Genomic DNA, 139,954 nt, shown 5'->3' on the forward strand with positions numbered 1-139,954 from the left:
CATGTGCTGCTCCCCCGCATGCTGTTCTTGTGGTTCTCCACAGTTAATTTTCAGGATGCACAGAGTGTTTGTGTGGGGGAAGCCCCATTATGCTAATTGGATGCCTTGAGCTGGGTTAGTTGAATCCAGCCCAAATGCTCTATCTGCAGTTGTGAGCAGGAAGAGAGCCTGATGGCCAGAATGTGTAGCTTGCCTCCTTCCATGAACACTCAATATTTTGCAGTTCAGTGACTGGAATTTGACATTTAATGTTATTTTGTTGTTCAAAGCATGCTCACCCTTGCCTATCTTATTATGCATTGAATAGACTTGATTCTATATGTGTGTCAAATGGTTTTTAGTAGTTATCCAGACCATAAAATTCTGTACTAGAAATTGTTTAGTCAATTTGTGGAAAAGATGGGAAGATTTCCTGTTCCTCACTTCTGAAAGATATTGATAGATATGAAAATGTACTGTAAATATAAAAGAACTCCTACTGATGGTGAACTTATATTTAGCATTTATATGTGTGCAAAGTACTCTACATAATTTTATTTTATTTTATTTTACACAATCGCAAACATATATTATAAAACATGCATCATGCATTTTATTTTTTGCAACACCCTTGCATAATGTGTACAGAATTATTTATACATTACTTTCTGAATTGAATTTGTTGAATTTGTACCTTGGGTTACAGACGCTTCAGGTTACAGACTGAGCTAACCCAGAAACAGTACCTCAGGTTAAGAACTTTGCTTCAGGTTGAGAACAGAAATCGTGCTCTGGTGGCGCAGAGGCAGCAGGAGGCCCCATTAGCTAAAGTGGTACCTCAGGTTAAGAACAGTTTCAGGTTAAGAACAGACCTCCAGAACGAATTAAGTTCTTAACCCGAGGTACCACTGTATCTATAATTGCGTTTTGTTTCCCCAAAATGTAAACTGGGGTCAAGTAGGATTTAAAGCCTGCTTCATGGGGGCTAGGAGATGTTGGGAAGAATATTGTTTGTTTGTTTATTAAATATTATACCCTATACCTGCAGGTCTCAGGGCGGTTCACAGGATAAAAATCACAATATAAAAAAAAATACATAAAATAAAAACAATTTCCTCCACACTTTGTATTATTTAAAATATGCTCTGCTTGGTTCAGCCAAGTGGATATTCATGCTGTATGTAATCTACAATTCTTCAGAACTTTCTAACTTCAAGGACTATGTACCTCTAGGTCTCATTTAATTTGAAACTAGAAAGGAACAGGAGTGAATTAAAGCACGCACACAAAACAATCATATGAAGGCCACCTTAAAAGTAAGAACAAGCCGATTGTGGAATTACACCCACAAACGTTTACCAAATCCATGGTATGTCTCATTAACTAACATAGGTCAGAGGTTGGGTGTGTAATAGTATCCAAGATACTGTGTTCTCAGCATATAGCATCACCATAATTATTCACAGAACACAGGCAGATAAATTCCCTTCAAAGCTTCTGCAGCATTCAGTTGCGATTCAGACGCTGTTGGGAGAGGAGACGGTAAGTAATACCCTTCAATTTGATTTTGGTCGTTTAATTTCCCCCCCTGTTGCAACAACTTTTTTTAAAGCCTGTGTTTAAGTATAGCCTGCATTTTGAGCAGAGCTCTCTATGAATGTACTGTAGAACTGAATAATAGTTATACCTGCACTATCCTATAAATTGAACATTAAGAATATAATATATTGTCAGCTGGATCAGGCCAAAGGACCAGAGGTGGGGAATCTATGATCCTCCACATGTTGCTGGTCTCTGGCTCTCCTAGTCCCTAGCCAGCCAGGTTGAGGCTGATGGGAGTTGGAGTCTAACAACATCTGGAGGGCTGCACAGGTATCCCACTCCTGACGTTAGTACTCATAAGATAATAAGCTAAACATGAACAGGCTTTTGAAGGACTCTCTAATTTGATTCAAGAACTTACTTTTTGAGAGCTGTGGAATCTGCATTGAACTAGAAAGAACATAGTTCAAATGTCACCTCCATCATAGATGGCTTTAGGTGTCTTTAGGTCATCTCTCAGCATCAGGCTTTTATAATAATAATAATAATAATAATAATAATAATAATAATGCTGTAATAATACTAAGATACTTCACAGGTTATTCATTGAAATAACACAACTGAAGACTGGGGAGGGCAGGGGAATGAAAGGTTGTCACAGCGAAGAGGGAATGAATCCAGGGAGCAGGATTAGATCTATGGTCTTAAATTGGATGAGGATTATATCCTAGTTACCCCTTCTTCGGGGGGGGGGGGATTATATCCTATCCTAAAGAAGGATTATATGCTCATTACCCCTTCTTTTTGATTTGTGGGTACAAATAATACTGCAACACATAGCAAGGGACTATGAGACATGGGGCAGGGAGCTGAAGAGACATGGGGCACAGGTAGTCTTTTCATCACTCCTTCCTGTTAAAAGTCATGGCCCAAGAAGAGAGAGGAAAATACAGAGGCAAGTCCCTGGCTGCGCAGGTGGTGTCGTCAGCAAGAATTTGGCTTCTTCGATCATGGTCTCAGCTTCCTTTAGGTAGGATTTCTGGTGAGAGATGGGCTGGACCTCACAGCAGTTGACAAGAATGTGTTTGCCAAGAGTCTTGAGAATCTGATCAGGAGAGCTTTAAATAGATCTTGAGGGGGAGGGAGAAAACAATACAAACAACAAAAGAGCACCTGGCACTGGAGGTAATAGCTTCATTGATGCACAAGAAACTGAGGTGGTGCTCCAGAAACCTGCTAAAGGGCAAGAAACTACAAGAAGAAAGCAGCTTCATGGAACAACTCATGGTTTCAGTTGTCTCTACACAAATGCACATGGGAAACAAATAAGATGAATTGGAGCTTTTAATACAGGATGGCAAATACGACTTGGTGGGCATAACTGAAACCTGGTGGGATGAGACTCATGGAGACTCATGGAATGTAGGATTAAGGGGTACAACCTGTTCAAAAGGAATAGACCAAATAGGAAGGGGGAGAGCAGCATTGTATATAAAGGATGTGTGCACTTGTGAAGAAATCCATGGCCTGGAGCATGAAAAGCAGATTGAGATGGGTAAAAATTGTAGGAGAGAGAAACAACAGTGACCTTACTGTGAGTGTGTGCTAGAGACCACCAAGTTAGACTGAAGACTTGGATGATGCCTTACTAGAGCAGACTACCAAACATTCAAAAACGAGAGAAATAGTAATCACGGGGGACTTCCCTGATATCTGTTGGGACTCAAACTCTGCCAAGAGTGTAAGGTCTGGCAAATTCCTCCATTGCCTCACTGACAATTTTATTTCTCAGAAGGTGGAAGAACGAACAAGGGGATCATCTATCTTGGACTTGATCCTCACCAATAGGGAGGAACTGATTGATGAAGTGGAGTGCTTGGAAACTTGGGAGGAAGTGATCATGTTCTCCTGGGTTTCATGATACAGAGGCAAGGGAAAACTGAGTGTAGTCAAGACACACACTCTGGACTTTAAGAAGGCCAATTTCAAAAAGCTGAAGGAGCTACTGGGTGTGATCCCATGGTCAGAAATACTCAATGAGAAGGGAGTCCAAGAAGGATGAGGTTTCTAAAAGGAGAAATATTGAAGGCCCAAATACAGACAATACCAACAAGAAAGAAAAGTGGAAGGCATCTAAGGAAATGGGTGTGGCTGCATAAGGAGCTTACAGATGAGCTGAGAGTTAAGAAGGGCATGTATAAGAAATGGAAGAAAGGGGAAATCACAAAGGAGGAGTATACACAAGTAGCCAACAGTTGCAGAGGGAAAGTAAGGCTGGATAAAGCTCAGAATGATCTCAGGCTTGCAAAAGAGGTTAAAAATAGCAATAAAAAGGTTTCTTCAGCCATGTCCAATGTAAGAGGAAGAACAAGCAAGTAGTAGGTCTTCTGCATGGGGAACATAGAGAAATACTATTGGGTGACAGAGAAAAGGTGGAACTACTCAACACCTACTTTGCTTCTGTCTTCACCCAAAAGGAAAGAGATGCCCAACCTGATGATAACAGAATAAATGATCTAAAGAGGGAGCTGCAGCCCAAGATAGGGAAAGTGGCAGTAAGGGAACACCTAGCTACTTTAAATGAATTCAAATCCCCAGGGCCTGATGAGCTGCATCCAAGGGTACTAAAGGAGCTTGCAGATGTAATTTCAGAGCCTCTGTCTATTATCTTTGAGAATTCTTGGAGAACAGGTGAGGTCCCTACAGACTGGAGGTGGGCAAATGTTGTCCCCATCTTCAAAAAGGGGAACAAGTAAGACCTAGGTAACTACCCACCAGTGAGCTTGACATCGATATCAGGGAAAGTCCTAGAACAGATAATTCAATGGTTGATCTGTGAGCATTTAGAAAAGGCTGTTGTGATTACTAAGACCCAGCATGGGTTTCTCAAAAATAAATCATGTCAGGCTAATCTGATTTCTTTTTTGGATGGAATTACAAAATTGGCAGATCAGGGAAATGCTGTGGACATAGTGTATCTTGATTTCAGTAAGGCTATTGACGAAGTTCGCATGATATTCCTGTGAGGAAGCTGATAAAATGTGGGTTGAATGAGGTAACTGTTAGGTGGATTTGTAGCTGGTTGACTGACTGAACTCAACAAGTACTCGTTAATGGTTCCTTGCCATCCTGAAAAAAAGTGCCAAGTGGGGTGCCGCAGGGTTTTGTCCTCGGCCCATTGTTGTTCAACGTCTTTATAAATGACTTGGACGAAGGAATTGAGGGGATGCTTATCAAATTTGCAGATGACACCAAACTGGGAGGGGTAGCTAATGCCGCAGAAGACAGAATCGGAATTCAAAATGACCTTAACAGACTGGTGAAGTGAAGACAACACTGAGCTAGGTGGACTGATAGGAACATAAAGCAGTCTTCTATGTTCCTAAATTACAGGAATCATAGAACTGTAGAGTTGTAGAGTTGGAAGGGACCCAGAGGATCACCTAGTCCTTGGGTCTCCAGCTCTTTTTGGACTACAACTCCCATTATCCCTAGCTAGCAGGACCAGTGGTCAGGGATGATGGGAACTGTAGTCCAAAAACTGCCTGTGACCCAAGTATAAGAAACCCTAATTTGGTCAAACCCCCTGCAATGCAGGACCAAGCAGCTGTCGCATATGAGGACCAAACCTGCAACCTTTGTGTTATTGGCATACATAAGATCAGCACAAACGGCATACACAAGAAGAACACTCTAGCATGTTTTACTAAAATCTACAGCCAGGCAATTATCCCTGGAGTTATCTGGCAAATTAGGGAGATGCAGCTGTATATTTTAAAAAAAGCTATAATTGAAAGCTATTTATTCTGGCATATAAACAATATGTAAATTACAATAATCTTAAAAACCACTGCGGTGCATGATGCCAATTAATCCTGGTGATGCATGAGAACATCTAGTTTCACAGCCTTCTCTTGTAAGGCAAAGATTAGTCTCACACCCAGGGAGTGCCGGCCTTCTGCCAATCTAGGTTCTTTCCCTGAGAGCATCTGCTAGTTTCCTCCTATTGTATGATTCACTGCATAGGCTTTCATTCATAACACCTCAGCATCCGGCCTCCAGCTGTTTAAAATGAAGTAAGATCACGCTATCACCCTTGGAGCTTCAGTGGAAGCAAACCTTATTCAACTAGGCACTGATGTAAGAGCCTGCCACATATCGCTCCCATGGGCAGCCTCTCTGGTCTGGGTGAGGGAAGTAGAAGGATCCTAGTCCTCACCGCACTTAGAGGGGCCTCAGCTTTCAGAGGGAAGGAAACACAGAGATGGTTAGATACTGTATCCCTCAGTGTTATGCGATTTACTGAAATGCAATTTACAGGGCTACTATGTTAAGTTGCACAAAGCCTGGAGCCTAACAAAAAAAGTTTGCTTCAGTTTGCTAACCAAACTGGCTCCTTATTTTTGAAAGCTTTTATAAGAAGAAAATTTTAAATCCCAGCAGACAGGCATAGACAAATCTGGTTCAGATTAGGGAGCTGCCTGCAGAAGCTCAGAGCCAGAGCCAGTAACTAACAAATTTATTTTGCCTTATCTGTCCGGAGCACCTCAAGAATGCCACCTCCAGCAAAAACAGATATTTTTTCACCAGTTATCAGGAAGCTGCTTCCTACAGAATACAGCATGCTTTCCCTTACTTCAGAGATAACCATTCCTCTTCCTCATGGGGCAGATCTGTTTTCATTTTTTCCTCACAAACCATCCATCTCAGTTATTCATACTTTTAGAAGACAGAAACATCATTTCTTCCGTGCACAGCACCACCCGAACTAAAATTGCGCTCCATGCCCTCAACCTCTATAAAAAACATTTTTAAAAAGACTTCCCATCTTTGCTAAGGAGTTTGAAACAAAATTGTTTTACACAGGTCAGTGATGTGGCTGTTTGTGGCAGTGGTGTGCTTAATGCAACAGACAACAGAGTCAGAAGAATTCCTCAGGAAACGGCACTTGAATCCTCAAGAATTTATGACCACTGTGAGTTGCTTGTTCAGATGCATTTGGAAACAACAGGCTATTGCTAGGACAAAATAATTTGTACATATTTCTTTTAACAGATATTCCAAAGCATTTGCTTTTCATAGAAGGATTTCCAGGCCTCCCTGAGTTACCCCAAAGAGGGCTAGGTGGATTATAATGGATGAATTTGTTTTTGTTCATTACAGCCAGCAGGGGAGGAAGGCAGGATCTAGAACTTTTTTTTCTCTTCTCCTCAGCACCATTGTTCCTAAAATTCCTTGCAGCACATCTAGACTTAGAAAAAAAGGTCTCGATTTGCTGAGGATTTCTTTGTTCTTGCAGAATGAAATAATCCAATATTGGGGATACCCCAGTGAAGAGTATGAAATCCTGACAGAGGATGGCTATTACTTACAAATAAACAGAATTCCTTATGGAATGCACAGTTCTGGGAAGACAGGTAATTTTGGAATATAACTGATGTTTTTATAGCATTTTTTTTTTGAAGGAAGAGAAGGGGCTTAGAACTTTTCATCCTCTGCTCCACAGTCCACACCACCAACGGGCAGGCACTCACATGCCAGGCAGGGGCAGGTTGCAGAGGGCACATGACAGGGATCTCTGTGTAGGGTGCCTGGTTTGCGTTACCTCAGGTTGTGTGCCAGGCAATGGCCCCCTGCCCCCCCCCGTGCTACACCACTGAGGAAGAGTATTGGCAGGATTCCACATAGCCCAGAGGAAACAAATGTGTGTGTATAAATGCTCAGAATGAGCTAATTCAGTTTAATGAAGTTCACTGAATTAGTTCAAAAATCTTTGAATTACACCTGACAGTTGTTGCCAAAATTGCTGGCTGAGCTGAATGCAAATTAACTTCATAGGGGGTTCAAGTTCATTCTGTGTTTTTATACTTTAGACTCTTTAGGCTCTTAAGTTTAAAGTTCATAATGGTTGAAGAAAATAAGTCACATCCCACTGTGTGTGTTCTGATGTTTTCTTAGTCTTCTTTACCTATATGTTATATGTCAGCACAGCAGCTTATAACATTCTGAAAGCTGAGGAAAATTTCAAGGTAATGTGAATTGAACTCTGAACTGAATATGAACCAAACAAGTTCATTTTATAAGTGGACAAATGCGAATTGGAACTAGTTCCTTTCTGGTCATGTTCAACCTGAACTAGAATTAGTTTCTTTTCTAAAAAGACTTTCAAAGCTCTGGTATCTATTTCTCTATGTGATGTTGTGTAAGAATGAAGTGTTTGGATTAAGCTTTTGTGTGCAGAAGCAATGAATTAATTGTAGAAACGGGGTACAATCTTCTGCCCAATTTTTCCTATCTGAGCAGATCTAATCACCTTTGTTTTTCACTACCTTGTCATGATGAGGTAGCATGGACTAAATGATTTATTTATGCCATTGAGCCAGGCCCTGCTCAAGACATTTTGCTGCTTGATGTGAAGGCCAATCCATTCCACGTAAAGAAGCCATCCAGACAAGTCCAGGGATAGCATTCTCCATTCATTTTAGGATAACAGGGTTGGGAGCAGCAGGGCAAGTCAGATGGCAATTATGCCACTCTGTCCTCACTCTGCCTATCAGTAGGGCCAGCCCTGTATGGAATCTTGCCATAGGAAAGCAGCTACTGATTTTCAGCAATGGAGCTGAAGAATTTGCTGCTTTCTCATCTGATCTTTACTGCCTTTGTATTGGCTATGATTTGTATTGTGTTGCTTTTGTATTGGCTATGATTTCGAAGAAGCATTTGTTCATATTTTTTAATAGTGCCTAAAGGTGAGGCAGCCATGGGTCATCACCTGATTACAAGTAATTATCTCTGTCCTATATATAATTGTGTTTTTCCTGGACTAGATGAAAGCATCACAAATATCAATGTTGGTGAAGAGAACACAAATAAACTATAAGGTAGATTGCCCATTTTGTTTCTGTTTCCCCCACCCCAGGTCCTAGGCCAGTTGTTTTACTGGTACATGGTATTTTGCTTGAAAGTAGGTGCTGGATTGCAAATCTTCCCAACAATAGCCTGGGATTCTTCCTAGCAGATGCTGGTTATGATGTTTGGATGATAAATGCTAGAGGGACCACCTGGTCTAGAAGACACAAGACTCTGTCAATTGACCAAGAAGAATTTTGGGATTTCAGGTATAAAGAGACAACTTGTAACTTGGATAATTGAGACAATGGTAGTAACTGCTGTCTCTGAAGTACAACTGCTAACAACATATCTTTTTTCCTTCTGTTGTGTCAGAAGTGCTTCAATCCTGGAAAGAGTTCCCAAAGATGGGACATGGTGGATTGCGGTTCCTTTTTTAATTAATTTTAGAGCCAACATCAACATGACAAAATGCATGACTTTCTCTATATTCATGCAGACTGAATTTGTGGGGCTCTGAGATCATAATTAGGACTGTGCATTTGCTCTGGACAAATCTTAGGACCTGAACTGAATCAAGCCAATCTGGAATTGTGGATTGTGGAAATGGTGGATTGTGCAAGAAGAGGGTGGGTGAAGAAGGAGATGCAGGTGAAGGCTCTCACCTGTCATACTTCTCCCTGCCTCTGCTGATGTCATAGGAGCATGTTTGTCAGTTCACAGTGCAAAGAACTCATCTCTGCCTCTTGGCCTTCCTCATCACACCCTGCTGCTTCAGCTTTTGCATCTGATGCTGGACGACTTTCTGCCACAGACTCTCATAGCTCACTAAGCCTTCTTACTGCTTCAGAGTCTGACACCTCCTCTTTCCTGTTGTCTCCATCTTCTCCTTCTGACCTCTTGTTGTCGTTCCACCACCTCTCCCTGGGCTCTGAGCCTTCTTCCCTGGTGACCCCCCAGCTGGTTCCTCGCACCATTCCTCTGCATCAAACAAGTCCATGGAAGCTGACTACATGCTTATTTAGGGTTTAAAACCTGACTGAACATGAGGTTGGGGAGGGGGAGAGAAAGAAATGGTGAACTCCCCATTGACCCCTGAAGACTGTACTATTCTTTTGGCGTGGGTGGGAGTGAGGAAACAGAGCTATTTGGAATTTCTTACATTTTCCCCTTACAATTTATATATCACTTGATTACAGTTCTCACGAAGTGGTGGCATTCTAAGTAGTTAACATGCATTTTTAATGGCACAATCCTGTATAGCAATGGGGAATCACAGCCCAAATTACCTCATTATTTGAGGCAGAGTCCATGCATACTTCTAATAGTGTGCTTTAGTAATGAAACAGAAGGATAAGTGGAGAAAACTTCACCTGCATTTTGTATGTATGACTACAAAGTGGGTGGCGCTGTGGTCTAAACCACTGAGCCTCTTGGGCCTGCTGATCAGAAGGTCAGTGGTTCGAAGTCCCACAACGGAGTGAGCTCCTGTTGCTCTGTCCCAGCTCCTGCCAACCTAGCTGTTCAAAAGCACACCAGTGCAAGGAGATAAATAGGTACGACTGCGGTGGGAAGGGAAACGGCGTTTCCATGTACTCTGGTTTTCGTCACGGTGTTCCGTTGCGCCAGAAGCGGTTTAATCATGCTGGGCACATGACCCGGAAAGCTGTCTGGGGACAAATGCCAGCTCCCTTGGTCTGAAAGTGAGATGAATGCTGCAACCCCATAGTCACCATTGACTGGACATAATAATAATAATAATAATAATAATACCTTTTATTTCTACCCCACCCTTCCCTGTTCAGAAAACCAGGCTCAGACAAATTTAACAACAAATTTAAAACACTTACGGTAATTGATGCAACAAAAAACAGCATAAAATACAGTAACTTAACCCTCCACGGGTCCTTTACCTTTACCTTAATGTCTTACAGCATCCATGAAATTGCGATATATGATATTCCAGCAACAATAAATTTTATCCTGCAGAAAACTAAGCAAGAAGGATTGTATGTTATCAGTCAGTCTCAGGGTGGGACACTTGGTAAGTAATAAGAAATGAATGGAATGTGTTTACTGCCTGAGCCCTTTTTTAAAAGGCCTTCTTACAATCAAAAATTCCCATCACTGGTATAGTTGAAACCTAAAAATTTTGATTGAAGGAACAATAAGCAAGGACTTTTGGCTCCCATATGTTTGGCACAGCTGCTGAATTCTGGAATTCTTTCTCTTTGGCAGGTTTAATTGCCTTTTCACTCTTGCCACAGCTCGCTCAGAAAGTCAAGCTCTTTATAACTTTTGGTCCTACCTACACACTTGTCGGCACCAGTGGACCTTCTGCGCTATTTCTCAGTCTTCCAGATGCATTAATAAGTGTAGGTATTTCTCATAGGTTTTTATAGTGTGTTAATGTGGCCTTCTAACATAATCAGTTTAGTGATATGGGCAGTTCAACCTTTAAGTTTATCCATTTGTCATTATTTTGGGGGAGGTCATGTAATATCTGGTTTAATTAATCTTCACATATTAATCCTAAAGAGGATAATAATAATAATAATAATAATAATAATAATAATAATAATAATAATTTTTATTTATACCCTGCCCTCCCCAGTCAAGACTGGGCTCAGGGTGGCTAACACCAAATATAAAAACAATTGATTGAAATACAGCTTTAAAAACAAGATTAAAATACAACATTAAAACATTAAAATGCAGCCTGATTTCAGTGGAAACTCAAAAACTTTTGGGGGGATGACAGCGTCAAGGCTTCACCAAGGCTAACTATCCAGACTGGTCCTACATGGGCAAGAAAAAAGCCAGGGAAGTCCCCAAATAGGTGTTCCAACACAGAAGGAGAAAGGAAAAAAGAAAGAGGGGGAGCAGTCAAATTAATTCCAAGCCAAAGGCCAGGCAGAACAACTCTGTCTTACAGGCCCTGCTGAAAGAAATCAGATCCTGCAGGGCCCTGAGACAGAGCGTTCCACCAGGCTGGAGCCAGTGTTGAAAAGGCCCTGTCTCTGGTTGAAGCTAATCTGACTTCCTTAGGGCCCGGGACCTCTAGGGTGTTGCTATTTATGGACCTTAAGGTCCTCTGTGGGGTATATTGGGAGAGGCGGTCCCATAGGTATGAGGGTCCTAGGCCGTGAAGGGCTTTAAAGGTCAAAACCAGCACCTTAAATCTGGCCCTGTACTCCACTGGGAGCCAGTGCAGCTGGAAAAGCACTGGGTGAATATGCTCCCATGACAGAGACCCTGTGAGGAGCCTCACTGCAGCATTCTGCACCTGCTGGAGTTTCTGGGACAGCTTCAAGGACAGCCCCACATAGAGCGAATTACAGTAGTAAAGCCTGGAGGTGACCGTTGCATGGATCACTGTGGCCAGGTTGGGGTGAGAAAGGTAAAGGACCAACTGCTTGATGCAGCGAAGGTGAAAAAAGGTCACCTTGGCTATTGCTGTAACCTGCGCCTCCATGGAAACGGAGGCGTCAAGGATTATACCCAAACTCTTAACAGAAGGCAATGGCACTAATTGGGCCCTTGCAAGAGAAGGGAGTTGGTCCCTCATCCCCATGCCATCCCGACCCAGCCAGAGGACCTCTGTCTTTGAAGGATTTAGTTTCAATTGGCTCCCATGAAACCATCCAGCCACAGCTTTCAAGCATCTGGTCAGCGTGTCCAGGGCCGAGTCGGTGTGGCCATCCATCAGCAGATAGAGCTGAGTGTCATCAGCATATTGGTGACAACCCAGCCCAAAGCTCCAGACAATCTGGGCAAGGGGTTCATAAAGATGTTAAAAAGCATTGGGGAGAGGATTGCGTGCTGCAGCACTCCACACACCAAGGAGTGGCATGACGACATCTCCCTCCCTAGCGCCACCCTCTGTCCCCAACCAGAAATAAAGGAGCACAGCCATTTTCGGGCTATGCCCTGTATCCTCACGTCGGCGAGGTGGTGGTTCAAAGATCATGATTGACCATGTCAAAGGCTTCTGACAAATCTAAGAGTATCAGCAGTACCGACCCGCCTCAATCCAGTTGTCTACGGAGATCATCTGTTAGGGCGACCAGAGCCATCTCGGTCCCGAAACCAGGACGGAACCTGGACTGAAATGGATCTAAAGCTGATGCTTCCTCCAGAAACCTACCAAAGAATCACAAAGATCTCTGTGTTTATTTTACAGCTCATATGGGGAAAGAAAGAATTTGTCCTTTTCAGTAACAAAATGAAAAGACTGAATGCCAAGCTGTGTAGTTATCCATTGATAGACAATTTTTGCCTCCAACTTATTTTCCTTTCTGTTGGATGCAATCAAAATAACTTAAATGTGGTAAGTTGACTCTTTATTTTTCTACATATATTGACAAAAAAGTACTCCATTTTTTCTCTCCAGCCAGCAATATATTTTGCAGAAAACCGAATTCATTTTAATAGATAAATTATAAATTTAGTGATGGAATCCAAAGCATGTGTATGTCAGTATCTTCAGCTCACAGGCAGAGGTACCTGGCCTCCCCCGAGGCAATTGAGCGAGATACTGTGCTTACCGTCCGTCTGCGACCTCGGCAGGCTAGGTAAACAAACCCGGCAATTCTTCTCATTAGTCGTGAGAAGAACACACCCTCTGCTTGTCAGCTTCTCCCTCCCTCCCTGCATTCTCCCAGGGAGGAGAAATGAGACAGACAGGAGTCCTTTCTACATGTTTTATTCCTGTCACTCAACAGTACATAGAAATGTGACTGCACTCTTCAGTCTCCATCAGAAGAGTCTCAACTCCTCCCCTGTACTTCCAGCACAGGTCACATGACACACTGAGCTAATATCCGGTGCTCAGTACAGAAAATAGGCTCCACTTTTTCTCCAACAGAACAGTGAGAAACCACAACATCCTGTTTTGCATTCCAGCCATCTGGAGCTGGCTTTTGCCTTGGTGCTTTTTCAGAAATTAATATGATGGAGTCCAATGGTACATGCTCCAAGATATGCATGTATGGGATTGTAGCCCTAAAGGTACAATTGACTAACCAAGTTTGTAAATGTTGCAGCTAGAATTGAGAATAATCTTTGTGGAAGAGACCCTGGTACATTACAGAAAGAATAAGCTGTATGGTTTTTGTTGTAACTTTCATTGACGAAGTTGATAACAGATGAAAAATATTTTAAAATATTTATAACATTTTTTTTAAATTCCAAGAAATTCGCAAGATGGCTTTCAAGCAAACAATAGAAAATATATATGCACTATTAAAATAGTATAAAAATAAAAAAGCAAATCAGCACAAAGCTCCCAACCTCTGCTGCCACATCTTTCCTGAGCTGTATGCTTTCCTATATAATTTGCCTTTCCCTTTCATCAAGGTTTATATATATAGTATTGCCCTGGGTTGGATCTAGACACATCAAAGAAGGTTTCAGTTAAACACCTTGTAAACTTTGTATGAGAAATCGGGTTGGCAAAAACGGGACTCCACAGCACCATCTGGTGTCACGGTCTTATAATGCATATAAAACACATATAAAGCGCTTTTTCTTTCCCAGTGTAGTTGAGTCCCAAATGCTTGTGACTTTTTGCTAGTGTAATTCATCCCTTCCCCCCACTCATTGAATATTCAGAGACGATTCTAAAAAAATGTTTCCATGCCTATTATTTCTCCCCTAGAGTCGAGTAGACGTGATTGTTGGAATTTTCCCTGATTTTGGTTCTGTAAAAAACTTGATCCACTTTGCCCAGGTAGGGTTTAGTGCATGCTTTTCCTTTTTTTTTCAAAATTCAGAGGTCATTTGATATCCAAATGCATGTTTAAAGTGTGTGAATAAGGGTTTTCTTTTTTAATTTTCAGAAGGTGACAGGAAAGTTACAGTAAATGAAAAACAATATAGCAATAAATGGTACATGCTATATATGATATATATGCATCTACAGGGGTCAAAACTGGCAATAATAACATGCAAATGAAAGCAAATATAAATATCCTTAAATAGGTTGTGTAGTGGTTGGGGAGTTACTCGTGCGTAATCCTGTCCCGTTTGGACATTAGATTGCATGGTTAAACCCTTCTGACTGCACAGCCCATTTCAGCGTGGCTGCCCTTAGTCACTCGTAGAATCTGTCTGTGGGCGTTTCTTAAAGCGCTGCCAACATAAGAGCTGTTTGACACCCAAGCGTCTCCGCCTCTCACTGCGCGGGAGTCTCCTGCGCAGGGTGGGCGTGGGTAGCGGGGTGCCTGGGCTCTCCTCACTAACTTCCAGCAAAGAGTCCTGGAGCCCCTGCACCTCCACGTCCCGTTGCTCTCCTGGATCCCTGGTGTTACACTTATTCCCTTCCCCTTCTTCCCAGCTGAGTCTCCCCCTAGCGCTGGGACCTTCTCCTGCAGAATCAGAGACCCTCTCCTTCTCCCGTGCCTCTGATGTCAGTTCCCTGACAGGTTGCATGAAAGAAGAATGAAAGAGCAAGTTTTCTATTGCATTGTCTAAAGAGTAATTCTTAAATTCAAACGTCAAGCAATTTTTTATTCATTCTGTTTGAGGTGAGAGTTAAGTTTGAATTTTCACACTGCAGTTTCTCATTACCAGGGTTTTTTTTCCAGCCAGAACTCACTGGAACTGAGTTCCGGCACCCCTTTGTTGCGTTCCTCGACCCCATTGGTGGGTTCTGGCTGATCTGTAATTTTCTGGTACCGTCCCCTTGCAGAGGGCTGCGCAACAGCAGTGTTGGGCAGCACTTTGGGCTGCTTGGCAGAGGCGGTGTTTGGCAGGATGATTTGGGCGGTGTGGTGGAGGTCGGCGGCGAAAGTTTTTATTTTTTCCCTGCAGGGGTGCTCCGCCTAAAAATAGGAGAGCTCCGGCACCTCTTTTTCTAGAAAATAGCCCTGCTCATTACCTTTTACAATTTGGCAAGAACTGGCATTGTGAATATTGCAAATTATTCTTCCCTTTGGAATGCCCTCCCTTCAGATATCAAGGAGAAAAAGAACTACACAACTTTTAGAAGATATCTGAAGGCACCATGTATTGGGAAGTTTTTAATGTTTCATGTTTTATTATGTTTTTATATATGCTGTAAGCTGCCCAGAGTGGCTGGGGAAACCCAGCCAGATGGGTGGGTTATAAATAATAAAATTATTTATTTATTATTATTATTATGATTAAACCAATTATATGACTAGAAACAGAAAAATATGTAATGGACTCAAATATTTAGGGTGGATCTATACTCATAGTTTTTAATGTTAAGGAAAGGTTAAGGAATTGGTTTTGATAACATAATACATCCTACTTTTTACATTCATAATGCATTATTGCCTTGTCTTTTTTATTGCTTAATTTGTAACTGTTTTATGCTGTTTTATTGGTGAAAAACTGCTCATATGTCTCTATATAGTGTAGAGAGCCAGTGTGGTGTAGTGGTTAAGAGCGGTAGTCTCGTAATCTGGGGAACCGGGTTCGCGTCTCCGCTCCTCCACATGCAGCTGCTAGGTGACCTTGGGCCAGTCACACTTCTTTGAAGTCTCTCAGCCCCACTCACCTCACAGAGTGTTTGTTGTGGGGGAGGAAGGGAAAGGAGAATGTTAGCCGCTTTGAGACTCCTTAAAGGGAGTGAAAGGCGGGATATCAAATCCAAACTCTTCTTCTTCTTCTTCTTACCTTTTAAAAAAACGCATTCATACTCTGCTCCCCTCCAATGGAATTTGAGAGGTGGTGTTCAGTTTCATTTAAATTTGAAAGGCTTACATGCACAAATAACAAAGGACTCAGAGGGACGTAGGGAGGGAGGATTAAACTGTGACACCAGAGGGTGGATCTGAGCAACCAGCAACCAGCAGCAGGGAAAGAAAAAAGCATTTTGGAAAATGGTGTAGCCAGGTATTACTTACATTTGGGGGAGGGGGAAAAACACACACCATCCCAGGGTAAAAAAAAAGTTTTAATTCACAAGTATGCCCTGTGTTGTTTTAGAACGACATCTCTAATATTATTCTGGAAATAACGTTAAACAGGTCAGTGTAGATCCAACCTAAGAAATCATCAAGCATTTTTTTATTTATTATGTGCAAGTTATAAATATGTCACAATTAAAAATTCAAATATTCATTCCTTTTCCTCAACTTTTTTAGATTTTTAAATCAAAAGAACTGAAACGTTTTGACTATGGCAGTAAGAACAAGGCTATATACAACACGGTAATTACAAGGGTTGTGGTGATGGGGATTTGTCATAGATTTCAATATGTTAAAGCTGCATATTTATTTGGGGCTAACTCTCATTGAACTAAGTGGGTCACCCCAAAAAGAAAAGAAAAGCTTAAGGAGTAAGCCCTGCACAAATGTGGAGCGGAATCCCTGAGATGGTTGGATGGCACCTTGTATGTCTCCTTCTAAGAACCTCTGCAGCCAAGCTGGTGCCAAATGTATTGTTCATATTTCCTTTGGAGAACATCCATGAACCGAGAGTGGGGTCTTGTTGTCTGGACACCCCAGGGATGCCATGCACACTGCCCAAGCTTGCGTCACTGGCAAGGTCACCTGGGCACTGCTAATGCAGCTGCTTGACTTCATCGCTGGAATCACACTCCATTGTCTCCGAAGACAGCTGGATGCCAGCATTGTAAACCTAGATCCCATCTCTCTCCTGGTAAACCCTTAATGCTTCCTTGTACAGCCATGCCTGGGCCTCATGGCTGAGGTCCTGGATTCCACAGCCCAAAAGAGCACCAGATAAAACAGGCAAAGGCAAACAAGTACGGTGACAGTACCTCGGCCAACATCGACATGCCGCGCTCCAACAAAGCTGATGCTGGTCGCCACAGCATCTTTCCTTACTCATTCTTTTGTAAAGGTTTTTATAGTCAGGGGTGACCACCCTGGCCTCTATGTGGTTACAGATGCTTATTTTATTTTATTTTATTTTATTTCATTTATCATATTATCCTTTTCTTACATTGGGATGCTGCTTATTCCCACGGAGATGTGTTTAGCCTCAGAAAAGCAGAAACAAACTCAATTTTATTCCTGTGGTCTTGATGGTACTATGTTTTAAGTGCTTTTTAAAATATAAAGCCGCACATGTTCAGCATGTGTGTTTGTGGATGTGGATAGGTAGATAGATGGAGATAGATAGATGATAGATGATAGATGATAGATGATAGATGATAGATGATAGATGATAGATGATAGATGATAGATGATGATAGATGGATAGATGGATAGATAGATAGATAGATAGATAGATAGATAGATAGATAGACGATGGTTTCAAAACTGTTATTTTGTTTGCAGAAGCAGGAATGTAGAAGTAGTTGTGAAGCAATGAAATGGTAGTGGGAAAGAAATATCTTGCATAGTGTAATGTGTATGAGTTACTCGTGCGTAAACTGCCGCCTCTCTAGGCTTAATTGCCTTGGTTAAACCGTTCTGACTGCACAGCCCATCTCCGTGTGGCTGTCTCAGTCGCTGGCAGAATCTGTCTGTGGATGTTTCTTAAACCTTTTCCAACATAGAAGCTGTCTGACTCCCAGTCGCCTCCTCCTCTCACTGCGTGGGAGTCTTCTGCGCAGGGAGGGCGTGGGTAGTGGAGGGCCTGTGCTCTCCTCACTGATCTCCAGAGAAGAATCCCAGAGCTCTTCCTCTGCTTCCCCCATTTGCCCCCCTTTATCCCTGGTGTTGCGCTGATTTCTTTCCTCCTCTACCGAGCTGCTTCTCCCCCTGGTGCTGGGTCCTTCGCCCGCAGAATCTGGGAGCCTCCCCTTTGCCTCTCACTCTGATGTCAGTTCCCTGACACATAGCCTTCTAAAACTTTCTAAACCTCATGCCTGCAAGACCGTGAAGCCCAGATCCTAAAAGTACCAAGCTGAACCATGTGTCACTTTGTCAGACATACACATTACTCCTGACACAGATCCTTAGTGTCATCATACATCCCACAATGTTAGCATAACATAGTCATCCAATAATTATCCTGGACACATATATCAAAAATGCACAGTAAATCATTAATACATCACAGATCCATTAAGATATTGGAGAAGAAAAGTTGAAACTAATGCTCAAGGTACCATTTTCCAGGACCATAGGTCACACATCCCAGAGTTTTGATAGTCCTGCATAGGAACAGTCAGAAGGCTAAGAAAACAGGTAAAAATCTATGATTGGTAGGTGAAACCCATTTTAATCACTCTAATCTTTTCATCCACAGACCACTCCTCCATTCTATCAAATTGAAGACATGGTTGTGCCAACTGCTGTGTGGTATGGTGGACATGATATTATAGAAAACATAAAGGACATTAAGCTGTTGCTTCCTCGGATCTCTAATTTAGTTTTCCATAAGTATATTCCTGAATGGCAGCATTCAGATTCTTTATTTGGTCTTGATATTCCAAAGCAAGAATTCCCTGATGTATTGTATCTGATGCAGAAGTACAAATAAAATGTTATAAAAGTCATATATACTGCATATATTCCATGTCACTGTAGATGCTGCAGTGGGTCTACATAATGTGTATTCATGATCAGTTTGTAAATTGAGGTGTTCCCCCCCCCATTACCTATTGCTCATCATCAAATTAATTCTACCTGCTGGCACTGACACAACTGATAGTAGAATTCATTGACCTTGCATCTCTCTCCTGACATTCTAATCTTACTTCCCTGTTCCCAAAACGTGTCAAGGAGCTTCAAGGAGAGATGCTGGATTAAGATGCTGGCGCTAACTCAGTACAGCAGCCAAGTGACATGGTGTCTCTGGAGAGTATGCTAGAGCGCCCTCCTTCCCCCAGGTCTCAGAGCAGAAAGCTAAACAGGCACAAAGGGATTTCCTTAGAAGCCACCGTAGGTGGCAGGAGGAGTCTGAGGACTACGAAGTAACAGCCAGGGAGAAGGCAGGAGCATCATTCTGAGCAACTTCGGTTCAAGTGTTGAGGTTTACATTCCATGTCTCCATGTGTGTTCATTGGTTGAAATAAAGCACTGAAAGAAGATCTCAGAGTCTCTGATTTCACTAGGTCGCTAGCCAGTGAGCTGTTGAAGGCAAGCTCCTGACAGCCACTGGCCTAATCTAGCAGGCTTTTATTATGTTCTTTTTAAATACAGGAATCTCTGTCCCATTTAGAGGTAACACTAGGAGGCAGGATTTTGGCTATGTGCCCATGGTTCAATGGGGAATTGTGAGCATAAACAAGTACTGTGGGTTCTTTCCTCAAGACTGGAGTGGGTGAAGCTGACTCTTACATTTCTACCAAGGCTTTCAACATGACCTCAGTCCATTTCAAACAGGGTTTTGGCCTGGTTTTGGTACAGAAACTGCTTTGGTTGCCCTGTATGATGACCTCTGTTGAGAGAGAGACAAGGGAAACATGTCCCTGTTAATTCTTCTCGACCTCTCAGCAGCTTTCGATCAACCATCAACCAACATCAACCACCGAACTAAGGGTGCATAGCACCCCTTTGCGGTGGTTCCAGTCCTACTTGGTCGTTCCCAGAGGGTGTTGCTTGGGGAATGCTTTGCAGCCCCATGGAACCTTCAATGTGGGGTTCTACAAGACTCAATCCTATCCCCTACGTTGTTTAACAACTACATGAAACCGCTGGGTGGGGTTATCCGGAGGTTTGAAGTATGTTGTCAGCAGTATGCTGATGACACTCAGCTCTATTTCCCCTTTACATCTGCAGGTGAGGCAGTGGAAGTGCTGGACCAGTGTCTTGCCTCGGTAATGGACTGAATGAGAGCCAACAAACTGAAACTCAATCCAGATAAGACTGAGGCACTGTTAGTGGGTGCAGGAAGATGGGTGGGAGATTGTCTACTCTTGATGGGGTTACACTTCCTTTGAAGGAGCAGGTTTGTAGCTTGGGGGTACTCCTAGATCCTTTGCTGTCACTCGAGGCTCAGGTACAACTTAAGTGGATACAAAATAATGACGACAACACACACAGGACAAAAAAAAAATGTAGACATAAAATTTATATACCACTTAATATAAGCATAAGTTTCCAGGTGAGTTATATTTTTTAAAATATGCAAGGAAGTATAATGTACATTTCAATGCTTTGAACTGATTTTTTAATGAAATGATTTTAGAATGTTGTATCATTTTACTGTTAGCCGCCCTGAGCCCAACTTCGGCTGGGGAGGGCAGGATATAAATATTTTCTTTAAAAAAATTCTTCTTCTTCTTCTTCTTCTTCTTCTTCTTCTTCTTCTTCTTCTTCTTCTTCTTCTTCTTCTTCTTCTTCTTCTTCGTCATACTGCCTTGCCTTGCCACAAGGCATATGATAGTATGTGATAATTCTTTTCTCATAACTGTTTTGCTTACTCTGCATCTGTTCCATAATTAACAATGCACCCAGAAAGACACGTTTTGCATAATTATACAGTAGCTGATGAAAGTGATCTTATTCTCTTCAGTTTATTACAAACTAAGTCTTCTTCAGTGTGCATTAGAGATGTGGTTGCTATTGCTGAACAGGAACAGGTAAGCAAAAATCTTTTCTTCCCTGTATCTTTTTCATTTATTTTCTGGAGACATACCTTGGTCTTACATTTTAATAGCTTGCATTTAACAAAGTTAGGCATTACTATCATAAAGTGCAACCCAATCATCCAGTAGAAATTAAGGCTACTTGCACAAAGTCTGCTGGCACAGAACTGTGGGGGAATCACAAATTGCATAAATGTGTACAGAATTATTTATACCTTACTTTCTGAATTGCATTTGTAGTCTGCCCTTCCTCCATAAGGAAAATACAATATTTTAAAATGCTTAAAACATTGAAAAACAGTAAAAAACATCTAAAAAGCAAAAAACCAAAAAATATTTTTTGAAGCAAATTTCAAAACAGGTATAACAAACACAAATGTCATATGTTTTGGAATACTGTACTTGCTTATTCTTTCCCACCAGTGTATGGTTTCATTGTGGGTTAGAATTGAGCCTGCTTAGCCTTATTTCCATGACTTTTCCTCATGGGACAGATCTTTTTTCAGTATTTCCCCATAAACTATCCATCTCAGTGACTAATATTTTCAGAAGAGATACATTATTTCTTCCCTGCACAGCATCACCCGAACTAAAATTGCGCTCCCTGCCCAGGGCACTTTCCATCTTTGCTAAGGCGTTTGAAACAACAGATATTGTTTTACAGAGGTCAGCGATGTGGCTGTTTTGGGCAGTGGTCTTCTTATTCCAACAGACAATCGAGTCAGAAGAATTCCTAAGGAAACGGCACTTGAATCCCCAAGAATTCATGACTATTGTGAGTTGCTTGTTTGGATGCATTTGGAAACAACAGGCTATTGCTAGGACAAAATAATTTGTACAAATTTCTTTTAACTGATATTCCAAAGCATTTGCTTTTCACAGAAGGATTTCCAGGCCTGCCTTAGTTACCCCAAAGAGGCTTGATGGATTATAATGGACGGATTTAGCTGACCCCAAGGCCAAATGACATGTTCTGTTTGATGCTTAATACATGGTGTATTGCTAGCTCCTTCTGGTTGCTTTTGTTCATTACAGCCAGAAGGGGAGGAAGGCAGGATCCAGGACTTTTTTCTCTTCTCCTCATCACCATTGTTACTAAAATCCCATGTAGCACATCTAGATTTAGAATAAAGGTCTCAATTTGCTGAGAATTTCTTTGTTCTTGCAGAATGAAATAATCCAATATTGGGGGTACCCCAGTGAAGAGCATGAAATCCTGACAGAGGATGGCTACTACTTGCAAGCAAACAGAATTCCTTATGGAATGCACAGTTCTGGGAAGACAGGTAATTTTGGAATGTAACTGGGCTTTATAGGGTTTTGTTTTTTTAAAGGAAAAGTACTGGCAGGATTCCACATAGCCCAGAGAAAACAAATGTGTACATATAAATGCTCAGAATTACCATAGTTTCTGGGTTCAGAGTGGTTGAAGACAATAAGTCACATCCCACTGTGTGTGTTTTGATGTGATCTTAGTCTTCTTACCTACATTTTAAATGTCAGCACAGCAGCTTGTAACCTTCTGAAAGCTAAGAAAAGATGCCAAGGATAATTTGAATTGAACTCTGAACCAAACATGAACTGAACTACTTCATTTTGCAATTGGGCAAATGTGAGCTGGAAGAAGTTGCTTTCTGAGCCGATCACAACGTGGTGGCATGGACTAAATGTTTAATTTATGCCGTGGAGCCAGGCCCTGCTCAAGACATTTTGCTGTTTGATGTGAAGGCCAACAGCCCTCTCCAATCCATTCCATGTACAGAAGCCATTCAGATGAGCCAAGGGACAACATCATTCATTTATATTAGGATATAAGGGTTGGGAAGTGGGACACGGGTGGCGCTGTGGGCTAAACCACAGAGCCTAGGACTTGCCAAACAGAAGGTCAGCGGTTTGAATCTCTGTGACGGGGTGAGTTCCCGTTGCTCGGTCCCTGCTCCTGCCAACCTAGCAGTTCAAAATCACCTCAAAGTGCAAGTAGATAAATAGGTACCGTCCCGGCGGGAAGGTAAACAGTGTTTCCGTGCTCTGCTCTGGTTCACCACAGACAGAATGAATGAATAAATTTATTACGGTCATAGACCAGAAGAAAAGAAAAGAAAAAAAAAAACATAAAAGGCAGCAATAATTTACAAGGGAATGATGGTGTCAATTAAAAGTTGTAAAATTATACATAAAAACAATACACATACACCCACACACCCACACACCCACACACCCACACACATATACATACTCATATATGCACTACAGTATATGTATGGGCTTAAAAAAAGGGGGGGGGGCTTATCCAGGGGTCAGATCTTTTACTTTTTTACAGCTAATGCCCTCCGCTTGATCGCGGCCGCAGAGAACTTGGCCACTTTCAGTGTTACTTCTGGGTTTTTATCTCCTAGTAGGATTTTCAGCCGCTGAGATTCAGATCGACCTGGAAATTTCTGAACGATAGGGGAGATAAACAGTAACCTGATATCCCCGTAAAGGTCGCAGTGTAACAGCACATGTGAAGCCGTTTCCACCTCCTTCAGACCACATGGGCAAACTTGTTCAGCATAGGGTGTGCCCTCGTATCTGCCCTTTAGTAAGGCAGATGGCAATACATCAAATCTGGTAAGGGTAAACGCCCGCCTATATTTTGCGATTTGTAGGTCCAGCAAATATGGGGTTAGATTAAACCCTTTTCCATAATCTTGGATAGCTGGATATTTATCTATCTTGCTCATATGGTCCTGAAGCTCTACATCTCCTATTCGCTGGCTCACCATCATTTTAGCCTTTTCAAAGCCTGAGGCTATGAGTTCTTGTGAGGAAAGCCCCAGGCCCCTCAATTTTTCATAAAGCGACAATCTCCATTTAGACTGGAACGGGTCTAGTAGAGTCAATGGAGCCACTCCCACTGGGAAAAATATGAGTTTTAGCCAGAAGTGAATCTTCAGGATCCATATCCTGGCATTAATAGGGAGTTGGCCAACCTCCAGCCTAATGGCAGTGTTAGAGACACAGGTAGGTAACCCTAGTAGGGAACGATAAAATTTAGTTTGTACAGGTTCCAGGGACTTGAGTTTTTGACAATTAAATATCTGGGTGCCATACGTCAATTGTGGAAGTATTTTTGCAACAAAGACCTGGGAGGCAGCAGGAACATATTGACCTCCTTTTCTGTAAAAGAATCTTATGATAGCTCTGGAAGATCTTTGCGCATTTACAATGGAATTCTTAATCTGATGGCACCAAGATCCCTTCTCATCAAAAATTATTCCAAGATATCTAAAAGATGTTACTTGCTCAATAGGTTGGTTATTAATTTTCCATTTATGTCGGAGTTTTCTCTTGGAGAACACCATAATTTTTGATTTAGTGTCGGTGTCGGCTCTGGTTCACCAGAAGCGGCTTAGTCATGCTGGTCACATGACCCGGAAGCTGTATGCCGGCTCCCTCGGCCAATAAAGCGAGATGAGCACCACAACCCCAGAGTTGGCCACAACTGGACCTAATGGTCAGGGGTCCCTTTACCCTTTACCTTATAAGGGTTGGGAACAATAGGGCATGTAACATGGTAATTATGAAGCTCTTTCTTCCAACTTCCCAGTCAAAATCCTCTGCTACCTGAAGCAACTGCCTCATTCTGCATATCAATAGGGCCAGCCAAACTATTATTAAATAGTGCCCAAAGGTGGGACAGCCATAGCACATCACCTAGTTAGAAGTAATTATCTCTTTCATATACATAATTGTATCTATTCTGGACTAGAGGAGATCATCACAATGCACAATATTGATGAAGTGAACAGAAATTATCTAAAAGGTAGATTGTCTACAATATTATCTAATGCCCTTTATCTTGTTTTTCCCCAGGTCCTAGGCCAGTTGTTTTACTGGTACATGGTGTTTTGAGTGAAGGTAGGACCTGGATTGTAAATCCTCCCAACAATAGCCTAGGATTTGCTCTAGCAGATGCTGGCTATGATGTTTGGCTAATAAATAATAGAGGTACCAGCTGGTCTAGAAGACACAAGACTCTGTCAATTGACCAAGAAGAATTTTGGAATTTCAGGTACAGTATAAAGAGACAACTTGTAGCTTGGATAGTTGAGACAATTATAATGACTGCTGTCTCTGAAGTACAACTGCTACCAACATATCTTTTTTCCTTATGTTGTGTTAGGGTCCTTCAGTCCTGGAAAGACTTCCCAAAGATGGCCAATGGTGGATTGTGGTTCCTTTTCTTAGCCAACATCAACATGACAAATTTCATGACTGAATTTTACATGCAGACTGAATTTCTTGGGCTCTGAGATGTCAATAAAGTGGTTTCCTAGACTGCCCTTGATGTGATTATACCATTCTGAAGGAAGTGGGTACATAGTTTAGGGTACTTTTGACCCCTTGCTTAAGAGTCAGGTGGCCATGATGCTACAGAGTGCTTTTCACCAGGTGCCCCAGCTGTGCCCCAATCTGGACAGGCAAAGCCTAGCTTCTGTTGTCTATGCTCTGGAAACCTATAGGTTGGATTACTTCAATGCATAATACGTAGGGCTGCCTCTGAAGATGGTTTGGAAGCTTCAGCTGCTGCAGAATTTGGCAGCCAGGTTGCTTACTGGGACAAGATGGTTTGAACATAATTCTGGATCCACATGTCCTTCCACAGTGGGGACATAGGTTTCTGGGTGAGAGTTGATCACAGTGGCTTCCTCTTAGTTTGTTTCTCCTTTTTGCCATGAGTTTGTGCTTCTTTAAAGTCCATGACACCTTTGATAAAGGCTTTTCTGCAATTGGAGCACTCACAGGCCAGTGTTTCCCAGCTACCAGTCATTATACTACATTTTTTAAAATTTGCCTTGAGATCATTTTTAAACCTCTTTTGTTGTCCACCGGTATTTCACTTTCTATTCTTAAGTTTGGACGAGAGTAGTTGCTTTGCAAGATGATAATCAGGCATCTGAACAAGATGACCAGTCCAACGAAGTTGATGTTGAAGAATCATTGCTTCCACCCTGGTGATCTTTGCTTCTTCCAGAATACTGACATTAGTTCACCTGTCTTCCTAAGTGATATGTACAATTTTTCAGAGACACCGTTGATGGAATCTTTTGAAGAGCTGGAGATGGTGTTTATAAATAGTCCATATTTCACAAATGTACAGTAAAGTTGGTAATACAATAATTGGTAGTACAATAATTGGTAACACAATAATTTATAAACAAGCATTTTGGTTTCCCTGCGAATTTACCTGGGAGAAGAAAGAAAGGCTCCCAGGTAAGACCTGAGGGTCCACTACTTTCTGCGTGAGACAAGGGTCAAGAGCTACCTTTGAGAGAGGACTGGTTTTGTTTTTATCTAGATCAGTTTCATCTATTTTATCATGAAAAAGCTTTAATAAAATTTAGAAGACCTCTGAAGGAAGCACTGTATTGGGAAGTTTTTAATGATTGATGTTTTATTATGTTTTTATATTTTGCTGGAAGCCACTCAGAGTAGACCATCTGGGGAAATTTTGATCATGGCAGCACACTCTACAGAATATCACAGACAACTGACTCCAAAACAGGCATTTCCTGTTCTTGCCCCTGCACTGTGGAATGCCCTTCCCTCTTCTATATGTAAAGCATCATCAGTGTGATTCCGTGCATTGTTCCTGATGTAGATCTTCATTTTCCACTTGGTCATAATGAGGACATTTATTGCCACCTTGTCCTGGGTGTAGATCTTCACTCACTGCTTCCTCCCTGGAGGGAAGTGGTCCAATTTTGTGGTTCACCTCCAGTGTCAGAATATATTAGGCTAATACTACTAATATATAAGGCCCTGAACAATTTGGTATTTAGATTACCTGATAGATGGCCCACTTTTGTACAGTGGTGCCTCGCAAGATGAAATTAATCCGTACCGCAAGTCTCTTCGTCTTGCGGTTTTTTCGTCTTGCGAAGCATGGCTATTAGCGGCTTAGCGGCTATTAACGGCTTAGCGGCTTAGCGGCTATTAACGGCTTAGCGGCTTAGGGGCTTTATGAAAAAGGAAACAAACTCGCAAGAACTCGCAAGATGTTTCGTCTTGCGAAGCAAGCCCATAGGGAAATTTGTCTTGCGGAACGACTCAAAAAACGGAAAACTCTTTCGTCTTGCGCGTTTTTCGTCTTGCATGGCATTCATCTTGCGAGGTACCACTGTACTGACTTGTTAGTTCCTCCAGACATATTGTGAAGACACACCTTTTTGCCCAGACATTCCAGGATGTCCACCTCTTAGACTGTAGAAAAGGACTTTTGAATTATTATTTAAAATTAACACAGTTGTGTGATTTCATATTGTCAGAGTTGTTTCCAGATCCTAGCTCACAGAGGATCACGCTAGCCAGCGATCATTAAATAAAAGTCTTTATTGAGTTACAGTTTCCATTCTCAAGCTGCTGCGTGCAACTCTACGTCTTATGGTTAGATCGGCGAAGCTCCGTCTGAGTCTCCGCCCCTTGTACACCAACTTAATATCCTAGCCCTGCTCCACCTTTTCCGCCTGACTGTTCTCCTCTGGGTCCCTCTGCCCCCCGGGGTCTCTTCCTTCCGGGATTCTTCTGACGCCGACCCCCCGGACCCTCCTGTCTCCTTGCGCCTGGCTTTAGGACCTGGCTCCCTTTCCGGGCTGCCTACTGCGTCACTTTCCTGTGCATTTGAACTTGGCGCGCGCGCCCAACCTTCCACTTTCCGTCTGACCGTTTCTTCGCTCCCCGATGGAGGTGTGGCCACTCCTGACTCGTGCCCTCCCCCCTGTTGTGAGCTGCCAGCGCTTGATCCCTGGCGCCCTTCCTCTTCCCTGCTCTCTGGCGGTGACGCTGGTCCCAATTTCCAACTGCTCCCCTCTGAGTCCCCTCTGGCTCTATCTTCCTGGGGTGTCCCCCTAGGCTCCCCCCTTGCCCTGGCCACTGGTGCTCCTTTCTGTGAATCTTCTGATTCACTGGAAAGACTCGGAGATCTCGGGTTGTCGTCATCACTCATCTTTTCTTCTGCCTCCTCCCCCTCACTCTCTGTTTCCTCCCTTGCCCTTGCCTCTGCTCCTGAACCCCTGACACATATAATTTAATACAATTCTTTAAAATTATCCTTTAACATGTGGACAATGTACATATCTGACAACCTATTGGGCTAGTTTAAGGGTGATATAAATATTTAAAGAAATAATAAATATGTATCTACTTTCTGTTTCCTTACTCTTTCCATGGGACAATAAACTTACTATGCCATCCTCCAGATGACAGGTTATCATACCTGACACCTGATGTATTGTATCTTTTGAATTTATACACTAGTGTCCATAATTGTATGCAATTGCAGACAGGCAACATTTCACCTATATTCTGTGTTTGTCTTTCAGCTTTCATGAAATGGCAATTTATGATATTCCAGCAACCATAGACTTTATTCTGCAGAAAACTAAGCAAAAAAACTTGTATTATATTGGCCATTCCCAGGGAGGTACGTTGGGTAAGTTAAGAAGAAAGAGAATGAAATGGCTTTTATTTTCTCGCCTTCCTGCATTATCAGCATTATCAGGGACCTACTGGGGATGTGGTTAAGTCTCATGACTATTGGGAAGACTAGTTCAGAAAAGAAAAGAAAAGAAAGAAAAGAAAAGAAAAGGTTAAAGCACAGCTTAAAAGGGGGGGGGGGGAGAGAGCAGAGCTCACATATGTTCTATGAGAAAGTCTTTTCAGGATCAGGACTTCAGTAGTCAAATTGGGGCAGCATATACAGCTGCCATCAGTTCCACAGTCATGAAGAATGTCCATTTGTGGTGCGAGGGAGCAAAGACCAGCAGGCATAAAATAAGTGGATTCTGCTTAGACCTGATAGCTGACACATTCTCTTGAAAACTCCAGTGCCTAACTTAGGCAGATGGACACCCAGCATCCCAAAAGAAAATTGCCCTGAATTTGTTGAATGACAGGCATTTCAAAAGAAGAGAGATGGGAAACCTTTGACCTTGCAGATATTTGGACTGGAGCTCCCATCATCCCCATCAAGCATGGCTGATGGGCTCAAGGTCCAGCAACACCTGGAGAACCACAGTTTTTTTTTAATATCTCTTATTTGTTTGTTTGTTGCAAGTGCTATGTTTAGAATTATTTCTTTTTTCCAGGTTTTATTGCCTTTTCAAGCATGCCACAACTTGCTCAAAAGGTTAAACTCTTCATGGGCTTGGCTCCTCCTGACACATTGACAGGCTTGAAAGGACCCTTTTCTTTACTCCTAAACCTTCCTCAAGAATTGACAAAAGTAAGTATTACTCAAGTTGTTGCCATTGTGCAGACCCAGAATTTTAATATATATTTTTCTTATGCATCTTTATAGAGAGTTAGTCTTCCTGCCATCCATTTTGTTTCTTTATCTCAAAGTTGAGTGTGAACTTCGGACTTCCAGTGTGATCGCCATGTCCTTTGGCAGCTTTCCCATGGCACCAGACTCCACTTGTGCAATTTATCAAGGATAATATGGGGACAATTATCCCTGGTGACCCCCCCAGGGCAGGGGGGATTTCTCACCTGCGGGTTGTCCGATATCTGCCGCTTGCTACAATGGAATGCGGGGGCAGGGACGATGGGTGCTTAACATTGCTTGAATTGGAAACTCTCAATTGCCAGAGCCATGAGCGGGAGTATTCCTGTTCCTTAAAAAATATTTCGATTCAGACTTTGAAACAGGTGTGTTCTGGAAAGAAGGAGACAAAAAGGACCTGCTAAATAAACCAGTCACTGAGTGCTAAGGTTTGATCTGGAAAGGGCTTTCGTTGTTTTGCTGCGGTATACATGAGGTGAGCATCTGTTTCTTTTCTATACTTGCTACTTCATGACTTGATAAGCCTCACAAAGAAAGATTTAATTAACTAAATGGAATGCAAGAGGAACTGTACAAAAACTTGAGAATTTGAAGATTTATGGCGCGGATCTCTATAGAGATGTCAAACTGGAACTGGCAAGATATGAAGGGACTTTGTACAAAAACATGATTAGATATACTCTCGGCTTGGGATGATAAAATGGCACAAATTATGGTGCAATAGAAAAAGAAAGGGCCTCTCTAGGGGGGTTGAAAACAACCGATGGATTACAACCAGGGAATATTTCACACAAGAAATTACCGTACATTTGCTTGCATGGATTTCTGTTGTATATAAATTAATATTAAAGTGAAGGTGAATCTTTGATCTTTGCAAGCTTCCCCTAGGGCATGGGGGGAGCAAAGCTTGGATTTTAGAGGAACCAAACAACTACTAACAGTGAAATATCCCTTATGGCACTGCCTCCTACTGAAGACCCTTATCTGGATTTGCAAAACATCAGTTCGTTAAAAGACTCGAAGGATTGCTATGTTTTAAATGTTATCAAACAAAGGAAAGCTGGAAGACAGCCCAGAGTCCTGGAAGACAAGATCGTGGAATGAAAAGGGGACCTCTGAGGGGGGCTGCATTGAAAAAAATTGTAAATTATATACAGTGGTACCTCAGGTTAAGTACTTAATTCGTTCCAGAGGTCCGTTCTTAACCTGAAACTGTTCTTAACCTGAAGCACCACTTTAGCTAATGGGGCCTCCTGCTGCCGCCATGCCGCTGGAGCATGATTTCTGTTCTCATCCTGAAGCAAAGTTCTTAACCCGAGGTACTATTTCTGGGTTAGCGGAGTCTGAAGCATATGTAACCTGAAGCATATGCAACCTGAAGCGTAGGTAACCTGAGGTACCACTGTAATCGGGAATGTATGATTGGCTTTGTTATTTGGATTATGATGTGGCAAGATTTGATATGTTATTAATTGGAGTGTTATTGATGAAAAAGTAATAAAAATTATTTTTAAAAGGAGTGTGAGCTTGAAGAATTAGAAGGTAGTGACTTAAGTTTTGGATCACATGGACGTTTGTGGTATGACAAGGTCAGAGTCACCATGGACTTTTTTATTTTATCAGACATACTATATTGAGGATATAGAATATATAAAAACATATGTGAAGATACCATTATGGATCTCAACACTAGAAGCACTTCATAGAAAAGTGTCTATAGGCAAAGAGAAATGGTTAATATACCAAGAATAATTCTTCTTTGGCGATCACTCATAGCCCAGTAGGATTGTCTTCCAAGAGCACAGTCTTAAGTGGGAGTCCCTAAGTGATTGCGTCCTTCCACAGTGGGGAAATAGGTTTTCAGGCGGGAGCTGCTGATGGCTAGAGTTTGCCAGACATACCTTCCTCTTAGTTTGTTTCTCCTTGCGGCCATGAGTTCATGCTTCTTCAAAGTCCATGACACCTTCAGTAAAGGCTGTTCTCTAACTGGAGTGTTCGCAGGCCAGTGTTTCAGAGTTATCAGTGCCTATACTACATTTTTAAAGATTTGCCTTGAGAATCTCTTTAAACCCCTTTCGTTGTCCACAGTCTTATTGCCACCAAGTATTTTTTATAGTGGAATCAGGAAGACTGTAAACTTAAAGAGGGATTTAACTTATATTAAAAAGACTTTCAGTATAGAAAAAAATTGACAGACTTTGAAATACAGTTGTGTATGGATGATTAACATGTCATGGTCACTGTGAGTGGGTCTTCAATGTACAAATTGCTGTTGAAATTTGAAATGCAAGAATAACAAGTTAAGGAATGTATGATGAAACAATGGGGATGTATTTGGATTAAGGGTTAAAATACACATTGCGTTCTCACTGGATGAGTTGAATAAGGTTCACAAATACCTGATAGAGAAGGTATCAGAAGTTCTTTATTGTCCTATCTTTTTTCCTTTCTTCTCCTTTTATTTCTATATATTTTCTTCTTCTTTCTCCTTTTCTCTATCTTTCTCCTTTTCTCTATTTCCCTTTTCCTTTTTTTGATAATTTTATTTGCATACGCTTTATAAATTCCAATAAAATCTATTTTTTTAAAAGGGAAAGAAAAAAGTGCCAGTGTGGTGTAGTGGTTAAGAGTGGTAGACTCGTAATCTGGTGAACTGGGTTCGGGTCCCCGCTCCTCCACATGCAGCTGCTGGGTGACCTTGGGCCAGTCACACTTCTTTGAAGTCTCTCAGCCCCACTCACCTCACAGAGTTTTTGTTGTGGGGGAGGAAGGGAAAGGAGATTGTTAGCTGCTTTGAGACTTCTTAGGGTAGTGATAAAGCGGGATATCAAATCCAAACTCCCCCTCCCCACTCCTCCTTCTCCTTTTTGGTGGCTGCTCCCAGACAGGATGAAGACTCTGTCACAGTCAGGGATGCTAGAAAGGAATGATTGACATTCCAACCTGCATGCGACACAACCGGTACCATTTGCGTTCAGCTTCTGCCAAATACTCTGTTATTCATCTTACTGTCCTCTATTGAGAATGTCCTTTTCCAGGACCCACTCCCAAACTTCTTATGAATTATTAAGAAGGCCCCATCTGCGAATCTTAACACCTGAGAGGCTGTGTGGAAGGGAGGTGGTTGGAGTGCACCTCCTTAGAAATCTCTCCTCAGCTATCCAGAGCCAGGCCTACATCAGGACCTGGAAGCAAAATTGCCTAGAAAGCCCCGGCATATCATCTTGAGCGTGCTTGAAGAAAAGTGATATATAACTGTAACATAAAGGAGATCTATTCCTAACAGGAACCTTAATGTTTACTTCCAAGAAAGGACAGTTATTTAGTAATGCTTCGGATTTTTTATTTTATTTTTTACAGCTTATATGGGGCAAAAAAGAATACTGCCTTTTCAATAACAAACTAAAAGCCATCAATGCCAAGATCTGCAGTTATCCAGGGATTGATAGACTTTGTCTTGAAGGCATTTTCTTACTTTATGGACGCAATGAGAAAAACCTAAATGTGGTAGGTAGTTTTATTCTCTATCATTTATTTCTTTTTGAAAGAACTTGCTGTGCACATATACAAAACAACAAAAGAAAATCAATCAAACAAAATAGAGTATTTGGCGTAATTTTGAGTTCCTTTACACTTCTCTTCCATGGTGAAATCCTAGCGGCCTATTCCAATAAATGCTAATCTTTCTTTTAAATTTTATTTTCAAAATTAACTTCACGTCTAGTAGGTAGTTGGTCACTTACTCGTCACCATAGAGGAGGAAATGCACCACACTCCAAATATCAAAGAAGTCTCAGAGTGACTAATTTTAACTGCTTATGCTAATTTCCAGATGCAAAGACAGAAAGAATTCCTATAGCGGGGCGGACTGTGACGAGGTGACCTCTCTGCCTGCTCCATGTGCTGTCCAGGTGCTCACTGTTGAGAGGCAACTTCAAGGCCCCTGTTCTTCCTTCTTATGGCTCTTTATCAGCTGGATTCACTATGGGTGGGGGATACACATCTAGGTACCCAGACAGCTCTTCATCAGAAACCTGCTTCCTTGTGCTACATGCAAGTGTCTGTATGCTGCACTACCTTGATTGCCATGACCTATTGCTTTGTAAATAAATGTGTTCCTTGAAACCTCTTCAAGAATGGGAATATAAAAAAGCATTTTCTTTCCTATCATTCTTCCAGAGTCAAGCAGATGTGTATCTTGGAATTTACCCTGATTTTACTTCTGTAAAAACTATCATACACTGGAGTCAGGTATGTTCTAACAAATACCTTCTCAGCATTTGAAAACATGGGAGTCAAAAGTCTGACGTTTCGACTTGCCTGTTTAGTTTCTTATGTTTGTGTTTTGGTTCTAAGGTTTCCATTTCATTTTATAAAAGTGTAGTTTTCCAGATTACCAGACCACTCAAAAGTTATATTCTAGCTACAGTGGTACCTCGGGTTAAGACCTTAATTCATTCCGGAGATCCGTTCTTAACCTGAAACTGTTCTTAACCTGAGGTACCACTTTAGCTAATGGGGCCTCCTCCTGCTGCTGCGCCGTCACCGTGTGATTTCTGTTCTCATCCTTAACCCGAGGTACTATTTCTGGGTTAGCAGAGCCTGTAACCTGAAGCGTCTGTAACCTGAGGTACCACTGTACTTCAGTATTCAAACATGAACTGTAACAACTCTTTGGATTTCATGGGAAGAACACAGGAAGCTGCCCTTTACTGAATCTGCCCATTGCTCCTTTGAGTTCAGTATTATCTACTGATGGGGGTGAAGACAGGAAAACAGTTAGTGGAACTGCAGGCCGTTAAAGGCAGAGCCCATTCTCCTTGCTGCTGTGTTCTACAAGGGCAACACTGAGACTAAGTAGGAAGCTGACAGGCAGGCAGGGGGTGGGTGGAGGAGGGAAGATGGAGATTGGTGGGGTACTGCCCCATTCACCCGAGTGCACTAGCATCCACTGGTGCTGGGAATCCTCACATTACACAGAAGGTGAAACATATTGCAGTGGTCTTGGCAGCTGAAGATTAGTGAAGGCTGGGCAAAAGAAGAGGTCAATATTGTGGGCATAGGCACCAATTCTATGGGGTGAGGATAGCTCCTCTCTCCCAACATATGCGGGAATGGGGCTGAAATCCCTCAATCTTGAGGGGCCGGGCTCAGTTTTTTAATATTTTCTCACAATTGAGGATGATAGATATGTTAATAACCTTCTGCTTGACTTTCTACTTTCCACTGTTTTAAGCAGAGCTTATGGTCCTATCTTTGGCCAGGGTGGATAGGTGGGAATTCTGATAACCAAGATCCCAAGAGTTTGATTTTTTTATTGTGTTTTCCATCTTTCAAGAGGCTTTTGTATTTTGAACATGCACCAAATTTCAAATTGTGTGTAAGTGTTTTCCATCTTTTTAGGTTGCTAAAACCAACCAATTTAAGTATTTCGATTATGGATCAAAGAACAAAGCTGTCTATAACATGGTAAGTGTTTTGGATTCTAATGAGAGATTTTGGCGGCAGGTTAAACATTAAATGAGAACAATGTTGTGATTTCTGAATTCTTATATAATTCCTTTGGAAAAGACGCAGAACTGGTTGTAATTATGGGTTTATCTATGAAAGTGTATGCATTTAATGAGTAGGAACATAGAAAACTGCCTTATGCCAAGTCAGACTATTGCCCCCCATCTATCTCTCTAAACTGATTTGCAGCAGCTCTGAATCCAAACCCTACCAGAGAACCTGAGGGAGCTATGACCTTCTACACACAAACCAGACCCTCCCTCTGTCCTGAAGAGCACGTCCTCCTCATGAGCCATGAGGGCTCTCATTCCTTTTGCTATTCTTACTGGTCCAGAGTAAGGAGTTGGATACTTAATAGATAGTTAAAGAATGATTTTCAAGGGACAGATGTTAGGCATTCAATGTATCTGAAGATCCAAAAGATGTCTTTAAAAAGAGGAAAATAAATAAAAGTGAACCTAATTTTCATCTTTCTGTTCTTTTTCTCAACAGAGTACACCCCCATTTTATAAGATAGAAGACATTACTGTGCCAACAGCTGTGTGGAGTGGTGGGAATGACATTGTTGTAACCAAAAAGGCTATTGAACGGCTGCTCCCTCGAATCCCTCATTTAGTTTTCTATAAGAATATTCCTGACTGGCAACATTTTGATTTTATCTGGGGTCTTGATGCACCAGACCAGTTGTTTAAGGATGTACTTTGTCTGATGCAAAAGTTCAAATAAAGTCTTAATATGAGGGGCAGAACATATATATGATATTAATGCCTTTTAATAAAGTCTTAGATTGATAGTTTTCTGTACTTATGTTCTTCCTTTCTGTCGCAAATAATATTAAAGGTGGCTAGAAATAACAAAAGGATCTAAGGAAGAAAAACACATAACAAAATTGATGGTAAAAAAGTAACAACAAGCTGGTGCACAGCCTCTAGTACTACTTATTATAACAATTTGCATATTTATATTATATTGTGTAACCATGCATTATAGAATAAACTTGCTTCTGTTCTGCAATGAACCATGAAATTCCTTACCCGAGATTTCCCCACCCCCTTTAAAATGTAATAGAACAATTAGTTGCAAAGTAAAATGTACTCTGCATTTATATTGTTCAGTGTTGTCATATTGAACAGAATCCTAATTACAGTGGTACCTCGGGTTAAGTACTTAATTAGTTCTGGAGGTCTGTTCTTAACCTGAAACTGTTCTTAACCTGAAGCACCACGTTAGCTAATGGGTCCTCCTGCTGCCGCTGCGCTGCTGCTGCACGATTTCTGTTCTCATCCTGAAGCAAAGTTCTTAACCCAAGATACTATTTCTGGGTTAGCGGAGTCTGTAACCAGAAGCGTATGTAACCTGAAGCGTATGTAACCGAAGGTACCACTGTATCTAAATTGATTGTGCAGCAAACGTCTAGATGAGGTTTGAGTCCAGAAATTAGACATAAATCATACCAGTATTTTTAACATGTTTTTATTGGTTTTTCACAGTAGAATAGTAAACACAAATACAAACAAAACAAAACTTGGAGTACAATTTGTTACAGTTGATAAAAACAATGAGCAACAATTTCATTTCTAGAAATCACTTTTGCTAATTGATTGAGCTAAGATGCTTCAAAGTATTTACCGTATTTTTCGCTCTATAACACGCACCCGACCATAACACGCACATAGTTTTTAGAGGTGGAAAACAAGAAAAAAAAAATTCTAAACGAAACAGTGGATGTATGATTTTTGTGGTTCATGCTGTGGCCACAGACATGTGATCTGACGGTGAGTTTGGGTAGCCCAATGCAAAAATCCTGAGAATCCATGTGGATCCATGCTTTGTAACCACATTTTAAGTGGGGAGGGAAGGAAAAGCACCCAAGGGACAAGGGACACACGTGGGGTGGGTGGAGAAGGATGCTGTTAATAATGCAGAAGAGGGGTATAAGAGGAGAAGGCTCCTCTCCTCTCCCGCTTTGCTCCTTTAAAGGCTCTGCTTCTATTCCTCCTCCCCGGCTCGCTGAAAAAAACAGCTCCGGACTCGTGTAAGCGGCTCCTCTCCCCTCCCGCTTTGCTCCTTTAAATCAAGCAGGCTCTCTATCCCTCTCTCCTCCCCACTCATCGGCTCTTCTCCCACTTTGCTGTTTCAAAGTGAGCCACGGAGGAGGGAAGGAAGGGGAACCATGGACCCTCTGCTCACGACTGCAGCAGATCCCCCTGCCATCCGTAGGCATTCACTCCATAATACGCACAGACATTTCCCCTTACTTTCTAGGAGGAAAAAAGTGAGTGTTATGGTGCAAAAAATATGGTAAAAGGTTTGGGAAGCCTATGCCACCCTGAAACCTGTGTCTCCACAGCCAATTAATGTATAAACAATTTGTCCCAACCTTGGGCCTCAAATAGTTGTGTGGTTAACCCAGGGCCGTCTTTAGCAGATGCGGCGCCGGGGTGCAAATATCCGCCCAGCACCCCCAAATTACCATGGATAGTGTTGGCTGGTGCACTGCCAGCCATGGGAAGGGGGGGGCGCAACTCTCCCCCATGCTGCTGCAGGACAACGATCCCTGTAGAGGTATGGGAGGGAAGTTGCACCCCTTTCAAGCCTCTGCGGGAGGAGAGGAATCCCCACAGAGGCTTGGGAGGGAAGCTGCACGCCCACCATCCTTATGGTTGGCAGGGTGCAGCTGGTGGGTGTGCAGGGAAAGGGAAGGCCACTGGCAAAGCTGCGCAGCTCCTCCACTTGCTGGGGGTGCCCCTAAGAGGCTGGAGCCCTGGCGCAACATACCCTTAAGCCCTATGGGAAAGACGGCTCTGGGTTAACCCTTTCTTGGTGGTCAAACACCTTCATTTACCTCAAGGACCGCCTCTTCCCATATGAACTGACATGAATCACATCACTTGACACCTTCTTTGTGTGCTTCCGCTGTGAGAGATCCAGAGGGCAACGGCACGAAAACAGGCCTTTCCTGTGGTGGCTCCTCCTTGTGGAATTGCTCTCTCCAGGGAGGCTTGCCTGGCGCCTTCATTAAATCTCTTTAGGTACCAGGCAAAAACAATGCTCTTAATTAGCTCTTGGCTAATTAAATAATCTATGGACTTCTAAATTCTTTGTGTGTGGTGGGGTATTCCTTTTGTATGTTACCACAATATGTATGTTTGTGTTTTCGTATTATAAACCACCCTGTGATTCTTGGATTAAGGGTGGTATAAACATTGAATTAATCATCATCATCACCATCCTGTTAGCTTCAGTAACAAAATGGATAACATTCAAAACCCTTGCCTTTGAATCAGCTATTCTGTGACTAGGCATGTTGTTATATGTTTATTTATATCCCACCTTTTTCCCTGACAGGGACTCTCCTCGTTTTCTTTTAATGTCATGAAAGGCTTTTCGGCTTTGCTCTGCAGTCAGACCAAAGCGCACTTTCACTCTTTCTTTAAATGTGAGATAATCAGAGGTTTCATCTTCTCTTAAATCTGAGTATATCTCACTCAAAATTCCACATATTTGTGGGCATAAGTACAGCATCCAGTTTTCCTCAGGGATATTTAAGTCTTTACAGGTCCATTCAAAACTAAACAGGAATGCCTGTACATCATCACCTTTGACATACTTTGAAAATCTATTTATATTAGCTGAGGTAAACTTTCCACACACACCCCCCAACAATGGTTGGGGCAGTTCTGCTCTCAGTTTAATTTCCTCCATTTTTAAAATAAACATGTCTTTTTCATGGGCCATCTTGGTCTCCCTTTCTCTCCCCCCCCCCCCCTCATGAGCTACTTTGCTCTCTCTCTCTGCCATAGCTCTCTCAGCCTGTATCTGTGCTAACTGAATGTCAACTTGATTCTGACTTGTTCAGCTGCTAATTTTGCCTTTTCTCTTTCTGCTTCAACTTTATGTTTTTCTTTCCCTGCTTCAGCTTTGGCCAATTCAAATCTTAGCCTCATCATTTCTAATTCAGTATTAGGATTCTCCTCAGATTCAGCAGCTCCCTGCACTGGGTCCTCCCGAGTCTCTTTTGCTTGGCTCTTGCTGGCCATTTTCTGGCAGAAATTTTCCCCTCTTTTAATAAAATAACCTCAATACTGTATTAAACTGGATGTTCTGTAGCTGTGGGCATGTTTCTGTGTGGGTTTTAACTTCGTATCATGGCGCTTCCACCAATTAATATGTGACGGTGCGACGGCCCTTTTCCCCCTGGCGCCATTGGGTCCGCCCTCACTTAAATATAGTGCACCCACCTCACAGAACCCCAATTCCATGAATTCCCACAAACTACCCCAGATTATCTTGTGGGGGACTTGTGTGAGGGAAAACTTAATAATTTGGAGTCTCAGGCATGATTTGATCAAATAAACAATAGAGATTTTATTTAACAAATGAAGTTTATGACAGAAGTGGGTAAAACATAGGATACTTTAGATTATATAGTGGTACCTCTGGTTAAGAACTTAATTTGTTCTGGAGGTCTGTTCTTAACCTGAAACTGTTCTTAACCTGAGGTACCATTTTAGCTAATGGAGCCCCCTGCTGCTGCCACCGCATGATTTCTGCTCTCATCCTGAAGCAAAGTTCTTAACCTGAGGTACTATTTCTGGGTTAGCAGAGTCTGTAACCTGAAGTGTCTGTAACCCAAGGTACCAATGTAATGTTATTTCACTTCAGTGCTTTCTCAATTGTTGCACAGCTGTTGCCACTTAATACTTTGGTTCTTAAACAAGGTGGTACTTCCTGTCAGTTCCACACCCCTTAGACAACCCTACTCCTGAGGTACTCCAGGTAACAGACCCAAGGAATACCTCACCTTAACTGGTTTGGGACTCTTCTCTTTTCATAGAAGAATCTCTCCCCTCCTGACTGGAACGAGACCTAAGTAGACTGTACTCTCACAGCTTCTACTTCTCCTCGCTCACCCTCAGCCTCCCAGTTAATTCCTGGCCTAATTACTCTTACAGGACACCACACACTGTCCTTCACACTATAAGCTCAGAGACTTCTTTCTCTAGCTTGTGGTATATTCCTCAAAGTGATGTTTCTACCCAGAACCAACTCTCTCTCATCTCACTGCCTATCTCCCTACCTATCTCCAAACCTGTTCTCCCAACCTCAATCCCAACCTACCCCCAAAACCTAACTCACTGTCTTTCCAAATCCTATCCTTTTCAACTCCCTCTCCTGGAACCCGGGCAATCAGAAGCTGCCATTCATTAACTGTTTGCTGGCAGGGAAAAATGAAAAATAAGACACTTGGGGACCCAACCTGCCCAACAAAAAGAAACTTTTCTGTCACAGATGGCACCTTCTCTTTTGTGTCTTCACAGCTACTGAAAACATGTTTATTTGCTCAGACATTGGTAGGTTGCTAGCTGTCAGCAGGTAGTAGGAAGTAATGGTTCTGCAGTTTTAGCAGTCTGCTTTACCTATGTGTTTATCTGCTTTCATTTTATGTTATTGTATTCCTACTTGTGTGATTTTTAAATTCAGTTACTACACGTAGCCCACAGATCACTAAAATAATTTGGAACAAATAAAAACAATAACTTCCCACAAATGGAATCAAACAGATCTACTGAAATGGTGACATTATTTGTTATGCATTACTCATTTGTTGTTGTTTAGTTGTTTAGTCGTTTAGTCGTGTCCGACTCTTCGTGACCCCATGGACCAGAGCACGCCAGGCACTCCTGTCTTCCACTGCCTCCTGCAGTTTGGTCTAATTCATGCTGGTAGCTTCGAGAACACTGTCCAAGCATCTCGTCCTCTGTCGTCCCCTTCTCCTTGTGCCCTCCATCTTTCCCAACATCAGGGTCTTTTCCAGGGAGTCTTCTCTTCTCATGAGGTGGCCAAAGTATTGGAGCCTCAGCTTCATGATCTGTCCTTCCAGTGAGCACTCAGGGCTGATTTCCTTAAGAATGGATAGGTTTGATCTTCTTGCAGTCCATGGGACTCTCAAGAGTCTCCTCCAGAACCATAATTTAAAAGCATCAATTCTTCAGCGATCAGCCTTCTTTATGGTCCAGCTCTCACTTCCATACATCACTACTGGGAAACCATAGCTTTAACTATATGGACCTTTGCTGGCAAGGTGATGTCTCTGCTTTTTAAGATGCTGTCTAGGTTTGTCATTGCTTTTCTCCCAAGAAGCAGGCGTCTTTTAATTTCGTGGCTGCTGTCACCATCTGCAGTGATCATGGAGCCCAAGAAATTAAAATCTCTCACTGTCTCCATTTCTTCCCCTTCTATTTGCCAGGAGGTGATGGGCCCAGTGGCCATGATCTTCATTTTTTTGATGTTGAGCTTCAGACCATATTTTGTGCTCTCCTCTTTCACCCTCATTAAAAGGTTCTTTAATTCCTCCTCACTTTCTGCCATCAAGGTTGTGTCATCTGTATATCTGAGGTTGTTGAGATTTCTTCCGGCATTCATCCAGCCCAGCCTTTCTCATGATGAATTCTGCATATAGGTTAAATAAGCAGGGAGACAATATACAACCTTGTTGTACTCCTTTCCCAATTTTGAACCAATCAGTTGTTCCATATCCAGTTCTAACTGTAGGAGTAATATATTTTGCAATCTTACGCTGTAATTACAAAGGAACACCCTTGCTCTGAATGACATGAACTAACTTCATCTGATTAGCTATGCAGCATTGTGACATTGTTCCACTCACTGTGGCATAGGTGCCAACTTGAATAAAATATTGTGGGGGCCCAAGGAAGCCCCACCTCACACAACTGATCACATGATGCAGTGCACAAACACCATTTTAATGGGAATGCCCATCAACTTTGTGGGGGCCCAGGGCCCTCAAACATTTTATTGTGGGAATCAAAGCCCCCGTGGCCCCTAGGAGTTGGCTCCTATGCACTGTGGGAATCTCTGATGAGAGGACTTATAAGTGTGTTTCATCCAGTGCTTTTCTTCTTCTCACCATGAAGTTGTTACAGTAAGTGCCACACCTTTAACCAGTGCTTCTCTTCTAGTAAAAAGGGTGCCAGTGCTGCGTACACCCATGGGTACCCCCAGAAAATCAGTGGTTTCATCTGATGGCTCATTCAAACTTACTTTTGTCCTGAGTGTTCTAGCCACAAGCCTGCACTTCCAGGTCTGTGTCCTGCTTTCCTCTTGAAAAAAACACTCTTTAATGCTGAACTGGAACAAATGGCAAGTCAGGTTTTCTGTGGATTGCCGTTTGCTCCAATTCACAGGAAAAGAACAAAAGCAAAGCTGGTGGTGACTCCTTGCCCTCCTGCAGCCACCAAGAGGTTCATAATGTACAAAGAAAAACACATTTGCAAACTCCACAAAACAGGGAGTTTCTCTAATAAAATGTCGAAAATGCATCTAAGCTAAGAACAGTAATATACAACTGTCAGATAATTGGATGACTGATTCTGGGTAGGATTACTAATTACTGTTTCATTAGTCTTTCACAAAGACTGTAATTGTGTAATGCCTTGCAGCTCTTTCAAATGACATGAACAGTGGATAAGTTTATTAAATATTTTAAGAGGTGTGTTCTAGCAGCTATAACTTTGTTAGATGTTCATAATTTACATGGTTGCCACTACCAGTTGCTTTTCCTCTGACACCCAGCCAGGAATGGTGGACTTTGTTGTGGCTCCTTTCATTGTGCGTACAGTAATAACCAATAACATGAAGTCTGGCCTGGAAAGAAAATGTGAGGAGGAATGTACTCTTCTGATCTTTCCAACAGCACAAGCATTTCTGATTGCCAGACAGAGCAATTTTTCCTGCCTCCCTCCCTATGTGCTATTCCCCCGCATGCTGTTCTTGAGGTTCTCCACAGCTGATTTTCAGGAGGCACAGAGTGTTTGTGTGGGGAAAATCCCATTATGCTAATTGGATGCCTTGAGCTAGCTTACACAAGCACTCTGGGTTAGTTGAATCCAGCCCAAATGCTCTATCTGCGGTTGTGAGCAGGAAGAGAGCCAGATGGCTAGAATGTGTAGCATGCCTCCTTCCATGAACACTCAATATTTTGCAGTTCAGTGACTGGAATTTGACATTTAATGTTATTTTGTAGTTCAAAGTGTGCTCCCCTTGCCTACCTTATTATGCATTGAATAGACTTGATGAATGATTCTATATGTGTGTCAAATGCTTTTTAGTAGTTATCCAGACCATATAATTCTTTACTACAAACTGTTTAGTCCATCTGTGGAAAAGATGGGAAGTTTTCGTGTTCCTCACTTCTGAAAGATATTGATAGATATGAAAATGTAGTGTAAATATAAAAGATCTCCTACTGATGGTGAACTTATATTTACCATTTATATGTGTGCAAATCTCTCTACATTATTTTATTTTATTTTACACAATCGCAAACAGATATTATAAAGCATGCATCATGCATTTTAATTTTTACAACACCCTTGTAAGGTAAGTCAGGATTATTTTTGGCATATTGCAAATACAGGGACTGAGGCTTTGAGAGAGTAGTTTGCCTAAGGCCCCAGCGGCAGAGGCAATATTTTAACCAGGAACCAGATCAGTCTCTTTGTCATTGTGCTATATCATCTCTCTATCACAAGAACTTCAGTTAACCCCCACTAAAAATTCACTTAAAATAAAAGGCTGCCAAGCAAGCTTGATTAATCACTGCATTTGAGACTGATTTGACCGCCTTCCCTGCTGCCAATCCATGGTGCCTTAGATTTCCTTGAAGAAAGGTGGGATATATAGAATTGTACAGTTGGAAGGAAGGGACCCTGAGGATCGTCTAGTCCAACTTTCTACAGTGCTGGAATATGCAGCTGTGTCATCGAACCTGCAACTTTGGTGTTATCATTCAGATCCCAGGATACTTCCAAGTGGGCCACAGGCTATATTCCAGGGGTGAGCAGCCTGTGGCCCAACTCTGACTGTTGGACATCAGCCCCAATCAGCATGGCCAATGGTCAGGGATCACAGGAAATGTAGTCCAGCAACAATTAGCACAAGTTGCAGACCTTCTCTGACCGAGATTCAGAAACCAAGGAATAAGACTGTCTATATTATAACATTAAAAAGTACCTATAAAGAATATAGTCCTTAGGATGTTTCAGGAACAGCAGCAGCTGCAGAACTCTTACTTCCTTCATGCTGCATTTATCTAAAAAACAAACAAACCCAAACCTCTTGAACAACTGGAAATGATTGTTATCACCCAGTCTTGTTCTTTAAAACCGCCCACAATGTTTTCATATACCGTAATCAAAATGATGCAAGGAATTAACAAACTAAATAAGAGGGTGACTTCATGCAACTAGTTGGTTCATTGCTGGGCAATATCATTTAATTGTTGAAATAGTTATAAAAGTATTCATAAAAGTACATCAAGGTGGCATACAATATACAAAACATAATTAAATCAGTATAATCATGCCTAAAGGAGAATTAGCAATATCAATAAAAAACCAATAAATACTGCTTGGTTAAAAGGGCAAAATCATATTGTGAATGACTGTGTAAACAAGGTCATTATTCATCCTGTGGTAAGAATTGACTTCTACATCATTTGTTTGTTACCCAGGTTTGTTATGTTTTTAAATAAAAACATGGAACAAAAGAATAACAGCAAACCCAACAGATCCAGCAACAACAACAACAACAAGAAGTTATTATTTATAGACTGAATCCATGTTAGTTGTACTCAGAGTAGACATGAATAACTTAGCCCTGTTCATTTCCATGGGTTAATCTGTGTACAACTTACATGGATACAAAATAATGATGATGGCGATGCACACAGGATGAAAAAATAAAATAAAAATGTAGAAATACAATTTATATACCAGGTGGATTTAAATCTCCAGGAAGGTTATATTTTTTTTAAAAAAAGCAAGGAAGTGTAATCTACATTTAAATGTTTTTTTACAGACTTGCCTTGCCACTAGGCATATGATGGGTACATCATGATAATTTTATCATAACCATTTTGCTTGCTTCTGTTCCATAATTAACAATGCACCCAGAAAGACATGTTTTGCATCATTATACAGTAGCTGATGAAAGTGATCTTATTCTCTTCAGTTTATTACAACCTAAGTCTTCTTCAGTGTGTATTAGAGATGTGGTTGCTATTGATGAACAGGAACAGGTAAGCAAAAATCTTTTCTTCCCCATATCTTTTTCATTTATTTTCTGGTGACATACCTTGGTCTTACATTTTAATAGCTTGCATTTAACAAAGTTAGACATCGCTATCATAAAGTACAGCCTACAGCCCAGTAGAAATTAAGGCTGCTGGCACAGAACTGATTCAGCTGTGGGGGAATCACAAACTGCATAAATGTGTACAGAATTATTTATACATTACTTTCTGAATGGCATTTGTAGCCTGCCCTTCCTCCATAAGGAAAATATGATTTTACAAAATGTTTAAAACATTCAAAACTGTTAAAAACATCTAAAGAATTTTTTAAACTAATTTAAAAACAGGTATAACCAACAAGAATATCTTATGTTTTGAAATTCTAGCTTGGTTTCATTGTGGGGCAGCGGGTGTGGGAAAGGAGCTCGGTGTTGAGAGGTATGTGTGTATGTTTCAATGTTGGACAGTTCGTTCATGATGGGGGTTCTGAGTGAGCTCAGGTTTGTGGAGGGGGGTTCGCTGTGCGGTGGGTTGCATAAGTGCTGTTCCTCGTATTAGTGAAGAAAGCTGGAAACAGTTGCAAGCTAATAACAAATGTTTAATTTTGCTTTTAAAAATACCGTCAACATGATCCAGCTTCTACAGTTTCTCATTCTGCTCTGGCCACAACTTTTCAGTCCTTGTTCCTTGCAGCCCAGCTCTAAATTTATATATATATATATATATATATATGCAGGTTTTGGTGTCTTCGGGTGTCTTCCCGTGTAAGAGTTGGGGTGTCTAGGCGACGTTTCGACGAGGTCTCACTCGTCATCTTCAGGCTGGTGCTTTCGGCTTCTTGTTACTGGAACAGAGCAGGATCTCAGTGTTTGAGTTCCTATAAATACTGTTGAGGGGGTGTGGTGTATAGCCTCCAACGTTCTGGGCAGAGAGGAAGTTCCCAGGTTAGTGTGCCTTTTCTTCTTTTGTTCCTTAATTACTTGAGGGATATCTTGAGTGATTTCTTGAGTGATATTCTGAGTACCACTTAGGAGGGTCATTAAGTGTGGATTAGACTTCCTCTCTTTTCCAACACATGAAAGAAACAGGACACGAAATTAATTTTGCAGATTCCAAATTGCTCTTTAACATGGAACATCACCACAAGAGAATAATCATGGAAGCCATCGAGATAGAGAAACACCCTCACAACATGAACAAGCGTGACGACACGTCCGGCCTGCCAGACATCTGGAAATTAGCCCTCCCCACAAAAACCGACACCAGAACCAGAGGCACACAGAACGCCATCACCAATCAACCACACCAGACCCAAACCCAGACCCTCTCCACAGATAAATTACAGACACCATCCAGTAGCCAAACCATAGTGGCACCTCCGGATGCTGCACCCCCCTGCAATCCCTACACAGATCTGGCTGGCACAGGGCACAAAACCACAGCTCGCCCCTATACACGAAGCCAAGCCAGAGCACAACTAAGTGCAGTACAGCCATCTTCTCAGAAAAACTCTTCACAAGCTCAAGAGGTCAAGACACGAAAGCTTTAGCAACTAATCCACACTTAATGACCCACCTAAGTGGTACTCAGAATATCACTCAAGAAATCACTCAAGATATCCCTCAAGTAATTAAGGAACAAAAGAAGAAAAGGCACACTAACCTGGGAACTTCCTCTCTGCCCAGAACGTTGGAGGCTATACACCACACCCCCTCAACAGTATTTATAGGAACTCAAACACTGAGATCCTGCTCTGTTCCAGTAACAAGAAGCCGAAAGCACCAGCCTGAAGATGACGAGTGAGACCTCGTCGAAACGTCGCCTAGACACCCCAACTCTTACACGGGAAGACACCCGAAGACACCAAAACCTATATATATATATATATATATATATATATATATATATATATATATATTTTACACAGGGTTCTTTCAAATTTTATTTATACTTCATGGAGTCTTTCTGGAAGTGTAGTTGTTCCTTCAGCGTCCAGTAAGTTGGGCAACCTTGTTCAAGTAATCCTTGCACAGCAAGAGATTCTTCATGTTCAGTGGGAGATGCCCTATAATTTACCACAGCCACTACCTTAATCTTGCACTTTTTTTGTGCTCCATCTTACATGAAGCCACTTAATTGAAGCTATTTGGGCCTTGAAGTGATGTGAAGAAACTCACATACTATGGGAAAGTTCTTATGCATGAGGTGCAAACTGAGGTCATTATCTGTCCAAATCACCTCAAGAATGCCATGTCTAGCGAAAATGGGTATTATTTTTTCAGTGACCAGGAAGCTGTTTCCCTCAGAATCCAGCATGCTTACCTTTATTTCAGAGATAGCCCTGACTTTTCCTCGTGAGGCAGATCTTTTTTCAGTGGTTCCCCACAAAGCATCCATCTCAGTGACTAATATTTTCAGAAGAGAGATAATAATCCATTATTTCTTCCCTGCACACCACCATCAGAACTAAAATTGCACTCACTGCCCTCAGCACATCTAGAATCATTCTAAAACAGACTTCCCATCTTTGCTAAGGAGTTTGAAACAACAGATATTGTTTTACACAGGTCAGTGATGTGGCTGTTTTGGGCAGTGGTGTGCTTAAACCAACAGACAACAGAGTCAGAAGAATTCCTAAGGAAACGGCACTTGAATCCCCAAGAATTTATGACTATTGTGAGTTGCTTGTTCGGATGCATTTGAAAACAACAGGTTATTATGATTTGTACATATTTCTTTTAAGTGATATTCCAAAGCATTTGCTTTTCACAGAAGGATTTCCAGGCCTGCCTTAGTTACCCCAAAGAGGGTTTGATGGATTATAATGGATGGATTTAGCTAGCCCCAAGGCCAAACGACATGTTCTGTTTAATGCTTAATACATTGTCTGCCGATAGCTCCTCCTGGTTACTTTTGTTCATTACAGCCAGCAAGGGGGGGGGGGGGAGGCAGGATTCTTGACTTTTTTCTCCTCTCAGCACCATAGTAACTAAAATCTCCTGTAGCAACTCTAGATTTAGAATAAAGGTCTCAATTTGCTGAGAATTTCTTTGTTCTTGCAGAATGAAATAATTCAATATTGGGGATACCCAAGTGAAGAGCATGAAATCCTGACAGAGGATGGCTACTACTTGCAAGCAAACCGAATTCCTCATGGAATGCACAGTTCTGGGAAGACAGGTAATTTTGGAATGTAACTGGGCTTTATAGGGTTTTTGTTTTTTTTTAAGGAAAAGTACTGGCAGGATTCCACACAGCCCAGAGAAAACAAATGTGTGCATATAAATGCTCAGAATTACCATAGTTTCTGGGTTTGGAATTGTTGAAGACAATAAGTCACATCCCACTGTGTGTGTTTTGATGTGATCTTAGTCTTCTTAACTATATTTTTATATCAGCACACCAGCTTCTAACTTTCTGAAAGCTAAGAAAAAATGCCAAGGATAATGTGAATTGAACTCTTAACCAAACATGAACTGAACTATTGTGTGTGCATAAATGGTGATTTAATTTTACTATGTTGATGAAGTGAACAGAAACTACCTCAAAGATAGATTGACTACAATATTTTCCAATGCCCTTTTTCTTGTTTCCCCCCAGATCCTAGGCCAGTTGTTTTACTGGTACATGGTATTTTGAGTGAAGGTAGGACCTGGATTGTAAATCCTCCCAACAATAGCCTGGGATTTGCTCTAGCAGATGCTGGCTATGATGTTTGGATAATAAGTACTAGAGGGACCAGCTGGTCTAGAAGACACAAGACCCTGTCAATTGACCAAGAAGAATTTTGGAATTTCAGGTATAAAGGGACAACTTGTAGCTTGGATAGTTGAGACAATTGCAATGATTACTGTCTCTGAAGTACAACTGCTGCCAATATATCTTTTTTTCCTAGTGTTGTGTCAGAAGTGCTTCACTCCTAGAAAGACTTCCCAAAGATGGGACATGGTGGATTGTGGTTCCCTTTCTTATTACTTTTAGAGCCAACATCAACATGTCAAAATGCATGACTTTCTCTATATTCATGAAGACTGAATTTGTGGGGCTCTGAGATCTTAACTAGGTCTGTGCATTCTCTCTGGACAAATCTTAGGTCCTGAACTGAATCAAGCCAATCTGGAATTTTCTGGGAATGTGTAGATAAAGCCCTAGATTGCCTGGGGCTGGGCCCACCTGAAACAATACAAAGATGTCAAAGGGGAGGTGGGTGGGTGGAAACAATGTGTTTAATTAAACCAAGGAGGCACTGGGAGTGGGTGGTTTCCTAGACTGCTCCTGATGGGGTTATACCCATTCTGAAGAAGTGGGCACAAGGCATGGCGGTACTTCTGAATCCTTTGCAGTTGCTTGAGGTTCAGGTGGCCATGGTGCTACAGAGTGCCCAGCTGTGCCTCTATCTGATCAGGCAAAGCCTAGTTTCTGTTGTCTATTCTCTGGGAACATCTAGTTTGGATTTTTTGTTGTTTAGTCATTTAGTCATGTCCGATTCTTCATGACCCCATGGACCAGAGCACGCCAGGCATGCTTGTCTTCCGCTGCCTCCCGCAGTTTGGTCAAACTCATGTCGGTAGCTTCGAGAACACTGTCCAGCCATCTTGTCCTCTGTTGTCCCCTTCTCCTTGTGCCCTCAATCTTTCCCAACATCAGGGTCTTTTCCAGGGAGTCTTCTCTTCTCATGAGGTGGCCAAATTATTGGAGTCTCAGCTTCAGGTGAGGTCCTTCCAGTGAGTTTCTGGGTGGGAGTTGATCACAGTGAGGGTTTGCCGAATGTGCCTTCCTCTTAGCTGGTTTCTCCTTTTTGCCATGAGTTCGTGCTTCTTTGAATTCCATGATACCTTTCGTAAAGGCTTTTCTGCAATTGGAGCACTCACAGGCCAGAGTTTCCCAGTTATCGGTGGTTATACTACATTTTTTTAGATTTGCCTTGAGATCATTTTTAAACCTCTTTTGTTGTCCACCAGTATTTCGCTTTCCATTCTTAAGTTTGGAAGAGAGTAATTGCTTTGGAAGATGATAATCAGGCATCTGAACAAGATGACCAGTCCAACAAAGCTGATGTTGAAGAATCATTGCTTTAACACTGGTGATCTTTGCTTCTTCCAGTACACTGACATTAATTTGCCTGTTTTCCCACCTGATGTGGAATGACCGCTCCCCGCTTAAAATGGGGGGCGCCCTTTGCATGGAAGCACTCAGCCCTAGATCTGGAGCGGCTCCATCAGCATAGGCTTGGCTTTGCCTTCCCTCAGGTGGGATACCTGGAGGTCTCCGCCTACCTCAGTCAGTTGTCCAATCTCACCTGGGGGAAGCGTTGCCAAGGAGACCAGGCCAGGTAGGGGAGGGATTACCTGCCCACACAATAGAGGGAGGATCTTACCTGGGAATCCTCACTTGGCTCCAGAGCTTCTCCCACCCTACCCACCCTCAGTTAATGTCTTCTTTTGCAGGTTAACTTTTCTTCATAGGTTTTGCAGGTTAACTTTTCTTCACAGGTATGCGGGCGCTGCTACGTTAAGGTCGCTGTTAAAGGGCCGGAAAGGAATTTCCCTGCATTGGCAGGTTACGCCTTTCCCGTAGCAAAACGTCACAACTTTGGCGGTATCAGGCCTTGGGCGGAACCCTTTAGTCCATCTTCCTCTTTGCGGCGGCGATACCAGGGTTCCCCGTTAAAGGGGTTTCTGAAGGGAGGCTTTGACTGTACGCCGAAAGGTTGTCATTGCTCTCCCCTGTGGCGGCGGTGTAATGGGGGCGGCTATCTCTGCTTGAACATATGTTCTCCAGAGCTGCCCCCCCCACTGGATAACCCTGAAGCTCCCTAGGTCCCCGGCTGGGGACTGGGGAGGGAGAACGCCCAATGCCAGAGCCAAGGTCTACCCACATTTGAAATTTAATAAAGTTGTGGCCAATTTAATCCCATAGCACGTTGTCTTGAGTCGTTATTCCACATGACGGGGGGACCGCGTGGGATCTGGGCACTCCGCCTGTCCACACAATATTTTTTGGAGACACTGTTAATGGAATCTTTCGAAAAGTTGGAGATGGTGTTTATAAACAGTCCATGTTTTACATATGAACAGTAAAAATGGTAGTATAATAGCTTTATAAAAAGCATTTTGGTTTCCCTGTGAATGCCCTTGTCATCAAACACTCTGTGCTTCAGTTGAGAGATAGCTGCACTCACAGAGCTTAGGCGATGCTGGATTTCAGCATCAGTCTCAGCACTTTTGAAAGACAACTGCCCAGGTAGGAAAAGTGATTGACATTTTCCAATTTTACACCATTAAGTTGGATTTGTGGCACTGCAGAGTGGTTGTTTTGTGCTTGTTGGTGCAGTGCTTTGGTTTTTGTGATATTGAGCAATAGGCAACAGAGACACTGGGAATCACTTACTTACTTATTTTTACAATGTACATAAAATTTGATTACAATAATCACTAAGTGGTGCAGGTCGGGGACTCTGTTAACATGTTTTCAAAGGCATAATCCCATTTAGGAATGGGAGATCCCAGCTCAAATCACCCTAGTTCACCTCATTATTTGGGGCATGAGTCCATGCACATTTCTAATAGTGTGATCTCTTAATGCAACATGAGAGTAAGTGGAAAAAATATCACCTGCATTTTGTTCGTGTAATGTCTTACAGCTTCCATGAAATTGCGATATATGATATTCCAGCAACAATAACTTTTATCCTGCAGAAAACAAAGCAAGAAGGGTTGTATTTTATCGGTCAGTCTCAGGGTGGGACGCTTGGTAAGTAATGTGAAATGAATGGAATTTATTTACTGCCCATGTCCCTTTTTAAAAGCCTTCTTACTATCAAAAATTCAAAATACAGATATAGTTGAAATCTAATAATTCAGATTGAAGCAACAACAAGCAAGGGATTTAAGAGCACTTTTTTTTTAATCGGCTTTGAGACTTTTTGCCAGCTGGTTCCAGATAAGTATATAGGACTACAGAGATCTGTAGTACCAAGTCAGACCATTGGTTCATGTAGTTCAGCATTGTCAACACTGACTGGTAGCAGCTTTCCTGAGTATCCGACAGTAGTCTTTCTCAGCCCTAACTTCAGTCACCTGTACTGAGGCCATGATCATATGAATGTACTCTTTTATTATGATAAGGCAATTCCCCAGTACGAGGGACCAAAAGACTCAGTGTGCATATCGGCTCTGGTATATCTGGAATAGCTGCTGAATTCTGGAATTCTTTCTCTTTGGCAGGTTTGATTGGCTTTTCACTCAGGCCACAGGTTGCTCAGAAAGTCAAGCTCTTCATGGCTTTGGCTCCTACCTACACATTTGTGGACACCAGTGGACCTGCGGCACTATTTTTCAATCTTCCTGATGGATTTATCAGAGTCGGTATTTCTCATAGGTTTTTATTGTGTGTATAATCAGTTCAGTGATATGGGCACTTCATTCCTCAAGCTTTGGGAGGGGGGTGGTCATGGAAAATTTTATGTATGTTCCTTGGTGTCTCCTTCTCAGAGCTTGAGTCCGCATCACCATGCAGGCCAGACTTTTGAGGTCTGCATTGTGATTCGCTGCCTGGCACAAAGCAGCCAATCATGCACTAGGCCAGTGTTTCCCAAACGTTTTTGGGCAACGGCACACCTGTTAGCCGGAAAAAAATCTCGCGGCACACCACCATTAAAGCCCCGCCCCGTGACGTCAGCGCGCAGCGTCACGCCGGGAGGGACGCACAAAAGCGAAAGTTTTTTCCCTCCCCCTTGCCGGGGTGGGAGGAGGCAGCAGAGCGAGGGCAGCTGAGGCGGCGGCGGCGATAGCGGGCGGAGGAGGGGGCGGCGGCGGGAGTTGCTGCTGCTGTTGTTGCTGCTGCTGCCCGGACATGCCGGCCTCCTCCTCCTCCGCTGTCTCGCGCTCCTCCCTTTTGCGCGCGCTGCCCCGCCGCTCGGCACCACCACCGCGGAGCCGCCCCCGGCTCGACGCGGATCCTCGCCGCCGCCGCCGCCTCTCACCGCCCGACTCGCCCGCCTTCCTCCCACGGCACACCAGCCGGTGTCTCACGGCACACTAGTGTGCCGTGGAACACCGGTTGGGAAACACTGCACTAGGCAGCTATTGCGGGGTGTGTGTGTGAAGTGTATATAAATCATACCCATTTCCATGTTTTCCCCAATAAAACCTTTAAGTTGAATCACTGCCTTGGGTGATACCTGGTATTGCCGAGGGGCGGGGGACACTGAAATGTGTATAAATCAGACCCATTTCCATGTTTTCCCCAGTCTGTTGCCAAAGCCTCAATAAAACCTTTAAGTTGAGTCAATGCCTTGGGTCTTGCTTGAATACCTGGTACTTCCTTAGGAAATTAATCCTAAAGAGACTTACCAAGATCTCTCTGTGTGTTTATTTTACAGCTGATATGGGGGAAGAAAGAATTTGTTGGTTTTAGTAACAAACAGAAAAGACTGAATGCCAAGCTGTGCAGTTATCCCATAATAGATGAGATTTGTATTCAAATTATTTTCCTGACCAGTGGATGCAATCCAAATAACTTAAACGTGGTATGATGACTCTTTATTTTGCTAAATATATTGACAAAACACCATACTCCAGTCCACCCAACAGCAATATATTTTATTCTAATAGATAAAGATAAATTAACCATTCAATAGTACATGATTCAAATTATGCATGTACAGTGGTGCCTCGCAAGACGAAATTAATCCGTTCCGCGAGTCTCTTCGTCTTGCGGTTTTTTTGTCTTGCGAAGCACGGCAATTAGCGGCTTAGCGGCTATTAGTGGCTTAGCGGCTATTAACGGCTTAGCGGCTATTAACGGCTTAGCGGCTTAGCGGCTTTAAGAAAAAGGAAACAAAGGAAACAAACTTGCAAGAACTCGAAGCAAGCCCATAGGGAAATTCATCTTGCGGAACGACTCAAAAAACGGAAAACTCTTTCGTCTAGCGAGTTTTTTTGTCTTGCAAGGCATTCGTCTTGTGGGGAACCTCTGTATAGCATTGGAGTCCTAAATGTGCAATTGAGTGACCAAGTCTGTACATGTTGCAGCTAGAATTGAGAGGAAATTAGTAGAATCTTTGTGGAAGAGACCCTGGTATATTACAGAATGTATAAACTATATGGTTTTTGTTGTTTTCTCTGGTTTTTGTTGTTTTGAGTTCAGTAAAATAGCAAGACTATACAATGATGATGGGATAAAATCAAGCCAAATTTTTATTGACAGCAGCAGAAAGGGTAAGGGTTGGAAAGGCCTTGGGTCCCAGTATCAGTTCATCATTCCATGAGCCCCATATTGATGGAATGGGTCTGCTGGGTTTGAACCACCCCAAACCTGTTCCATGTGTTTAACTTTGCTGGGGTGAAAGCCCAACAAACAAGGCCTCACTGGGCAGCTATGGTACAGATTCCTATGGGACTGATACCTAACACTGAGCTTGCAGGTGGCTGTGGTTAATTATTCCCTCAGGCCACTTATGGGGCACCCCCTATACTATGTTGACCTTGCCCAATGCCATTTCTGCCCTCATACAAACAACCATGCTCCAAATGAACAGAAATCGATCATCTATCTATCTATCTATCTATCTATCTATCATCTATCATCTATCATCTATCTATCTATCTATCTATCTATCTATCTATCTATCTATCTATCATCTATCTATCTATCTATCTATCTATCTATCTATCGGAAAGTCTGTTTGAATTATATGAATCTTATTGACACAAAAGTGGAGAATGAGTATGGTACTCACCAAGGAAGAGTGGCAGTTTAAAATGCTTGAATACGCTGAATTGGCAGCAGTGATGAACAGGATAAGAGAAAAAGACGGTATAGAATATAAGGAGGATTGGAAAGTGTTTATTGAATATTTTAAGAACCAGTATAAAAAGTAAATAATCAAGCAGGTCTTGAGTAAATCCAGCAGAATAGAAGTTAATACAATTTAACAGAGGTAGACATCCTAAGATTAAAAATGGGGAATACGGGATTTAATAGAAAATTAGGAAATCAGGAAAATGGTGGAAGGGAAGTCACCAGATATTTAGTTGTATGTTGAGATTGATATGAAAGTTGTACAACTGGGATGTGGGGGGGAGGAGATGTGGGTTTTTCTTTTCTGCCTTTGTATTAAAAATGCAAATAAAAATGATGGGGGGGGGTCCTTTTAGGCATCTGTCAAGCAGATACTGGGCAAAGGTGTCCCATATTTATTTGTCACAGATGCTTAAAATTGTATAAAAATAAAAAATGCAAATTGGCACGGAACTCACAACCACATCTTACCTGAGAAGGATGTTTTCCTATGTAATAACCCTTTACCTTTCTCAAGATATATGCATGTTGTATTGCTCTGATGCTGGTGATGTTTTTGCTAGTGCAATTCATCCATTTCCTTCCTCAGAATATTCAGAGATGCTTTTAAAATATATTTACATTCTTATTGTTTCTCTCCAATCCAGAGTCGAGCTGATGTATATGCTGGAATTGTTCCCGTTTTTGCTTCTGTAAAAAACATGATCCATTTGGCCCAGGTGGGGTTCAATGCATATTTTTCCTTATTTCAAAATTCAGAGTTCATTTGATGTACAAATGAATGCTTAATGTGTGTGAATATTTAGGTGTTTTCTTTTTTTAATTTTCAGAAGGTGACAGGAAAGTTACATAAAATCAAAAACAATATAGCAGTAAATAGTAACTACCAAGCTGCCACTCACAGGAGCTTTGTTGCTCTGGGTTATTGCTGGTGTAGTTGTCCAGTTACTTGTGATATATGATATATATACTTAGTAATTTGCAAAGTGTGCAAAATATTGGAAAAACAGATAGTATTATTAAAAACAGATAAATATGAAAATGTTGTTTCAAGATAAAACAATAATATATTCTTATGAAACCACACCTAAATTAATCAGACTGCCTTGACTGGTTGTGCTCATTATTTGTACAAAGAAATTCACGACAAAATAGTTAAAATATTTTGATTGCTTGAAATTTATAGCAAGATCTTTGTTGACTATAATCATATTATATCATATTTGCCAGTGCAAGTAGATAAATAGCAGCAGGAAGGTAAACGGCGTTTTCGTGCGCTCTGGCACTCGTCACGGTCCTCTGTGCTCCAGTAGCGGTTTAGTCATGATGGCCACATGACCTGGCCTGAAAGCAAGATGAGCCCTACAACCCCATAGTCACCTTTGACTGGACTTAACCGTCCCGGGGTCCTTTACCTTTTTTACCTTTACCATACCATATTACATCACATCATCATTATTATTATTATTATTATTATTATTATTATTATTATTATTATTATTTGCTATTATTATTATTATTATTTGCTATTATTATTATTATTATTATTATTATTATTATTATTATTATGTGGGGATTGGGGATAGGGTTCTGACAATTCATATTGCCAATTTTTAATCTATGTGTACTTTATAAATATGTCAGCATTAAAAATTTGAAAATTCAGTACTTTCCCCCTTCTTTTATAGGTTTTTAAATCAAAAGAACTGAAATATTTTGACTATGGCAGTAAGAACAAAGCTATATACAATACGGTAATTATAAGGGTTGTGATTGGGATTTGTCATGGATTTCAATGTGCTAAAGGTGCATATTTATTTGGGACTAACTCTCATTGAACTTAGTGGGTCACCCCAAAAAGAAAAGAAAAGGTTTAGGAGTAAACTCTGCACAAATCCGGTGATGGTTGGGTGGGGCCTTGTATGCCTCCTTCCAGCAACTTCTGCAGCCAAGCTGGTGTCAAATGCATTGCTCTGCTTCCTTTGGACCACATCAGTGAGGACGAGAGGATGATTTTGTTGTCTGGGCAGCCCAGGATCCCCATACCCACCGCCCAGGCCTGCACCCCAGGGAGGTCACTTTGGCACTGCTAATGCAGTGGTTGGACACCATTGTCTCTCAAGACAGATGGATACCAACATTGTAAACCTAGATCCCATCCCTCTCCTGGCAAATCCTTTATGCTTCCCACCAGTCCTTGTGCAGCCATGCCTGGACACATGGCTGAAGTCCCAGATTCCATAGCCCAAATGATCACGTAAAGAGCACGAGATAGCACTGGCAGTGACAAACCAGCCTGACTCCAGCACCTCAGCCAGCATGGGAAGTAAATATGTTTAGCCCTAGATCAGCAGAAGCAAACTCAATTCTTTTAGTCTAGATGGTTCTATTTTTCAAGTGCTTTTTTTGAATGGAAAGCTGCTCATGCTCAGAATGTACCGTATTTTTCGCCCCATAGGGCGCACCGCCCAATGGGACACACCTAGTTTTTTTTGGGGGGGGGGGAATAAAGAAAAAAAATATTTCCCCCCAGGCGCAGGGCTGGCATGGGGGAAGCCCGAGCTTCCCCCAATCCCAGCCCGGAGAACAGCCTGCTATCTGCAAGCCTAGGGAGGCCAGCGGTAAGTCGCGCCGGTCTCCCCAGGCTTCAGAATGCAGGCAGCTCTGCGCAGCCATCGGGAGGCGGGCACGAAGTGGTGCCGGTCTCCCAAGGGTTGCGCAGAGCTTCCTGAAGCCTGGAGAGCGAGAGCGGTCAGTGCGCACCGACCCCCCTCGCTCTCCAGGCTTCAGCGAAAGCCTGCATTCGCCCCATAGGACGCACACACATTTCCCCTTCATTTTTGGAGGGGGAAAGTGTGTCCTATAGGGCGAAAAATACGGTATGTGTAGGACGTGGGTGGCGCTGTGGTCTAAACCACTGAGCCTCTTGGCCTTGCTGATCAAAAGGTTGGCGGTTCGAATCCGTGTAATGGGGTGAGCTCCCGTTGCTCTGTCCCAGCTCTTGTCAACCTAACAGTTCGAAAGCACTCCAGTGCAAGTAGATAAATAGGTACCACTGCGGCGGGAAGGTAAATGGGTGTTTCTGTGCGCTCTGGTTCCTGTTGTGATGTTCTGTTGCACCAGAAGCTATTTAGTCATGCTGACCACATGACCCAGAAAGCTGTCTGTGGCAAACACCAGCTCCCTCGACCTGAAAGCAAGATGAGTGCCGCAACCCCATACTTGCCTTTGACTGAACTTGACCATCTCTCTCTCTCTGTGTGTGTGTGTGTGTGTGTGGCATTTGGGAGGCAATGCAATTGCAGTGGGAAAGAAATATTCTGTGAGCTTTTAAGCTGAAGTCATATGTTCAGCTTTCAAAACCCTGCTCACACCTTGCATGCAAGGCGATTAAATCCAGAGCCTAAAAGTACCAGGCTAAACCATTGCCCACTTTAGCGGACATGCACATCAATCCTGATATAGATCCTCAATGATACATTCCACAATTTTGGTATAGCCTATACTCAAGCCAGTCAACCTTCACACATAAGTCAAACGAATGCTCAAGGAACCATTTTCCCATAATTTTGATTCTACTGCATTTGAACCATCGGGAGGTCAAGAAAATGTAAAAATCTAAGATTGGTAGGTGAAACTCATTTTAATCATTCTGATATTTTCATCCACAGACCACTCCTCCATTCTATCAAATCGAAGACATGGTTGTGCCAAGTGCTGTGTGGTATGCCGGACATGATATTATGTCAAATAGAAAGGACATTCAGCTGTTGCTTCCTCGAATCTCTAATTTGGTTTTCCACAAGTATATTCCTGAATGGCAGCATGCTGATTTTTTATGGGGTCTGGATGCTTCAAAGAAACTATACCCTGATATATTTCATCTGATGCTGAAGTACAAATAAAATGTTACAAAAGTCATATATACTGTATATATTCCATTGGGGTTGCCATATGTCTGGAATTTGCTGGACCTATCCGGAATACTGCAGTCAGAAGTAGTGTCCAGGCAGAAATTGCTAAAATGTCCAGGAAAATGTATGGCAACCCATGGCGGACTTGTCATTTTTGGTGATTCTCCTTAAAAATTCTTTCGCGAATTTGCAAAAAAAAATCACAACAACTTTTCTGTCTGGATTTTAACTGTTACAAATATGCCAACCCCAATTCCATGTGACTGTAGATGCTGCAATAGGTCTGTACAATGTGTATATATGATCAATTTGTTAATTACTTGTTTCTCACCATCAAATTAAATCTACCTGTTTGCAGTGACACTACTGATAGTAGAATTCCTTGATTATGCATTGCAAAAGCATAATTCTTTCTGCAAACGCCTCATCTTTTAGGCACAATTTAGATATTACCTGTTGTTCTCATTTGACGGAGATCTTTGTACATTAGAGGTTCTTAACCTTTGAGCAGAGGCGGTCAACACTAAAAGAAGCTCTCCGGGTCTCTGATTTCGCTAGATCGCTAGCCAGTGAGCTGTTGAAGGCAAGCTCCTGACAGGAGCATCCCTGTCTCATTTCGAGGTTACACTAGGAGGCAGGATTTTGGCTATGTGCCCATGGCTCGATGGGGAATTGTGAGCATAAACAAGTACTGTGGGTTCTTTCCTCAAGACTGGAGTGGGTGCAGCTGACTCTTACATTTCTACCAAGGCTTTCAACATGACCACAGTCCATTTCAATCAGGGGTTAGGCCCAGTTTTGGCACAGAAATTCATTTGGTCGCCCTGTATGATGACCTCTGTTGAGAAAGAGACAAGGCAAACATGTCTCTGTTAATTTTTTTCGACCTCTCAGCAGCTTTTGATACCATCAGCCATGAATGCACTTCTGAAGCACTTTGCAGTGGTTCCAGTCCTAACTGGATGGTCATTCCCAGAGGGTGTTGCCTGGGGAATGTTTTTCAGCCCCATGAAACCTTCAATGTTTGGTCCCACAGTGCTCAATCCTATCTCCCACATTGTGTAACATGTACATGAAACTGCTGGGTGTGGTTATCTGCAAGTTTGAAGTATGTTGTCAGCAGTATGCTGATGACACTCAGCTCTATTTCTCCTTTACATCTGCAGGTGAGGCAGTGGAAGTGCTGGACCAGTGTCTTGCCTCGGTAATGGACTGAATGAGAGCCAACAAACTGAAACTCAAACCAGATAAGACTGAGGCATTGTTAGTGGGTGGTTCCCTAGACAAGATGGGTCTGAAGATGTTTCGGAAACTTCAGCTAGTGCTGAATTCAGTGGCCTTGTTGCTCACCAGAGCAAGATGGTTTGAACATATTACACCAATCCTGGTCTGACTGCACTGGCTACCAATTAGTTTCTGGGCCCAATTCAAAGTACTTGTTTTGACCTATAAAACCTTAAACAGTTCAGGACTGCAATACCTTAAGGACCGTCTCTTTCTATATGAACCTACCAGGTCCCTGAGATCATCTTCTGAGGCCCTCCTTCGTGTGCCTCCTCCCTGAGAGGTCTGGAGGGTGGCAACACGAGAATGGACCGTCTTTGCAGTGGACTCAGACAGTGGCATAGCTAGGGCTTTTGTTGCCTAGGGGCAGTCACAGAGTTTGCCACTCTTCTCGCTGTTCCTCATCTGGGAGCCCTGATGGCTTGCCACTGTCCTCTTCTCTGCTCCAACCATCCTCCCCCCTCGCTTCCCAAGGGGCAGGAAAGAAGGTTCAAATGCCCACTAAGCCATGAAGCTGACCATGACCACTTCCTCTCTCAGCCTAACCTTCCTCACAGGGTTGTTGTGGGGATTTAATGGGGAAAGGGAGAACATGTGTGCCATCTGGAGTTCCCTGGAAGAAAGCATGGGCATATAAATGCAGTAAATAAAATAATAATTAACTGCAATTGCACATACATATACACAGTGTAGGTGTGAGCTGGAATGAAAAGTAACTCATTTGGTGCCAGCATGTTGCTCAATTGCTCTGTGAGACTTGCTTCTGTTTGTCAGTCGATCCCTGCTCCAAGAAGAAAGGAGTCAGAGTCATTTTTCTCTGACTCCTTTCTTCTTGGAGCAGGGATCGACTGACAAACGAAAGCAAGTCTCACAGCACAAAACAACAAAGAGCTGTGACACAACATCCTGGCTGACTTCCCACACTCTTGCACCGAGAAGATTAGCAAGAAGAAGAAGTTATTTACAGATTGAATCCATGTTAGTTATGTTAGATTTCTGTGTGTTCCCACTGTGCAGTGCTTTGAGTCACAAGACTCTGTTTACATTCCAGAGACCTTCCAGACTGTTGGAAGTCTCATGGGAGACGGGAGGCAGATGTGATGTTACTGGTTTCCTGTTCCTTTGTTTGTTTCAGTTGCTTTCTGCCTTTCACAGAGAGAGCATGTATATTGCTTTTCTGTCTGCGTAGTTAGTAATAAATCTCTTTAGCCATGTAACTCATACTATCTCATCCTTCCGCATGCTGCTGTATACTCTGCATAATGGGGAATGTGCCTGGAGCCTTATCAAAGGCTCAGGTTGTTAATCATCGGAGGAGGAGATTTGGAAGGCTCAACCAGAGGAGTTGTTCGGTCGAACGCAAATCCGACAAGTTATACTCAGAGTAGACCCACTAAGGGGTGCGAATAACTTAGCCCTGTTCATTTCAATGGGTTTAGTGTGTGTACAACTTACGTGGATACAAAATAATGATGCCGATGCACAAAGGACACAAAAAAATGTAGACATAAAATTATATACCACTTAATATAAAGATCTCCAGGTGGGTTATACTTTTTTTAAAAAAAATGAAAGGAAGTATTTGTTGGCTATTTGCAGATTAGTTGCACTGCAGAGAGCTTGCTGGGGAGGCCACACATTACAAGGAACACAAAATAACTTTAGCTAGGTTTTACAGTGGTACCTCGGGTTAAGTACTTAATTCGTTCCGGAGGTCTGTTCTTAACCTGAAGCACCACTTTAGCTAATGGGGCCTCCTGCTGCCGCCGCGCCGCCGGAGCACGATTTCTGTTCTTATCCTGAAGCAAAGTTCTTAACCTGAAGCACTATTTCTGGGTTAGCGGAGTGTGTAACCTGAAGCATATGTAACCCGAGGTACCACTGTAATAACAAAAGCAAACTCCTTTTACACTAAACATATCAATAAGCATGACCCATCCACCAACCCAACCCCCAGGTGCTGCTCTTTATATACTATACTCAGTTGCTGACACAGCTTAATTAACACAACTTAACAGCACCTGCTATACTGCTTCACAGCTGTAAAACTAGGTCATGTTATTTGCTCTGGCCCTTAAAGACATACACATCTTGTGGAACAATAATGAACCTTCAAATTTAAAGAGACCATTCAACAGTATTATGTACATTTCAATGCTTTGTAGAGACTTGCCATGATGGGTATGTGATAATCCTTCTGTCTTAACCATTTTGTTTGCTCTGCATCTCAGAGTAGACCCACTCAGGGATACGAATAACTTTCATTTCATTTCAATGGGTTTAGTTTGAGTACAACTTACAGGTGTACATGGATACAAAATAATGATGGCGACGCACACAGGACAAAACTAAATAAATGTAGATATACAAATTATATATCACTAATTTAAAAATAAATCTTCAGGTGCGTTACATTTTTTATTAAAAAAATGCAAGGAAGTGCAATGTACATTTCAATGTTTTGTACAGACTTGCCATGATGGGTGTGTGGTAATCCTTTTGTCATAACCCTTTTGCTTGCTCTGCGTCTGTTTCATAATTAACAATGCAGAAAGACACGTGCTGCATAATTATATAGTAGCTGATGAAAGTGATCATATTCTCTGCAGTTTATTATAAACTAGGTCTTCTTCAGTTACAGATAGGTAGCTGTGTTGGTCTGCCATAGTCAAAATAAAAAAAATCCTTCCAGTAGCACCTTAAAGACCAACTAAGTTAGTTCTTGGTATGAGCTTTCGTGTGCAGGCACACTTCTTCAGATACACTGAAGACGTGTGCATGCACACGAAAGCTCATACCAAGAACTAACTTAGTCGGTCTTTAAGGTGCTACTGGAAGGAATTTTTTTATTTTGACTAGGTCTTCTTCAGTGTGTATTAGAGATGTGGTTGCTATTGATGAACAGGAGCAGGTAAGGAAAAATCTTTTCTTCCATTTATCTTTTTCATTTCTTTTTTGGTGACATACTTTGGTCTTACATTTCAATAGCTTGCATTTAACAGAGTTACACATCCAGAAATTAAGGCTACTTGCACAAAATCTGCGGGCAAAGAACTGATGCAACCATGGGGGAATCACAAACTGAATAAATGTATACTTATATACATGTATATAATGTATACTTATATACTTATACTGGTTCCTTGTAACTACACTTCTCCCAGCAGTGGCTGAATATGTTTAGGGCTTTAAAGATCAGCACGAACACTTTGAATTGTACTCAGAAATGTACTGTGAGTCAGGGTAGATTCTGTGGGACTGGTTTTATATGGTCGTGGTGGCTTTTCCTAATTACCAATCTGGCTGCTGGATTCTGGATTAGTTATCATTTCTGAGTCATCTTCAAAGTACCCCACGTAGAGCCATACCAGTAGTCCAAGCGGGAGATAAGCAGAGCATTTACCACTCTGGAGAGACAGTGCACAGCCAGGTTGTGTTTCTGCTGGTGTAGCAAACAGAGCTGGTATACAGCAGCCCTGGACGCAGAGTTCTTACTGTTACCTGAGAGGTGCCAAAACCACCTCCATTGTGTTCCTGGCTGGAAGAAAACCACAGATCTTTTAAAAGAACTATTTTAAGAAAGGCTTCCAATCTTTGCTAAGGAGTTTGAAGCAACAGATATTGTTTTACACAGGTCAGCGATGTGGCTGTTTTGGGTAGTGGTGTGCTTAAACCAACAGACAACAGAGTCAGAAGAATTCCTAAGGAAACGGTACTTGAATCCCCAAGAATTCATGACTATTGTGAGTTGCTTGTTCAAATGCATTTGAAAACAACAGGCTATTGATAGAAAATAATAATTTGTACATATTTCTTTCAAGTGATATTCCAAAGCATTTGCTTTTCACAGAAGGATTTCCAGGCCTGATGGATTATAATGGATGAATTTAGCAGACCCCAAGGCCAAATGACAGTTTCTGTTTAATGCTTAAAACATTGTTAGCCGATAGCTCCTCCTGGTTGCTTCTGTTCATTACAGCCAGCAAGGGGGGGGGGGGGGAGGAAGGCAGGATCCAGAACTTTTTTCTCTTCTCCTCATCACCATTGTACCTAAAATCCCATTTAGCACATCTAGATTTAGAATAAAGGTCTCAATTTGCTGAGAATTTCTTCGTTCTTGCAGAATGAAATAATCCAATATTGGGGATACCCCAGTGAAGAGCATGAAATCCTGACAGAGGATGGCTACTACTTGCAAGCAAACAGAATTCCTTATGGAATGCACAGTTCTGGGAAGACAGGTAATTTTTATAGGAATGCACATAGCCCGGAGAAAACAAATATTTGCTTAAAATGCTCAGAATTAACTAGCTCAGTTAAGTGAAGTTCACTAAATTAGTTCAAAAATCTTTTAACTACACCTGACAGTAGTTGCCATAATTGCTGGATGAACTGAATGTGAATTAACTTCATTTGGGGGTAATATTTTTCAAAAAATTCTAATTCATATTCAAGTCCATTCTCTTTTATGCTTTAGACTCTTTGGACTTTAAGGTTCGGAATGATTGAAGACAATAAGACATATCCTACTGTGTGTGTTTTGATGTGATCTTAAGTCTTCTTACCTATATTTTATATGGCAGCACAGCAGCTTATAACATCTGAAAGCTATGTGAAATTGCCAAGGATAATGTGAATTGAACTCTGAACCAAATATTAACTAAACTACTTCATTTTGCAATTGGACAAACGTTTCTTTCTGGTAATGTTGAACTTTAACTAGAATTAGTTCATTTTCCAGAAAGACATTTGAAGCTCTTTTGTCTATGTCTCTGTGTGATGTTGAGTAAGAATGAAGTGCTTGGATTAAGCTTTTGTGGGTGCATAAATGGTGATTTAATTCAGAAAAGGGGTACCATCTTCTGCCCAATTTCTCCTCTCTGAGCTCAGCTAAACACCTTTGTCTTTCCCTTCCTTATTTCTGAGCCATTCACAATGAGGTGGCATGGATTTATTTACGCCATTGAGTCAGGCCCTGCTCAAGACATTTCACTGCTTGATGAGAAGGCCAACAGCCCTCTCCAATCCATTCCATGTACAGAAGCCATTCAGATAAGCCAAGGGACAACATCATTCATTTATCTTAGGATATAAGGGTTGGAAGCAGCAGGGCATGTAACATGGTCATTACGAAGCTCTGTCTTCCGACTTCCCACTCCAAATCCTCTGCTACCTGAAGCAACTGCCTCATTCTGCATATCAATAGGGCCAGCCAAACTATTGTTAAATAGTGCCGAAAGGTGGGACAGCCATGGCACATCACCTAGTTAGAAGCAATTATCTCTGTCATATACATAATTGTATCTATTCTGGACTAGAGAAGATCATCACAACGCACAATGTTAACGAAGTGAACAGAAATTATCTTAAAGGTAGATTGTCTACAATATTATCTAATGCCCTTTTTCTTGTTTCCCCCCAGGTCCTAGGCCAGTTGTTTTACTGGTACATGGTGTTTTGAGTGAAGGTAGGATCTGGATTGCAAATCTTCCCAACAATAGCCTAGGATTTGCTCTAGCAGATGCTGGCTATGATGTTTGGATAATAAATACTAGAGGGACCAGCTGGTCTAGAAGACACAAGACTCTGTCAATTGACCAAGAAGAATTTTGGAATTTCAGGTATAAAGCACAACTTGTAGCTTGGATAGTTGAGATAATTGTAATAATTACTGTCTCTGCAGTATAACTGATACCAACATATCTTTTTTCCTTCTGTTGAGTCAGAAGTGCTTCAGTCCTGGAAAGACTTCCAAAAGATGGGACATGGTGGATTATGGTCCCTTTTCTTATTATTTTTAGAGCCTACATCAACATGACAAAATGCATGTCTTTATATTCATGCAGGCTGAATTTGTGGAGCTCTGAGATGTAGCTAAGGATAATAGCTAGGACTGTGCATTCACTCTGGATGAATCCTAGATCCTGAACTGAATCGGGCCAATCTGGGATTTGCTGGGAATGTGTAGATGAAGCTCTAGATTGCCTGGGTCTTGGTTCACCTGGAGCAATACAAAGATGTCAATGGGGCAGCGGTGGGTGGACAGCCACACGTTTAAATCACTTAACATTCTCTTTAAAGGCACAAACCCTTTTAGGAATGGGAGATCACAGCCCAAATCACCCCAATTCACCTCATTATTTGGGGCAGAGTCCATACACACCTCTAATAGTGTGCGCTACTAATGCAACATGAGGCTAAGGGGAGAAAACATCACTTGCATTTTGTTCGTATAATGTCTTACAGCTTCCATGAAATTGTGATATATGATATTCCAACAACAATAAATTTCATCCTGCAGAAAACCAAGCAAGAAGGGTTGTATTTTCTCAGCGTGTCTCAGGGTGGGACACTTGGTAAGTAATATGACACAAATGGAATCCATTTAGTGCCTGAGCCCTTAATTTTAAAACCTTCTTACACTCCAAAATTCACATCACAGATATAGTTCCGATCTAATAATTCAGACTGAAAGAACAAGCAGCGACTGAAGTGCTGTTTTTTGGTGTTGGTTTTGAGGTCTCTGGTTTTGAGGCCTCTCCAAACTAGTGGCAGACAAGTATATAGGAAGATAGAGAGCTGTAGTACTAAGTCAGACGGTTGGTCCCTCCAGCTCAGCATTGTCAACACTTACTGGCAACAGCTTTCCTGGGTATCCGATGGGAGTCTTTCTCAGCCCTACCTTGAGACACCTGGATTGAGCACACATGAATGTGCTCTTCCACTAGGATAAGACCATTCCGCAGTATGAGAGACCCAAAGATTCAGTGTGCATATTGGCTCTGGTATATCTGGAAAAGCTGCTGAATTCTGGAATTCTTTCTCTTTGGCAGGTTTAATTGCCTTTTCACTCAGGCCACAGGTTGCTCAGAAAGTCAAGCTCTTCATGGCTTTGGCTCCTTCCTACACATTTGTGGACACCAGTGGACCTGTTGTGCTATTTTTCATTCTTCCTGATGGATTTATCAGAGTAGGTATTTCTCATAGGTTTTTCTTGTGTGTATAATCAGCTCAGTGATATGGGCACTTCATTCCTCAAGCTTGGGGGGGGGGGGTCGTGCAAGATGTTATGTATGTTCCTTGGTGTCTCCTGCTCTGAGCTTGAGTCTGCATCACCATGCAGACCAGACTTTTGAGGTCTGCATTGTGATTCACTGCTTGGCACAAAACAGCCAATCATGCACTAGGGGGCGGGGGGAGCAGAAGTGTATATAAATCACACCCATTTCCATGTTTTCCCCATTCTCAATAATAAAGCCTCAATAAAATATTTAAGTTGAATCACTGCCTTGGGTCTTGCATGAATAACTGGTACTTCCTTAGGAAATTAATCCTAAAGAGACTCACCAAGATCTCTCTGTGTGTTTATTTTACAGCTCATATGGGGGAAGAAAGAATTTGTCGTTCTTAGTAATAAACTGAAAAAAACTGAATGCCAAGCTGTGCAGCTATCCTGTAATAGATCAATTTTGTATCCAAGGTATTTTCCTAATCGCTGGATGCAATCTAAATAACTTAAACATGGTATGTTGCTAAATATATTGACAAAACAGCAATATATTTTATTCTAATAGATAAAGATAAATTAACCATGCAATCCAAAGCATGACTATTGAGTAACTAATATGATGGAGTTCAATAGTACATGCTTCAAGGTTATGCATGTATAGGATTGGAGCCTTAAATGTGCAATTGAGTGACCAGGTCTCTACATGTTGCAGCTAGAATTGAGAGGAATTGAGAAGAATCTTTGTGAAAGAGACCCTAGTACATTACCTAATGGATAAACTATATGGTTTTTGTTGTTCTCTCTGGCTTTTCTTGTTTTGAGTGCAGTAAAATAACAAGACTGTACAATGGCAATGGTATAAAATCTAGCCAAATTTTTATTGACAGCAGCAGACAGGGTAAGAGTTGGCATGACCTTGGGTCCCAGTATCAGTTCATCATTGCACAAGCCCCATATTGATGGAATGGGTCTGCTGGGTTTGGACCACCCCAAACCTGTTTGGTGGGGTGAAAGCCCAACAAACAAGGCCTCACTGTGCAACCATGGTGCAGATTCCTACCAGGCTGATACCTAACACTGAGCTTGCAGGTGGCTGTGGATAATTATTGCCTCAGGACACCCCCTATATTGTGCTGACCCGGCTGAATTCCATTTCTACCCTCATACAAACAGAAGTAGAACAGAACAGTGAAGAGTAGGAGGATTAGGACGAGGAAACTCACAATCACATTTTTCCTGAGATGGATGTTTTCCTATGTAATATCCCTTTCCCTTTCTCAAGGTATATGTATGTTGTATTGCTCTGATGCTGGTGATGTTTTTATAGTGCAATTCATCTCTCTCCTTCCTCAGTATAATCAGAGATGATTCTAAAAGATATTTACATTCTTATTATTTCCCTCTAATCCAGAGTTGAGCAGATGTGTATACTGGAATTCTTCCAGATTTTACTTCTGTAAAAAACATGATCCACTTGGTCCAGGTGGGGTTTTTATGGGTATGTTCGTAGCAAAAGGAAGAACAAAGAAACAATGGGGTCACTCAGAGGAGAAGATGGTGAAATGCAAACAGGGGACACAGAAAGGGCTGAACTCCTCAATGCCTTCTTTGCCTCAGTCTTCTCCGATAAAGAAAACAATGCCCGACCTGAAGAATTTGGAGCAAATGTTTCAGCAAAGGAAACACAGCCCAGAATAACTAAGGAGATAGTACAAAAATACTTGGCTAGTTTCGATGTATTCAAGTCTCCAGGGCCAGATGAACTGCATCCAAGAGTATTAAAAGAACTGGCAGATGTGATCTCAGAACCGCTGGCAGTCATCTTTGAGAATTCCTGGAGAACAGGCAAAGTCCCGGCAGACTGGAGGAGGGCAAATGTTGTCCCTATTTTCAAAAAGGGGAAAAGAGAGGACCCAAATAATTACCGCCCAGTCAGTCTGACATCAATACCAGGGAAGATTCTGGAGCAGATCATTAAGCAAACAGTCTGTGAGCACCTAGAAAGGAATGCTGTGATCACCAATAGTCAGCATGGATTTCTGAAAAATAAGTCATGTCAGACTAACCTGATCTCGTTTTTTGACAGAATTACAAGCCTGGTAGATGAAGGGAACGCAGTGGATGTAGCCTACCTTGATTTCAGCAAGGCATTTGACAAGGTGCCCCATGATATTCTTGTACAGAAGCTGGTAAAATGCGGTCTTGACTCTGCTACCACTCAGTGGATTTGTTCGGCTGACTGACCGAACCCAAAAGGTGCTCATCAATGGTTCCTCTTCATCCTGGAGAAGAGTGACTAGTGGGGTGCCACAGGGTTCTGTCTTGGGCCCGGTCTTATTCAACATCTTTATCAACGACTTGGATGATGGACTCAAGGGCATCCTGATCAAATTTGCAGATGACACCAAACTGGGAGGGGTGGCTAATACCCCAGAGGACAGGATCACACTTCAAAACGACCTTGACAGATTAGAGAACTGGGCAAAAACAAACAAGATGAATTTTAACAGGGAGAAATGTAAAGTATTGCACTTGGGCAAAAAAAATGAGAGGCACAAATACAAGATGGGTGACACCTGGCTTGAGAGCAGTACATGTGAAAAGGATCTAGGAGTCTTGGTTGACCACAAACTTGACATGAGCCAACAGTGTGACGTGGCAGCTAAAAAAGCCAATGCAATTCTGGGCTGCATCAATAGGGGTATAGCATCTAGATCAAGGGAAGTAATAGTGCCACTGTATTCTGCTCTGGTCAGACCTCACCTGGAGTACTGTGTCCAGTTCTGGGCACCACAATTCAAGAAGGACACTGACAAACTGGAACGTGTCCAGAGGAGGCCAACCAAAATGGTCAAAGGCCTGGAAACGATGCCTTATGAGGAACGGCTAAGGGAGCTGGGCATGTTTAGCCTGGAGAAGAGGAGGTTAAGGGGTGATATGATAGCCGTGTTCAAATGTATAAAAGGATGTCACATAGAGGAGGGAGAAAGGTTGTTTTCTGCTGCTCCAGAGAAGCGGACACGGAGCAATGGATCCAAACTACAAGAAAGAAGATTCCACCTAAACATTAGAAAGAACTTACTGACAGTAAGAGCTGTTCGACAGTGGAATTTGCTGCTAAGGAGTGTGGTGGAGTCTCCTACTTTGGAGGTCTTTAAGTAGAGGCTTGACAACCATATGTCAGGAGGGCTCTGATGGTGTTTCCTGCTTGGCAGGGGGTTGGACTCGATGGCCCTTGTGGTCTCTTCCAACTCTATGATTCTATGATTCTATGATTCTAAATCTACCTGTTTGCACTGACACAATTGATGGCAGAATTGCTTGATCATGCATTGCAAAAGCACATTTCTCTCTGCAAAGGCCTCATCTTTTAGGCACAAAATAGATATTACCTGTTCTCATTTGACGGAGATCCTTGTAGATTAGAGGTCTTAACCTTTGAGCGGAGGGGATCATAGGCCCTTTTGAGAATCTGATGGAAGAAATGACTCCCCCTTGCAGAATTCTTCTCACAAAGACAATTTTCTATGGCACAAGAAGGAAATAAGATAAGATTTTTACATGCATCCCAACGGCATCTGTTTGTCCACTGTCAGAACAGGATGATGAACTAGATGGGCCACTGTCAGGGACTTGGCAGATGAGGAGGAGTGGTGGGAACTGCCAGTGTAAGTGGCTTATAGAGAGGAAGAAGAGGAAAGGAGTATGAAACCAAGACCATGGTGATCTGAAACTGAACACACCCCAGAAGAAGAAAGGAGCTTGGAAATAATGGGTGATGAAGAACAGGAGTGAGATAGCAGGTGCTCCAGCCCTGAACAGAGACAGGGGTCAGATGTATTAGAAACTGTACAGCAGGCCAGTGGCATGGTGTCTCTGGAGAGTATACTAGAGCCCCCTCCTTCCCCCAGGCGTGGCCTTTGGGTCTCAAAGCAGAAAGCTAAACAGACACAAAGGGATTTCCTTAGAAGCCACCGTAGACGGCAGGAGGAGTCTGAGGACTATGAGGTAGAAGGAAGGAGCATCATTCTGAGCAATGCTGGTTTCATTGGTTGAAAAAAATTTTGGTGCCTGGGAAAAGCCAAGGATTAAATATAAAATTTTAATAGATGTAAAAGAAAGAGGCGAATTCTCACTGCCAGATCTAAAATATACTATGAAACAGCGTGTATTAGTTGATTAAAGAAATGGCTATTACTAAAGAATACAAGAGTGTTTGATTTAGAAGGATAAGGGAATAGTTTTCGGTGGCATGCTTACCTATGGTAGGACAAGGGATTTTCTGAATCAGCGTAAGGAGAAGTTTATAAGTTTTGTAGCTATCCAGTAATGGACGAGATTTGCATCCAATTTATGTTCCTTGGCTCCGGACGCAATCCAAATAACTTAAACGTGGTATGTTGACTCTTTATTTTGCTAAACATATTGGCAAAATACCATACTCCAGTCCCCACAACAGCAATATATTTTATTCTAATATTTAAAGATAAATTAACCACGCTTTGGATTGCATATTGAGTAACTAACATGATGGAGTTTGATAGTACATGCTTCAAGTTATGTATGTATAGCATTGGAGACCTAAATGTGTAACTGAGTGATGATGTCTGTACATGTTTGAGCCAGAATGGAGAAGAATCTTTGTGGAAGAGACCCTGGTATATTACAGAAGGGATAAACTATATGGCTTTTGTTGTTTTCTTTATCTGTTGATATCTCACGGGGTAGAAAACTGGTGGCCCTTCAGATGGTGTCGGATTCCAACTCCCATTCATCTCAGTTTGCCTGTCGAAGGGTCAGGGATGAGGGCAGTTAAGAGCCTAAGAAGAACCTGCTGGATCAGGTCAATGGCCCAGCTAGTCCAGTGCCCTGTTCTCACAGTAGCCAGTCAGGTGGCTAAACCCTCAAGCAGGACGTGAGCTCAAGAGCAACTTGCGTTCAGAAGCTTTATTGCCTCTGTCCATGGAGGCAGAACATGGCGGGAAATTGCTCTTGTAGTCTAGAGTCAGGGAATGGTCTGAAGACGAGGACTGTGGGATGCATTCTATGACAGACCAGCTTTTCTCTGATGGAGAGCTGGAGGCGGAAGAGTCATTCCCCTTGTCCACAGTGTGTTCAGAAGCAGAGAGAGAGACAGAAGCTGAACAGCTTAGGGAGGAGTTACCCAGTTGTGAAATAATGACAAGGGAACCAGAAGGGAGGGGACAGCTAGTCAAGACATCAATTGAGAGTGTGGGGGACCCCCCCATGGACTCGGAGGTTTGAACGTATCAGAGAGCAAAGGAGACAGAGGGGGGGGGGACTTCCCATTGGTGCCTTGAATGCTTTGGAAGTTGGAAGGAGGATTCAGAGTAGCCAACTTTCCTCCTTGCTGTATATTTTTGCTTGCAACATGATGTTGTAATCAAAGGACTATAAACCTATCAGCTGCTCATCAATTCTTATCTGTGAAGTTCCCAAATGGAGGGGAGGACATTCTGTGCCTGACATCTAGCAGTGTTTGGAGCTGTACAGAGCAGCCACTCCCTATACATCAGAACACAGTGATCTTGTAGCTTTAATTGTAACAGATGAAAAATAGGACATTACAACTTAACTTGTTATTTATTTGTAATCTTTATAGCCCATCTTTTAATTTCAAGAAATTCACAAGATGGGCATCAAGCAACAAAAAAATAATAATGTCTGAAATAAGCAGCAAAATAACAAGATTGTACAATGGTGATGGGATAAAATCAGACAGCAGCAGACAGGGTAAGGGTTGGCATGGCATTGGATCCCAGGATATTCCACAAGCCCCATGTTGATAGAATGGATCTGCTGGGTTTGGATCACCCCAAACGTGTTACATGAGAGTCAGACAGTGTGGTTCAGATTCTTCTTGGGATGCAAGCTAGGCAAGTAAGGTCTCTCTGGGCGACCAGGGTGCAGATTCTTTCTGGGCAGATACCCCAACACTAAGCTTGTGGGTGTCATGATCAATCATCCCCTCAGGTCCCTTATAGCGCCCCCCCTTATACTGTGTTGATTCTGCCCAGTGATATTCATGCCCTCATACAAACAACATTCTTCACCTAACAAAGGAAGGCCATAATTTCACAGAGGTAAAGCAAGTGCCAATCAGGTTGAGTTATTTAAGATTATTTGCTTGCCCTCTCAACCAGTGACCCAAATTGCTCAGTGAATGCTCTAACCCCAGTGTGGGTGGGTAGGAAGCTTTCATGGCAAATTGGCCTTGAGTATCATAGGCAGCAGCCTTATATAGGCTTTCCACTCTTCTTTGCAAGGGCTCATGGGACAGTTTTCCCCCATGAGCCCACTACACAAACAAGATACTGGGCAAAGTTTTTCCGCAATCTGTGGGCCACAGCGCTGCTGGGCAAAGGTATCCTGTGCTTATTAATCACGGAATGATGCTTACAATAGTATATATATATTTTTTTTAAAAAAAATGCAAATTGGCATGAAACTCACGACCACAATATCCATTTCAATTTCTCAAGGTATTAGGATATTGTATTGCTCTAATGCTTGTGATCTTTTTGCTAGTTCAATTCTTAAAAACATTTCCATACTTATTTTCCCCCCACAGACCCAAATAGATGCGTATTTTGGAATTATTCCTGATTATGGTTCTGTAAAAAAACATAATCCACTTGGCCCAGGTGAGCTTTAAAGCATATTTTTCCTTATTTCAAAATTTAGAGGCCATTTGATGTTCAAATGAATGTTTAATGTGTGTGAATATTTTTTTAATTTTCAGAAAGTGACAGGAAAGTTACAGTAAATGAAAAACAATACAGCAATAAATGGTATATGACACGCTGCCACTCACAGGAGCTTTGTCGCTCTGAGTTAGTGCTGGTGTAGTTGCCCAGCTACATGCGATATGCGTCTACAGGTGTAGAAACTGACAATCATAATATGCCAGTGAAACCAAAAGAAAATATTCTTAAATAGGGTCATGCAAAAGAAGAAATAAAGAGAAACTTTTCAATTTCAAGTTCTTAAACTTCAAACATCAAGTGATTTTTTATTCATTATATCTGAAGTGATAGTTAAGTTTTAATTTGCACATTGCAGTTTCTCATTAGCTTACACAGTTTGGCCATTACTAGGATAGAGAACATGAATTAAGGATTGATTTCTTGAAATGATTGTATACGAGTTCCAATATCATTTACTTATTAATTTGCAAAGTATGCAAAATATTGGTGAAAACAGATTGTATTTGAAAAAACAGAAAAATATAAAAATGTTTCAAGATAAAATAATAATATATTTTTACGAAACCACACACAAATTTATGAAAACAGTCTAGGAATCTATTGTAGACTACCTTGATTGGTTGTATTCTTTAAGTGTACAAAGAAATACACAACAATATAGTTTATTTACATATCAATTGCTCGAAACCTATAGCAAGATCTTTGTTGACTGTATAAAGACAAGGAAAAGTTTCTTACAGTCCTTTTTCATTTCAAACACAGAGAGGCTCTAGAACCCAGCCTCTTGGGTAATGGTGTTGTCCTCTGTTAATCTGCACCCCCCTTCTCTCCCACTTCCTCATTCGCCATCATAATCACCTGCTGTACGGGGGCTGCTAAGTGCCCTCTGAGTTCTTTCTCTCCTACTTTTAAAGCTTGCTGGGTTCTGGGAAATGGAAGGTCTGGAATGTTTTCTAAGAACAGGTCAGCAAGGTGTTGCTCCGCCTCTCCCATCAGGTCAGGAGGTGGAGGCTGTCTCCACCACTCCTCTGCTCACTCCCTGACACAAAGGTCTTCTGCTGTGTCTATTTGAGATCTGGTCGCTACTGATGCACAGCAACAGGTAAGCAAAAATACTTTCTTCCATGTCTCTTTTTAATTTATTTTTCGGTGACATAGCTTTGGTCTTGCATTTTAATAGCTTGCATTCTTAAGTTGTTCATTTAACAGTGTTATACACTGCTGAAGTACAATCAATAATTTTTTTAGCAGACTTGCTAAAAATAATGGTCTGTTCCCAGCTAGAATTGGTGTCTGAAGGGTGCAGTAAGACTTTTAAAAAGTACTGGGGTTAGGAGGGAATGCTGTCTGGTGTCATGACTCACTTGGCACTGTTGGGTCTAGCTCTAGCATGGCAGATACTGGAGGAAGATGAGAGGGAATGGAAGTGGTAGGCTGGCCCCCAGTCGACTTTCACTTTTATCACAGCTGCAACAGTGTGAGCTCTGACTGCAGTAAGAAGGTCGGAGCATACACCGGTACTGTGAGGGGCAACATTAGGCTAAACGACCCCTGAAAAGACTTGGAAGGAACCTGAAGTCAAAGGAACTTCGGCAGTGTCCTTTTGGAGCCCTGGCACCCCTCACTGAAGAAAAAACAGCTGAGGTGGGGGGGATCCAGGCACAGAGAAGAACAGCAAGCAGACCGGTGAAAAGCCTCACATTACTGAAGCAGCGACAAGATGGTAAAATCTCTATTTCTATATTAAAATAAACGTAAAGTGGTAGCAGCAGTAACAAAACCTAAAAGGAAATTAGACAAGGGGGGGAAGGAACTCGGGGTGGGGAATCCCTCACGGAGCGAGTAAACCCAAAACAACTCAAAACAAGATAAAGAGTAAAAATAGCGGAGGAGAAGTAATGCTACCACAAAAGTAAAGGGAAGACAGAAGAACAGAAAAAAATACGGAGAGAGTGTAAAGAAATCACTCAGATTGCAATTAAACTATTTGAAAAGCACACTATCTGAAACGGACTTACTACAAAGTGCAAAGCGGTGCAGGCTGCCTGTTGTTGGAGCTGGGTGGAGGAAAGCAGCTGCTTTGAAACTGAATGTCCTTGAAGGAAAGATAAGGACAAAGGAATAAGGAACGCTGTGGGGAAAATTTCACAGGTAAGATAGGATGGCGTCGAATGTCTGAAGACGCTGAGTAATCATCAAGAAGGAGGAAGAAGGAGGAAGTGACGAAGACAAAATAGTGAAAGAGAAGATTAAATGAGGGCAGAAGCTAGCAAGCAGAGCAAATAAGAACACAGTGACACCCAGTGGACAAAGTAGGAAAAGCAGTAATAAAGGAAAATTGGAACAATAGAAGGACATCTGGTGGTCGAAAAAGAGAACGCAAAATGTCTCATGCAATTAAAAAACAGACTGGAACTGGAAGTCAACAGCAACAATTAAGAAGAAACTCAGGCCTTGAAGAAATGGATTTGAGGGAGCTTATTATTAGTTTGAAACTGGACGTGGGAGGATTGAGAAGAGAGCTGGAAGAAAAAAATCAATACAATTGATGGGAAATTAGAAAAATTAGAAAACACAATTAAAAAATGAAAAAGAAAATGGAGAAATAAAGGAAAAATTAACAGAAGTCTTAGAAGGAATGAAAGAGACAGATAAGAAAGTACAAGAAATTAAGAATAAGAATCAACAAATGGATGAGATGGTGAAGAAAATTAGCAAAGAACAAAGGGAACAAAGAAAAGAAATGGACAAATTGAAAAAGGAGATGGAGGAACAAAAAGCAATCCAGGAAGCTACTGGGGATGCACTAGCAATGATACAGATGGAGATTAAAAAGAAGACCTTGAGATTCAGGAATGTGCCAGAAGAGGAGAAGAAGGGTATTTGGAAGAAGATGACTGAAACTTTAGCAAAGTGGCTACATTTACAGGAAAAAGACATAATAGAACAGACAGAGAAAATCTTCAGAGTGAACTCAAGGAAAGCAAAAATGAACAAATGGCCGGCAGACTGCATCATTGTATTCACATCGAACTGGATGAAAGATAAGATCCTCCAAGTAAAGAGTAAGAACAAATTAACCATAGATGGAAAGGAAATAATAATTTTACGAGAAGTCCCACCTAGGCTGTTAAAAAAGAGACAGCAATTCCAATTTCTAACAAAAGCACTAAAGGCCAAATCAATATCCTTCAGATGGGAATACCCAGTGGGAATTTCCTTCAAATTCAAAGGAAAAAGGAGACGATTTGAGACATTTGAGGAAGCAGATATGTTTTGGAGGAGGTATCGAGGAGAATTAGGAGGCGGGAAAAGCGACGCAAGAAATGAGGAAGGAAGAAAGGGAGAGCTATTGGATGAGGCGGAAGAAGAAGAAAGAGCTCAGCAAAGGGTGGAAGGATAAAGAACTACGCCAGTGGTAAAGAATCAGACCAATAACTATCACAAAACCCTTCTCCTTTACCACTGCAGATAATTTAAACTCTTTCCACTAACTTTATAATTTTTCAACAAATATAGAATGAAATTTAAATTGTTATCTTGGAACGTAAATGGTTTAAATAATAGGAGGAAGAGGCAGAAAATAGAACGTATCTGTCAGGGAACTGCCATCGGAGCTGGAGGCGGAGGGAAGGCTCCAAAGGGATGCAGGAGAGGGTCCCAGCAGGGAGAGAGGCAGCCCATCTGCTGGGGAAGGAAATCAGTGTAACACCAGTGAAGAAGGGGGGCAGATGGGGGAATCGGTGAGGAAGCTCCAAGACTCTTCGCCAGAGACCAGCGGAGAGAGTATGGGTACTCCGCTGCCCACACCCTCCCTGTGCAGAAGACTTCCGCGCAGGGAGAATAGGAGGAGACTTGGCGTCAAACAACATTTATGCTGGAAAAGGTTTAAGAAACGCCCACTGATGGATTCTGCCAGTGACTGAGACAGTCACGATGATGGAGGCTGTTCAGTCAGAAAGGGTTAACCAGTTAACCTAGCCAGGAGTGGCGGCAACTTACGCACGAGCAACCCCTAAACCCATTACAGCAATCCGTCAGTCTTTGACGTTGCTTGTGTGTAGCTCCAGAGAGGCAGCACCATGAGCCAGACAGGAGGAGCTGGAGAGATGGAGCAAGCAGCTGCAGTGCAAGGTCTGGTAGAGAGAAACCGAGATTTGGAACAGCATGTAGCTCTCCTGACGGTGCGGCTGGATGAAAGACGAGCTCAGGATGCTCAGGTCAGACCCACCCCCATCGCAAGGAAGGTACCGGAGCTGGTACACAAGTTTGGGGGGAAACCCCAGGACTACAATGCGTTCCGAACGGAAATAGAGTATGCTTTGGAACTGCAGCATGATGACTTTGCTAACGAGGAGCAACGGGTGGCCTACGTTGTGGGGTATCTGGAGGAGGGGGCAAGGGAATGGATTAGGCCCCTTATGGCGACGCAAAATCATGCCTTGAAGGACCTTAAGAAATTCTTTCAGCCGATGGATGCGATGTATTCCAGTGAAGTCCAGCAAAGTGTGACTCGGCGAGAACTGATGGGGTGCAAGCAGGGGAGCCAGTCAGTTAGAGACTACTGGTCACGCTTTGCGATGTTGATCCACCGTCTCGGGTGGGATTTGGACTCTGAGCCCATTCAAATGTTGTTTGAGGAGGGGTTGTCCCCAACGGTGAAGGACGAGCTGTCCCGCACGCCCCGCACGCAGTCGATGGATCAGCTGACCAAGGCTGTGCTTGTGATTGGAGTGAGGCAGGAAGCGCGGGCTCAGGAGAAGCACGAAGTGAGAGGGGAACGTTGCCATGACTACCGCATTCCTGAAATACCAAGACAGCTTTCCCAGGCAGCTGAGCCAATGGAAATTGATGGCGCGCGTGCACGCGAGGTTTCAAACTCCAGTGAAGGTCACAAGAGGTAGGGGAAGGATTGGAAAACCACCAAGAAGTGTTTCCTCTGCCAACGGCCGGGACATTTTGCAAGGGTCTGCCCTCAAAGAAAGGCCTGGCAAGGGATGGTGGGGGCTGCTGGCTGTGAGGAGAAGGGGGGCGAAGGGCAGGCACAGGGAAACGACAGCGCCTGGCTGCCAACCAAAGGGGCCAGCAGCCAGGCCAGCAACCAATAGAAGTGCCCCAGCCTGACCCCCCCCAGGGCAGCGATAGCCATAGCAGTGGTGCTAGAACTCCCGAATGGGCACCCAGTCAAGGTTGAGGGGCCGCTGGATTCGGGCAGCTCCTGCAATTTCTTTAGCAGGGACTTCGCTTTGGAGCACCAAATACACTTGGTACCCCTGGATTTTCCGTTGCAAGTGACCACCATTGATGGCAGGGAACTTCTGGGAGGGGAAGTGACACACCAGACCCCGCCAATGCGAATGAGGGTTTCCAGGCACACAGAGACCATTGCCTTTCACGTGGCCACACTGGCAGGACCCCCAATAATACTGGGAATGAGCTGGCTGGCACTACATGATCCAGTAGTGTCATGGCATCAGCGGTCAGTCACCTTTGGGTCAGCTTACTGTTTGGAACACTGTCTGGGGGGGGGGAACCCCAAGAAGGACAGTGGCCAGGGTGGCTGGGCTGGCGGTGGAAACAAAGGGAGAGGTGCCACCACCATATGCGGACCTAAAGGAAGTCTTCAGCGAGAAGGAGGCGGACAGACTACACCCCCATAGGCCCTTTGACTGCCAAATCAACTTAATCCCAGGGGCTCAGCTGCCGGTGGCTCAGCTGTATGCCATGTCGGACAGGGAGATGCAGGAGTTACGGCAGTTTATTGACAAGAACCTGCAGAGGGGGTTCATAAGAGAATCAAAGGCGGTGGGGGGCAGTCCGGTGTTCTTTGTGGACAAAAAAGGGACGAATCAGCCCAGGCTGGTCGTGGACTACCGGGGCCTAAATTTGGTATCAGAACCCGTGACCTTCCCAATGCCCAGGATTGACGACATTTTAACACGGGTGAGGCAGGGGAATATTTTCACCAAACTGGACCTCAGGGGAGTGTACAATTTGATCAGGGTAAGGGAGGGAGACGAATGGAAGACCACCATGTTCACCCCCTAGGGGCTTTTGAGTACTTAGTCATGCCATTTGGATTACAATCGGGCTCCGCCTGCTTTCAAGCATTCATGCACCACGTGTTGGGGCCCCTGCTGTACAAGAACTGCGTAGCCTTCTTGGACGACGTCTTAATCTATTCAGACAATGAGAAGCAACATGTCAGAGACGTCAGGGAAGTGCTAAAGAGGCTGCAGAAGCACCAGTTGTGGGTCAAGCTGGAAAAATGCCAATTTCACACCAGAGAGGTCAAGTTTCTGGGGTACAAGTTGTCAGACAAGGGACTGGCTATGGACCCAAGCAGGGTGCAGGCAGTGCTGGAATGGAAAGCCCCCAAAACCCGGAAGGATGTGCAGAGGTTCCTAGGGTTCAGCAACTTCTACAGGAAGTTCATCAAGAATTTCGCCCACTTAACGGCACCCATCACAGATTGTTTCAGTAGCAAAAGGAAGTTCGCCTGGACAGAAAGTGCTCAGCAATCGTTTGAAAGACTGAAGAAGGCATTCGCTTCGGAAGAGCAGCTCCTACACGTTGATCTGGAGAAACCCTTGAGGCTAGACACCGACGCGTCTGACAGAGCCATTGGGCCGGTTGTTTTGCAGACAGGGAGGAGCAAGCAGGAATGGAAGCTGTGTGCCTTTTTCTCGAGGAAGCTGAGCAAGTCGGAGCAAAACTATATGGTGTATGACCGCGAACTGCTGGCAATCTATGCGGCGTTTCGCCGATGGAGACATCTGCTGATAGGGGCGCAGCACAAGATCCAGGTTTGTACTGATCACAAGAACTTGGAATACTGGAGGACCGCACGAGTACTCAACCAGAGACAGATTCGATGGGCACAGGAATTCTCCAAGTTTTCCTTCGAGATCCGATACGTGCCAGGAGAGGAAAACGTAAGAGCAGATGCTCTCTCCCGGAAGCCGGAGTACATGGAAGGAGAGGGACCACCGGAGATACGACACGTGATCCCCGAGGATCGATGGGTGTGTGTGGGAGCTTTGGTTGGGAAACGAGAACTGGCCGGGCTTACTAGAAATGACGTGTTTGCTCAAACTAAAATCCGGGAACTCCGAGACGGAAGAGAAAACCATGGGGGGGTTGAGGAAAAGTAAGGGGTGCTGTACTATAAGGGGGTGCTGAATGTACCGGGGGAGACCCTGAGGGGGAAGGTACTCAAACAACTCCATGACAACACCACAGCTGGGCACTTTGGACAGCACAAAACCATGCTGCTTGTCACCAGGCAGTTCTGGTGGCCAAGGGTGAGGGAGGATGTACGGGAATATGTACGGGGGTGCGACCGCTGCCAAAGGGCAAAGGGGGAGAGGGCTGCCCCCGCAGGGTTACTGGAACCCTTACCCACGCCAGGAAGACCCTGGGAGGTGGTGTCCATTGATTTTATGACAGATTTGCCCAAGTCCAGGGGAAAGACAGCAGTCATGGTAGTAGTCGATCTACTGACGAAGATGTGCCATTTTATAGGTTGCTCACATGAGGTGACAGCAGAGGAGACAGCCAAGTTGTTTGTGGATCACATCTTCAGGTTGCATGGGGCGCCCTCGAGGGTCATCTCAGATAGCGGAAAACAATTTACTTCCCGGTTCTGGAGGAAGCTCATGAGCTTGCTGCAGGTAGAGGTGGGTTTCTCGACGGCGCGACATCCGGAAACCAACGGGCAAGCAGAAAGAGCGAACAGTATACTCCAGCAATACCTACGCTGCTACGTCAGTGAGAGACAGAACGATTGGGTAGAGAAACTAGCACTGGCTGAATTTGCATACAATAACGCTGAACATGTGTCCACGGGCATGAGCCCGTTCATGGCCAATTATAGGTGTCACCCCAGGGCCTTCCTGGGGAGGGGGGAGGAAGGGTGGAGTGTACCTGCGGCCAAGCAGTTTGTGGAAGAAATGGAGGCATTGCACCAGCAACTCAAGATGAACTTGGAGCGGGCCAAGGAAGTTTATGAGAGGCAGGCAGACAAGCACCGTCGGGAGGGGGATGCCATACGGGTGGGAGACTGAGTGTGGTTATCCACCCAAGGGTTACCCCTAAAGGGAGGGTGCAAGAAGTTGCAGCCAAGGCGGCTGGGACCCTTTGAGGTAACACAGCAGGTGAACCCTGTGGCATTCAAGCTCAAGTTGCCTGACAGCATGAAGATACATCCGGTGTTCCATAGGTCCCTACTCTCACCGTACAGGGAGGGGCGGGAATTCCCGGGGCGGGAGGGAGGAGTCACCACCCACCCGTGGGTAGAGGAGAGGGAACTCCACCACCAAGCCACAGCAATACTTGATTTGAGGTGGCGAGGGCGCCAGGTGGAGTACTTAGTGGCTTGGGAAGGAGAACCCGAGTCAGAAAACACTTGGGTCCCCACTGAGGCGGTCAATGAGGGGTATCTAGTGGAAGAATTCCACAGCCTGTTCCCAGACAAACCAAAACCACTAGCGAGATTCTGGGAGGAAGAATTTGGAACCACAGACGAGGAGGAATTTGTGGGTTTTCCTGCCTCCGAAGAGGAAGGAGGGGAAATGTCAGAGGGAGAAGACTCAGACTGGGAGGCCCATCCCGCGGCAAGATATCGGAGCGGGTGGGAAGCGGGTTTTGAATCCTCAGAGGATAGCAACAGCTCCTTCAGGGGCTTCCCCGCATCGTCGGCCGAGGAAAGGGATGAGGTTGGATCTGAAGATCGGGCGGGGGGCGGAGGGGGTCCTGGGGGAGAGGTGGATGTCAGGGAACTGCCATTGGAGCTGGAGGCGGAGGGAAGGCTCCAAAGGGATGCAGGAGAGGGTCCCAGCAGGGAGAGAGGCAGCCCATCTGCTGGGGAAGGAAATCAGCGTAACACCAGTGGAGAAGGGGGGCAGATGGGGGAATCGGTGAGGAAGCTCCAAGACTCTTCGCCAGAGACCAGCAGAGAGAGTATGGGTACTCCGCTGCCCACACCCTCCCTGCGCAGAAGACTTCCGCGCAGGGAGAGTAGGAGGAGACTTGGCGTCAAACAACTTTTATGCTGGAAAAGGTTTAAGAAATGCCCACTGACGGATTCTGCCAGCGACTGAGACAGTCACGATGCTGGAGGCTGTTCAGTCAGAAAGGGTTAACCAGGTAACCTAGCCAGGAGTGGCGGCAACTTACGCACGAGCAACCCCTAAACCCATTACAGTATCTTAGAGAGGCAGAAGTGGGACCTGGTTTTTTTACAAGAAACCCACATCAATACTAAGCATAAAAGACTATTGGTAAAACCAAAGTTAGGGGAAGAATTCATTGCATCTGATGTAAGAAAAAAGAGGGTTGTAATGTATGTTAAAAGCAAATATGAACCAGAATTAAATGCAATATATAACCAACAGAAAGCAAAAATTATTATTAATGGAGAGTTTGGAGAAGAAATCAATATCTTTAAAGGTACAAGACAAGGATGCCCCCTATCCCCAATGTTATTTATAATAGTATTAGAGGTTCTATTAAAGAAAATAAGGCAGGACAACCAAATAAGAGGAATAGTAGTTGGTGAAAAAAGATCCAAGTTAAGAGCCTTTGCAGACGATGTTATGATCACAACAGAAAATCCCCTACCCTACAATGTACACCTAGAATATTGGAATGCATAAACGAATATGGCAGATTAGCAGGATTCAAATTAAACTATGGGGAAACTAAAATATTAGTGAAAAATATGGAAGAAAAAGATAAAGTGAAATTACAAAAAATTAAAGGATTGGAAATTAAACAGAAAATAAGGTATCTTGGAATAAATTTAACAACAAACACTATAGATTTAAGTAATGAGAACTATGGGAAAACATGGAATGAAATAAAAAATGATTTGCAAGTATGGGGGAAATTAAATCTTTCTTTACTAGGGAAAATATCGGTAATAAAGATGAACATATTACCAAGGATGATGTTTTTATTTCAAAGTATCCCAATACTAGGAGGAGATAAATGTTTTAATAATTGGAAAAGAGATTTAGCCAAATTCGTATGGTGAGGGGAAAAGCCAAGAATAAAACACAAAATAATGATAGATAAGGAGGAGAGAGGAGGATTTGGTCTCCCTGACATGGAGTTATATCATGATGCGGTGGTTCTGACCTGGCTAAAAGAATGGATCAAATTAGATGACTCAGATGTATTGGATTTAGAGGGAGAAGAGACAAGATTCGGATGGCATGCCTATCTAATAGATGAAAAAGTCAAAGTACATAAAGGCTTCCTAGGACATATAGTTAGAAAGTCTATATATAAAATATGGGAGAAATATAAAAGACTCCTAGAACCAAAAACTCCCTGGTGGGCATCGCCGGCAGAAATTGTTGCAGTGAAAAAATTAAATATGAAAAAAAATTGGGCTACCTATAAAATTCTATTAAAGGAAGAAAACAGAGAATTGGAATTAAAGGATTATACAGAAATTAAAGCTCATATTAGTGATTGGTTCCAATATATTCAAATTAAGTATAGATTAGCGAAAGACAAAAAGTTAGGATTTGAAAAAGAAATATCAAAATTTGATAAATACTTAATACAAGAAAAATAAAAAATATATCTAAATTGTACAATCTGATTTTAGAGTGGGAAACAAAGGATGAATTGGTTAAAGCGTCAATGATTAAATGTGCGCAAGATATTGGGAAAAATATTATGTTTGAACAATGGGGAAAATTGTGGAAAGAAGATATGAAATTCACTATGTGTTATATATTGAAATTGCCTCAAAATGCAACATAGATGGTATTTAACACCTGAAAGAATAGCAAAAATGAATAAAAATGGTAGTGATGTCTGCTGGCGATGCAACACTGGAAAAGGGACTATGATACATATTTGGTGGAAGTGTTTAAATATCAAACAATTTTGGGAAATAATTTATAACGAAATGAAAAAATGTTCAGATATTCATTTAGGAAAACACCAGAAGGTTTTCTATTGGGAATAGTACCAGGAAGCCTAAAGGAAGTAGACAAGACCTTATATTTATATGCAACAGTAGCCGCAAGGCTATTGATTGTGAAAAACTGGAAAAGTGGTATTGTACCGACAAAAATAGAGTGGCTTGCCAAATTAGTGGAGTACTACAATATATCCAAAACAATGGGAGAAATTGGAAGGATCTCAAAAGAGAAGATAGGTAGGGACTGGAAGGTGTTTAAAAGATACTTGCAAAAACATATCGAAAAATCAGAACTCTTATTAGAATAAACAAGTTCCGTTTCAAACACTGAAATACTGAATAGGATGGATAACAATGTGTAATAGAAAAAGAAGTGTGAAATTAGTCTAAAGGTGTGTGAAAGAAAGTAATAGAAGTGGAAAGAAATTGCAATTGAGTAGATTGGAAGTCTAACACAAAGGTGGGGTGAGGGGTGGTGGATGGTGATGGGAAAAGGAATTATTTGTGGGATTGAGTGTAAGTATGTTTGAACACTTTTAAGGATTGTATGTAAAAAGAAAAAAGAAAAAAAAAGGGAAGTGGTAGGCTGGCCCCACCTCAACTCCACCTGGCTCTGTGTGGAGATAGGACTTTCAGCTCCATTCCTTCCAGAGGGGGAGAGAGTATTGTCAGAACTTGGGGCGGCAAAGCAGGCTGGGTAGGGAGGAGGAGGGTACAGCACTCTCTCCTAGAACACCATGAGAAGGGACAATATATGCCTGCTTAGACACAGCATATGCCTGCAGGTTCAGCCAGGAACAGAGACTCTCATGAGTAAGGGCTGCACTCATGATGGCTTTTAGCTGGATGAGTGGACATAGAGAAGTGGTTGAAACAACTACTCAGCAGTCTTGAGGTTAGTGTAGTGGAAACTGAACCCAGGTGCCTTGGCCACTCTTCATAGATCAGATCCATCCCAGTCAACCCTTTGTCCTGTGGGACTCTGAGACTGAAATAGCTCTTTTCCTTGTGCCGAGTCTGTACCATTTCCTTACAAGAAAAAGAATCTGAGGACATGTTTTGGGATGGGAGCCAGGGCATTGAAGCCAGTGGCTTCAAGGATCAAAATCCCCCGGGAAGCAATTGGAGCATATTGAGCAACAACAACCAGTGTTGTTCTAGGGTAATGCCACAGGTTCTCTACAGCAGTCCTCCCTGCTGCTAGTATTGGAAGAACACTGCTGGATCAGGCCAAAGGTTCATCTAGCCCTTTTATCTCACCTTTCAACACCCATCATGTCTCCTCAAGATTATTCTGCAATATATTGAGTTTCCCCCCTGAAATCTTTTTCATTAAGGACTCATGTTTTCAGACTAGAGATCCTGTAGTTCTGTTTTATACACAGGTCCAAGATGTGGCTGTTTTGGGGAGTGGCCTGCTTAGTCCAACAGGCTCTGACATCTGAAGAATTCAGCAGTAGAAGACATCTAAATCCTCAAGAATTTATGACTATTGTAAGTTAATAATTCAGATGGCCTTGAAAACAGTGGACCATGTTCCTTATAATTTCATTTTTAAAACAGTTTTCAAGAGCAAATGCATTTCTAGGAAGAAACTCCATGCTTGGCAGGAGTTATTTCAAACTGCAAATTAATCTGATCGTGTTTGAAACAATACTCTCTTAGCTAGATTATCTGATCTAGAAGACACAGTTAGCTTTGATAACTCCTTCTTGGAACAGAGTTTTAGGAGCCTGGCTCCTCAGTGTAAATGTTGACATTTGCTACACAGGCATTAGCTGAAGCCTTAGGCAGCAGATTCATTATATTTCTCATGGTGAGAGATTTCTTTGTAGTTGCTTACAATACAGATTTGGTGTCTTGCATCGGATCAGTATAGATTTCCTTTTTGTCTTTTTGTTGTGGAATGGAGAAAACCACAATCTCTCTGTGGTTATGTACACTTCACACAAATATACCCAGATGGGGGAAAGGGGGAATAAATTTGATTCAGTTAGCATTTCAAGCTGAATCTACATGATTTGCATTTTCTGGAACAATACACAAAGCCGTCCTTCAAAATTGGCACGTCTCCAATTTTTGTGTGCTGTTCTCCAGCCAAGTAATGGAAAAAGAAATGCATATACCAGAGTAAAGTGTTTTTAAAAATACAAGTGAAAATAGCATACAAAAAAATCATTTTATTAGGCAAAAAAAGGTGTGTTTTGGGCAAACTTGCATACAATCATGTGTACATCATGAGAGTTTAGGGGAGGGATAGGAAACCTAAGGCCCTCCAGATGTTGTTGGACTACAACTCCCATAATCCTTGACCCTTGGCCATGCTGGCTGGGACTGATAGGAGCTGGAGCCCAGCTATAGCCACAGATTTCCCATTACTGGTGTAGGACTAGTAAAGTTACTTCACAATAATCTTGGCCCTCTGAGGTTTTTGTTCTTTGAGATATTCAAGCAATTGTCCCAGAAATCGAATGATCAGATTTATTTATTTTTTAATCTAGCATTTCTATTTCCATCCTTCTCCACTCACAGCCCGAAGTTATCCAGTATTGGGGATACCCCAGCGAAGAGTATACAATCCTGACAGGGGATGGCTATTACCTGCAGGCAAACAGAATTCCACATGGAAGACATAGTTCTGGGAAGATAGGTAATTTTGAAATTTAGCAGTAAATGCATTAAAATGCCACATGCCATGCCTGATATCCCTATGTTCAATGTTACCCAGACTTCACTATTTTTTCTTTCACTCAACTTTATTTGGAAGCAATATTATAAATAAAGGGAGAAATTGTTGCAAGTTGGCTGAAATCACTTGAGTTGTGCTCAGTTGTAAACACACTTGATGATTCCTTCTTCATTATATTTGAGCAACAAGGTTTCCCAGATTAAACAATAATTCCAAATTATCAACAGTTAGAATAATTATCCAGTCTTCTATTCATAGCAGAACACTATGAATTATCTTAAGTGGTGTGGGGTTTGGTTGAGTGGCTTTCTTATGCCTTTTCAAAAATCAGTGCAAATATTAACTATTTCCTGATTCTTAGGAGAGTTGTTTAGAAACAGCCACAGCAGTTGTGGTCTCTCTTCAGCGGTAGGCAGCAATCACCTCAGAGACACAGCGTTTCACCCACAGGAGAGGCAAGGTCCACCCACCTTCTGACCTCACCTACTACTGCTACCTTTTGCCAGTACTTCAGCACTGCCTCTCTGGATTGCTTGGGAAAAGTAGGCGGGGACATGTTGGCAGAAGAGAAAGTGGATGGGAAAAGAATGGTCATGACGTTTTATGTAGGCTTACACAAAACATCGTTGCTAGTCTTCACACAATCAATGAAAACATTTTCTGAGGTCCTAGGAAACGTCTGACTCATCTCCTTTGTACCCCCTGCACCCTACTCTGCTTGGCCTTGGGCTAGATACCAGGAGGAAACGTTGGTGCTCTGTGAGTGCCCATTCTCTTATCTAATGTTGTCTTTGTTTTCCAGGGCCTAAGTCAGTTGTGTTATTGGTACCTGGTAACTTTTGTGAAGGCAGGAGCTGGATTTCAAATCTTCCCAGCAATAGTCTGGGATTTGTTTTAGCAGATGCTGATTATGATGTCTGGATAATAAATAACAGGGGGACCACCTGGTCTAGAAGACATCAGCACTTCTCAGTAGACCAAGAAGAATTTTGGAATTTCAGGTAAGTACAAGGGCCTATTGTTGCTTGGATGGAAGGGATGATTTTCCTGAGAACTTTCCCAGGACTCAGGTAGATTAGTAAAGAAAAAGTGTTTTAGATGCATTGTATAGGCAATATAACACTGTGAAACCAGATGGCACTGTGGAGTTCTGTCTTTCCCAACTGGATTTCCCTATATGATTTTACAATGTGTCTAACTGAAATGCTTCATAGATGTGTTTATTTTTATCATCATCATCATCAATCTTTATTACGGTCAAGAGACCCAACAAATCATTACACAGCAATACACAATTCAGACAGCCTGTTGTTGTTGTTGTTGTTTAGTTGTTTAGTCATTTCTGAATCTTCGTGACCCCATTGACCACAGTTTGCTAGGCACTCCTGTCTACCTCCAGGTTAAACAGGATCGTCTCCACCCCCATCGTTCTACCCGGACACTGAGGTCCAGCGTACAGGGTCTTCTGGCAGTTCCCTCACTGCAAGAAGCCAAGTTACAGGGAACCAGGCAGAAGGCCTTCTCGGTAGTGGTGCCCGCCCTGTGGAATGCCCTCCCACCAGATGTCAAAGAGAACAACAACCACCAAACTTTTAGACGACATCTGAAGGCAGCCCTGTTTAGGGAAGCTTTTAATGTTTGATGTATTCCTGTATTTTAATATTTGGCTGGAAGCCACCCAGAGTGGCTGGGGAAGCACAGCCAGATGGGCGGGGTATAAATCGTAAATAATAAATAATTATAAATAATAAATAACAAATTATTATTATTATTATTATTATTATTATTATTATTATTATTATTATTATTTTGTTCAGACTTAAGGATAGGGATCATTGGTTCTTGCAACCACTGATAAAAACTTCGCCACTGCTAATGTTCTAGCGTTTGTCCGGTCTTCCAGTAGGAACCTGACATAGTGAGCCTCTGATTTTCCCAGGAAAGGTAATTTCCCAGGCAAGGGTAATTTCAGTTCAGCCACCCAGAGCAGAATTTTAATTTAATGTTGGGGAATTTTAATCATGGCACCACACTCCACATAATATCAGAGGGTAGTGACCCCCCCAAAGCATTTCCTACTCTTGCCCCTGCACTGTGGAATGCCCTTCCGTCTTCCATATGTAAAGCATCATCAGTGTGATTCCACACATCGTTCCTGATGTAGATCTTCATTCTCCACTTAGTTGTAATTTATTTACAACATTTATTGCCACCTTGTCCCTGGTGTAGATCTTCACTCACTGCTTCCTCCCTGGAGGGAAGTGGTCCAATTTTGTGGTTCGCCTCCAGTGCCAGAATATCTTAGGCCAGTCCTAATACAACTAGCATATAAGACCATGAACATTTTGGCAACTAGATTACCTGATAAATGGCCCACTCTTCTACAAATCTGTTAGTTCCTCCAGACATATTGTGAAGATAACCATTTTGCCCAGACGTTCCAGAATGTACACCTTTTAGACTGTGTAAAGGGACTTCTGAATTACCATTTAAATTTAACACAGTTGAGCAATTTCATATAATTCTTTAAAATTATCCTTTAACATGTGGACAACGTACATATTTGAGAACCTATTGGGCTAGTTTAAGGGTGATATAAATATTTAAATAAATCATAAATATATATTTACTCTTTCTCTCCTTACTCTTTCCATAGGACAATAAACTTACAACGTTATCCTCCAAAAGTAAGGGTATCATATGTAATGTATGGTACCTTTTGTATTTAGACATTAATGTCCACAACTGTATGCAATTGCAGACAGGCAAAATTTCAGCTATATTCTGTGTTTGTCTTTCAGCTTTCATGAAATGGCAATTTATGATATTCCAGCAGCCATAAACTTTATTCTGCAGAAAACTAAGCAAAAAAGCTTGTATTATATTGGCCATTCCCAGGGAGGTACAATGGGTAAGTTAATAAGAAAAGAATGAAATACCTTTTATTTTCTTACCTTTTTGCATTATCAGGGACTTGCTGGGGGTGTGGTCCAGTCTCAGGACTATTGGGAAGACTAGTTCAGAAAAGAAAAAGACAGATTAAAGCATAGCTTTTAAAAAAGAAAATAAAAAGCAGAGTTCACATACGTTCCATGAGAAAGTCTTTTCAGGATCAGGACTTCAGTATACAGGATCAGGCAGCGTATACAGCTCTTATCAGTTCCACAGCCATGAAGAATGTCCATCTGTGGTGCAAATAAATTCGTTGAATGACAGGCATTTCAAAAGAAGAGAGATGGGAAACTTTTGACCTTGCAGAAATCTTGTGTTTTTTTAAAAAATAAATAATATTTATTAATTTTCCAACAGTTTAAACACTACAAAAAACAACAAAAAACAACAACAATACAATACAATAAAAAACACTACAAAACACTAACACATTAAACTAACAAAACAAAACAAAAACCATTTAAAACACATCAAACAATTTCTGTTTTTTTAATTTTTTTTATTCATTTTCTATTACCAAACAACAACAACAGCAAAAAAAAAGAACAATAACAAACACATACAAAAAAAAAACAACAGAAGAAAAACATCAGCCAAATCAAAAACACCTTAACCAACCGAAAAACAGACATAACAATAAATAACAGTTGACTTCCCTCCATCTCGGTCTTGGGTTATGTGAATGTTAAAACCAATCTGCAGTTTTTCATTGTATAACATCAGCACATCGCAAGAGTTATATTACGCCTACTGTGATTTTTATATCTCTAGAATTTGTTTCTATATATGTTATAAATTTAGACCATTCATCAATAAACTTTCTACCTTTTTGCTGTCTAATGTTCTGCATCATTTTTGCTAAATCTATATACTCAAATAATTTAATTTGCCAATCTTTGATAGTCGGGATATTTGGGGTTTTCCAATTTTGCGCTAGTAGAATCCTGGCAGCTACAGTTGCATACTGAAACATTACATAATCTTCTTTCTTAATCTCCTCTCCGATCATTCCCAAAAGGAAGGTTTCAGGCTTTTTGACAAAGGTGTATTTGAGTATTTTCATAAGTTCATTGTAGATAGAATCCCATTTTTTTTAACTTCTTCACATTTCCACCACATGTGGTAGAAGCTTCCCTCTTTAGATTTACATTTCCAACACCTTCTGTCCCCGATCTTATACATTTTTTGCAATTTCACAGGGGTGATGTACCAACGATACATCATCTTTTCCATATTTTCTCTGAGGGCGGTACAGGCAGTAAATTTCATTCCTTTAGACCACAGCTTCGTCCATTTTTCAAAATCTAAATTATATCCAATATCTATGGCCCATTTTACCATAACGTCTTTAACCTCTTCGTCTTTGGTGTCCCAATCTAACAGTTGGTTATACATTTTAGATAGCAATTTAGTTTTACTTTCTATTATATCTACCTGAAATTTAGATTTTTTCTCATTCATTCCAATTTTTCTATCTTCCTTCCATAGGGCATTAATCTGATGGTATTGCAGCCAACCTGTCAATTTACTTTTCACATCAAACAATTTCAATATCATATCTTTCATTCACTTATTTCCATGACCTCCTCACACCTCCCTTTTTGTATTCCACTTCTGTTAATTGTTTCAGCAATTCCTTTCCGTCTTCCTCTGTTTTCTATCCTATAATTATCTTAACACATTCTAACCTTCTTTTCCCCCTTTAATACTCTATTAATCTATTTATACTTAATTCCTTATAACATTTCTGCTAAAGCCATATAACTTCATTTCAACATTATTCTAATATTCATTAATTTTACAGTATTTCTGTAAATAGTCTTTAAACTTTTTCCAGTCTTCTTCTACCGACTCTTCTCCCTGGTCTCGGATTCTGCCAGTCATTTCCGCCATTTCCATATAGTCCATCAACTTCATCTGCCATTCTTCCCGGGTGGGTAAATCTTGTGTCTTCCAGTACTTTGCCATAAGTATTCTTGCTGCTGTTGTTGCATACATTTAAAAAGCTCTATCCTTCTTTGGCACCATTTGGCCGACCATGCCCAGGAGAAAGGCCTCTGGTTTCTTCAGAAAAGTGTATTTAAATATATTTTTCATTTCGTTATAAATCATCTCCCAGAATGTCTTAATCCTTGGGCATGTCCACCAAAGGTGAAAGAATGTACCTTCAGTCTCATTACATTTCCAACATTTATTGTCGGGCAAATGGTAAATTTTTGCAAGCTTGACTGGTGTCATGTACCACCTATAAATCATTTTCATTAAATTTTCTCTTAGGGCATTACATGCCGTGAATTTCATACCTGTGGTCCATAACTGTTCCCAGTCAGCCATCATTATGTTATGTCCAACATCTTGTGCCCATTTAATCATAGCTGATTTCACCATTTCATCCTGAGTGTTCCATTTCAACAGCAAGTGATACATTCTTGACAAATTCTTGATTTTTGGATCCAACAATTCTGTTTCCAATTTTGATTTTTCCACCTGGAAACCAACTTTTTTGTCCAAATTGTATATGTAATGGTTCTAGGGGTTGCTTGTGTGTAAATCAACGCCACCCTTGGCATGTTGCCTGAGTGAACCCTTTCTGCCTGGACAGCCACGCGCCCGTGACTGTCTCAATCGCTGGCAGAATCCGTTATTGGGCGTTTTTTGAACTTCTTCCAGCAAAGAAGCTCTTTGACGCTTAGTCTCCGCCTAGCCTCCCTGCATGGAAGCCTTCTGCGCAGGGAGGGTGTGGGCATCGGAGGACCCGAGCTCTCCCCCCTGGTTCCCGGCGAAGAGTCTTGGAGCCACCTCGCCGATTCCCCCATCTGCCCCCCTTCTCCACTGGCGTTACGCTGATTTCCTTCCCCAGAAGATGTGCTGCTTCTCTCCCTCCCGGGACGCTCTCCGGAACCTCCCTTTCCCTCTGGCTCCGATGGCAGTTCCCTGACATCCACCTCCTCCCCAGGACCCCCTCCACCCCTGGCGCGATTTTCTGATAAAACCTCGTCTCTTTCCTCGGCCGACACCGCGGGGGAATCCCCTGAAGGAGCTGTCACCATCCTCTGAGGATTCAAAACCAGCCTCCCACCCGCTCCGATCTCTCCTCGCAGAGTGGGCCTCCCAGTCTGATTCTTCTCCCTCTGACACCCCACCTCTCTCCCACAAAGGAAAACCCACAAAGTCCCCTTCGTCGTCTGTGGTTCCAAATTCTTCCTCCCAGAATCTCGCTAGTGGTTTGGCTTATCCGGGAACAGACTGTGGAATTCTTCCATCAGATACCCGTCATTGATAGACTCAGCGGGAACCCACGTGTTTTCTGACCTGGGTTCTCCCTCCCAAGCTACCAAGTACTCCACCTGCCGACCTCGCCACCTTGAATCGAGGATTTCCGTGGCTTGGTTGCGGTGTTCCCTCTCCTCTACCCTCGGGTGGGTGGTGATTTGTCCCTCCCACCCCAGAAACTCTCGCCCTTCCCTGTACGATATAAAAAATTTCCTTCCAGTAGCACCTTAAAGACCAACTAAGTTAGTTCTTGGTATGAGCTTTTGTGTGCATGTACACTTCTTCAGATACGATACACTTCTTCAGATTCCCTGTACGGTGTGAGTAGTGACCTATGGAACACCGGATGTATCTTCATGCTGTCTGGCAACTTGAGTTTGAACGCCACTGGCTTCACCTGCTGTGCTACTTCCAAAGGCCCCAGTCGCCTTGGCTGCAACTTCTTGCACCCTCCCTTTAGGGGTAACCCTTGGGTTGACAACCACACTCGGTCTCCCACCCGTATGGCCTCCCCCTCCCTACGGTGCTTGTCCGCCTGCCTTTTGTAAACTTCCTTGGCCCGCTCCAAGTTCATCTTGAGTTGTTGGTGCAAGGCCTCGATTTCTTCTACAAACTGCTCGGCCACGGGTACACTCCATGCATCCTCCCCCCTTCCCAGGAAGGCCCTGGGGTGACACCCATAATTGGCCATGAACGGGCTCATTCCCATGGACATGTGTTCCGCGTTATTGTATGCAAATACAGCCAAAGCTAATTTCTTTACCCAATCGTTCTGTCTCTCGCTGACGTAGCAGCGTAGGTATTGTTGGAGTATACTGTTCGCTCTCTCTGCTTGCCCGTTGGTTTCGGGGTGTCTGGCCATCGAGAAGTTCACCTCTACCTGCAGCAAGCTCATGAGCTTCCTCCAGAACCTGGAAGTAAATTGTTTCCCGCGGTCCGAGATTACCCTCAAAGGAGTCCCGTGCAGTCTGAAAATGTGATCCACAAACAACCGGGCTGTCTCCTCTGCCGTCACCGCATGCGAGCAAGCTATGAAATGGCACATTTTTGTCAGTAGATCGACTACTACCATGACTGCTGTCTTCCCCCTTGACTTGGGCAAATCCGTCATAAAATCAATGGACACCACCTCCCAGGGCCTTCCCGGCGTAGGTAAGGGTTCCAGTAACCCTGCGGGGGCAGCCCTCTCTCCCTTTGCCCTCTGGCATCGGTCGCACCCCTGTACATATTCCCGTACGTCTTCCCTCACCTTTGGCCACCAGAATTGCCTGGTGACGAGCAGCATGGTCTTGTGCTGTCCAAAGTGCCCAGCTGTTGGGTTGTCATGGAGCTGTTTAAGTACCTTCCCCCTCAAGGTCTCCCCCGGTACATACAGTGCCCCCTTATAGTACAGTACCCCTTCCTTTTCCTCAAACCCTCCATGGTCTTCCCTTCCGTCCCGGAGTTCCCTGATTTTTGCTTGAGTGAACCCATTGTCTCTGGTAAGCCCTGCCAGTTTTCGTTTCCCATCCAACGTTCCCCCACACACCCATTGCTCCTCGGGAAACACGTGTCGGGTTTCCAGTGGTCCCTCTCCCTCCAGGTATTCCGGTTTCTGGGAGAGAGCATCTGCTCTTATGTTTTCCTCTCCCGGCACGTATCTGATCTCGAAGGAAAACTTGGCAAACTCCTGGGCCCATCGAACCTGTCTCTGGTTGAGCACTCGCGCGGTCCGCCAGTATTCCAAGTTCTTGTGGTCAGTACAAACCTGGAGCTTGTGCCTTGCCCCTATCAACAGATGTCTCCATTGTCGAAACGCCGCATAGATTGCAAGCAGTTCGCGGTCATACACTGTGTAGTTTTGCTCTGACTTGCTCAGCTTCCTTGAGAAAAAGGCACACGGCCTCCAGTCCTGCTTAGCCCCGGGCTGCAAAAGGACCGCTCCCACAGCTCGGTCGGACGCGTCTATCTCCAGTCTCATGGGCTTCTCCAGATCCACATGCAGGAGCTGTTCTTCTGAACCGAACGCCTTCTTCAGCCTTTCAAAGGATTGCTGGGCACTTTCTGTCCACGCAAACTTCTGTTTGCTACTGAGACAATCTGTTATGGGCGCTGTCAAGTGAGCGAAGTTCTTTATGAACGTCCTGTAGAAGTTGCTGAAGCCTAGGAACCTTTGCACATCCTTTCTGTTTTGGGGGGCTTTCCATTCCAGCACTGCTTTCACCTTGCCTGGATCCATGGCTAGTCCTTTGTCTGACAGCCTGTAGCCCAGGAACTCGACCTCCTTGGCGTGGAATTGGCATTTTTCCAGCTTGATCCACAACTGGTGCTTCTGCAGCCTCTTTAGTACTTCCCTGACATCTCTGACGTGTTGCTTCTCATTGTCCGAGTAGATTAAGACGTCATCCAAAAAGGCTATGCAATTCTTGTACAGCAGGGGCCCCAACACGTGGTGCATGAATCCTTGAAAACAGGCGGAGCCCGATTGTAATCCAAATGTTCTTTTTTCAATAAATGAAAGACTCTTCGCCTTTTTTCTGGGGAGTTCAGTCCATTCACATTCCAACTCAAAACCTGCAACCCCATCATGTAATTACGCTGATGTTCCTCCAACTGCACCTAATGCTTGCTCTTCTTCTGATGGTGGTGGTGGTGACACATTCACTGGGAGGTCCAATCCAAAGGATAATGCTGATATGTCCAATATTTCCTTATTTGGTGATCTCCTATCCAATGCTCTTTGCTCTAGTCCTCTATCTGGTGATCTTCTGTTCGATGCTCTTGGCTCTTCTCCAAGTCCCTTCTGAAGATCTTCTTTGTATTTATACAAAAACTTTACTTTATCTTCTATTGATCTTATTTTTATTTTCCTTCCTTTGAAACTGAAAGATAGGCCTTGGGGAAACTCCCACCTAAAGATGATTTTATTCCTTCTCAGCAGAGCAACAATATCTCTGAAGTTAGGCCTAAGATCCAAAAGATATTTCGGGACATCTTTAAAAATTTCCACTCTTGACTGTTGTATTTCTAGATTCTTCTGGTAATGCCAACCCAAAATTCTATCTCTCTCTTCTTTGGTTCGAAGAGTGATCAAACAGTCCCTTATTCTATTCTTCTCTTTTTTCCCTCCTCTTCCAAGCCTGAAGGCCCTCACAATTCTAAACTCTTCTTGCTCCAAGTCCAAGTCCCAAAAGTCAGCAAATTCCTGTGTGAGAAAGTCTGTCAAACTTTCCTTCTCCAATCCTTCTCCAATTCAGGTAGGGCTCTGATCCTCAAATTCGTCTGTTTTTCTTTAAGTTCAATCATAGCAAGCGTCAACTTATGTTCATCAAGTTGCCTCTGTAGGGCTGGGACTCTCTCTCCAGTTGTGTTACTTTACATTCCGCAGCAACTGCTTTCTCCCTGGCTTCCTCCGCAGTCTGCCGTATCAAAATAGATTCCTGTATCAATTTCTGGATGGTCTCTGTATTGGTATTCACCTTTTGTCCCAGATTATTTATACTTTCTGTATTTAAGTCAATTTTAGTAGTTGCAGCATCCACTTTCACATTTGTCGCATCTACTTTCTTGTTAAGCTGTTCCAATGAATCATTTATTTTATTTAATGCAACCGCTAAAGCCTCTTCTGTCGACATTCCTCTTGATTTGGAGTGTACTGATGCGGAAGCAGCTGCCGAGGAGGCAGGGAGGCCTTGTGTTGAGCCTCTCCTGGGTTGCTGCCAAGTCCTCCCAGACCTTAGTGTTTTTTTCAGCAGTTGACTGATCTATTTTTTCCTTTCCATCTGCCATAACACTCAAAAGATTCAAGGTCAGTCCCAGAGTCTCACAATTTTTATCTTACAGCTGGAAATTCCCCTAGCCCAGATCTTGTAAAGCCACCAGTTTCAAAGGCTTCCACTAGGGGGAAACAGTTTCTATTTATATTAGTCAGTAATGTCCTCTTTTAGACACAGTTCAAACAATCCAAAGCTAGTTTCAATTTTCAGTTACTTTTACTATTTTTTAAAGGCAGCCGGAGACAGTAGAAACAATGTATCTTCTCTTCTGCTAGCTGTCAATGAACGTTCCAAACACTGTCAATGAACATTCCACCAGACGTCAGTCCTGCTAGCAGCCCGTTCCCAGGGTCAGAGCGGCGGTATTTTAGCTCTCTTTGCTCTCTCCAGCAGGCATACTCAGTCCACAACTCCCCCCCCTCTTCTCCTGCCTCCAAGGGGGGGATTTAATGTTCTTTACCGATGGAAATTTAGTCTTTTGCAAAAGGCTTTCCAAGACTTCAGCTTCCAACCTTATTGCCTCAGTCTGTTTACAAAAGGGGAAGGCGGACTTCCTGTTTTGAACCTCCCCGTTACAATTCCAAATTAAACATTTAAACATCCAATTCTCCCGCTTCAGGTCTACTCACGGGTAATTACTTTAGTGTCAAATTGTCCACAGGAAAAAGTCAGCGCTCTCCGACAACAGCTATGCGGCTTCGCTCCATGGAAGAAGCAGACAATTCGAAGCACCACGCCACTCACCCCACGTCGCTCCGGATCCCTGAAACCGGGTTTCCCTGCTAGTAGGGGAGGCGCAAAAGGTGCCCGCCGAATCCCACGCTCACAGGCTTCTCCCGCCTGTGATTTTAACGGGTCTCCGCCTTCGCCGTGGCGGCCAGACCCAGATTCCCATGGAGCAAATTCCTCCCGATCAGAGGAATTCCGCCATTACCGGAATCTTGGACTCCAGCTCCCATCAGCCCCCAGCAAGCATGGCTGATGCGCTCCAGCTCCTGCAACACCTGGAGAGCCACAGGTTTTTTTAAATCTCTTATTTGTTTGTTTGTTTGCAAGTGTTATGTTAATTCTAAACATTCCCCCCCCCCAGGTTTTATTGCCTTTTCAACCATGCCACAGCTTGCTCAAAAGGTTAAACTCTTCATGGGCCTGGCTCCTCCCTACACATGCGAAGGCATCAAAGGACTCCTTTCCTTAATTCTACGCCTTCCTCAAGAATTGATAAGAGTAGGTATTATTCAAGGCCCATAATTCTAATATATATTTTTCTTCTGCATCTTTATGGAGAGTTAGTCTTCCTGCCATCCGCTTCATTTACTTATGTTGAGTGTGAGCTTGAAGAATTAGAAGGTTTGGATCACATGAACATTTGTAGCATGATAAGGTCCAAGTAGCCAAGTAAGATTGTCTTCCAAGAACACGGTCTTAACAGTGAGTCCCTAAGTGACTGTGAAGGCCAATTCTGGATCCACATGTCCTTCCACAATGCTTTTTGGTGGCTGCTCCCAGACAGGATGAAGACTCTGTCACAGTCAGGGATGCTAGAAAGGAATGAATGACATTCCAACCTGCATGTGTCACAACCAGTACCATTTGCATTCTGCTGCTGTTTAGCTTCTGCAAAATACTCTGTTATTCATCTTACTGTCCACTATTGAGAATGCCCTTTTCCAGGACCCCACTCCCAAACTTTTAAGGAACTATCAAGAAGGCCCCATCTGCCAATCTTAACACCTGAGAGGTTGTGTGGGAAGAAGTTGTTGGAGAGCACCCCTTTAGAAATCTCTCCTCAGCTATCCAGAGCCAGGCCATATCAGAACCTGGCAGCAAAATTGCCTAGAATGCCCACGCATATCTTCTTGAGCGTGCTTGAAGAAAAGTGGTATATAACTGTAACATAAAGGAGATCTGTTTCTAACAGGAACCTCAATGTTTCCTTCCAAGAAAGGGCAATTTTTTAGTAATGCTTCAGATTTTTTAAATTTTATCTTTACAGCCTATATGCGGCAATAAAGAATTCTGTTTTTTCCATTACAAACTAAAAGCCAACAATGCCAAGTGGTGCAGCTATCCAGGGATTGACAAACTTTGTCTTCAAATCATGTCCTTATTCCAAGGACGCAATGAGAAAAACCTAAATGTGGTAGGTAGTTTTATTCTCTATCATTTATTCATTTATTTCTTTTTGAAAGAACTTGCTGTGTACATATACAAAACAACAAAAGAAAATCAAACAAACAAAATAGAGTATTTGCCATAATTTTGAGTCCCTTTACATAGTTCTTCCATGTTGAAATTCTAGAGGCCTCTTTTAATAAATGTTGATCTATCTTTTAAAATTTATTTTCAAAATTAACTTCTCGTCTAGTTGGTAGTTGGTCATTTACACATGGCCATAGAAGAGGAAATGCACAGCACTACAAAAACCAAAGAAGTTTCAGAGTGACTAATTTTAACTGCTTATGCTAATTTCCAGATGCAAAGTTAGAAGGAATTACTACTGCAGGGCAGGATGTGACCAGGTGACCTCTGTGCCTGCTCCATGTGCTGTCCAGATGCTCACTATTGTGAGGCAACTTCAAGGCCCCTGTTCTTCCTTCTTATGGCTCCTTATCAGCTGGATTCACTATGGGTGGGGGATACACATCTAGGTACTCAGACAGCTCTTCATCAGAAACCTGCTTCCTTGTGCTACATGCAAGTGTCTGTATGCTGCACTACCTTGATTGCCATGACCTATTGCTTTGTAAATAAATGTGTTCCTTGAAATTTTTTCAAGAATGTGAATATAATAAGCATTTTCCTTTCTATTATTCTTCCAGAGTCGAGCAGATGTGTATCTTGGAATTTACCCTGATTTTACTTCTGTAAAAACTATCATACACTGGAGTCAGGTATGTTCTAACAAATATCTTCTCAGCATTTGAAAACATGGGAGTCAAAAGTCTGACATTTCGACTTGCCTGTTTAGTTTCTCATGTTTCTGTTTTGGTACTAAGGTTTCGATTTCATTTTATAAAAGTGTAGTTTTCCAGATTACCAGACCACTCAAAAGTTATATTCTAGATATTCAAACAATATTCAAACATGAGCTGTAACAACTCTTTGGATCTCATGGGAAGAACATAGGAAGCCGCCCTTTACTGAATCTGCCCATTGCTCCTTTCAGTTCAGTATTGTCTACTCTCACTGGGAGCAGCTGTCCAGGGTTGCAAATTGTAGTATCTCCCAGCCCTACCTGGAGTTGCAAGGAATTAAATCCGGAACCCTCTGAGTTCAAGGCAGAGACTCTATCACTGATCTATGGCTCTTTCTGAATATTTAATTTTGACATTATAATTCTTCCTTATGTTCTTTCTGTTGGGATACTGCCAGGGAGACAAAGTCCATCATGACCCCAAGCCGTCTGCCGGACGATCCATCGATCTCCCGTAGGCACGCAGTATCAGCAATTAGTGACATGAGTTTCCTGAAATATCTTGCCACATTCCAGAGCTCATGCATACTCTATCAGCAGATAATGCACAGCAAAAGTCGCACTCAGGAGAGCATTATTTACAAGTTTTATTCAGCATTGATCAGAACAAAGAAAGACATGACTGCCTGCGTCAGTGTCTCCAGCACAGAGAGAAAACGAAAGCAACAGAAAATATAAACATCCTGTGAACAGGAAATACGCAGGCTCTGTGACTGTCAAAGCCTGCTCCCTTTTAAGGTGGAACGGAAATATCCTAACACTTTCACCATTTCTTATTCTCCTTGCTGCTGAGTTCAGGCAGGGGGTGGGTGGAAGAGGGCAGATGGAGGTTGGTGGGGTACTGCCCCATTCACCCGAGTGCACTAACATCCACTGGTGCTGGGAATCCTCAAATTACGCAGAAGGTGAAACATATTGCAGTGGTCTTGGCAGCTGAAGATTAGTGAAGGCTGGGAAAAAGAAGAGGTCAATATTGTGGGCACAGGACCAATTCTCTGGGGTGAGGATAGCTCTTCCCTCCCAACATATGCAGGAATGGGGCTGAACGCCCTCAATCTTGAGGGGCCGGGCTCAGTTTTTTTAATATTTTCTCACAAATGAGGATGATAGATATGTTAATAACCTTCTACCTGACTTTCCAGAGACACCACTGTTTTAAGCAGAGCTTATGGTCCTATCATTGGCCAGGATGGATGGGTGGGAATTCTGATACTGTCAAACCTCGGTTTCCGAACAGCTCCATTTTGGAACGCCTTGGCTCCCGAATGCCAAAAACCTGGAAGTAAAAGTTCCCATTTTTGAATGCTTTTATGAAGCCAAACATCCGACGAGGCTTCTCTTTGAGTTCAACAACCGAAGTTTGACTGTAACCAAGATCTCTAGATTTTGAATTTTCTTGTGGCCCTCCATCTTTCAAGAGGATTTTGTTTTTTGAACGTGCACCAAATTTCAAATTGTGTATAAGTCTTTTCCATCTTTTTAGGTTGCTAAAACCAACCAATTTAAGTATTTTGATTATGGATCAAAGAACAAAGCTGTCTACAACATGGTAAGTGTTTTGGATTCTAATGAAAGATTTTGGCGGTAGGTTAAATTTTTAATGTGAACCGTGTTGTGATTTCTGAGTTCTTATATAATTCCTTTGGGTGAGATAACACCAAAGACACCAAAGAACTGGTTGTAATTATGTATTTATCTATGAAAGTGCATGCATTTAATGAGTAAGGGCATAGAAAACTGCCTTATCCCAAGTCAGACTATTGATCCACCTATCTGTCTATACTGATTGGCAGCAGCTCTGATTCCAAGCCCTACTAGAAAACCTGAGGGACCTATGACCTTCTACACACAAACCAGATGCTCTACCAGTGAACTACCACTTCCCTCTAGATTTTGCCTTTTGGGATCCATTGAGAGCCTCCTTCCAGGCCAGATGTGCAGCGGGGCTTAGCTGCGACTAGTCTGCTGATATGTGCGGAAGTGGCTGCCTCTGCTAAGTTACTCCACCTTTCAGCTGTTGGGGGGGGGGGGGAGACTGAGCAACATCATCAAAGCCCTACTGCCCCTGAGGCTTACAAGGAGACCCTCCCTCTGTCCTGAAGAGCACGTCCTCCTCATGAGCCATGAGGACTCTTATTCCTTTTGATATTCTTACTGCTCCAGAGTAAGGAGTTGGATACTTAATAGTTAAAGAATGATTTTCAAGGGACAGATGTTAGGCATTCAATGTATCTGAAGATCCAAAAGATGTATTTAAAAGAGGAAAATAAATAAAAGTGAACCTAATTTTCATCTTTCTGTTCTTTTTCTCAACAGAGTACACCCCCATTTTATAAGATAGAAGACATTACTGTGCCAACAGCTGTGTGGAGTAGTGGGAATGACCTTATTGTAACCAAAAAGGCTATTGAACGGCTGCTCCCTCGAATCCCTCATTTAGTTTTCTATAAGAATATTCCTGAATGGCAACATACGGATTTTATCTGGGGTCTTGATGCACCAAAGCAGTTGTATAAGGATGTGCTTTCTCTGATGCAAAAGTTCAAATAATGTCTTAATATGAGGGGCAAACTATATATCTGATATTAATGCAGACGCATTTTTTAAAATTTTTACATTGATTGTTTTCTGTACTTATGTTCTTCTTTTCTGTCGCAAATAATATTAAAGGTTGGCTAGCAATAACTAAAGGAGCTAAGGAAGAAAAACACACAACAAAATTGATGGTAAAAATGTAACAACATGCAGGGGCACAGCCTCTAGTACTACTTATTATTATAATATATATTCATATTATATTGTGTTACCATGCATTATAGAATAAACTTGCTTCTGTTCTGCAATGAATCATGGAATTCCTTGCCAATATGAAGGGACCCCCAAAAGCCCAAATAATATGCAGCTTGGAATAACTTTTTATATTCCAGCGGAAGGTACTCCAATTCTGACTAACCCACCCAACCAGAGGTCAGTGAGGGAAATGTCACACATTGCTCAGGTTTGGCTATCAAGACCATGAGCCTCCATAGGGCGGCTGTCTCTTATTTTAGCAAATGCTTTCAACTGCTTGACCCCTGTAATACCTTCCACGTAAAAGAAGCTAATCGCTGGCTGGCATTGTGTACACCTGGCTTTGCCAGACACAAGGGAGCCTATTACTGTTGAGACTTTGCGGTTGATATGGGGCAAGTTAGGCAGTGTTTGTTGGTCCAGTTTTGAGGTTCAGTTATTTGCAGTTTGTCTTGGTACCTGGCTCTTGCTCTAGCATGGAATGGCGGGGGGGGGGGGGAAGGCAGGGAGGCCTGCCGATAACCCTCCAACACCACCATTAAGAAGTAGAGGTTCTCCATATACAGTGGTACCTCTGGTTGCGAACAGGATCCATTCCAGAGCTCTGGCCACATCCCAAGGGAATTTGCAACTGGAATTCTGCGCATGTGCACGGCGCAGATTGCACGGGAACAGGAGCTGGATTGGGGCTGCTCAGCTGGGGAGGTGCAGGCTCCATCACACTTTCAGTTTAGGGGTTTGCGGCTGCACTCCCCTCAAGGGGGAAGTTTAAAGGAGCCCCCACCTCCGCATCAGAGCCCCTGCACCACCTGAAGGCAGCCAGGCAATCCTCAACTGAGCTGCCTGATCCCGCTCCTACTTGTGTGGAAGCAGGTGTGGAGGTGGGGATCTCTTGGCATGGAGCCTCCGCTCAACTTCTGAGAGATCCCCACCTCCACTCCTGCTTGCATGTGAGCCCTCCTCTCCTCCTCCTCCCCCATCTCCAGCATGGAAGCTATGGGCCTGCTGGGGTGATGGCACTCATGTCCACAGAGAGGGCTCTGAGTGCCCTCTCTGGCACGTGTGCCATAGGTTCACCACCACTGAACTAGGACATAGTATACAAAGGCAATGCCAACAGACCACACTTCGTCCACAATTGACTGTGCAGCACCTGAAAATTAAGCAGCTCATTAGTTGAGGAGGAAAACACATTAATTATATTCTTCAAAAATTCCATGCATGTGCTTACACAACGGTATTGCTGTTCCAGAGGTGTGTGTGTGTGTGTGTGTGTGTGTGCGTATGAATACATATAACATATATGAGAAAGCCACTTCCGAGCTAGGGAGTAGGTGGGGTTGTGGGCTTCACGCCCCTCCCCCACGCTCGCGGGGCTGGCTTCAGCCCCTGCGATAACAGGGAATCCTCGGGTGCGTCATCCCCGGGCCAGCCTCGCTGCATTTAGGTCTGGTGCAGCTGAGGGTTTCCCTCTTTTCCGCACTGCAGCTAGCTAGGTTTTTTGGCTCCTCGAGGATTTTTATCCAGCGCCTTGTGTGTGCTAACTAATTCTCTTGTTGTTTTCCCAGGTTGTCTTCGTCCTTAGCCTGCTGAGTGGTAAAAAGGAGAGCGATTTTATCGGAACTACTGCGGCTTTAGGAATCTGGCACCTTTGCCAAGGAGTGGTCCCCAAATATATTTTAATTGTGCTACGAGGCTTTGTTTTCCTCTTCAGTTGTTCCCCCGTAGGTTGCTCAAGTCGGGCAGCACGCTGATTTGCAGTAGGGGCTGGAAGCGGATCTTACCTTACAGTGGGTGATTCCTTGCCCACAAACTTCTTTGCTTTGGGAGCCCTGTTCACCCGCCCGGGTAGCTGCCCATCGCTTCTTCAACCGTGACCACTCGGCTCCTTCCTACGACTGTTCTCATCTCCTCTGCAACAACGTCGGATTCCCTGAAAGCCCCCCGCTCGGCTCCTTCCTACGGCCGTTCTCATCTTCTCTGCAACGACATGGGATTCCCTGAAACCCTCCTTCGATCTCCCCCCCAGGTGCTTCTTTGAGGCAAAGCTGCGCAGACGGGAGCAGCGATATTTGTGGGATGCTTCAGCGCTCGCTAGAGGTTTGAGGGTTGCCCAGTATTACTTTCCGGTAGCGGGGAGGACCACATAGCACGGAACAGCCATTTTCCTCGGCGGAGGTTTGCTTTAGCAGCGGTAGTCCGCTCGCCGTGAGGTCTCAAAAAGTATCTTAAATCAGAAGCCGGAGGCTTGAATCAGAAGCCAGAGGCTTGAATCAGAAGCCGGAGGGGGTGCCTTGCTTTTTGTCAAGCCTACCGCTTCACGGCGCGGCTCTGCCATAATAATTCGTTACCGCCTGAGCCTCAGCATCTCTTTTACTGAGCTGCCTCATTTAACTGGGCGAAGTGTAGCTTTATAGCTGGTCCCCCTGCCTTAATTTTCTGCCGCTAGCTTGCCGATGACTGTTGCGGCTCTTTCGTGAACTTATCGCTGGAATTAAGTGCCCCCCTTTTCCTATTCCACGGGTTGGGGCTAGCATTAAGTGTTTTTTCTTTTCTTTATTGTCCTAGCTGCAGCTTTACTTCCTGGGTCTAATAGCGGGCATTCAAAAAGCATAGTGGTTGCCTGGGTTACGGCGCTTGAAGCCGAGTTATGCCCATACTGAGAGGCTGCACGCGCCATTTTAAGTAAGGGCTTTATACGGGTAAATGCTAGCTCACGGTCACCATGTGGCTAAGCCAAATCCGCCATTTTGAGTGAGGGCATTGTGCAGACACGTGGCGAAGCAGCGTCCACCATCTTGACTGAGGGCATTGTTTGGGGCAATTGGTGAAGCTGAGTCCACCATTTTGGCCAAGGGCATTGTGCTGGCAATTCAGCATAACAGGAGTTTATAGGCCTATTTCAACAGTTTTTTGCAACCCTTTCAATAAGGGATACTCAGCTTGATTAGGCTATTTGAGCAATTGATTGCTTTTAAGCAACCTATCATTTTGAATTTATAAATAAAATAAATAAATAATAAATAATTACAAAAACTAACTAAATAAATAAATAACTGTTGGGTTGGAATAACGACAGACGAGTAGCAGGTGTCATCGAGAGGCGTCTCTCGAGCAAGTCTCGAGGAGTCTCTTTTACTGAATATTACATGCATTGCCACGTATGTGCTGGTTGCTGATTGGTTAACACAAGTACAAAGCAAAGATTACATATAGGCATTAATCACCAATAGAAGAAAGGCTGGGAAAGGGAACACAGGGAACACGGAATTGGACAGGCATGAAAACCTCCTTAACTAATGATTGATATAGCAAGACTAAAACAATTACTAATGATTGATCATAACATGAAAGAATACAACAATCACGTTCCGTAGATGTGGTCAGCAATGCATTAAGAACAGGGTATACTGTTTCATGAACTCAATGGGAACTGATCAGAACATTCCCAGACTCATGTGCAGAGGCAAAAACTTCCCAGCATCTCCCCCTTTCTTTTCTTATTTGCGAGGGGTTACTATATGATTTCTGGGTGAATAAGACAAAAATACTTCGGGATACGTGGTATGCCAGCGTATGCCCGAAATAAGTTTGCCAGGGTGGATGGGACAAAAAATACTTCTGGATACGTGGTTTGCTAGCGCATGCCAGAAATAAGTCTGCCCATATCACCCCTAATGTTTTACTGTTGGTGCTGCCATTTCGCAAAGTAGGCAGCAATGATTTTATTGGGTGGCTGAGGGGGAGAGAGAAGCCGAGACAAAAGACTTATGAGTCCAGGAATGCATTGGAGGAAGCAACATAGCAAAATCAATATACATATAATGACAATGGCATATTGAAAGAGATTACGAAGCCAAGTAAAGTTAGGCAGCCAAGCAGTAAGCCACTGGGTGAAAGACTCCCAGAGGCCAGAAAAAGCAACGTCCTGTTTAATGTGATGTGTAAGATTTTGCAAATGAGAGATTTGGCTTTGAATGGCTTTAGAATTATCAATAATATTAAAACAACACATGTCGTCCACTTGTTCACAGCCGTAATGATGAAGCATCAGCAAATAGTGATAGCAACACGATTTTGTAAAAGTCCATAGTGGAGTTCACTCTGTTCTTTATTCAAAAGGTGAAGAGCTTGTGAAGTAAAATTCAGGGCTTTTTCTGCAGAACAAGCTAAAGAATTAATGTTCCTACTATTGCGGACAGCCAATCCAGGGACTCCTAGGAGAGAAACAGCTAAAGAGACCTGCTAGGAAGAGAGACAAAAGCATCACAATCATTAGTCAATGCAATAGAACGGCGATATCTGGAGCAGGACAGGTGATGTTTTTTGGGTAAAATGATGCACAAACGGCTTAAACAGCAATGTGTACCATGGCTGATGTATTGTTGGCACATGGTAGGGGAATTCAGCATTTCTTGTGGTAGGACTTTGCATTGATACTGTTCCGTGGGCTGAATGTTGTTTAACACAGGAATAATAAAAGCAAAAAAATTACGACCCTTCTCCTGTAGGGGAATGGAGAAGAAACAATCTTGCAAATCTATTATAGCCAATTGATATGAATGTGGAATCACATTTGGATTAGGCAGACCACACTGCAAAGGCCCCATGGGTTCAAGGATCTGGTTTATTTTCCTTAAATCCTGGAGAAATCTTCTTTTTTATGACGAAGACAGGGGTATTATAGGGGCTAACTGAAGGCTCAATATGATCTGCCAATAATTGTTCATTCACCAATTGTTTTAAAGCAAGTAGCTTTCCCGCCGTTATGGGCCATTGTTCTACCCATACCGGACTGGTAGATTTCCAGCTAAGGGGAAGTGCAAGCTTACTCATTAAATTGAATGGTAGCTTGTAAAATTCATAAGGAATAAACAAATAGCTCTATATTGTGATCAAGTAACTCCTAGAACAAAATTGTAAGTTTTAGCTTCAGAAAACCAGTTGCTTCTAGCCAACATCCTGTTGCCAATGTAGCTAAAATTTTAGCACTTTTGATTGTTAGTTGATAACAAGATTGTTAGTATGACAAGAGATTGGTGGGATGCTCTCCTACAAATTTCCAAAACTGATGTACTACAGACACAGCCAGGACATTCCAGACACAGCCAGGACATTCCAGAACAATTCTATCTGATACTGTAAATGTCAGGGTTTCAGTTTCACTCTAGCTAGAAAGAACTGCTACATATGCAACATGTACCAGAAGATTGCCAAAGGTGAGCTCTTGGCCAAAGCGTTATCTACTTCAGTGAAGTGTTATTTCTCACAAAACTAGCAATTTGTTTACTATCTATACATGCTCCCTAATATGGTTAAAGCATTGAAATTATGCGATTCCGACTGTTGGGCTTAAAGGCTTACTAGATTCTAGGACTAAGGACTAAATCATTATTGTACTTCTTTGCAATTTTGCCCACAGCTGCCCTGCTCATTGGGAGAACAGGAAATGGATCTGGAACACTTCAAAGCAGTACCATTGCTCCCATGTGTCTTCCTGTTTGGGCTGTCATTTTGTTAAAGCTGTGGTCTTGCTCTTGTAGTTGATCTGGGAGAAAAAGGCAGGTTCCCCAGGAAAAAATAATTCCTGTCTGAGGTGTTATGGAATGATGCATTTGGTTGCCTAATAATTTCAAAAGGGGGGTGGGTCTGGGAAGGGGTGCCTCTGTCCTGGAGACCAAGCAGGGGCTAAGTGTTGGGTTCATCCCAATTAGCTGTATGCCATAGTGTGACTCCAGAGGCGGAGCTAGCTGCTCTGGCACCCGGAGTGGCACACATGGTCTGCACCCGGGGGTGGGGCTAGCTCCCCGTGGGGCGAGGTGAGCGTCCTTTTCCTTACTGACTTCTGATTAAGAGAGTCCTTCGCGGTTAAGGAGCCAACTACTGGGATTCTGAAACCCTCTGAGAAACCCTTCTAAAGATAGGATGCTGCACTTCCGTCCGGATGGATAGACAAGAGGTTGAGGAGAGGAGAAAGCTGAATTGGAGAAAATGCTAGACCCAGAAGGACTTTATCGATGGTTCCCTGCTGTGGGGGCTCATCTGGAACTAGAGTGGTGGAAGCCCCAACCTCCCCGAAAGGGCCGCTTCTCTTTGTAACACGCTGTGGCTGGGTGAGCCCCTGCACATCTCTCACACTAGTGCGGGTACTTACAAGACTGGTTTGGCATTGCCCTTTATTGCCCTTTATTTGGCATTGCCCTTTATTGAATTACCAGCACACCTTATGTTTTAAATCCTTTCTAAGGTCCAGCTTTCCAGTGCGATACACCTCTGATGGCTTCTTCTCGACATACAGGCTAACTGCCAGATGCTAATAGCAGCGGCCTCCCTAGAAAGGGCGTTAGCCATTCTGACTCATCATCACCGGCTGATGAGGTGCCTGATTCTGGAAGCTGGACCTTGGGCTGCTTATTCTGCAAAGAACTAGAAGAACTGGAAGCAACCGGGTTATTGATACGGGCCGGCAGCCTCCACGCAGGCGCCCCGATGCGGTTCTGAAAGTCAGTCGTCACCGAGCAAGCCTGAGACCTAGTTTGCACAGCTGCCGTTCCTGTCTGAGGGCTTGGGCCTGCACCTGGGTAGTTTAAAGGCTGGCCACTGGTTTGCAAAACAAGGAAGTAAGAAACACAAGGCAAATAGAACTAAAGAATAGCTAAGAGAAAGCGCTGTTCATAGTCAACAATGAATGATCTGAAGGCATTGAGGAAATGCGAAATGGGTTTGGGTTTATTATTACGACAGTTGCCAGCTGCAGTGTGTGCTGGTACTGCACCCGTGCGCTTCCTCTTGGGCGCCATGAGCTGCTCTGTGCACTAGTAAAATGCGCCTATTTATTTCGTCACTATTTATTTTATTTTATTTTAAATTTATTTTTCATTTATTTATTTATTTATATTTTTAATATTATTAATTTTAATTATTATTATTTTATTATTTTTATTATTATTTATAATAATAATTATTTTTATTATTATTAATATTTATTTATTTATTTTTCAAATTTATTTTATTTTATTATTGTTGTTGTTATTTTAAATTAGTATTAATATCGCCAATCAATTAATAACCTGACTGTAATTAAATGTTAGTATACAATTATTGTGCATCAATAAAGTTCGGAGCACGGTTGATGAATTAATTATTAATCGATAGTATCTCTTTTTTTTGCATTTTATAATTTTATTGATTTCCAACTAGTTATACATTTTATCCATAATACAACAAATCATGTCCGTTTTGGACTTCCTTCAACGTCACTGACAATCATTCGTAGTTATAACTTTAGTACACATTCCATTCTTTCATATTGCCATTTGTTCCTCCCTTCCTTCATTATTTCTAATAAACAATACTTATTAGTTCTTTACAGTGCCTCTTTAAACCCCACTAGCGTTGTATTTACAGCACAATTATTTTCCAGATAACCCACAAATTTTCCCCAGTCCTCAATAAACTTTTGATCTTTAGTATATCTGATTTTCCCTGTTAATTTGTCCAATTCTGCATATTCTGTCAATTTTACTCTCCACTCTTCTACCGTTGGAATTTCTTCCTGCTTCCACTTCTGGGCCATCACGATTCTGGCTGCCGTTACCGCGTACTGGAAAAGTTTGCAGTCCTTTCTTCTGATATCCTTTCCTACAATACCTAATAAAAAGGCTTCTGGTCTTTTCACAAAGGTATATCTTAACATCTTTTTCATTTCATTGTAAATCTCTTCCCAAAAGCTTTTAACTTTCTTGCACTCCCACCACTGATGGAAAAATGTCCCTTCTTTATGTTTACATTTCCAGCATTTGTTGTCAACCTTGTACATCTTTGCCAATTTTACGGGTGTCATGTACCATCTGTAAAGCATTTTCATCATATTTTCTTTCAATAACGTACATGCCGTAAATTTTATGTTCACTCTCCACAACCTTTCCCAATCCTCAAGTTGGACACTGTGTCCAAAATCCCTTGCCCACTGTACCATCACCGATTTCACTTCCTCATCCTTCGTATTCCACTCCAACAGTATTTTATACATTTTTGACAGATTTTTATATTCATTGTTTATTATATCTTTTTGGAAAATTGATTCTTTTTCCTCATAACCCCTTTCCTTCAACTCTTTTTTAAACATTTCATTTATCTGAAAGTAGTGAAGCCAATCATATGTGAACTCTTTAACCTGGTCATATGGTTTTACTTTCCACTTCCCTCCTTCATTGGTAACCATTTTTCCATACTTTCCCCACTTTTCTCTCATATTAATTTTCTTTACACACATTATCTCTAACGGGGATAGCCAATGCGGAACTTTTGGTTCCAGTATGTTTTTATATCTATCCCAAACCTCTATTAATGAACCTCTGAAGATTTGATTACCAAATCCCTTGTGCACCCTCTTTTTATCGCACCATAGGTACACATGCCACCCAAATTTGTTATTGAACCCTTCCAGATCTAATAGTTCTTTGTTTTCTAACTTTACTCATTCTTTTAACCAGCACAAACATGCTGCCTCATAATACAGTCTCATGTCTGGTAGGGCGAAGCCACCTCTTTCTTTTATGTCTGTTAGTAATCGATAGTATCTCAATTAATAGCCAATGGATTTATAGCTATGAGTAGGAATTACTATTATCAATTGCTCTGCGTAACTGCTGACAAAATGAACAAGCTATACATCACTTAACTGCACCGCTTGTATTTATTTATATTTATTAAATCACAACCCAGCAAGAGTTCAAGCAGCAGCGCTCAGCTACGTATTAGCACCTGGCTCCAAGGAACTATCCCATACACAAAGCAACCCCAACTGCAGTCAGACAGAATTAGAAGATAATTGCCTACAATAAAAAGTTGCCCCCTTTAAATGATAGGCAAATATAGGCGCAAACCAATGCCAAGTAATCAAACAGCATTGAAAATAACTCCTTACAAGGAGATGCTCAGAAGCTGCAGCCAAACTAAGAGAAAAGGAAATCAATAAGATTCCAGGCCCACACCAGCGGCCCTCTGAAAAGGAGGGGTGAGGTTGCTCTTAAGGGGAATATCTCACTGCTGGGGAAACTTCTTCCAAACAAAGGAAACTTTGCCAAACAAAGGAAACTTTGCCAAACAAAGAAAAGTAAATCTTTGCCCACAAGGTCGGCTCAAGACCAGTTGAGGGAAATAAGGGTGCTTAAACAGACAAAAGACTGCAATTGGTCAAACTGCTGGTTAGTTAAACTGACAGTGCAACTAGAGCTGCTGAACTGCCAGGTGCTTAAAGACAATGCCTCATAAACTGCCGGTCACTCAGAGAGCAATCAAGCCTGCCCCAGCAGTTGAAAAAACCTGTCTGGTAACTGTGATGACTCAGGCAAGAAGCAAAGGGAACTCCAAAGACCATGTATCTCCTGAAAGGGTGGGGGTGTAGGGAGGGAGGAGGGGTGTAGGGAGGAGAAGGAAAGCGTGGGGGGGAGTTGGGTGGGCAGCTGTTATGGCCCCTCATGAGCTGCCCTCCCAGCATCTGGGTGTTGTAAATTCCCAAGCCGACTACACGGCAATACAGGATAGCCCACCAATTCTAAAAATTTAAAGTCCCCAAACTTGGGCAGCCTGTGAGGCTGTGTCTGGCTGGCGGACTTGCGTATGGAAGATCTCATTCGGGTCCGCCAGCTAAGGATAAAAGCTGAGTGTGCCTAGCACTCATAGGGTACCCCATTGGAGGGATCTAGGTGGAAATCTCTGTCCAGAAGGCAAGTGTGGGGCAGAGAATTCATAGAGCTTCCAGCAGTGGTTTTGGAATGGCCTCCTTGGTAGACCAGTGTGATGCCACAATCCTTCGAATGCCCATGTTTAAAATTTCAGCCCTCCAACTGGAGGCCAGGATGGATAAATACCCAGTGCCAGAACCAAAGTCCACCTACATCTGAAATCAATAAAGTGGTGGTGAACTCTTATCCCAGACCCTTGTCCTGTCATGGGATTGCCTTCACATTGTGGCAGGGGGAGCGTTGCTAATGGCCCCACAATGATAATTTTATCAGATATAGCCAGTTCTTCATCTGTTCATGTTGATAATGGTGGCAATGAGCTGCTTCACCCTACTCTGATCAAAGTGTATGGCGGATAACTTCAAGGGCAGATGGCAGTCACCTTAGAGGCACAGCGTTTCACCCACAGGAGAGGCAAGTCCTGCCTACCTTCTTGCCTCACCTACTTCTGCTACCTTTTGCCAAAGCTTCAGCACCGCCTCTCTGGATTGCTTGGGAAAAGTAGGCGGGGACATGTTGGCAGAAGAGAAAGTGGGCGGGGAAAGAAGTGTCACAGCGTTTTATGTAGGCTTACACAAAACATCGTTGCTAGTCTTCACACAATCAATGAAAACATTTTCTGAGGTCCTAGGAAACGTCTGGCTCACCTCCTTTGTACCCCCTGCACCCTACTCTGCTTGGCCTTGGGCCAGATACCAGTGGGAAATGTTGGTGCTCTGTGAGTGCCCATTCTCTATCTAATGTTGTCTTTGTTTTCCAGGGCCTAAGTCAGTTGCGTTATTGGTACCTGGTAACTTTTGTGAAGGCAGGAGCTGGATTTCAAATCTTCCCAGCAATAGTCTGGGATTTGTTCTAGCAGATGCTGATTATGATGTCTGGATAATAAATAACAGGGGGACCACCTGGTCTAGAAGACATCAGCACTTCTCAGTAGACCAAGAAGAATTTTGGAATTTCAGGTAAGTACAAGGGGCTATTGTTGCTTGGATGGAAGGGATGCTTTTCCTGAGAACTTTCCCAGGACTCAGCTAGATTAGTAAAGAAAAAGTGTTTTAGATGCATTGTATAGGCAATATAACACTGTGAAACCAGATGGCACTGTGGAGTTCTGTCTTTCCCAATTGGATTTCCCTATATGATTTTACAATGTGTCTAACTGAAATGCTTCATAGATGTATTTATTTTTATCATCCTCATCATCAATCTTTATTATTGCCCAGAGACCCAACAAATCATTACAAAGCAATACACAATTCAGACAGCCTACCTCCAGGTTAAACAGGAGCATCTCCACCCCCATCGTTCTACCTGGCCCCACAGGGTTACCAGATTCAGCCTCCAAACACACTGTACAGAATATTAGAGAGTAGCGACAAGAAAACATCCATTTTCTGCTCTTGCACCTGCACTGTGGAATGCCCTTCCCTCTGCCATATGTAAAGGATAATCAAATTGATTCCCCACATTGTTCCTGGTGTAGATCTTCCATCCCCACTTGTTCCTAATGACAATATTTCTTCCCACCTTCAGTGGCGGAGGAAGCCTCTCTGGCACCTGGGGTGGCACGAACCACCCATACGGGTGTAGTGAACTTTCCATAGGGAGGGATGGGATGGGGAGCATGGCAGCCAGGCTGGGGGGGGGGGTGCGATCTGGCACAGTGGCCTGGGTGGGGAGTGTGCTCTGGTATGACCGCGATCGGGCCCACCGGATTTTGTCACATCCCCCTCAGGGATGGTACCCAGGGTGGACCGCACCCACCACACCTACCTTGCTCCGCCTCTGCCCACCTTGTTCCTGGCATAGATCTTCACTCAGTGCTTCCTCCCTGGGAGGAGGTAGTCCAATTTTGTGGTTCACCTCCAGTGCCAGAATATCTTAGGCTGGCCATGATACTACTAATATATAAATTTGGGATTTAGATTACCTAACTGATGACCCGCTCTTGTACAGACCTGTTAGCTCTGCCAGACATATTGTGAAGACTTACTGTATTTACGTGACTCTAATGCATCATCAAATCTAATGTGCGCCTCAATTTCAAAACCTTGAAACCAAAAAAGCATTTGCCAGCAATTGTAAATGTGTCATCAAATCTAATGCACACCCCAATTTTCGTGACCTAATTTGGCCAAAAGCAAATGTGCATTACATTCAGGTAAATACGGTACCTTTTTGCCCAGGCTTTCCAACTCTTAGACTGTGGAAAGGGACTTCTGAATTACCATTTAAATTTAACACACTTGAGTATTTTGATAATATTTTTTATATAATAATTTCTACATATAATTTTATATAATTCTTTAAAATTACCCTTTGACCTGTAGACAATGTATATATTTGAGAACCGATTGGGGCTAGTTTAAGGGAGATAGAAATATTTAAATAAATCATAAATATATATGTACTTTTTCTTTCCTTACTCCTTCCATGGGAGAATAAACTTACAACATAATTCTCCAGATGTCAGGTTATCATACCTGATGTATTATATTTTATGTATTTATACATTAATGTCCACAACTGTATGCAACTGTATGCAATTGCAGACAGGCAAAATTTCAGCTATATTCTGTGTTTGTCTTTCAGCTTTCATGAAATGGCAATTTATGATATTCCAGCAACCATAAACTTTATTCTGCAGAAAACTAAGCAAAAAAACTTGTATTATATTGGCCATTCCCAGGGAACTTCACGTCTAGTAGGTAGTTGGTCACTTACTCGTCGCCATAGAGGAGGAAATGCACCACACTCCAAATATCAAAGAAGTCTCAGAGTGGCTTATTTTAATTGCTTATGCTAAACTCCATATGCAAAGATAGAAAGAATTCCTATAGTGGGGCGGACTGTGATGAGGTGAACTTTCTGCCTGTTCCATGTGCTGTCCAGGTGCTCACTGTTGAGAGGCACCTTCAAGGCCCCTGTTCTTCCTTCTTATGGCTCTTTATCAGCTGGATTCACTATGGGTGGGGGATACACATCTAGGTACCCAGACACCTCTTCATCAGAAACCTGGTTCCTTGTGCAGCATGCAAGTGTCTGTATGCTGTACTGCCTTGAATGCCATGACCTTGTGAATGAGGGTTTTCCTTGAAAACTCTTCAAGAATGTGATTATAAAAAGAATTTTCTTTCCTATCATTCTTCCAGAGTCGAGTAGATGTGTATCTTGGAATTTTCCCTGATTTTACTTCTGTAAAAAATATTGCACACTGGAGTCAGGTATGTTCTAACAAATATCTTCTCAGCATTTCAAAATTCAGGAGTCAAAAGTCTGACGTTTCGACTTGCCTGTTTAGTTTCTCATGTTTGTGTTTTGGTACTAAGGTTTCCATTTCATTTTATAAAAGTATAGTTTTCAAGATTACCAGACCACTCAAAAGTTATATTCTAGATCAGTGATGGCAAAACTTGGCCCTTCAGCTGTTTTGGGACTACAGTTCCCATCATCCCTGAGCACTGGTTCTGTTAGCTAGGGATGATGGGAGTTGTAGTCCCAAAACAGCTGGAGGGCCAAGTTTGGCCACCACTGTTCTAGATACTTCAATATTCAAACATGAGCTGTAACAGTTCTTTGGATCTTGTGGAAAGAACTCAGGAAGCTGCCTTTTACTGAATCTGACCTTTTGCTGCTTTTATTGGCAACGGTAGATGGGTGGGAATTCTGATAACCAATATCCCTAGCATTTGAATTTTCTTGTGACTCTCCATTTTTTAGAGGATTTTGTGTTTTGAACACAAACCAAATTTCATATTGTCTCTTCCATATTTTTAGTTTGCTAAAACCAACCAATTTAAGTATTTTGATTATGGATCAAAGAACAAAGCTGTCTACAACATGGTAAGTGGTTTGGATTCATATGAGGCATTTTGGTTGCAGGTTAGACATTCAATGTGAACCGTGTTATGATTTCTGAGTTCTCCTTTGGGAAAGAGTGGGATAATACCAAAGACACAGAACTGGTTGAAATTATGACATCCAATACATTTGAAGACCCAAATGATGTCTTAAAAATGAGAAAAAGATGTGAAAGGTGAACCTCATTTTCATTTTCATGTTTCTGATCTTTTCCTCAACAGAGTACACCCCCATTTTATAAGATAGAAGACATTACTGTGCCAACTGCTGTGTGGAGTGGTGGACATGACATTATTGTAACCACCGAGGCTACTGAATGGCTGCTTCCTCGAATCCCTCATTTAGTTTTCTATAAGAATATTCCTGAATGGCAACATACGGATTTTATCTGGGGTCTTGATGCACCAAAGCGGTTGTATGATATGCTTTGTCTGATGCAAAAGTTCAAATAGAGTCTTAATGTAAGGTCCAAACTATATATCTGATATTAATGGAGACTCTTATTTTAAAGAAATCTTACAAAAATCAACGTATTTATTTATATTCTTCCTTTCTGTTGCAAAAATATTGAAGGTGGCTATCAATAGCAAATGGATCTAAAGAAGAAAAATACATAACAAAATGGATGGTAAAAATGTAACAACAAGCAGGAGTGCAGCCTCTAGTACTACTTATTATTATATTTCATTTTATATTTTGCAATCATGCTTTATAGAATAAACTTGCTTCTCTTCTGTATAGAATTATGGAACTCCCTATCTGAAATCCCCCCACCCCCTTTAAAATGCAATCAAAAAATTAACTGCAAATTGAAATATACTCTGAATTTAGTGGTTGATGTTTAGCTGCTGTATTCTCATATTGAACAGGATCCTAATTCTCTAAAGTGATTGGGCAGCAGACCTCTAACTCTAAATTAAAAATCAAACACCAAATAAACTAAGAAAGCACGTGGAGTACAATTACGAGGTAGTTCTATTTGAAACCACAAAACAGTTGCATTTCTAGAAATCACATTTGCTGATTGTTTGAGATGAAATGCTTCTTAATACAAAGGGTTGGGAAGCCTGGGCCATGCTGTAAACTATGTCTCAGACCCTCCAAGTGCTCATATTTTCCAGGAATTTACAGAAGCCATCTCATTTTCTGATTTTCTTTTGTTGCTGTTTTCAAGTGAGCTCATCCCAGGACACGTCCAGGGATGAGCAACCTGGTTCCCACCACTTGTTGGACATCAGCCCCAGCCAGCATAGCCAACTGTCAGGGATCGCAGGAAATGTGGCCTAGGAACAATTAGCACAGGTTGCAGACCTTCTCTGATTAAGATTCAGAAACCAAGGCATAGGACTGTCTATGTTATAACATAGAAAGTATTAAGTATCTGTTCCTTAGGATGTTTCAGAAGAAGAATCAGCTGCAGCACTCTTATTACCTGTATACGGCATTTACCTTAAAAAACCCCAAAAGCTCTTGAACAATTGGAACAATTGGAAATAATTGTTATCACCAACAGCAAACTCAACAGATCCAGCAGGAACCCAGTTTATTAAAGCTAATGCAACAGGACAACCTCACTAACCAGCAGAAGTGCTGGTTAGAAAAGACTGCCACAAGTCACATTACAACAAAGCTTATACAGCAGTTTCAAACACAGCACACAAAGAGACGTAAAACTTAAAAACATCCTTCTACATACAGCAAGAAAGGTTATAGGTCATAGTATGTAAAGATGCATGACTCCCCACTGGTATCAATTTCCTTGGGGTGCCCCAAGACATTTGGTCTCAACTATCCCACTTTAACCCCAGCTACCTTGGCAACCAAGCCTTCAGTAGGGGCCATCTTACTTCCCTGCTCCCAAAACATGTCAAGAAGCTTCATAGCTCAAAACACCATATAAACTTCTCCTTACGCAATGATTCAGAAAATCCCTTGTCATACCATAGGTAAGCACGCCACCCAAAACTATTCCCTTATCCTTCTAAATCCAACACTTTTGCATTCTTTAAATGCATCCATTTCTTTAAACAACTAAAACACACTGTTTCATAGTATAATTTTAGATCTGGCAGTGAGAATCCACCTCTATCTTTTACATCTATTAAATTTTTATATTTAATCCTTGGGCTTTCCCCTGCCAGATAAATGTAACTATCTCTCTTTGCCATTGTTTAAAGCAGCTCACCGGAATTGTCTGAAATATTCATCTATACCACTGCTCAGAAAGGAGAGTCTCATCCTATTCCATCTTTCTTTGCCTTGCTTAATCTTACTCCACACAACCCCATAACTGTTCTGGATCAGATTCATTTATAATCCTTCTAAAGTCCGTTTCCCATATAACTGTGTGATTCCTTTGTGTCTCACTGTTATTCCTCCAACTCGTCTTGTTGTTATACTTCTGTTACCTCCACTTTTTTCCCCTCCCAGAAATCTTGTGCTCTTTGCAGATCTGTACATCTATGACTTTCAACTTTGTAAGTGGAACTCAGTCCCTCTGGGTCTTCCCATCTAAATGGCATCTTCTGTTTCTTTAATGCCTGCCTCAACCAAAAATCTGTATTCCTTTCTTTTATTTGGGATTTCCTTAAGAATTATGATCCTTTGATCTTCTATGCTTAGATTGTTTTGAAAATGAGTTTGCATTTTTTTTTATCTCTCATTGCTCTTGAAGAAAATTGCGCCAAAAAGTCCCCTGGGATTTTCTTAGCTTTCACATATGATGATTTATGGTAATTATATAAGCTCTGTCTATTGAATTCTCCATTATCTCTGGTTGTAGTTGTAAAAAAGATGCCAATTCCTTTGCCAATCTTTTTTAAAAATCTTCCTCCCAAAGCTCCAGTATACCTCTGAATCTCAAAAAAATTAAAATATATACATCTCCGAGACTGTAATCTTGTCCTCTAAGGTTTATTTCTCAGCTTGCAGAGCTGACACCTGACCTTGAACTTCTACTATACACTTCTTCTTTTGTTTGGTATCTTGGCTCCCTTCAGAAAGCTTTTAAACTGACCCTTCCAATGGTGTTGTCCTTTTAGCCAAATCTTTAATGTCACTGGTACAATCCTTAATGTTCTTCAATAACTCAGCCAATGCTAAATAATTTTGTTCTACAGATAAATGAATTCACATCAAAATCTCACTGAAATCACCTTCAGCTGGCAGCAACGCTTTTCTGCCACGAGCCGTCACCATCTGTCATATCCCTTTTCCTTCAACAGTTGGTAGTATACCTTCAAAAATATCTTTATTGCTTTCCACACCTATCTTCTCTTGTCATGACCTTATTTTGCCACAAGATGGTATTTTCTTAAAGTGTATACCTTTTTACATTCCAGGATGCTCTTTTCCCATAGTCCCAATCCTCAAACCTTTGGAACTCAGCAAAGGATCCCGGGGGCTCGTTGCACCAAATTCAAGTATTTACCGTATATTGTATCCAACAGAGTCCATTGGCTACAACTATAAATGGAAAATAATTTTGGTAGAAATAGTCCTTTATTGAATTATTAATTTATGTCCTCCTATTTCGCATTTCTCTATCCACTCCTTTCTTCAGCAAACCAAAGTCCCGTCCCCCCCTGCAAAAAAAATCCTCTTAAATCAGCATACAATCCATTTTAATAGTCAAGCAGCCTGGCATGGCTACTCCTGAGGAATCAGAAATGGAGTCCCTACATGGCTCCTTCTGCCCATCTTGAATGTCACTCCATGCTGGTACCACTCACAATAGGGAGAGGCTCTCTTTCTGGCTTGGGCTCTCTACACAGCCCTGGTACCCGCTGGGGAGATTGGGGACACAATGCTGTCACAGCCCCCTTTAAATTCCTCATGGAGTTGCCCTTTAAAAAATGTGCTTAAAAAAGGACAGCAAATTCTAAATCACATAGTCTACAGCAGGCATCCCCAAACTTGGCCGTCCAGATGTTTGGGGACTACAACTCCCATCATCCCTAACTAACAGGACCAGTGGTCAGGGATGATGGGAATTGTAGTCCCAAAACCTCTGGAGGGCCGAGTTTGGGGGTGCCTGGTCTATAGGAAAACACAAACAGTATCTATAACTGCATTTTGTTTTCTCTAAATGTAAACTTGAGTCAAGTGGGATTAAAAGTGTGCTTCATGGGGGGCCGGAGATTGAGTCACTGGGGAAGAATTCATGAAAGCTGGAAGGGAGAATTTCCTCTCACACTTTGAATTATTGGTTGGAAATGCCCTGCTTGGTCTAGCCAAGTGGATACTCATGTTGTGTAGAATCTACAATTCATCAAAACTTTCTAATTTACAAGGCCTTTGTACCTCTAGGTCTCATTTAATTTGAATCTAGAAAGGAACAAGAGTGAATTAAAGCACACACACAGAGAGAAATCATATGAATGCCAACCCCAAAGTAAGATCAAGTGGATTAGGGTGGCTTATTACCAGGTAAATGTGTGTAGGATTACACCCACAATCAATTGCTTACAAAATCCACGTAGGCCTCACAGTTCATGTGCTTAACCTACATATTTCAGAGGTTGAATGTGTAATGGTGTCCAGGGTACTGCATGCCACCATAATTATTCACAAAACATATGCAGCAAAATTCCCTTCAACACTTCTGCAGCATCCAGCTGAAATTCAGACTCTGGTGGAGAGGAACAGGTAAGCAAAAACCCTTCAGTCTGTTTTCGGTGGTGTATTTTTTCCAGTTGCAGCAACTTTTAAAAAACTGTATTTAAGCATAGCTTGTATTTTGAGCAGAGCTCTCTATTAATGCCCCATACAAGTGAATCATAGTTAAACTTGCACTATTTCCTAAACTGAACAATAAGAATATGAGATCAAGTTTATATCCTTCTAACCACTCCTTTCTTCGGCAACCCAAATTTATTGCAATTCCTCTACAATATAAATATGACTTAATCTAAAAATAAGTATCTAAGTGGGCTACATTTTTTTTAAATAAAACAAGGAATTGCAATATGCATTTCAGTGCTTGGTACAGTCCTGCCTTATCACTAGGCAAATGCTCAGTGTGTGATGATATTTTTTTGAAACCTTTTCTGTTGCTCTGGATCTGCTCCAATAGTGTATGATGAAACAGATATTGTTCTCTGTAGCTGATTACAACCTAGGTCTTCTGCAGTGTCTGAGACCTGGTTGCTACTAATGAACAGGAACAGGTAAGCAAAAATACTTTCTTCCATGTCGCTTTTAAATTTATATTTTGCTGACATAACTTTTGTCTTGCATTTTATTGGCTTGCAGTCTTAAGTTATACATTTAACAGTGTTCTGCATTACTGTATTGAAGTAAAATCAAGTAAAAAATGAACAGACTTGCATCCCATTGTATATAATAGTAGGTTTTACACACTACCAATGCAAGTTTAAAGTGTATTGTACCATTTTAAAATAAATTGCAAACATGTTAGCCAGGCCCACACAGTTTAATTGATTGAGTCATGGAGTGCTGCAGACCCCATTTCCCAGTATCCCAGCAGCAACAGACTCGTCTGTGACAATGGTCCAGGGAACAGGAATTCCCAGCATCTTCAGACTCCAATGAGAACTCTATTTTTTGTTAAGTTGTGGGTGAACGTATCAGACGACACAGCGATTCTTCAAACAGCTCTTGTTTATTCACAGGCCAGAACAGAACTGAAGGGTTCAGCCAGCCTGCTTATATAGAGCTCCACTACAACGCAACTGTAACACTTTCTGTAACTATCGAATCACTGAACATCACTTTCAATCCCTTATTTGCATATGTGGACCTGAGTGAAAACTATCTACAGTATCCCCCTGCTGGCCCAGGGTCAGAACTTCAGTACATAACAATTTCCCAGCTTGCTATTTGGTGTCATTAATTCCTCATCTGATTGATTGTCTGCTTCCATGCCTGCTTATTCAAAGAAAGTCCCAACAAGTTCTGTGGGGCATATTTCCAATAAATCCCCATTATCTTTGGTTCAGGTGTGCAGTTGATCTCATACAGCCCAAATTTTCATTTTCTTCATAACCATCTCATTTTCCATCTGAGCTGGTTTGCTGTGACATTGCTTCATTTGCACAATTGCTGCTCTCCTTCAGTTTGGGACTCAGCCTTTCAGGTGAGGGGCTAGCCATTTCACTTTAATAGGATTAAGTTCTGTGAGCCTTTGCCATAGTGCTTCCTCCTCCCGCCCCAAAAAAGGTGTCAGAACTCCCCATGAAGTTGTGACAGTAAGTTCTTATCTGAGACGTGCTAGAACCACATTCCAGTGTGCTCCGACCAGACAAGAGCACTGGTTGTAGTAAGCATTTTGTTTGCATTTCATGGAGTCTTTCTGGAAGTGTTGTTCAGACTGTGTTGCTCCTTCAGCCTCCAGTAAGTTGGGCAACTTTGTTCAAGTAATCCTTCCACCAAACAAAAGCTCAGCAAGAGATTCTCCATGTTCAGTGGGAGATGCTCTATAATTTACAGCCAGGTATGAGCCAGTGCCTTAATCATGCTCTGAAGCAACTTGGAGCTTGAAGTGATATGAAGAAACGCACATACGGTGGAAAAATCCTTACTCATGAGGCGCAAACTGGGGCCATTACCTGTCCGAACCACCTCAAGAATGTGGCTGCTTTTGGCAGTGGCGTGTTTAATCCAACAGACAATCGAGTCAGAAGAATTCCTAAGGAAACGGCACTTGAATCCCCAAGAATTCATGACTATTGTGAGTTGCTTGTTCAGATGCATTTGAAAACAACAGGCTATTGCTAGGACAAAATAATTTGTACATATTTCTTTTAAGTGATATTCCAAAGCATTTGCTTTTCACAGAAGCATTTCCGAGCCTGCCTGAGTTACTCCAAAGAGGGCTTGATAGATTGCAATGGATGGATTTAGCTGACTCCAAGGACAAATGACATATTTTGTTACATGATTAATACATAGTGTATTGATTGCGCCTCCTCTGCTTTTGTTCATTACAGCCAGCAGGGGACAAAGGCAGAATCTGGACTTTTTTCTCTTCTCCTCAGCACCATTGTAACTAAAATCCCCTGTAGCACATCTAGATTTAGAATAGAAGTCTCAGTCTGCCGAGCCTTTCTTTATTCTTGCAGAATGAAATCATTCAATATTGGGGATACCCCAGTGAAGAGCATGAGATTTTGACAGAGGATGGCTACTACTTGCAAGCAAACAGAATTCCTTATGGAATGCACAGTTCTGGGAAGAGAGGTAAATTTGGAATGTAACAGGTTGGTGTTTTTTTAAGGAAGTGTACTGAAAGGATTCAGCATAGCCTAGAAGTTCTTAAGCTTAAAGTTCCTAATTGTTGCAGAAAATAAGTCACATCCAACTGCATGTGTTTTAATGTTTATTTGCCTATATTTTATACATCAGCACAGCAGCTTGTAACTTTCTGAATGCTGATAAAAAATTGTTGGGGATAATTTGAACTAATATCTGAACTGAACATGAAACAGTTCATTTTGTAAGTGGACAAATGTGAACTGGAATTAGTTCCTTTTTGGTCATGTTCAACTTGATCTAGAATTAGTTCCTTTTCTAACAGCCCTTTGCAAGCTATGGAATCTTTCTTGAAAAGCAAAGGAATGACTTGCCTACACAGGCATTACTGTGAGTTCTTGATCTGAGTGTCCTATTTTACTTGCTGCATTATTTTAATGAATTGTTTTGCTGGATATTTTACGTAATTATGGATGCTTATATGTGTATTGGGTTTTTGTATTTTGTAAACTACTTAGAGATCTATCTAGCATTAAGCAGTATATGTATTATTATATTAAGTGGCTAACAACAACTCCTACTGAGAACAATATTATCTAATGCTCACTTTGTTTCTGTTCCCCTCTCACCAGGTCCTAGGCCAGTTGTTTTACTGGTACATGGTGTTTTGGGTGAAGGTAGGACCTGGATTATAAATCCTCCCAAGAATAGCCTGGGATTTGCTCTAGCAGATGCTGGCTATGATGTTTGGATAATAAATACTAGAGGGAACAGCTGGTCTAGAAGACACAAGACTCTGTCAATTGACCAAGAAGCATTTTGGAATTTCAGGTATAAAGGCACAACTTGTAGCTTGGATAGTTGAGACAATTGTAATAATTACTGTCTCTGAATTATAACTGATACCAACATATTTTTTTTCCTTCTGTTGTGTCAGAAGTGCTTCAGTCCTGGAAAGACTTCCAAAAAAGGGAAATGGTGGACTATGGTTCCCTTTCTTGTTATTTTTAGAGCCTACATTAACATGACAAAATGCATGACTTTCTCTATATTCATGCAGGCTGAATTTGTGGAGCTCTGAGATATAGATAAGGATCATAACTAGGACTGTGCATTCACTCTGGATGAATCCTAGATCCTGAACTGAATCAGGCCAATCTGGGATTTGCTGGGAATGTGTAGATGAAGCTCTAGATTGCCTGGGTCTGGGTTCACCTGGAGCAATACAAAGATGTCAATGGGTCAGCGGTGGGTGGACAGCCACACCTTTAACTCACTTAACATTCTTTTTAAAGGCACAATCCCATTTAGGAATGGGAGATCACCGCCCAAATAATCCCAATTCACCTCATTATTTGGGGCAGAGTCCATACACACCTCTAATAGTGTACTCTACTAATGTAACAGTAGGCTAAGGGGAGAAAACTTCACCTGCATTTTGTTTCTGTAATGTTCTATAGCTTTCATGAAATTGCGATATATGACATTCCAGCAACAATAAATTTTATCCTGCGGAAAACTAAGCAAGAAGGATTGTATTTTATCAGCTACTCTCAGGGTGGGACACTTGGTAAGTAATATGAAATGAATGGAATCCATTTACTGCCTGAGCCCTTAATTTTAAAACCTTCTTACAATCCAAAATTTGCATCACAGGTATAGTTCCAATCTAATAATTCAGATTGAAGGATCAACAAGCCGAAACAGAAATGCTGTTTTTGGTATTGGTTTTGAGGCCTCTGCAAACTGGTTGCAGATAAGCATATAGGAACATAGAGAGCTGTAGTATCAAGTCAGACCGTTGGTTCCTGTATCTCAACATTGTCAACACTGACTGGCATTAGCTTTCTTGGGTCTTTCCCAGCTCCACCTTGAGACACCTGGGTTGAATCCATATGAATGCGCTCCTCCACTTGGATAAGACCATTCCCCAGTATGAGAGACCCAAAGACTGAGTGTGCATATTGACTCTGGTTTATCTGGAATAGCTGCTGAATTCTGGAATTCTTTCTCTTTGGCAGGTTTAATTGCCTTTTCACTCAGACCACAGCTTACTCAGAAAGTCAAGCTCTTCATGACTTTGGCTCCTATCTACACATTTGTGGGCACCAGTGGACCTGCAGTGCTATTTTGCAATCTTCCTGATGGATTAATGAAAGTAGGTATTTCTCATAGGTTTTGGTAGTGTCTTCATAGGCGCCAAACCCATGGGACCCTGGGGTCCTCACTGCCACCCACTGCCTCTGAGACCACCTCTGCCCGCTGTGGTGGTAAGCCACCTCTGCGTGCTGCCTGCCTTGGACTGCAGCAGTGGGATGGCGTGAAGCAGTCCGACATAGTTGTAGCAGGCACTACGGGGCTCCTGGGAGGCCCATGCATTCTCTCAAAGGCCCCACAGGGCCTGCTGCAGTTGTGACTGGCTCCATTGTCCCACCCACTCCCTTTCCTCTGGATTTCAGGCCTGGTCCAGTCGTGGGTGAAGTGCGGAGCCAACAAGATGTGGCGCATGGAGACTGTGGAAGCGGCCGTATTGGGTGGTGCCCAGAGGGGGCTGGGGTGATGCATGGAGACAGGGGGCAGAGGAATCATTAGTGTAGTGCATGCCGAAGTTGGGCACTCCCGAGTGTGTTAATGCAGTCTTCTAGCATAATCAATTTAGTGATATGGGCAGTTCAACCCTCAAGCTTATACATTGGTGGGGGGGTGTCATGCTATACCTGGTTTAATTAATTTAATTCTAAATGCTTGGAAATTAATTCTAAAGAGAATCACCAAGATTTCTATGTGTGTTTAATTTTACAGCTGATATGGGGGAAGAAAGAATTTGTCTTTTTAAGTAACAAATTGAAAAGACTGATTGCCAAGTTTTGTAGCTATCCAGTAATGGACGAGATTTGCATCCAATTTATGTTCCTTGGCTCCGGACGCAATCCAAATAACTTAAACGTGGTATGTTGACTCTTTATTTTGCTAAACATATTGGCAAAATACCATACTCCAGTCCCCACAACAGCAATATATTTTATTCTAATATTTAAAGATAAATTAACCATGCTTTGGATTGCATATTGAGTAACTAACATGATGGAGTTCAATAGTACATGCTTCAAGTTATGCCTGTATAGCATTGGAGACCTAAATGTGTAACTGAGTGACGATGTCTGTACATGTTTGAGCCAGAATGGAGAAGAATCTTTGTGGAAGAGACCCTGGTATATTACAGAAGGGATAAACTATATAGCTTTTGTTGTTTTCTTTATCTGTTGATATCTCACGGGGTAGGAAACTGGTGGCCCTTCAGATGGTGTCAGATTCCAACTCCCATTCATCTCTGTTTGCCTGTCGAAGGGTCAGGGATGAGGGCAGTTAAGAGCCTAAGAAGAACCTGCTGGATCAGGTCAATGGCCCAGCTAGTCCAGTGCCCTGTTCTCACAGTAGCCAGTCAGGTGGCTAAACCCTCAAGCAGGATGTGAGCTCAAGAGCAACTTGTGTTCAGAAGTTTTATTGCCTCTGTCCATGGAGGCAGAACATGGCAGCAAGTTGCTCTTGTAGTCTAGAGTCAGGGAATGGTCTGAAGACGAGGACTGTGGGATGCATTCTATGACAGACCAGCTTTTCTCTGATGGAGAGCTGGAGGCGGAAGAGTCATTCCCCTTGTCAACAGTGTGTTCAGAAGCAGAGAGAGAGTCAGAAGCTGAACAGCTTAGGGAGGAGTTACTCAGTTGTGAAATAATGACAAGGGAACCAGAAGGGAGGGGACAGTTAGTCAAGACATCAATTGAGAGTGTGGGGGACCCCCCCCCATGGACTCGGAGGTTTGAACGTATCAGAGAGCAAAGGAGGCAGAGAGGGGGCGGAACTTCCCGTTGGTGCCTTGAATGCTGTGGAAGTTGGAAGGAGGATTCAGAGTAGCCAACTGCCCTCCTTGCGGATAGCTGTATATTTGTGCTTGTAACATGATGTTGTAATCAAAGGACTATAAACCTATCAACTGTTCATTAATTATTATCTGTGAAGTTCCCGAAGGGAGGGGAGGACATTCTGTGCCTGACATCTAGCAGTGTTTGGAGCTATACAAAGCAGCCACTCCCTATACATCAGAACACAGTGATCTTGTAGCTTTAATTGTAACAGATGAAAAATAGGACATTACAACTTACATTACAACTTATTTATTTGTAATCTTTATAGCCCATCTTTTAATTTCAAGAAATTCACAAGATGGGTCTCAAGAAAAAATAATAATAATATATGAACTATTTTCCAGACAGGCACATTATGTGACCCATAGATTGCAGCAAAATAACAAGATTGTACAATGGTGATGGGATAAAATCAGACAGCAGCAGACAGGGTAAGGGTTGGCATGGCATTGGATCCCAGGATCATTCCAGAAGCCCCGTGTTGATAGAATGGATCTGCTGGGTTTGGATTACCCCAAATCTGTTACATGAGAGTCAGCCAGTGTGGTTCAGATTCTTTCTGAGGTGCAAGCTAGGCAAGTAAGGTCTCACTGGGTGACCAGGGTGCAGATTTCATCTGGGCAGATACTCCAACACTAAGCTTGTGGGTGCCATGATCAATCATCACCTCAGGTCCCTTATAGGCTCCCCCCTTATACCGTGTTGATTCTACCCAGTGATATTCATGCCCTCATACAAACAACATTCTTCACCTAACAAAGGAAGGCCATAATTTCACAGAGGTAAAGCAAGTGCCAATCAGGTTGAGTTATTTAAGATTATTTGCTTGCCCTCTCAATCAGTGACCCAAATTGCTCAGTGAATGCTCTAACCCCAGTGTGGGTGGGTAGGAAGCTTTCATGGCAAATTGGCCTTGAGTATCATAGGCAGCAGCCTTATACAGGCTTTCCAATCTTCTTTGCAAGGGCTCATGGGACAGTTTTTCCCCATGAGCCCACTACACAAACAAGCTACTGAGCAAAGTTTTTCCGCAATCTGTGGGCCACAGGGCTGCTGGGCAAAGGTGTCCTGCGCTTATTGACCACGGAATGATGCTTAAAATAGTATATTTATATTTTTGAAAAATGCAAATCGGCATGAAACTCACAACCACATCTTTCCTGAGATGTATGTTTTCTTATGCAATATCCCTTTTAAATTTCTCAAGGTATTTGGATATTGTATTGCTCTAATGCTTGTGATCTTTTTGCTAGTTCAATTCATCCATTCCTCCCTCTGAATGATAGGAGACGATTCTTAAAAACATTTCCATACTTATTTCCCCCCACAGACCCGAATAGATGCGTATTTTGGAATTATTCCTGATTATGGTTCTGTAAAAAACATGGTCCACTTGGCCCAGGTGAGCTTTAATGCATATTTTTCCTTATTTCAAAATTTAGAGGCCATTTAATGTTCAAGTGAATGTTTAATGTGTGTGAATATTTAAGGGTTTTCTTTTTTAAATTTTCAGAAGGTGACAGGAAAGTTACAGTAAATGAAAAACAATATAGCAATAAATGGTATATGACAAGCTGCCACTCACAGGATCTTTGTCGCTCTGAGTTACTGCTGGTGTAGTTGCCCGGTTACATGCGATATGCGTCTACAGGTGTAGAAACTGACAATCATAATATGCCAATGAAAGCAAAAGAAAATATTCTTAAATAGGGTCATGCAAAAGAAGAAATAAAGAGAAACTATTCAATTATGTTGCCTAAAGAGTAGTTCTTAAACTTCAAACATCAAGTGATTTTTTATTCATTATATCTGAAGTGATAGTTAAGTTTTAATTTGCACATTGCAGTTTCTCATTAGCTTACACAGTTTGGCCATTACTAGGATAGCGAACATTAAGGATTGATTTTTGAAATGATTGTATAAGGGTTCCAATATCATTTACTTATTAATTAGCAAAGTATGCAAAATATTGCTAAAAACAGATTGTATTTAAAAAAACAGATCTATTAAAACTATCTATTTAAAGAAAAGTTTTCACAATTTTTGCAGGGATTAGGGACAGGGTTCTTTCTGTATGTTATAAAGATGCCTGCATTAAAAATTTGAAAATTCTGTACTTTCCCCTTTATTTTATAGGTTTTTAAATCAAGAGAACTGAAATATTTTGACTATGGCAGCAAGAACAAAGCTATATACAATACGGTAAAGAGTTTCAGAAGAAAACCAGAGTTTCAGGAGTAAACCAGGCACAAATTCGGAGACAGTTGGGTGGGGCCTTGTATGCCTCCTTCCAGCACCTTCTGCAGCCAAGCTGGTGCCAAATGCATTGCTCTACTTCCTTTGGACCACATCAGTGCAGCTGAGATGGTGGTCTTATTGTCTGGGTAGCCCAGGTCACTTTGGTGCTGCTAGTGCAGTGGTTGGACTTCACCCCTGGAAACGCACTCCATTCTCTCCCAAGACAGATGGATACCAACACTGTAAACCTAGATCCCATCCCTCTCCTGGTAAACCCTTGATGCTTCCCACTATTCCTTGTGCAGCCATGCCTGGACCACATGGCTGAGGTCCCAGATTCTACAGCCCAAATGATCACCTAAAGAGCACCAGATAGCACTGGCAGTGACAAACCAGCCTGACTCCAGCACCATGGCCAGCATGCAGTATTCCAACGAAGATTTTATAGTCAGGGGTGACCACCCTGGCATTTATGTGGTTAGAGATCTTCTTTTCTTTTCTTTTACTTTGAAATCATATTATCCTTTTCTTACATCAGAATGTTGCTTATTCCCAAGGAGATGTGTTTAACCTCAGAGCAGCAAAAGCAAACTCAGTTTTATTCCTATAGTCAGGGTGGTGCTATGTTTGAAATGCTTTAAATATATAAAGCTGCACATGTTCAGCATGTGTGTGTTTGTGTATGTATATATATAGCTTCAAAACAGTTATCTTGTTTGTAGAAGCAGCTGTGAAGCCATGCAATGGCAGAAAAAAAGAAATATTCTGAGAACTTCAAAACTGAAGTCATATGGGCAGCTTTCTAAAGCCTGCTCACTGCTACCTGAAAGACGATTAAGTCCAGAGCCTAAATGTGCCAAGCTGAACTTTAGCAGGCATGCACATTAATCCTGATACACATCCTCAATGTCATTGTACATCCCACAATGTTGGTATATCCTATGCTCAATCCAGTCAAGTAGTTGTCCTACACATAAATCAAGAATGCACAGTAAACAATTAATACGTGACAGATTCATTAATACAATGGTGAAGAAAATCTGATACTAATGCTCAAGGAAGCATTTTCCAGATACATAGGTCACACATCCCAGAGTTTTGATGGTTCTGCATATGAACCATCAGACAGCTAAGAAAACAGGTAAAATCTAAGATTGGCAGATGAAGACCGTTTTAATCATTCTGATATTTTCATCCACAGACCACTCCTCCATTCTATCAAATCGAAGACATGGTTGTGCCAACTGCTGTGTGGTATGGTGGACATGATATTGTAATAAACAGAAAGGACATCCAGCTGTTGCTTCCTCGAATCTCTAATTTAGTTTTCCATAAGAATATTCCTGAATGGCAGCATGGCGATTTTTTATGGGGTCTGGATCCTCCAAAGAAACTATACCCTGATATATTCTATCTTATGCAGAAGTACAAGTAAAATGTTATGAAAGTCACTAACTGCTTATATTCCCTGAGATTGTAGACACTGCATTGGTCTGTATGACTTGTATTTATGGTCAATTTGTTAACTGATTCTTGTTTCTATTACCTATTGCTCGTCTTCTAATAAAATCTACCTTTTGGCATTGACACAATTGGTAGTGGAATTCATTGACCTTGCACTGCAAAAGTATACTTCTCTCTGCAAAGGCCTCATCTTTTAGCCACAGCGTAGATGTTTTTTGCTGTTCCTTGTAGATCAGTGGTTCTTAACCTTTGAGCACAGGTGCTCATAGGCCCTTTTTAGAATCTGATGAGAATCAGTGGAGCCCCTTTGCAGAATTCTTTTCACAAAGACAATTTTCTAAGGCACGAGAAGGAGATAAAGGGAGGGAGAATAATTTTTGGTGCCTGGTTCATGGGGCCCCTAAAGTCCACGCATGGAAGCCTAGGGGGCCATGGCCTAGCGGTCCATGGTCAAGAACCCCTGCTGTGAATCATTGTCCTGACAAGGAGATAATGCGGCTAGGGGTGGGAGGAGGCACACAATTTCCTCCAGCAACTGAGATTACATCCAAAAACTTATTGTTTACCTTTGGATGCAGTTCATCAGGCCCTGGAGATTTGAGAAAATGAAAACAATCCATCCCCTTGGCAAGGATTCTCTCAACCTGTGGTCTATGAGCTTTATTTAGGTGGTCTGCAGCAGACTAGAACACTTTATCAATTGATTTCTACAGAATTCTATGGCATGCAACTGTAATACATGAAAATGCAATATAAGGAATAAACGAAGCCATCAAAATATAACAAACAACTATCACAGCACAGTACAATTGCAGTCAGAGGCAGGAAAAATATAATTAAATGGTCCACCAGAAACCTCAGCAATTTACAAGCAGCCCATGGTTGGTAATTTTGAGGAACCACTGTGCTGGGGTTTATGCAGATTTTGAGGGGCTTTACATTTCTGGTACCAAAGCTGGGGAGGATAAACTATCTATGGTCTTTGTACGAATACCTCCCTTTCCCCCTGCATTTCATAGAATATAAGTTTTAAGTTTGAGAGGTCCATTTGCCCTCCTAGGCAGGCGGTTTTGCAGATGGGCTCTGAGCCGCTCTTGGTAACCAGTGAATGGCAGGCCAGATCATCTTCCATACATTATAATGCTTTGTACAGGCTTATCATTAGGCAAATGTTGGGTGTGTGATGATGCTTTCTTTCTCAACTGTTTTCATAGTTTCCAGAAGCTTCTGACTGGTTGCCCAGGAAATATAAAGACAAGGAAAAGTTTCTTACAGTCCTTTTTCATTTCAAACACAGAGAGGCTCTAGACCCCAGCCTCTTGGATAATGGTGTTGTCCTCTGTTAATCTGCACCCTCCCTTCTCTCCCACTTCCTCATTCGCCATCATCATCACCTGCTGTACGGGGGCTGCTAAGTGCCCTCTGTCTTTGAGTTCTTTCTCTCCTACTTTTAAGGCTCGCTGGGTTCTGGGAAATGGAAGGTCTGGAATGTTTTCTAAGAACAGGTCAGCAAGGTGTTGCTCCTCCTCTCCCATTATTTGTCGGGCAAGTGATAGATTTTTGCAAGCTTGACTGGTGTCATGGCCCACCTGTATATCATTTTCATAATATTCTCTCTTAAAGCATTACATGCCGTAAACTTCATACCTGTGGTCCATAACTGTTCCCAGTCAGCTATCATAATGTTTTGTCCAACATCTTGTGCCCATTTAATCATAGCAGATTTCACCATTTGATCCTGAGTATTCCATTTAAACAGCAAGTTATACATCTTTGACAAAATCTTAGTTTTGGGTTCTAACAGTTCTGTTTCTAATTTTGATTTTTCCACCTGGAAGCCAATTTTCTTATCCAAATTATATGCCTCCATTATCTGATAATAATGAAGCCAGTCTCGCACGTTGTTTTTTTAATTTCTCAAAACTCTGCAGTTTCAGTCTATCTCCATCTTGTTCCAAAATTTCCCAATATTTCAGCCATTTGACCTCCATATTGAGCTTTTTCTGAGCTTTCGCTTCCATCGGTGACAGCCACCTTGGGGTTTTGTTTTCCAGTAGGTCCTTATATCTTATCCAAACATTAAACAATGCTTTCCTGACAATATGGTTTTTAAATGCTTTGTGTGCTTTGACCTTATCATACCACAAGTATGCATGCCATCCAAATACATTATTAAAACCTTCTAAATCCAAAATGTCTGCGTTTTCCAGAAGTAGCCATTCTTTCAACCAGCAAAAAGCTGCTGATTCATAGTAAAGTTTAAGGTCTGGCAGGGCAAATCCGCCTCTTTCCTTTGCATCCGTTAATATTTTAAATTTTATTCTAGGCTTCTTGCCCTGCCAGACAAATCTGGAGATATCTCTCTGCCACTTCTTGAAACAGTCCATTTTGTCCAAAATTTGCAATGTTTGAAACAAAAATAACATTCTAGGCAATACATTCATTTTTATCGCAGCAATACGGCCTAGCAGTGAAAGCTTCAAATTTGGCCAAATTTCTAAGTCTTTTTTCACTTCCGTCCAACATTTCTCGTAATTGTCTTTAAATAAGTTCCCATTTTTAGCTGTCATATTAATCCCAAGGTATTTCACTTTCTTAACCACTGTTAAACCTGTCTCATTCTGAAACCTTTCTCTTTCAATCGCAGTTAATTTTTTCTCTAAAACCTTTGTTTTTAACTTATTCAGTTTAAATCTTGCAACTTGACCAAATATTTGAATCAGTTCCAAAACTCTTTTAGTACTAGATTCTGGCTCCTGTAATGTCAATACTAAATTGTCTGCAAAAGCTCTCAATTTATGGTATACTGTCTAGCTCCGACTTGTATACCTTTAACCAACTGGTCCCTTCTAATCATATTTAACAAAACCTCCAGGACTGATATAAAAAGCAATGGGGAAATTGGGCAGCCTTGTCGTGTCCCTTTTTCTATCTTAAATTCCTCCGTCACCTCATTATTAACAATTAACTTGGCCTTTTGTTCAGAATAAATTGCACCTATACCATTTTCAAATCCTTCACCCACCCCCATCCCTTGTAAGTTCTTCTTCATAAAATTCCAAGAGATATTATCAAACGCTTTCTCCGCATCCACAAATATCAAAACTGCCTTAGTGTTGATATTCACTTCTAGTTTTTCCAAAATATTAATTATATTCCTCAAATTGTCAGACAAGTGTCTACCCGGGAGAAAGCCTGCTTGGTCTTTATGAATCTCTTCCATCAATACTTTTTTCAATCTCTTGGCTAAAATATCTGCAAAAATTTTATAATCCACATTACGTAATGATATGGGGCGGTAGTTCTTAAGCTGAGTCTTTTCAGTCTCTGTTTTCGGTATAAGTGTAATATACGCCTCTTTCCATGACTCCGGTGCCCTTTTCCCTCCCAATATTTCATTACAGACTCCCTTTAGAGCAGTGTTTCCCAACCGGTGTTCCGCGGCACACTAGTGTGCCGTGAGACACTGGCTGGTGTGCCGTGGGAGGGAGGCGGGCGAGTCGGGCGGTGAGAGGCGGCGGCGGCGAGGATCCGCGTCGAGCCGGGGGCGGCTCCGCGGTGGTGGTGCCGAGGTTTCTCTCTCCATTCTCCCCTCACACACACACACAGGAAATAACACAGGATCAGCTGACAGGACCCAGCCAATGGGGCGGCGGCGGGGCAGCGCGTGCAAAAGGGAGGAGCGCGAGACAGCGGACGAGGAGGAGGCTGGCATGTCCGGGCAGCAGCAGCAACAACAGCAGCAGCAACTCCCGGCGACGGCTCCTCAAGCCCCGGGCAACCCTACTCCCTCACCGGCCTCGGCCGCCCTCCTGCTCCACCCGCCGCCGCCTCCCCCGCCGCCGCCGGCCACCTCGGCCCCGCCGCCGCCCCCTCCTCCGCCCGCTATCGCCGCCACCACCACAACAGCCGCCGCCGCCTCAGCTGCCGCCGTCCCTCAGTCCCTCGCTTTGCTGCCTCCTCCCCCCCCACCCCCAAAGCTTGGAGGTTCCCCGGCAAGGGGGAGGGAAAAAAATTGAAAACTTTCACTTTCGTGCGTCCCTCCCGGCGTGACGCTGCGTGCTGACGTCACGGGGCTGTAATGGTGGTGTGCCGCGAGATTTTTGTCATCAAACAAGTGTGCCTTTGCCCAAAAAAGGTTGGGAAACACTGCTTTAGAGGTTGTACTAACCACTCTTTTAAAGATCTATAGTATCTAGAAGTCAGCCCATCTGGTCCTGGAGATTTGCCTAATTGCATGTTTTGAATGGCACCTTCTACTTCCTGTTCAGATATTTTATAGTTCAACATTAATTTACTTTCTTGAGAGATTTTCTGTAATCCATTTATCTTCAAAAATCGACCTATATCAATTTCTTTCTGTGGCCCTTGTGTATATAATTGTTTAAAATACCTCTGGAAACAGTTTCTGATCTCGGCTGGGTTCTGTATGTTCTTTCCTTCCACTTCTAAATTTATAATAGTATTAAGTTTTTGTCTTTTTTTCATTTGCCAAGCCAACAATTTCCCACATTTATTAGCTGATTCAAATGTTTTTTGTCTCATTTGTTTAATTTTCCATTCTATTTCTTGATTCATCATTTTCATATATTGTACTTGATATAACTTTATTTCTCTCAAAATCTCCTGCGATTTTGGTTTTGCTCTCAATTTCTTCTCACTTTCTTTTATTTTCTCCAAAATTTTGTCTTTCTTCTCATTTTGACTTCTCTTCTTTATTACATTCTGTTGTATCAGGAACCCTCTCACGACCGCTTTGCTTGCGTCCCAGATTACTCTTTTTTCAACATTAGTGTTCATATTTATCTCAAAATAGTCTCTCAAAGTTTTTTGGGCCTTCTTAATCACATCTTCATCTCTAAATAAGGAGTCATTCATCCTCCATCTGAAGGAGCCAGTTGATATTAGTTTCATCTCCATCCTTACAGCATTATGGTTGGAGCAGGTTTTTGGACAAATCTCCGCTTTCTTTATCTTTGGTGCCATTCCTCTAGTTACCCATTTTTGGTCGATTCTAGTCCATGTCATCTTGGCTTCAGAAAAGAAAGTTCCCTCTCTTCCCAAGGGATTCTTTGTTCTCCAAATGTCGACTAAGTCCAAGTTCTCTGTTACAAATATATCTTTATTGCTATCCACACCTATCTTCTCTTGTCATGACCTTATTTTGCCACAAGATGGTATTTTCTTAAAGTGTATACCTCTTTACATTACAAGGTGCTCTTTTCCCATAGTCCCAATCCTCAAACCTTTGGAACTCAGCAAAGGATCCCTGGGGGCTCATTGCACCAAATTCAAGTATTTACCGTATATTGTATCCAACAGAGTCCATTGGCTACAACTATAAATGGAAAATAATTGTGGTAGAAACAGTCCTTTATTGAATTATTAATTTATGTCCTATTTCGCATTTCTCTATCTTCTCCTTTCTTCAGCAAACCAAAGTCCCCCCCCCTCCAAAAAAATCCTCTTAAATCAGCATACAATCCATTTTAATAGTCAGGCAGCCTGGCATGGCTACTCCTGAGGAATCAGAAATGGAGTCCCTACATGGCTCCTTCTGCCCATCTTGAATGTCACTCCATGCTGGTACCACTCACAATAGGGAGAGGCTCTCTTTCTGGCTTGGGCTCTCTACACAGCCCTGGTACCCGCTGGGGAGATTGGGGACACAGTGCTGTCACAGCCCCCTTTAAATTCCTCATGGAGTTGCCCTTTAAAAAATGTGCTTCAAAAAGGACAGCAAATTCTAAATCACATAGTCTACAGCAGGCATCCCCAAACTTGGCCGTCCAGATGTTTGGGGACTACAACTCCCATCATCCCTAGCTAACAGGACCAGTGGTCAGGGATGATGGGAATTGTAGTCCCAAAACCTCTGGAGGGCCGAGTTTGGGGATGCCTGGTCTACAGGAAAACACAAACAGTATCTATAAATGCATTTTGTTTTCCCTAAATTTAAACTTGAGTCAAGTAGGATTAAAAGTGTGCTTCATGGGGGGCCAGAGATTGAGTCACTGGGGAAGAATTCATGAAAGCTGGAAGGGAGAATTTCCTCTCACAGTTTGAATTATTGGGGGAAATGCTCTGCTTGGTCTAGCCAAGTGCATACTCATGTTGTGTAGAATCTACAATTCATCAAAACTTTCTAATTGACAAGGCCTTTGTACCTCTAGGTCTCATTTAATTTGAATCTAGAAAGGAACAAGAGTGAATTAAAGCACACACACAGAGAGAAATCATATGAATGCCAACCCCAAAGTAAGATCAAGTGGATTAGGGTGGCTTATTACCAACAATTACCAGGTAAATGTGTGTAGGATTACACCCACAATCAATCGCTTACAGAATCCACGTAGGCCTCATAGTTCAGGGGCTTAACCTACATATTTCAGAGGTTGAATGTGTAATGGTGTCCAGGGTACCGCATGCCACCATAATTATTCACTTGTTACTTGATGCCTTTGCTTCCCTTATGGGAGAACTGGGGGTCCCCTTGGCGGTGGATAAAACACTTAGTCATGCAGGGAGTAGCAGCTTCCATTTCTACGTCCACTTTGCGATCCTATAAAAAAGCTTGGGCTGACTTTTTAAAATTCACGCAGTCGGCGTCCAGCAATTTTAAACCCCCTCCTACCACTTCTCAGGTCTTGCAATACTTAGCTCATTTGTTTCAGCTGGGCCGAGCTGCCAGAACTCTGAGAATTCATTCTGCAGCAATTTCTTTTTTCAGCAAGTCCTTGTATGACAGTCCATGTAAAAGGTTTGTGGTGCGTAAGGCCATTGAAGGGTGGGGCAGACTTGCCCCCCCCCCCAGGGCGGCTGCTAGGCATCCTGTCACCTTTGAGTTGTTGTCCAGAATGCGCTCCAAGTTGAGGAGTGTGTGCTGGTCTAAATATGAAGCACACCTTTTTTCAGCAGCATTTTCATTAGCATTTTTTGGAGCCCTCCGGGTGGGAGAGGTTGTAGTGGAGTGCAATTCAGCTGGTGGTTCCCGTGGGTTGCTCTTCCATGATATTTAGCGAGTCCCCCCTGGAGTTGAGACTATTAGTGCGCAACTCCAAAACTGACCAGTTGGGTCAGGGGGAGGTTATCCGCCTCCCTGCCACTGGGGAGGCGGGCCCATGCCCGGTCAAGGACATAAGGAGGTACTTGGCCATGAGGCCTCATGGGGATGGTCCCTTGCTCTTGCATGAAGGTGGTCGCCCTCTGGCGCGTCACCAGTTCGCAAAAATCATGCGTAAGGTTATTGTGGCGTGTGGAATCTCGGCATCTGGTTTTGCCCCTCATTCTTTTCGCATAGGGGCAGCGACCATGGCAGCCCATTGGGGTTTGTCAGCTGCCAGGATTAAGGATCTGGGGAGGTGGAAATCTGATGCCTTCAAGGGTTATGTGCCTAACAAATGTTGATTTTGTTACTAATGCTTGCTGTTTCCACTTGTAGATCCCTCGCCGGTCCGCGTCTGGATAGTAGGACACAGCATTGTTCATTGGGCTGGCATCAGAGCGAGGCAATCTGCCACGGGATCATGTCTCGGCCTCCCTCGGCACGTGCAAGTGTCATGGATTTCCAGACGCGGAATGCTGTGGGAAGAGTTTTTGCCGCTTATTGAGCGTCGGCTGCTTTCTTCCCCTCCCCCAACGGCCATGGTGGTACAGCTGGGGGAAAATGATGTGGCAAGTGTTGATTGCCTTTCTTTGTGCTCCATCATCATGAGGGATTTGGAGCATTTGGCCGCCTTACTGCTTTCTGTGAGAATTATTTGGTCTCACTTGTTGCAGAGGCAGTCCTGGCGTGGTGTTCCCTGCCCGGAGGCCGCGGAGAAGGCCAGGAAACGAATTAACTCTGCAGTGTGCAAGAAGGTTTTGGAGCTGGGTGGGTTGGTTATTCCCCACCCCAGCATTTATTTTAAGGCGGTAGCCCTTTACCGGGCGGATGGAGTGCACCTTTCTGATTTGGGGAATGATATTTGGTTGGATGCTGTGGCTGAAAAATTAGGTTCCTGGTTGGGTTTGTGAGTGGTTGGCAGCGAGCGTTAAAGCTCGGGTGGCGGTTAGGCATTGGTTATAATATGCTGGTGGTGGAGGGGTCAGGCTGGGCCTGCCCCTCCTATTGCGCTGAAGGGAATTCCGTTAAAGGAATCCTGGGGCTTGCCATGATTTCGTCCAATCCCTGTTATGGGACCAGGGCCGCCCAATCCCTGTTATGGGAATCCTTGTTATAGGACCGGGCAGGCAAGCTTTCGGGGAGCTGCTGGGGTGAGCGGCGTGGGTCCGACGCTTAGCTCAAATGACCCCCAAGTTTGACTTTCTCTTCTACTGGCTACCGATCGGACTTCGGGATGTCAGTTCTGTCCCAGGCGGGGGGACAGATAGTCATAACCAATGTCTAAACAACCACTCACTGATTTTGTATTTTAATAAAGTTGTGGCCAAAATAGTGCCCCAAAACCAAAACTAAAATTACGTGTTATGTGTGAAGTTATTTGAGGGGTGGCCTGGGGACCTACACATGCAAATGCCCTGTGTAGTATCTAGCCAAGTGGATACTCATGTTGTGTAGAATCTACAATTCATCAAAACTTTCTAATTTACAAGGCCTTTGTACTTCTAGGTCTCAT

General features: G+C 42.5%; 5 protein-coding genes across 10 annotated transcripts; all 5 read left to right on the forward strand.

Moving 5' to 3' along the window:
- Positions 1-6,394: 6,394 nt before the first annotated feature.
- LOC310706839 (lipase member M-like) lies at positions 6,395-18,795 on the forward strand (the record flags this gene model as incomplete). The annotated part of the gene is made up of 9 exons (XM_083503181.1): positions 6,395-6,496; positions 6,821-6,938; positions 8,441-8,639; positions 10,305-10,414; positions 10,609-10,745; positions 12,554-12,700; positions 14,030-14,101; positions 16,485-16,550; positions 18,562-18,795. 9 exons carry the CDS (start codon positions 6,395-6,397, stop codon positions 18,793-18,795), a joined length of 1,185 nt encoding a protein of 394 aa, XP_083359307.1.
- Positions 18,796-21,509: 2,714 nt separating this feature from the next.
- On the forward strand, positions 21,510-35,607 carry LOC310706837 (lysosomal acid lipase/cholesteryl ester hydrolase-like). 2 transcript variants are annotated; one of them, XM_083503179.1, is made up of 9 exons: positions 21,510-21,620; positions 21,728-22,131; positions 24,701-24,899; positions 28,210-28,319; positions 28,975-29,111; positions 32,532-32,678; positions 33,351-33,422; positions 34,575-34,640; positions 35,175-35,602. In XM_083503179.1, the coding sequence occupies exons 2-9, from the start codon at positions 22,110-22,112 to the stop codon at positions 35,406-35,408; spliced, it is 987 nt and encodes a 328-aa protein (XP_083359305.1). In that variant the 5' UTR covers positions 21,510-21,620; positions 21,728-22,109; the 3' UTR covers positions 35,409-35,602. The 2 variants fall into 2 exon arrangements, with proteins under 2 accessions (XP_083359305.1, XP_083359304.1); XM_083503178.1 differs by having other exon boundaries at positions 21,516-21,620; positions 22,014-22,131; positions 35,175-35,607.
- Positions 35,608-44,726: 9,119 nt separating this feature from the next.
- LOC310706830 (lipase member M-like) lies at positions 44,727-58,860 on the forward strand. Its single transcript, XM_083503167.1, has 10 exons — positions 44,727-44,784; positions 47,346-47,454; positions 47,841-47,958; positions 48,379-48,577; positions 51,422-51,531; positions 52,005-52,141; positions 53,162-53,308; positions 55,230-55,301; positions 56,271-56,336; positions 58,254-58,860. The coding sequence occupies exons 1-10, from the start codon at positions 44,756-44,758 to the stop codon at positions 58,485-58,487; spliced, it is 1,221 nt and encodes a 406-aa protein (XP_083359293.1). The 5' UTR covers positions 44,727-44,755; the 3' UTR covers positions 58,488-58,860.
- Positions 58,861-62,639: 3,779 nt separating this feature from the next.
- Positions 62,640-102,949, forward strand: LOC310707870 (lysosomal acid lipase/cholesteryl ester hydrolase-like). Its single transcript, XM_083505325.1, has 18 exons — positions 62,640-62,691; positions 63,415-63,523; positions 63,904-64,021; positions 65,203-65,401; positions 66,027-66,136; positions 66,614-66,750; positions 67,157-67,291; positions 73,382-73,454; positions 74,568-74,619; positions 85,842-85,950; positions 86,989-87,106; positions 87,948-88,146; positions 89,947-90,056; positions 98,216-98,352; positions 99,122-99,268; positions 99,948-100,019; positions 101,586-101,651; positions 102,419-102,949. The coding sequence occupies exons 1-18, from the start codon at positions 62,663-62,665 to the stop codon at positions 102,650-102,652; spliced, it is 2,154 nt and encodes a 717-aa protein (XP_083361451.1). The 5' UTR covers positions 62,640-62,662; the 3' UTR covers positions 102,653-102,949.
- Positions 102,950-121,004: 18,055 nt separating this feature from the next.
- On the forward strand, positions 121,005-131,464 carry LOC310706824 (lipase member M-like). Of its 5 annotated transcripts, none has more exons than XM_083503154.1 (9): positions 121,005-121,667; positions 123,582-123,699; positions 124,344-124,542; positions 125,172-125,281; positions 125,733-125,869; positions 126,514-126,660; positions 128,965-129,036; positions 129,771-129,836; positions 131,074-131,464. In XM_083503154.1, the coding sequence occupies exons 2-9, from the start codon at positions 123,678-123,680 to the stop codon at positions 131,305-131,307; spliced, it is 987 nt and encodes a 328-aa protein (XP_083359280.1). In that variant the 5' UTR covers positions 121,005-121,667; positions 123,582-123,677; the 3' UTR covers positions 131,308-131,464. The 5 variants fall into 5 exon arrangements, with proteins under 5 accessions (XP_083359280.1, XP_083359281.1, XP_083359277.1 ...); XM_083503155.1 differs by lacking the exon at positions 121,005-121,667 and adding an exon at positions 121,685-122,301; XM_083503151.1 differs by lacking the exon at positions 121,005-121,667 and adding an exon at positions 122,603-123,190.
- The last annotated feature ends 8,490 nt before the right edge of the window (positions 131,465-139,954 follow it).

The sequence above is a fragment of the Podarcis liolepis genome, assembly GCF_965112155.1.
Source record: "Podarcis liolepis genome assembly, chromosome: 5".
Lineage (NCBI taxonomy): Eukaryota > Metazoa > Chordata > Lepidosauria > Squamata > Lacertidae > Podarcis > Podarcis liolepis.

What these genes read in the sequence shown, in the direction of transcription:
- LOC310706837 (XM_083503178.1), top strand. Translation starts at nt 21,519, where the DNA reads ATGTGGCTGTTTTGGGCAGTGGTCTTCTTATTCCAACAGACAATCGAG. An exon ending in GCACAGTTCTGGGAAGACAG is followed by an intron (nt 22,132 to 24,700) that starts GTAATTTTGGAA and finishes GTTTTTCCCCAG; the next exon opens with GTCCTAGGCCAGTTGTTTTA. An exon ending in TTCCTCAAGAATTGACAAAA is followed by an intron (nt 29,112 to 32,531) that starts GTAAGTATTACT and finishes TATTTTTTACAG; the next exon opens with CTTATATGGGGCAAAAAAGA.
- LOC310706830 (XM_083503167.1), top strand. Translation starts at nt 44,756, where the DNA reads ATGTGGTTGCTATTGATGAACAGGAACAG. An exon ending in GTCTCAGGGTGGGACGCTTG is followed by an intron (nt 51,532 to 52,004) that starts GTAAGTAATGTG and finishes TCTCTTTGGCAG; the next exon opens with GTTTGATTGGCTTTTCACTC. An exon ending in ATCCAAATAACTTAAACGTG is followed by an intron (nt 53,309 to 55,229) that starts GTATGATGACTC and finishes TCTCCAATCCAG; the next exon opens with AGTCGAGCTGATGTATATGC.
- LOC310707870 (XM_083505325.1), top strand. Translation starts at nt 62,663, where the DNA reads ATGTGGTTGCTATTGATGAACAGGAGCAG. An exon ending in ACATAGTTCTGGGAAGATAG is followed by an intron (nt 87,107 to 87,947) that starts GTAATTTTGAAA and finishes TTTGTTTTCCAG; the next exon opens with GGCCTAAGTCAGTTGTGTTA. An exon ending in ATGAGAAAAACCTAAATGTG is followed by an intron (nt 99,269 to 99,947) that starts GTAGGTAGTTTT and finishes TTATTCTTCCAG; the next exon opens with AGTCGAGCAGATGTGTATCT.
- LOC310706824 (XM_083503151.1), top strand. Translation starts at nt 123,044, where the DNA reads ATGAGGCGCAAACTGGGGCCATTACCTGTCCGAACCACCTCAAGAATG. An exon ending in ATCCAAATAACTTAAACGTG is followed by an intron (nt 126,661 to 128,964) that starts GTATGTTGACTC and finishes TTCCCCCCACAG; the next exon opens with ACCCGAATAGATGCGTATTT. An exon ending in ACATGGTCCACTTGGCCCAG is followed by an intron (nt 129,037 to 129,770) that starts GTGAGCTTTAAT and finishes TTTATTTTATAG; the next exon opens with GTTTTTAAATCAAGAGAACT.